General features: G+C 43.4%; 1 protein-coding gene across 1 annotated transcript; it reads right to left on the minus strand.

Moving 5' to 3' along the window:
* Positions 1-25,417: 25,417 nt before the first annotated feature.
* Positions 25,418-101,637, minus strand: LOC126354289 (UDP-glucosyltransferase 2-like). Its single transcript, XM_050003834.1, has 7 exons — positions 101,452-101,637; positions 72,348-72,534; positions 63,010-63,197; positions 53,812-54,271; positions 40,921-41,143; positions 35,598-35,817; positions 25,418-26,021 (listed from the first exon to the last, which is right to left on the minus strand). The coding sequence occupies exons 2-7, from the start codon at positions 72,522-72,524 to the stop codon at positions 25,745-25,747; spliced, it is 1,545 nt and encodes a 514-aa protein (XP_049859791.1). The 5' UTR covers positions 72,525-72,534; positions 101,452-101,637; the 3' UTR covers positions 25,418-25,744.
* Between the last annotated feature and the right edge of the window lie 42,542 nt (positions 101,638-144,179).

The raw sequence follows: 144,179 nt of genomic DNA on the forward strand, positions 1-144,179 counted from the left end.
GAAAATGGGAATGCATTTATTAGCCTGTGGCAGAGACTTGGCGAATTATCTGACCATTTGCATAGATTGCTACAAGTGATGGACTATTGGCAATTATTCAAGTATCGCTGGCTACTGCAATGACTTTCTAGGTCTGTGGGGGGATGTTCTGGGAATTTCTAAACAAGTGGCATGGACTGATATTATCTCAAATTTGTGAGGTTTACAAGCGGCATACGTCACTAAACAACTTTCTCACACTTGATATATTCATTTTTGTAGTGGTATGAAACAAGAGGTTGTCAGCAGGTGATCAGGCGATGGAGAGCATTGTTCGATATGGTCTCCAGGGATAGATCTCTCCGAGAAAACAGGCACCAAAGCAATACGACGAACAGAGCCCGGAGTTGAAATCCGGCAGGTCCACCACTAACGCGCGACCGCCTTACGAGGTAGACCCACCGTGCCGCTGCTGGCCGAGCACGCCTTTTCCTCTTTCGCCCACGCAAGCACGTCCTTGCGCCTCGTGCGAGACCAACACCAACTGCCTCCTAGCAGTTTCCTAGTGGTAAAAGAGTACCATGGTAATTAAATATGCATTAACAAGCTGTAAGTTCCTGAAAATTCAAAGGTCAGCTATCAACCACAAAATATCTCAATTATCTGTCGAGTAAATTCCCGATAAAGACATATATACAGAGCATAGATCTGAAGAAAATATTCATGGTAAATGTACTTTGCTTCTTGTTTCCACTGCTACGCAATGTGCCCATAAAGTTAATATTAAACCATATAAATCGTCATTACTTAAACAAAAGAATCCTCGTTTACTCCTCTTTGGCTACCAGAAATAATAATCCCCAAAAACATCCACACACGTCATCACTACTGCAATAACGTCATCTTCTACTCCTCAATGGCTTCCTTAAACACTTATTCTTTAAAAAAGTGTCTTCAGCTAGGTACACCTCATAATTCGATACATATTCTTCCTCCATTATTTCTCAGCATAAGTACCATTTACATTATTTCAAAATATCAACACCTTATTTCATCATACAAACACAGCTACATCATAAGCACATCATTTCTTAACTTTTGGTCTCAGTATTTTTTACATAAATGTCATACTATATCCTTTCATTCCTAACACTGCGTCTAGGTTCTCACACTACACATATTCATTTGAAGCTGAATGGTCATTTCTCTGTGTAACCAACAGTCAATAGCTGAGGATTGTTAGTTTCATATCACTATTTTCAAACATCTTAAAATGCGGTCAATACAGTAGACAACTGAGACATCATTCACAAATTAGCAAAAGTTCACAGCATATTACGTTTATCACCAGTTACGAAAGTAATTTCTTGTAGTGAAATGCCAATCAGTCTAAAAATTTATTTCACTATACTTTCACTAGGATTGTAGGAGAGAGTTATTTGCACTTATTACCTAAATATGAAAGTAGATGTGGAATGGACATGAAATAAGAGAAGAAATAGTAACACCCAGCTCGAGGAGACATTTGGTGCGAGCTGATGTATTCATCTTAGACAGATGGGTCGTCTACTTCCCTCTGTACTTACACTAAGATAGTAGGCGTGCGTTATTTACACTTACTACCTAAATAGAGCAGTAGACGAAGCGGAGTGTACCACGAATTAAAGGAAGCAATATTAACACCCAGGTCGAGTAGGCATCAGTCACCAGTTGTACCCATAATCCCTACCAGCGATACCTTGAGCTAGCATGGACTGGATCTCTTTCTTTCTTCTTTCCCTGTATATCAACAGAATGGCGTATAGCGGAACGAAAAACTTTAAATGTCGCTTGATTTTAAAATCATACAGAAAATTTCGTATTGTATCAGTTTTGTTGATAAAGACTTCAGAATGTGATTGTAACATATCGAATAACTCTTGTCTATCTACTTCAGAAGCATCCTCTAAACTACTTCATCTCATATAGTTTCATAGATATCAATAGACTGATCTATCTTCTGAGAAGTACTTGATTTATGATCAATATCTTCAGTGGAAGGTTATAATTTTGAAGAAGATAAAAATTTGGAACAGTCGATGCCTTTATTTCTCCTATGAAATCAAATCCTCGAATTGCAAAGAGACTAACTTGCCATCGACATAAACTTTCTCCTGAGCATCATCAAAGTTTAGAGTAGTTTTGTATACAGTCAAGAAATCAAAAACTAATATCACTTGTGTAGAAATAAGGGACACTACTAAGAAGCTGGTAGAGAATTGATTACATTGGCAGATTAAATCTAAACATTTCAGTTTCTTAACCACTACAATTTTTCCAACAATCACACTCTTAATTTTAGTACATTGCAATGGAAATATTGGACAAACTGTTAATTCCTGACATTTACTGAAAGCTGCCTTATTGATAACCGAAATTGGACTACCTGAATCCAATTCCTCTGACAAAAAAACTTTTCTGACATAAACTTACCCTACAGGGTGGCTACATTCTCTCCCAACAAGGAATCTATGATATCATCAAATTGGACAAAGTTTATTCGTCTATCCTCTGAATCCATGTTACAAACATTTTTTTATCCATATCCAAGGCATATAGTTAGTTACCCAGTCAAAACCACAAATTTCTTTTCAGTTTAGAGTTTGTTACTAAACAGTCTCTATATTAACAGAATTATGGTCGGTTTCACCTAACATCTGTTCCTCGTTTTGATGACTAATATACCCACACAGTTCACTTTGTTTACTAATAGGTTCACAGTGTATGATTTTTATCGTATGAAAGGAGGAATTCTCTGTATCGACAAACGAATCGTTTGCCGCGTGCGCCATCAGTCATCCCTGTGATGACCTGTCACTTTTAACGTTATCACGAGGATTAGGTGGTCTAATTCCAACTACTTCAGCACGTCGTTCTGGACTAAAATTGCCACGATCACCTCTCTCCTCATTATTTCTTTCGTAATAACTGAACAGATCACACTAGCTATCTTGTGTTTGGTTATCATGAAAGTCATGTGATCTGAAATCAGTATTCTCAGTGTATCGATTTTAATTAAAGTTTTGTCTATCACGGCAGTTACTTTTATTTCTCAAACTATCATGATGTATGTTCTAATTACCATTGTTACCGTAACTTCTTTGGTTCCTAAAACCACGACCACTCTTCCTGTCTCTGAAACTGACGCGATTATACGACTAATCTCTCGAATGCCGATTGTATGAATAATTATAACCATGACTCTTAGAGAATTGATTATTAATTTTTGTTCTGATTCGCAGAATATCCTTCATCGGATCTGATACACTGAGATTGGAAATTTTGTCTGTTGCCGACTCCTTATTTATCGCTTGAGTAAATTCCTCACTGTCAACTTCGAGATCCTGCAACAAATTTTGAAAAGTCTCAATGTTCTGCCAAAATAATTTGTCGTAATTGTGTCAGTAGTTTAGTCAAACAAATTCTTATTCATTCAGACGGACTGTACGTTATTTGATAAGAAGCGAGTCTTGCGCTAGAAAAGTGTTCTTGTGTTGATTCACACCAGCACGCCAACAAGGATGTGTGGACGAATTCTCCTTCAGTTTGGCGCTCTTGTGCTACTGGTCTCATTCTTATGGCTGGTTCAAATTCTGAATAGCCATACATATATTCAAGTTTATGACCAATTGGCCATGAAGGTGAAAGACAAATTGAAATTGTTGGAGCCACTCTCTAGGGTGCAAATTATTGAGAGAATTTCGAAAAACTTTAAACTTTCCAACAGTGAGGAAATGGTTGTAATCAAATGAACCATTCTGATGTGAGGGCGAGTTATTTTTTTTTTTGTGCTATGTGAGTCATGCGCACTATTTTGTCTGCGTAGCGCACTGCGTTCCCGTATCAGCTCACCTACATTCCACGCATCAGAAATTTCCTCAGAAATATTAAAAATGCGCAGTATGTACTTCAGTATCATCATGCCAATGGCTAGTTTTCCGTTCCATACGTGCTAATCGGCCATCAGGTTTCTTCTTTACATCAGATTTGTTCTGTTAATTAATGGTTATTTGTCCCTGTTTAAAACGTTGAAGAGAAACATATTCTTCCAGATCGCCAAAGGGAACAGGCTGTATAATATGAGAAATTTTACCCTCGTTGTTAGCCAGTTGTGTCACGTTTACAGAAAGTTCGTCTATCTGTTTAGTAATAGTGATTAACTGTCCTTCGGTAGCAATTTCCGTCTCTTTAGACTTCAGCGATGCACGCAATTCTCTTAGAGACTTTGAATTTCAAACTGACTATCCTGCTGTTTCAACTGTGAAGTTTCGGCCTATTCAGTGTTTACGGCTCTTGTCTTGTCTGAACTTCTCACTTATATCTTGCTTAACCTGTTTAGTTTTCTCATTTAAATCGGCCGAAAGTTCCTCTCTGAGTTTTTTATTATTCTTTTCTAGATTGCTGGCCAGTCTTTGACATGTTCTTTTAATTTTCCGTCCTGTTCTCTATCACATTGTTTAATTTTTTTTTTCCAGACCCCTGTCACGTTCTTCAAATTTTGTAGCCTCACGGGGTAGCCGCGCGGTCTAGGGCGTCTTGTCGCGGTCCGGGTGGCTCCCCCGGGCATGGGCGTGTATGTTGTCCTTAGCGTAAGTTGGATTAAGTAGCGCATAAGCTTAGGAACCGATGACCGCAGTTTAGTCCCGTAAGACCTTACCACAAACTTCCAAAATTTCAAATTTTCTGTACCGTTCTCTATTGTGCTTTGATGATACCTTCAGAATACTCAGCAAAAAATCATTGTTCCTATCTTTGGCACAATTACAGGAAGGGATAGAGACTGGCTAAATTTGGTCAACTGCTGTGGATGCAAAACCTGAATCTTTAACAACAGAACCTGATTGGTGTAGAAAAATTACCCTGATTAATCCTGTCAGGCATCGTCCTATCTGTCTCAGTTAAATCAGTATTGTCAGAAGATCCCAGTTCAGTTGTCCTTTCTCTGTCTACAGAATTACCAAATGCTACATCAGCTGCAGCTCTGGCATTTGACCTACCTCTGATAGCTTCTGACATTTTAATGCTATTACAGTAGGACAGCAAAAAAAAGTAAATAATCGCACATAATAGAGATCAACACTATACAGACAACTACTAAAATTACTTCCTATAAATGTTAATAAAAATAGAAAAATACTTAAACTACCAATGACAGAGTTCACTGAATAAATCTAAATCCAAGCTTCTGGTAATATTGCTGTTCAATGAAATACCTACACTCCAGTAAACGACATTAAGCAGCAAATTCCATAAAAAATCATGTCTATCTAACCATATAACACTTCAAGATTGAATAAACAAGAACGATTTTAACTGGGATCATATAATTAGCAATAGCAAAATCAATAGTGAAATCACTTATTCTAAGCACAATATAACAATATACATGCGTAAAATGAAAGAATCTCAGTTTCACTACACATTGTAGTCTTTCAAGAGTTCACAGCCGAGGAAAAAAATATTTCCCACAAAATCGGTGTTCAAAGTCGCAGTTGCAGTTCCACAACAGTCCTTGTACTGACAAGCAAGCTATTACTGTTCTCCAGAAAATCTGTTTACATTGTTTCCTGGTAATAGTTATGCAAAACAAACTTTGTTTCGCGATACAATAATCGGGACAATTGCTCGGAGGCTTGGTGGGGAGGGGGGGGGGGGGGAAATAGGGGTGATGGACCAGCGAGTGTAGGAAAATACGTACATAAAAACGTGTTTATACTTATGTGTTATTTTATTATTACAATTGCGTCATAAATATATTTATGTATTATTTTTCCATGAATATTTTTTGTTACTATGAGTCGCTTTCAACAATGTAGCATCATTTTTGTAGATACTAATAAATTCCGAACATGTTATGGCCAAACTAAGAGAAATTTGGAGATCTGCTTTCATTAAGTCCACAAGCAACTTTTACGGACATTTGTCCATTTCAATGGTCATTAAAGAAAAAACCCTACCCACATATGCATTTCAGGGCAGTATGCTCAAAGCGCGAAATACAGTACCAAATAACATATTTAACTTATGAGTTTTTGCGGTTTTAAATATTTGTACCCATGTTTTAGCTACACGTGGATTCTGATCGATCTGAGTCAATATTTTCTTTAGAGCACTGTAGTCTTCAAATAGTTCATCGGTTGAAAATCCTTCATTTGAATCGAATCCTAAGAAAGAAGCAACATCACTGTAAAAAGTTCTGTAAACGTCAACTTACCAGTGAGTAACAATGATTTCAGTTTTTTTAGTGCATTTGATTCATTAAATCAATGTGGGTTTGTATATGAGCAAGTGCATTTTGATAAAATAATTTAAAATCTAAAACAAATGCTTAATAAGGTTTCTCATCAGCGCGGTTTCGTGCCATATATAAATGAGACCCAAAACTATTTTCATTAAGTCTCGTCTCCAGATATTCTGCCACATTTTCTAAAATTCTATAAAATTGGGTCGAAGCGGTTGAGGCGTGCTGCAATGCCAAACTAGCTGTTTTCAAACATTTTGTATATATTGGCATAAAAATGTAAGTATAAAGACGTCTTACTAAACATATGCGATCCCATGTCGCTTTCATCGTCTGTTGTAATGGATAACAATGTCCTAGTGGCTTTGGTACATTCATTGCCAATCGACTTGAAATCGCAAATTACTGCTAGGTAAACTTTCATAATCTTTTGTATAGCTGTACCCAAAGCAAGTCACCTTGCAGCTACATGTTTATGTAGCTCCGTCCATTCCAATTGCTCATAGGCTACAAAGTCTTTCAAATGTTCCCTTCTTAAGGTGGAAAATGAGAAATGAGTGTACATTCTGAAAATCACAGATTCCACATCAAGTTCCAATGTTTGAATGTATTATTCAAAACATCAGCCAGACATCCAGCTTTAAATATATTTCCATTTTTATTCTTCGGCAGGGTAAACGCAGATCTATTTTTTTTTTTCAAAATTGACGTTCTTATTATCCTGCACTGAATGCCGAGACACATGCGATATCCAAACCAAACTGAAAGCGTAGCTACAATAACGTCGCTAATAGCATCACCCGTTTCGAATGGACACTAAAAAAAAAAAAAAAAAAGAGAATCCAGTAATTTTGTTTGACGTCCTTCTTCATGGGAAAAATATTGCATATAAACGGGATAGAATTTTCAATTTTCTTTAATAGGTGCATATGTAGCGATACGATAGCAAATATCAGTCAGACCACAAATTTTAAGAGCCGTCACTACAATTTCTTCACCTTTGGGGCCTAGTACAATTTTGACAACACTTTCAGACCTTATTCCGCGACAGGAATCGGGATATATATATGCCATAATCTGTGGAAGAGTATGAAATATTATGTTTAACATAATAAAGTGTTGCAGTTATTTCAGCCAGAGTAATCATATTAATTTAAATACAAAATGTAACCAACATATCGAAGTTTTATTTAGAGTTTACCCTAAAGCGACAGCTATGTTCCTTCTCGAGTTATTGATTTATGCGTGTGGCATAAGGCTAGCGCACAGTTCACCCAGTTCCGTACTGCACATTGTATGGAACTGAAATAATTTTTAAAAAGGTCTACCTACTTTCCATGGCAGCACCATGTAGCATTGATGCCTAGTATAGTCAGAATCGAGAAAGGAGCATGTTAGAGCTACGAATAATGGTGTCGAATGAGGCTCGACATAGTCCGGAATATACAATTTGCAATGTCGAATCCCACTCATCGTTGGAGTGGACCCAAAAGGTTAACCTGTTTGCTTGAAAAAACTCCGAAAGACTGTGAGCTCTCAGACAACACTGAGCACACACACAGTACTATAAAGTGATTATTGTTATTTATGAAGTGATGAATCACGTGTAGTCTTGAGGTACTCACCACAAACAATTATCAGATCAAAGATTGTGAATATGACAGTTGTAAATTTTCCAAAGACATGCACATCTATATATTCCCTCTTCTAAATTGGCCACACGATTGTCTATGAAAACACTGAAAGGGGGTGAGGTCAGTGAGTGGCATACGATCCACGAGTGGTGTGTGTGTAGAGGGCGCTTGATGGCTGGCTTGAACAGAGTGCGAGTGTCGCGCGTCAACGTAAGTCAAATGAATTAGCTGAGTCCTTACAAAAATCAGGACAAAACGAATAGGCCGTCGGGACGGGGGACAAAGCCTTGAAAATCGGGACTGCTGCGGCGAAATAGGGACAGGTGGCAGCACTGTGCTCTAACGGCATACAGCGTATTATTTCTGTTGTTGCGTCACAAATCTTGAATGTAATTACTAAGTCAAAGATTATACATGAAATTTTATTATGTGTACGGTTAATAACAGAACTTTATCTAATTGCAAAAATCAGCATCCTACCATGTAATTACGCATCCTGGCAGAAAGAGTCGACAGGTGAAAGTTTCTTGTTGTACTTAAACTCGTGTTCGTGTCAACTTGGTACCTGGAAAGTTTCTAAAATTCGTTTTGATATAAAAATATGTAAATTTTTGCGGAGGGCAACACGACTATTTAATTTTGGACAGATCCAGATTAGCCGGTACATCAGACAATTCGTCTGCGAGAGAGCATTCAGTTTTTAATGAGAATCCTATGTGCCCCCTGAATGTAAAACAAAATTATTCAGATTACAGTATTTGCCCTGAAATGGTTAATCTTTACCTTTAGTCTACATCTACATCCATACTCCGCAAGCCACGTGACGGTGTGTGGTGGAGGGCACTTTGAGTACCTCTATCGGTTTTCCCTGCTATTCCAGTCTCGTACTGTTCATGGAAAGAAAGAGTGTCGGTATGCCTCTGTGTGGGCTGTAATCTCTCTGATTTTATCCTCATGGAAGGAGGGAGAAATATACTGCTAGACTCCTCGGTGAAGATATGTTCTAGAAGCTTCAACAGAAGCCCGTACCGAGCTACCGAGCGTCTCTCCTGTAGTCTTCCACAGGAATTTATCTATCATCTCCGTAACGCTTTTGCGATTACTAAATGATCCTGTAACGAAGCGCGCTGATCTCCGTTGGATCTTTTCTATCTACCTTATCTGGTACGGATCCCTCATTGGGGAGTAACATTCAAGCAGTAACATTCAACAGTGTATTGTTACCTACTTCCATTATTTTCGGATTATATTTCCTTAGGATTCTTCCAATGAATCTCAGTCTGGCATCTGCTTTACCGACGATTAATTTTATATAGTCATTCCATTTCAAATCACTCCTAATGCGTACTCCCAGATAATTTATGGAATTAACAGCTTCCAGTTGCTGACCTGGTATACTGTGGCTAAATGATAAGGGGTACTTCTATATATTCGCAGAACATTACACTTGTCTACATTGGGATTCAATTGCCATTCCCTGCACTATGCGTCAATTCGCTGGCAGATCCTCCTGCATTTCAGTACAATTTTCCATTGTTACAACCTCTCGATATACCACAACATCATCCGCAAAAAGCCTCAGTGAACTTCCGACGTTATCCACCAGGTCATTTATGTATATTGTGAATAGCAACGGTCCTATGACACTCCCCGCGGCACACCTGAAATCACTCTTACTTCGCAAGACTTCTCTCCATTGAGAATGAAATGCTGTATTCTGTTATCTAGGAACTCCTCAATCCAATCACACAATTGGTCTGATAGTCCATATGCTCTTACTTTGTTCATTAAACGACTGTGGGGAACTGTATCGAACGCCTTGCGGAAGTCAAGAAACACGGCATCTACCTGGGAACCCGTGTCTATGGCCCTCTGAGTCTCGTGGACGAATAGCGCTAGCTGGGTTTCACACTATCGTTTTTTTCGAAACCCATGTTGCTTCCTACAGAGTAGATTTCTAGTCTCCAGAAAAGTCATTATACTCGAACGTAATACTTGTTCCAAAATTGTACAACTGATCGTCGTTAGAGATATAGGTCTATAGTTCTGCACATCTGTTCGACGTCCCTTCTTGAAAACGGGGATGGCCTGTGCCCTTTCCCAATCCATTGGAACGCTACCCTCTTCTGGAGACCTACGGCATACCGTTGCAAGAAGGGGGGCAAGTTCCTTCGCGTACTCTGTGTAAAATCGAACTGGTATCCCATCAGGTCCAGCGGCCTTTCCTCTTTTGAGCGATTTTAATTGTTTCTCTATCCCTGTATCTACCATTTTGTCATCTGTGCGACATTCTAGAGAAGGAAATACAGTGCAGTCTTCCTCTGTGAAACAGCTTTGGAAAAAGACATTTAGTATTTCGGCTTTTAGTCTGTCATCCTCTGTTTCAGTACCATTTAGGTCACAGAGTGTCTGGACATTTTGTTTTGATCCACCTACCGCTTTGACATAAGACCAAAATTTCTTAGTATTTTCTGCCAAGTCAGTACATAGAACTTTACTTTCGAATTCATTGAACGCCTCTCGCATAGCCCTCCTAACACTACATTTCGCTTGGCGTAATTTTTGTTTGTCTGCAAGGCTTTGGCTATGTTTATGTTTGCTATGAAGTTCCCTTTGCTTCCGCAGCAGTTTTCTAACTCGGTTGTTGTACCACGGTGGCTCTTTTCCATCTCTTACCATCTTGCTTGGCGCATACTCATAAAATTTTCAAACAATCGCTGTATCAGATATGTTACAGTAATTACACAGCAAATGAACGTAGAAATTAACTCGAACGTAAAAAATTAACACATTTGACTTTCTGATAGAACTTCTTGATAATTCACAAAATAGAACTGTACTGAAATCTTTCGTTAGTTTTATGCCTCAGAATTGATATGATGTTATTTTCACAAATGTCTCTGACAATAACTGCATCTTACAGTGAACTCGAGCTTCGATGATAATTAAATTTGTTGGCCTACTTGTGCGCTCGGAACGCTGTTCCGCTCTGCAACCTATTTTTAATAAGAATTCATATTTACACACTCTTGAAAATAAATTAAAAAGGGAAACTAATCTTGAATGCGAGAAAGAGAGATTTTTAACCATGCTTCATTAAGCCATGACAACAAAATACACCTTTTCATAAAGCTTTAAAGTTAGCAAAATATTTATTCACACCTTCACACCCTGTGTACAATTACTTACCTTGACACTTGTTTCCATAAAAGCCAAAACTATATGTTACACTTTAAGTTTTATTCAGTAAACTGAACCACTTGCAATGTTCTAACAATAAGGAGCTACACAGTTCCAAAAATATAAAAAAAAGATTAACTTAAAAATTGGCTTTTGACATTCTTCCACTAATATAGTCTAATTTTCTTTCCTCAGAACACATTTGCAAAAAGTCGTTTTTTAAATAATGCTACCTACACAACACGGCAGGTGAGCTTTCATCTTTTTCAAATAATTACATAGCTACCCCGTCCAACACACACTGCTGTTGCTATTTTTTATTTACGTTTTAATTTCTGCCAAACAGATTTTCATCAATTTTCACAGTTACATCTTTCACATCAAGTTTTTCATTATTCTTTATCATACAGAAATGCAAACATCTGTACAGTAGTCGTACCTATCAATAACAGATTGAGTGGAGAGTAGTAATAAATGTATTTGCTTCTATATTCAAACACTCGAAAGTATGTGAGCCACTCAATGGTACTTATCAGTAGTTTTCCACATGCAAATAGGAAGCTTTTCCCACTGAACGTTGTTTCTCTTGCCAATTATTCCCATTTACCCTCTACTTTCGTATGAAACCGTCACTTAAGCTCTTTTTCGGTACCAGCTTCACTGTTGATTAACACATTTCTGAACTTCTCTCTTTCGCAATGAACGTTAAAGACGTGCACCAATCTAGAATTCCCTTCTCGTCTTTCAAACTCTTAAAAAACTCCAAATGAATTTTCTCTCTCTTTTCTGAAGACAGTACATACACTCAACATGTTTGAACGAAACAGTATTTGAAAAGACACCAAACCATACTCTTCTTGACAAAAGACAAAGAAAACACCAGTGATATCATCGGAAGAAAGCGAAAACCAAATGCTTAACACCAGTATCTCCTATTAATCATGAACTAACTAAAGTCTAGATTATACATGTTGTAACTGGTATAATATACACCCACATTGTGTTTGTGTTTTTTCTCTGTATCTAACTGTGTTCCTGTAAACACGACACACAGTTTAAAGCTATTTCTAGAATTTTTGTTTGTAGACTTTCTCAGGGATGTTTGCATCTGTCTATCGCGAAATTTTAAATCATTTAAATCCAATAGTATTCATAATTACCCATATTTTCTGAAGTGTGCTGTTCGGTAACGTCTCATGTTTTCCAACAAATGAAATGTAACCCCCGAAAAACATGCAGCATTTCCGACGCAATTCTCATTTTCGCTAAAACATATATCTAAACGCTAATTACTATCGTAAAATACATATAACATAATAAATTCACCATTAGAATTATGAAGGAATTGTTTCTAATTTTATTAATTCAGAAGAATGTGAAATGTATTCGCTTTGGAATATAATTAGCCTACGCAGCAGTTGAAACTCAAAATTATTACGTTGGAGACAAGTCGTAAATGTTTTGTTTCTAAAGTCTGTATCTCTATTTACCAGCGACACTTAACTGCAACAAGCTGTCCAAGTTAACGCCAATTTCGGTAGAGGCGCCACATACGTTTGTTTCCTCTAATGCCTTTTATTTTCTCCGCCATAGGTGTCACAGACGTCATTTTTCTAGAGAAGCTATATACAGAGAGAGACTGGCCAATGATCGTTAGACCATGGAAAATATCCACAGGCGACCGCCATATTTTTGCTAGAATTCGCACTGAAAATACTGTTATCTGCTGACTATCACAAAACGTGGAGTGATGTAGCATATTATCCATTTGTTACATTTCGGGAAAATGGGAATTGACTGGAAAGAAAGAGAGTTGATTTGTATTATGTTAGAAGCTCTGAGCGATTCGGAGTCTCCTATTTGGATATTCATTGTTGAAATTGCTAGCCTCTAAATTTTACATAGTTTTTTTCCTCGGCTAATGTACTTTACATGAGATTTTGTAGATCTATAAACTGTGCAAGGGTGCAAGAAAGGGTAGCTCGTTTTGTATTATCACGTAATAGGGGAGAGAGTGTGGCAGATACGATACGCGAGTTGGGATGGGAGTCATTAAACCAAAGATGTTTTTCGTCGCGGCGAGATCTATTTACGAAATTTCAGTCACCAACTTTCTCTTCCGAAGGCGAAAATATTTTGTTGAGCCCAACCTACATGGGTAGGAATGATTATCAAAATAAAATAAGAGAAATCAGAGCTCTAACAGAAAGGTTTAGGAGTTCGTTTTTCCCGCGCGCTGTTCGGGAGTGGAATGGTAGAGAGATAGTATGATTGTGGTTCGACGAACCCTCTGCCAAGCACTTAAATGTGAATTGCAGAGTAGTCATGTAGATATAGATGTCTTACACCACAGAAATCCAGAAGACATACACTGATCTGCCAGAACATTATGACCACTGACCTATTATCGACCTATTATCGATATAAACACTTCCAGCCAACAGAAGCGTCACCTGGCGAGGAGTGACTGCTAATCACACACACACACACACACACACACACACACACACACACACTGTGCATGTAGTATCAGTGAGTGTGCTGTCCGTGTGCTGAATGAGGAAGGCGAGTTTGATGAGTGCAGATTGTGATGGCCCGAAGACTCGGCGTGAGCATTTCGGAAACTGTACGACTTGTCGGGTGTTCGACGAGTCCCGTGGTGAGTGTCTTCAACTGTGGCGAATTCACGGTGAAACAACGTCCGGACGTCGTTGTGTTGAGTGGCCAACCCTCATTACAGATGTTAGATGTCGTAGGCTGGGCAGACTGGTAAAACAGGACATGCGGCGAAATGTGGCGGAACTAGCATCAATGCTGGCAGGGTATAAGTGCGTCTGAACACAGAGTGCACCGAGCATTCCTGACGAGGGGCGTGTTAACGCCACGACATCGGCAACTACGACTGAAATGGGCACGCGAACATCGACATTGGACATTGGAACGTTGGCAGAGCATGGCGTGGTCAGATGAGTTCCGATTCCTTTTTTGTCATGCCGATGGGAGGTCGCGAATCCTTCGTCTTCCAGGGGAACAGCCCCTTCACTCCTGTACTGCGGAGACTAGCTGGTGTCGGCTCCATTATTCTCTGGGGAACATTCACGTGGGAGTCAGTGGGTCCTGTGGAGCTCGTACAGGGGACCATGACGGCCAAAGGGTGTAGTACATTGGTTGCAGACCATGAAGATCGGGTTTCCCGATGACAGTGGCATTTCTCAACAAGATAATTCGCAATGCCACAAGGCCAGAAGTATGATGGAGTGCTTATAGGAACACTGTGGCGAGTTCCAGTTGATGTGCTGGAACCGCAACTCGCCAGATCAGAACCCGATCGAAGACATCTGGAATGTGACTGTATGTGGCGTGGAGAGCTCATTGCCCCACTCCCCAATGTTTATGGGAATTGGGTAACCTGTGCTTGCAGATGTGGTGCCAGCTCCCTGCAGCCGAGGCCTCGCTGCTTCCATGCCACGGTGCGTCGCCGCTTTTATCCATGTTAAATGTGGACACACAGCGTATCAGGTAGGTAGTTGTAATATTCTGGATGATCAATGTGCATTTGTAATGATGTTTAGAAACGCTATGGAATGATAAGCATGGTAAATTAGTTTCACAGTAGCTGATTTTGAAAAAGGAACTTTTGTTGTTGTTTCTGATACACGCACTTTGAAGTGATTATAAACTATAATTAAAAAAATTAATTTTATCCATATTTTTCAGCTTCAAACGTGACTGTACTCAATACACTCGAGGTACGAATTAAAAAACGCCTTCAGCCACAACTTTTCGTGTCTTATTCAGTACACGATGCATCTCGCACTCTGTGGATCCATCTTAAGGTAACCTAGAGGTTCTAGGCGCTTCGATCTGGATCCGCGCGAAAGTTACTGGTTCGAGTCCTGCCTCGGGCATGATGTGTGTGATGTCCTTAGGTTAGCTAGCTTTAAGTAGTTATAAGTTCTAGGGGACTGATGACCTCAGATGTTAAGTCCCATAGTGCTCAGAGCCATTTGAACCATTTGGAAATCAAAAGATTCAGTTTATTTAGGTGGTTTTCATTCGAGAAAACGTTTTAAGAGTCGGTATTATGCAGGTTTTTAACATGGACAGAACTGGAACATCTTATGGTTAGTTACAAGTCACCATTCGTATTCCAAAATATTAAAAACACTACATACCTCCATGACTAGGTCCCCTCCTACCAAGTATCACATGGGCGCCCTTGTATATATTAAAACTATAGATTTCCGATCTATTTATTATCCTATGACATTGTCGTCTGCATATGGTCCAAATCCTTTCCTGTTATTAAATATCAGAATATCGTTGCTTAAAGCTAAAAGAACATTTCTGAAAAACAGTGATGTCGGTTTGCTTTCTTATTGGTTTTAAGGTATAAGTGAAAGCAATTACTAAAGGTGCCTTAGTAAATCAACTGTTCTGTCCTATAAAAATAATCAGAGGCAAAGTTCATCGTTTAAATTTAAACTGAAGTGAATGCTAATTTAATTTAAACAATATATCACCGGCGAATTGATATTCTGACTAAAGCTATAAATTTTTTCCAATTTTCTATTCATGTTCGTTGTCAAAGTGCTTTTGGTGTTCGCTTGTTTCGTGTTCCAGTATTGCAAATGTGTTGAAGTAGATAGTTTTCCAGTTACTTATAGTATTTCGACATATTCTGCTAACAAATTACAGAAACTTGAGAGTTGGCAATACTCTCCTAGAATTTAAAGATTGGCTGCAGCGTGCATATATAAGCTCTGTAATCTAAGACATTGTTGTCGCGCTTCGCAGCGCACGGATTAATTAGTGGCAGTTTGGCAGCCAGTGTAGCAGCCCGCCTGCTGAGGTGCGCACGTGTGTTGGGCGAGGGGTCGTCGCTGAGCTGCCGTACTGCCGTGTCCGCCAGCAGCGACACAGGATTTGGTATTGAGTTGATATTTTTTTTATAATTTGCAGCGCGCTTATTAATTTAAAGAAAAGGGTTTGTGTATGTGCGTAGCAGCAGACGGTAATTTTGTTCATGATAGGAGTTGAATTCTTAAGGGAAGCCATTGTTAGGCGAATAGATTAACTATTGATTTTTGTCATTGGTTTGTTTTGTAATTGTCAGGGAATTGTTTCACTATGTATTTAATTGAGAAGTATTTCAGTTTGTCTCAAGAGTTGTAATATTGCTTTAATGACACTGGAGGCAGATTGTTCAAAGAGCTTCTACCGTTTTCTTAAGTGAATGAGAAAGAATCGCTTTCAGAATATAGTTTTTGAAAAAAGGAATTACTTGTTTGGGTAATCATTTATCGTGTTTAGATTTCCTTCCTCTTGAATTATATGTAGTTGTAGTAAGCAGCAGCAGCCGCAGCAACAACAGGAGCCGCCATACAGAACATGCATTGCACTCAGCATGAATAAGAGTTTTTTATGTTTTTGTTAAATAATAGAATGCAGCAGATCAAGCAGTGGCAGCAGAAAGACCAAGTAAGTTATTCGTTGCGCACAGGACCAATAAAAAAGTTTAGGCGATCTCTGTAATAGTAAATTTAACAAGAGTACAAGCACGAGATTTTCAGTAGAAAACACGAGATAAGAAGATAGAGCTCACGACTTTCAAACTCTTTGCATGTAATTAAGTGCTAGTGTAGATTACTTAATTGTTGCTACAATAAGAGTTACCTCCAGTTAGTTTTAGTAGGGAGTGCCCATTACTATTAATATTATTATATTTAGATTGTATTAACAACTCAAATCAACTGCTAACATATTCACATTATAACTTGGTACCATGTTTTGCTGTAGGACACGTGAGTGCGAGCCTTACTCTTGTCGTCCACTACATCATCATTGGTCTTTTCATTATCTTTCAGGTACTGATCAGATGTCGTCCAGATAGACTGGCGACCGTGTCAATTATTTCTGAATTACTTCATCTGAGTTTGTTCTGGAATATTCAAATTACGTGTTGCTCCTTTCTTAGTTCATATTTTATCGTGTGTGACTGCACAGTTTCAGGTGTATTCATAAAAATTGAAACAAACAGAAATTAGAGGATGTGGATTAAGCTGCTCTTTAGGGCAACATGTTATGCACTTCTTCTCACTAACCGACACTATTTTTCTTCGGAAATGAGTGCCTTATCAAAACTTACCGTTTCTATTACGCACATGTTATTATGGTCAAAATTTCGCTTTAATCGCCTAGTAAGACGGGGGACAGGAGAGATATGACACTCCAAGAGGAATCTGACAGGACACTGGAACACAGAAGTCGAAACATGGCACCTTAAGTAGACGATATTCCCACGGAATTAATGTGTTCCATGGGAGGGACAACCCTAACAAAACTATTTCACTTTGTGCACAAAGTATATATGACTGGCAAAACAATCTCACAATCAGACTTAAAGAAGAACGTAATGATTTCAAAGAAGACGGTGCAGAAAAGTGTGAAAATTAGCAAACTGTCATTTTAATTAGACCATTTGCAAAGTACTGACACTGCTTATTTGTAGAACAATGAAAAAAATGGTAGAAGTTTGGATTTCACAGAAACGTAGGAAAACGCGAGGCAGTACCGACTGTACGTCTTATCCTGCAGTAGAGGTTGAAGACAGACAAACTTAGGTCTGTAGCATCTGCATATCATAGATAGGTTTTGACAATGTTGACTGGAAAACACGTTTTGAGATTCTGAAGACATAAGGAATGAAATACAGAGAGAAAACGTTAGTTACAACTTGTACGTAAACCACACTGCTGTGTCGAAAGATATGAAAGAGAGGCAAGCTAAACAGTAGTTAAGTTGACGATTGAGACAGGGTTGTAGAATATTTCTCGTGTTTTATGTCTGTATTTTGAGCTATCAGTGAAAAAAACTAATGTTGCGTTCACTGGTGCCCGCCGGGCGACAACCCATTGTACTGCGTTGTGTCACCGGTTGCATAATTAGTAGGCACGACCTTTAGACATGGGTGACACAGACCGCCATACCAACAGGGCGTCGCAGCTGACATTACTACTTTGCCACTGCTTCTGGTATTGCAAATTACCCATTAGATGACATCGCATTACATGGAGAGCAGCTCGTCTTACCGACCGGCGGCAGACAATCATGGAGAATGACAGTGCTCATCGGCGTGAAAATACATTGCCGGAAAAAATTGGTACATCCGAAAAGACGAGGTCGATTTTGATACGATGATGACATATACCACCTGCACTGATAATGGTTTCAACATCGCCCGCCAACAGCCAGCGTAGTGGCATAAGTACCAGAGCGCCATCTGTGTCTACCCTTCAATAGGGAGTGCTCAGGACAGAAGTCTCAGTGTGGGGCTAAAGTGTGAACTAAGAAGCAACCACACCATGGAGACAAACTCATACTTCCTACAGCCAACTGAGCGAGTTTGAAAGGGCTCATATTGGGGGCTTCCGAGTGGCTTGATAGGCGTTTCGGAGAACTGTCACAGGACGTGCTGTGTCAGCTGTGCAGCGATACTGATATTAGTGATCACGAGAACATTCTACGCCCGTAGACGAGAATCTGGAGATCCATGTAGCAACGACGCCCACCTGGATCGTCATACTGTAAATGCAGCAGTGGCAGAGCGGATAGGTACTAAGCACGATAAGAGGGCTTGTTAGCCGAGAGATGTCAACACGAACCGCTTATTAGTAGTCTGACTACGGACACACACACCAATAATACCTCGTCTTCCGCTCATACCACGGCGTCGACGTGCACGGTTCGGCTGGTGCCGACGGAGGATCACATGGAAGATGGAATGGTCTTCAGCGATGAGGACAGATTCTGTCTGCAAGCAAGTGACGGTCGTTTGTGCGTACGACGTAGACCTGGTGAGCGCTGTCTCGCAGAATGAATTCGTCCAACATACTGGCCGCAGCCCTCGCATTGTGGTCTGGGATGCGATAAGCTACAATTCACGCTGACCTTTGGTGTTTCTGCAGGGGACGCTAACCAGTGCTTGGTACGTGCAGAATGTTGTTAGACCAGATCTTTTGCCATTCTTGTGACAGGAAGATGATGTTTCACTCCAACACAATGCTCTCCCACACAGCCCGTGAAACTCTACCTGCTAACACGAACTCCGGACTTGTCTCCAATCGAGCACATGTGAGATACGATGCGACGAGAAAGGACTCGTGCGACTAGTTCTACATCTACATCGACATGGAGACTCTGCAGTCACATTTAAGTGCCTGGCAGAGGGTTCATCGAACCAACTTCACAATTTTCCATTAATCTAATCTCATATAATCTCAATTTTCCATTAATATAATCTCGTGTAGAGAGCGTAAAGGACGAACACCTATATCTCTCCGTACAAGCTATGATTTCCCTTATTTTATCATGGTGTTCTTTTCTCCCTATGTAGGTCGGTGTCAAAAAAACATTTTCGCTTTCGGAGGAGAAAGTTGGTGATTGGAATAGCGTGAGAAGATTCAGTCGCAACGGAAAACGCCTATCTTTTGATGATGTCCAGCTCAAATCCTGTATCATTTCAGTGAAAGTGTCTCCCATATTTTCCGATAATACAAAACGAGCTGCTCTTCTTTGAACTTTAGCGATGTACTCCGTCAGTCCTATCTGGTAAGGATCCCACACCGCGCAGCGCTATTCTAGACGAGGACGGACAAGCATAATGTTGGCAGTGTCTGTAGTAGAACTGTTACTACCAATAAACCGTAGTCTTTGGTTAGCCTTCTCCACAACATTTTCTATGTGTTACTTTCAATTTAAGTTGTTCGTAACTGTAAATCCTAGGTATTTAGTTGAATTTACTGCTTTTAGATTAGACTTATTTATCATGTGAGCGAAGTTTAACTGATTCTTTTTAGCACTCATGTAGATGACCTCACACTTTTCGTTAATTAGGGTCAACTGCCAATTCTTGCAACGTTACGCCCAGATATTTAAACGACTTGATCATGTCAAGAGGGACACTTGTGATACTGTAACCGAACGTTACAGGTCTGTTCTTCCGACTCTTCCGCACTAACTTACATTCATCTACATTTATAGCTTTCTACCATTCGTCACATCAACTATAAATTTCGTCTAATCTTTCTTGTACCTTTCTACAGCTACTCAACTTCGACATCTTGCCGTACACCACACCATCATCAGCAACTAACCGCAGATTACCATGTCCAACAAATCAGTTATGTATACAGAGAACAACAGCGGTCCTATCACACTTCCCTGGGGGACTCCTGACGATACCCTTGTCTCTGATGAACATTCTCTGTCGAGGACAGCATACTGGGATCCAATACTTAAGAACGGCAGTCTAATTAACAATACGAATTTCCGTACGAAACGTGCTAGTGATACTTTACAATCCTTGCACCTAACAGAGAAGTGAATGAATATACAGTACCAGAAAGCATTCGTCGGAAGTGAGCCATTCTTAGTACATAAACATTTAATGAAACCGTTCAAGAAGAATCAGCTGAACAAAGAATTTGTATTACCGAGTTTCACGAGCCACATGGATCGTGGATAACGTTTCTAGGATAATAGCGAGAGATTTAGAGTCATGAAGACTCAGAGCAGTGTAAATTTAGAAAACATCTCTTCAACAGCAATGGCTTGCTGCACACTTCGTAATTTGTTATGCTGAAACACTCCAGCCACATATTCTTCAACAGATTGCTCCGAAAGGGAAAGTTATGGCTGAGGAGGGACGGAAACCGGATGTGAGTGTGCCTTCTTGGGGCTGCAAAGAAGAAGAAACGCGTAGTTTTCTTTCAAAAAGTCTACCGTTCTTCTTTTCTGTTTTAATTTGTTGTACCGACATGATTATTATTGATGTTATTAAAGTAAGAACTATTAATGTGGCTTTACGGAAATATATTTTCATTCCCATAGTTGAACTAATTTGATTTGAAAAATACAGTAATCACATCAAATATGAAGAAATTCTAAATGTACTCACCTTATTCATAGAGCTGGTATTTGTCAGAAATGGACCTGTATCATCCTTCAGGACTATTAAGTTGTCATAAAACCAAAGCTGTGGTGTATAAATTTCTTAATCACCTTTCTGTGGTCTTTTTTCAAGACAGTACCCATATTAAGAATTATTTTTCTAACATCTTTTGTGGGTGCTGTATCTCGAACTATACTTTATTCAACAGTAGCTCCAGCCATTTCCTTTTTTTGTATTGTCATAAAATGCTTTTAAAATTGTCTAGCTAACAAACTAAAAAGAAGATAGCACACAAATAATTAAATTAAATATCTTCTACAATGGTTCTTTTTCTCTGAACAATTCAGTAAATTTGCTGATAAAATCATTCCCCCTACGTAACCATTCTGTATGAGTCACACACTGTGTTATTCACACAGGTACACAACCACATACCAATTGGTTTTATTAGTAACTCGATGGGGAAGCATTACCGATTTTCAGCTACAGTACGTAATTTTATTTTCGTAAACAAATTTGTAGTGCTCTTTGGCTGGCTCTGAGCACTATGCGACCTAACTTCTGAGGTCATCAGTCGCCTAGAACACAGAACTAATTAAACCTAACTACCTAAGGACATCACACAGATCCATGCGCGAGGCAGGATTCGAACCTGCGACCGTAGCGGTCGCTCGGTTCCAGACTGTAGCGCCTAGAACCGCACGGCCACTTCGACCGGCTGTAGTGCTCTTTACACCTCTGAATGGTTAACAAGTTATTTCAATTAGTCGCGTAATGGTTATGTATCAGGGAACGTAATTTATATTTATTAGAAAGCTCTTTCATTTTCTATCTCAGTTTGCCATGGGACTGGTGACAAAACTGTTTATAAACAAACGAGTCGTAGGCAAGTAGGTATATAGCACACAGAGATCGCATGTACAATCCGGCAGATTTTCTCGGATTTCCATGCGATCAGCCATCAGTGAGGGATCGCAGTGAATTGCCCCCACATGTGCTACGTATGAAGTGATGGATCGCTGCTATCTGTCACTTGTGTGTGGGACCGTTTACTAATTCATTAATTACGTTGCATAAGTAAACGTTGGTTTTTAATCATTTAGGGAGAGTACGTTCTATTCTCACTCCTGTGTTCCATAGTGTATTACATATAGTTTACAATGAAACATCCAGGTAAAGCAAGCAAGACAGCCTCTAAGCAAGTTCTTTTTTAACCGAGCGCGAAAACTTTGCTGACAATATTTTTTTAACCCGGAGTCATTCTTTGCAGTTTATGTGGAGGTTACAAACACTTTTAAGTGTGTGTGTGTGTGTGTGTGTGTGTGTGTGTGTGTGTGTGTGTGTGTGTGTGTGCGTGTGTGTGAGTTTTTGTATGTGTGTGTGCGCCCGCGTCTCTGTATGTATGCTTTGATCTCGTATTTTACATGTGGAAACACTGGAAACGTAATGTTTTGGTAAATAATAACGATATTTCAGTTATATTTGAGCACAGCCAAGATCGGTGTTTTGGGGCTTTCTTGGAATTGGCTCATAAGTTTAAATGGCAGGTAGAGTGCTACGCTCTGACCGGATAGGTTAAAAATCACAAGTTGACTAGTTTCACCGTCTTGGATTCTTTCTTCAAAATTTCCCACCAGCATAACCGGTTTAGTTCAGCCATTTTTGATTTCTGCTGGTCATTTCACTTAATGGCCAATAAAGTACTAGGCTGTCACTGACTGTAGAGAGAGGGTATTGAATTTCCCTCTGGTACAACTGTCTTGGTGATTGGTGGTTTCATTTTAATAAAACTGTGATTGTCTGGAGTGGGGAGCAGGAGGGGACATGATCATTGGCAGGAATGAAGACATCACTGACAAGAGTAATTACGGCACTGATAAGTAGGGCTGACCTTGTGACGTAATAGGCTTTCAGGTGATGTGCACGTGATCACCTTCAGCAGACATCTGAGGATCAAAGTGCACTGTACGATCAATAACTACTCCTCAAGGCACCGTAGAGTGCATGGTGGAGGGTACATTGCACCAGTATCACCAATTTTCTTTTCTATTTGTTTTGAATATTGTGCGACGGAAAATGACTGTCTAAATGCCTATGTAGGCATCATAACCTCTAATTTTTTTGTTATGATCCCTATGCCATGCGTATGCTCGTTTCAACATGAAGGTAGCCTTGTCTCAGATACACCACCACTTTTATATTGGTCATACCGACTTTTTACAGTCATAGTAGAAAAGTCTATTCCCGCGCTTACTTAACAAATACTCCGAACACTGGAACAGCATCGTAAAATGAGTCGCAGTAGCATATTGAATGCGATTTCCTTTACACAACTACTAAACTTTCCCAAAACCGTTACGATCTCAGCTTACTATTCACCTCTCCTAATGCTGATTTTAAGTGGTCGTCCCATTTCATATCATGTCTTATAAAATGGGACGTGTTCAAGATGTTCACCGCTTATGTTGTTGTCAGACACTGGACAATTCTTTCTCTTTGTTATAGGCATTATCTTGCACGTATTCACATTGCACCAAGTGGAAATTTCGTCCAAGTGTTTGTGCAGTTCCTAATGATCGTACAACGACGATACCGTCCTGTACATATTGCGTTGTCAGCGAACGGTCCCATACCGTTGCTACACTCGTTGCCTGGTGTACCACTCTGGGTCCTATTAGACAAATATTCCTCGAGACAATCGCGTTTTTGCGAGGATATTCCGTATGATCGTTTCTTCGTTAGCTTTCGGATATCTCACATTGTGTTGAACATTTTGGGGAGAAATAGGGAGAAGCGGTCTATCTGTCCACCTGCATCTATTGTTTGCAAGGTTTTTTTTCCTTTGTTTCTGAAACGTTGCCTGTTTAATATTTCAGAGAGTATCAAAAACCATCACAAATGTTTATAGATACATATTTCAAATAATTTTTAAATTTGTGCATTTTGTTTAAAGAGATATTATTAAGTCGTATGGCTAGCAAACCTTAGACGCATACGCATCACGAATTCTGTTAAACCCACAGTCGGGTCAGAAATCGAAAACATTTTCCACACTAACCTTCGGCGTTACGTATCTGACCATCATGTAGTCAACGCATGCAGTCCTGCAGGTCATCGTTGCTTAACATACGTGATCGGCGGCAGAATCACGGAATGACTCACATAGCCTATATGGTAGTTCGTCAGCGCCAAACTATGGGGACAGCTGAGTCACACGCAGAAGATTACTGCTTGGTATTGAGGGCTGTATTATTTTGACACATCATTTAACAGTTACGAGCGTGAGGTTTTGAGAATTAATAGCGAGGATCCAAACCACAGTTCACTTAACACAGTTTCTAACGAAATTACAACAGCTGTTCTAACAGTTTCCACTGACTCTCAACGCCAATCTAGCTGGAAACTGATCGTACTCCACCTATTCTTTGTCAATCAGAGCCGACAGCTAGTGACGCATGCGCGCCCATTGTTTGTCTCTTATTCGGCGGAGTGTTTTGAATGCTGATGTTTCTTTGCTGATCAAAATACAGTATCCAATTTCCATCACAGCAAAAAACCCGCACTTAGTGTGACGTGACACCGAAACGATCATCCTGAACTTACTGTTTGAACTGAGCACTGCCCCAACTTTCTGCCGAACTGTGTCATCTTATGACCACAATCTAAGGTGAAAGTACACTTATTCATATTTTAACAAGTTTTTCTCTTTATTTTTTGAATAATCCTCACGCATATCAGTGAAGCATGACAAATCTGAATGTCCGTGGTGTGATTCAGACTGGAATATTATGGTCTTGATCATTTCATACTAATTAATGCCTTTAGAAATTAACATTAATTTTCTGGTGCCATTGAAATCGACGTAGGTTTCTAAACAGTTGTCCAATGAACGTAACAGATGCTTCTCTGCAGAGTTCAAGCGACTTCTTGACTTCCTGTGTACCTGTTGACAGCCTTTACTTTCGTATCACTTCAAGAACAAACTATTCCCAATGTCAGTACAGTTACTTAACTGAGCATAATGTTTACGAGCTTCACAAAAGTGAACAAAAAAAGACCACTTCATCTTCTCAGAAATACCCGAAACATCCCCTCAAAAATCTGTGCAGAAACCTCAAAGGTCATTGATACTTGGTACGTGTCAATGGTCCAACTATGAAGATGGCCAGATAATTCAACAGGCGTCTGCGTACATACTACAAAGTGTTTTCACATTTTCGTCTTTTATATTTAACTTGTTTATTACCAACCAACCTGCCATGTTCTTTTACACTTTATATTATGCTTGTCATTTGTCTACAGGTAATTACGTTTTTTGGGCTTCCCATTTCGGAAAACTTTTGTATGACGTGAAATTAGACTAGTTATCGGCCATGTGTAAAACAGTATAAGTTAAAAATAAATAAATTTATTTACCTCCTGTCTTAAAAGACAAAATCATACAGCTTTCAGTTTCGAATGAAATGACTTGTTACAGAAGAGATGATGTACAATTTTATGTTAAGCCTCCTCCTCCTTCTCCACATCACTTCACATAACTTTTCTAGAATCTGGCCGTATACGACTAACACCATACACAAAGACAATGAAAAATACGAAGACTGGAGACTTGCGTTTACAATTAACCACATATCGTTTTTAATGTAGGCAATAAAAGACAGTTCTTGCCATCGCTCACAGTAGAGTCTTAAGTCCTTCAAAACTAATAAAAATTATTCTTCATTGAGTCTTCTGTTTCTTGGTCTTAAATATGACGGAAAACAGATATCTCGCAAGCGAATATATCGCATATGTAGCGACTGCAGCTACAGCCAGAATGAAGGCGATGACATCTAGCAGCAGCAGCTGGTACCAACTGAGATCCATGGCTCCGCTTCGCAGATGTGGAGCTCCCTTGTGCCGTAGTATGTATTCTATCCACCAGACGGCCTGTGGAAGCGACTGTGCCTGATGCTCTCGGTACACTGCTGATAACTTCTTCATGTTTTCCCGATACCTGTTGACATCATACCATATCATTAATACATCTCGAGAGTAAATGGACATAATGCAGTGCTAAGTTTGAAACAGCTTCTCATAAGAAGCGACTTTAGTTTCAATTTGTTAATTTCGTGCACGTTTGTTTATTTATCAGGTACAGTTCAGCGATTAATTTGCTATGTATTACATAGTGCAACTGTCTTCATCACACCAGGCACTTTTTTTGTGCTTGAACAGCCACTGCAGTTTTTACAGGCCCCAGTCTAGGGTTAGCTTTCGCTACTGCATCAGCTCATCTGCATACATCGTTTTCTTCTGTGAGTTTGACTCAACTTCTCATACGAAATGACTTATTTCAAATGTCCGCTGTGCACACTAGTTTAATTGGTTAATTTTGTGCCATTTTGTTTATTTGTCAGGGATACTCCCACGACTTATTATCTGTCTAGAGAAGTGCAAAGCACCTATAGGTTATAAACAGTTCTGGTGGTTGGTTTTTGCTATGATGAAGTAATATTTTAAATTCTACTTACAGATTGCGTGGACGCTTTTTTACATATTACGTTTCTGTTACATGTTTGGTGTCGTCCCACGTGGCAATTATAAGAAGAGGAACCAACCACAAGAACTGTTTATAGCCTATAGGTACATTACCCCAAAATGTAAACTAAATAGTAAAAATATGTACATATTCCAAGCGACTGAAGATGCCTCGCAGACAATAAAGACGAAACGCGTGTGGTACATAAATTGTGTTTCATTCAGTTGGCCACGCGGGTTAGCCGCGCGGTCTCGGGCGTCTTGCACGGTTCGCGCAGCTCGCCCTGTCGGAGGCTCCAGTCCTTCCTTCGTGCACGTGTGTGTGCGTGTGTGTCATTAGTGTAAGTTACGTTAAGTTAGATTAATTAGTGTGTAAGCCAAGGGACCGATGACCTCAGCAGATTGGTCCCGTAGTCCTTACAACAAATTTATAAATTTCCATTCAGGCGTAGTCAGACGTTCCAAAAAGTGAAAATTGTCAATATACCGTAATATTACACGCAACTGAGGAAGACAGGAGCACAAAAGTTCAGCTGTGTTCATATGCGAGCTGAGTTGCCGACCCTTCACTCACAGATTCAGGCATTGTTGTCTTCGGTCACACACCTTGAAGCTGCTGCCGATGAGCATCACTATGGGGGGGGGGGGGCAGACGTGAGGACCTGATGGACGTCCAGCACGTCCCATGAGTCCCTCGATTGTTCCACTACTGTGGCCACACAGGGTACTGTGTGCACTGATGTAGAACCCTCGACAGTGGTCGAATGTAAGGTCGCTCCAAGCTGTGGCAGGTGGCAAAAGACTTTCCAAGTAGGCGATCAGATGCCCCCTCCCCCCAACCCCCCCCCCCCCCCCCAGTCTGTCTGAAGAACATGTTTCGGGTGCTGTCTGTGGCCAACAAAGTCCCTGAGTCCCAGGCAGTCGCTCGTCCTGTTCCAGAGAAAGTCTCTCGGCCTGCAACGTCTGGACATTCACAGAGGGTAGGTTTATTGGTGGTAGGGAGCTCCAACTGTAATGCATACGTGCATTCCCTTCAAGTTTTTATGCTAATTATTACGCACGTTTATGCGATCGGGAATGCTCAGAAGCAGCCAGGCTACATGTAAATCTGACAATTATGCGTCAGCAAGGAGCATTAACGATAAAATCATAGGAGGCAATGTTGTGCAACCATAGTAGGGACGAGATATGACTAGTCGGTAGTAGGACCTTACAGTAGGAGACAAGTGGAGTGTCCCTACTGGCTGAGGGAGAAAGGTGGGGTCTCTCTTGGGCGTCAGGAAGACAGGGCGAGTTAGCAGCGAGGCGCCACTCAAAAACGCACGTCGAGACGGCTCCAAAAGAACGGTCGCGAGTAAATATAGCAGTGATAAACAAGATATGAAGTTACACTGAAGGTATCAATTATCAGTGAACGCCACGTGCCATGGGCAGTATCTATAACGAGTTTTTAAAGTGGTACTCGTGTTGTAAAGTGTTGAGTATAACGGCGTAGCCAAGAGTCGCCATATTGGAAAGTCTGTGACGTGTGATTCAGAGCATTCTTCATTAAAAGGAGTATATTACAAAACATTGTTAACATTTAACAACTGGCGTCCCGACACACCCCATTTCAGCAGGATCAAAAGCCTTCATTGAACCTGGCGCCTGAGCGCTACAAGGAACAACCGAAGTAGCAAGACACCAGATTAGTAATACAGAAACCAGAGAAGTAAGGCAGAGTCGCTTCCTTCTCGCTACAATGCCACAGAGGGCATTGTACAACGCTACGTGTGCAGTGAGTCCCATTGGAGATATGGCTGCCAAGAAGGGGAAGCAAACCAATGGGCACTCAAAGTGCATACCAGAAGGAGTCATTCGAGATGTGGTAAGCGTGCTTCTGGATGCCATAAGGAGCACGAGATCCAGCCAACTGCTGATAGCGGCTCATGGCGGTACCAGCGAGGTGTGTCGCTTTGGATCAGAAGATATTCTCTCTGGTTTCGGGCCGCTAGCTGAAATGGTAAGGACTGGTAGTCTTACATGCAAGATGAAGGCAAACGACTGTACAGAATGGAGGGTCTCAATCACAAGCTCGGGCAGTTCTGCGACCGTGTGGCTGCAGATTTTTTGATTTACGCTATCGTCTGATGGGATCCTGGGTTCCGCTTAATAATTCAGGTATCCGCTACAAGCAGGAAGTTACTACACGTACAGGGAGTACAGGGAGAGCGGGATTACGTGGAAGGACGTGGGTATTTTATGAGTTAGAGGGGCTCAGGAAATTGAAAAAAAAAAATTGAGATGTGTTTGAATTCCTAAGGAACCAAACTGCTGAGGTCATCGGTCCCTAGACTTACACACTACTTAAACTAACCTATACTAAGAACATCAGCATTGGCGGCCGAAGACTGCCGCCATAAGAAGTCAGCCTCATTCTGCCAACGGCCTTGTCAAAGAGGGCGGAGGAGCGGATAGAGGTTCAGGGCACTCTCTTGTCCTAGGGGTGGGAAACTGCCCCTAAAGGCGGAAGAATCAGCAATGATCAACCACATGAGGATGCAGAAGGCAATGGAAACCACTGCATTCAAGACACGTATCGTGTATCCACAGGACATGTGGCCTGCAGTTGAAGAAGTGTCATGATGATCTCTCCATTGTCAAAAGATTCCGGAATAGTCCCCCATTCGGATCTCCGGGAGGGGACTGCCAAGGGAGAGGTTACCATGACAAAAAGATTGAATAATCAACGAAAGGATAATGTTCTACGAGTCGGGGCGTGGAATGTCAGAAACTTGAACGTGGGGTAGGGAAACTAGAAAATCTGAAAAGGGAAATGTAAAGGTTCAATCTAGATATAGTAGGGGTCAGTGAAGTGAAGTGGAAGGAAGACAAGGATTTCTGGTCAGATGAGTATCGGGTAATATCAACAGCAGCAGAAAATGGTAAACAGGTGTAGGATTCGTTATGAGTAGGAAGGTAGGGCAGAGGGTGTGTTACTGTGAACAGTTCTGTGACCGGGTGGTTCTAATCACAATCTACAGCAGACCAACACCGACAACGATAGTTCAGGTATACATGCCGACGTCGCAAGCTGAAGATGAACAGATAGAGAAAGTGTAAGAGGATATTGAAAGGGTAATGCAGTATGTAAAGGGGGACGAAAATCTAATAGTCATGGGCGACTGGAATGCAGTTGTAGGGGAAGGAGTAGAAGAAAAGGTTACAGGAGAATATGGGCTTGGGACAAGGAATGAATGAGGGGAAAGACTAATTGAGTTCTGTAACAAGTTTCAGCTAGTAATAGTGAGTACCCTGTTCAAGAATCACAAGAGGAGGAGGTATACTTGGAAAAGGCCGGGAAATACGGGAAGATTTCAATTAGATTACATCATGGTCAGACAGAGATTCCGAAATCAGATACTGGATTGTAAGGCGTACCCAGGAGCAGATATAGACTCAGATCACAATATAGTAGTGATGAAGAGTAGGCTGAAGTTCAAGACATTAGTCAGGAAGAATCAATACGCTAAGAAGTGGGATACGGAAGTTCTAAGGAATGACGAGATACGTTTGAAGTTCTGTAACGCTATAGATACAGCAATAAGGAATAGTGCAGTAGGCAACACAGTTGAAGAGGAATGGACGTCTCTAAAAAGGGCCATCACAGAAGTTGGGAAGGAAAACATAGGTACAAAGAAGGTAGCTGCGAAGAAACCATGGGTAACAGAGGAAATACTTCAGTTGATTGATGAAAGGAGGAAGTACAAACATGTTACGGGAAAATCAGGAATACAGAAATACAAGCCGCTGAGGAATGAAATAAATAGGAAGTGCAGGGAACCTAAGACGAAATGTCTGGAGGGAAAATGTGAAGACATCGAAAAAGATATGATTGTCGGAAGGACAGACTCAGCATACAGGAAAGCCAAAACAACTTTTGGTGACATTAAAAGTAACGGTGGTAACATTAAGAGTGAACGGGAATTTCACTGTTAAATGCAGAGGAGAGAGCAGATAGGTGGAAGGAATACATTGAAAGCCTCTATGAGGGTGAAGATTTGTCTGATGTGATAGAAGAAGAAACAGGAGTAGATTTAGAAGAGATAGGGGATCCAGTATTAGAATCGGAATTTAAAAGAGCTTTGGAGGACTTACGGTCAAATAAGGAAGAAGGGATAGATAACATTCCATCTAAATTTCTAAAATCACTAGGGGAAGTGGCAACAAAACGACTATTCACGTTGGTGTTTAGAATATATGAGTCTGGCGACATACCAACTGACTTTCAGAAAAGCATCATCCACACAATTCCGAAGACGGCAAGAGCTGACAAGTGCGAGAATTATCGCACAATCAGCTTAACAGCTCATGCATCGAAGCTGCTTACAAGAATAATATACAGAAGAATAGAAAAGAAAATTGAGAATGCGCAAGGTGACCATCAGTTTGGCTTTAGGAAAAGTAAAGACACGAGAGAGCCAATTCTGACGTTACGGCTAATAATGGAAGCAAGGCTAAAGAAAAATCAAGACACGTTCATAGGATTTGTCGACCTGGAGAAAGCGTTCGACAATGTAAAATGGTGCAAGCTGTTCAAGATTCTGAAAAAATTAGGGGTAAGCTATAGGGAGAGGCGGGTCATATACAATACGTACAACAACCAAGATGGAATAATAAGAGTGGACGATCAAGAAAGAAGTGCTCGTATTAAGAAGGGAGTAAGACAAGGCTGTAGCCTTTCGCACCTACTCTTCAATCTGTATATCGAGGAAGCAATGATGGAAATAAAAGAAAGGTTCAGGAGTGGAATTAAAATACAAGGTGAAAGGACATCAATGATACGATTCGCTGATGACATTGCTACCCTGAGTGAAAGTGAAGAAGAATTAAATGATCTGCTGAACGGAATGAACAGTCTAATGAGTACACAGTATGGTTTGAGAGTAAATCGGAGAAAAACGAAGGTAATGAGATGTAGTAGAAGTGAGAACAGCGAGAAACTTAATATCGGGATTAATGGTCACGAAGTCAATGAAGTTAAGGAATTCTGCTACCTAGGCAGTACAATAACCAATGTCGGACGGAGCAAGGAAGACATCAAAAGCAGACTTGCTATGGCAAAAAAGGCATTTCTGGCCAAGAGAAGTCTACTAATATCAAATACCGGCCTTAATTTGAGGAAGAAAGTTCTGAGGATGTACGTCTGGAGTACAGCATTGTATGGTAGTGAAACATGGACTGTGGGAAAACCGGAACAGAAGAGAATCGAAGCATTTTAGATGTGGTGCTACAGACGAATGTTGAAAATTAGGTGGACTGATAAGGTAAGGAATGAGGAGGTTCTACGCAGAATCGGAGAGGAAAGGAATATGTGTAAAACACTGATAAGGAGAAGGGATAGGATGATAGGACATCTGCTAAGACATGAGGGAATGACTTCCATGGTACTAGAGGGAGCTGTAGAGGGCAAAAACTGTAGAGGAAGACAGAGATTGGAATACGTCAAGCAAATAATTGAGGACGTAGGTTGCAAGTGTTGCTCTGAGATGAAGAGGTTAGCATAGGAAAGGAATTCGTGGCGGGCCGCATCAAACCAGTCAGTAGACTGATGACCAAAAACAAAAGCTAAGAACAAGACACAGACACCCATGCCCGAGGGAGGACTCGAACCTCCGACGGGAGCGGCCGCGCAATCCACGTCATGGCGCCTCAAACCACGCGGCCACTCCGAGGCGGGAAATTACAGAATGGGTGTCTGTCTAAAAGGATGCAGGACAAATACAGGAAGGCAAACCTAGCAACAATCGGTATAGTAGCTGAAAATTGTCGTAGCTGTGTTGGGAAAGAACTAGAGCTCCAAGTGCTAATAGAAAGCACTGAAGCTTAAATCGTTATATGGAAAGCTGGCTAAAGCTGGAAATAAGTTTAGCTGAATTTTTTTCAAAGAACCTAACAGTGTTCATAAAGGATAGATTAAACACAGCTGATAGCTGACTGTTTATTTTTGTAAGAAGTTTTTTAATTTGTAGTGAAATTGAAGTAAATGTTTTCTGTGAATTTGTATGGTTGGAGGTTATAATTGACAGCCGGAATAACTGCTTCGTTTATACCACCCGCTGACGCAGGTGACGCAGCTGCTGAAAAGATCAAAGAAAAATTATTTTTTATTTGGAAAAGGTACCCCACGCAAACAGTTGGTAGCTCCTATTTAGCCTCAATAGTTTGGCAAAAACACAGGTTGCAGCCGGTGGTAGGCATAAAACGTTGTCAGTAATTATACTGAACGATTTCTCAGAAAATTATTTCGGATAATTAGAATAGGAGCACATTCGAAGCGCATATAGCTGCGAAAACATACTTGACCTCTTAGCAACAAACAATACTGAGCAAATAGGGAACATCATGACGGATACGGGATTAGTGACCGCAGAGCATTTGTAGCGAGACTGAATACCGTAACATCCAAAGCCATCAAAAATAAACGCAGAATACATGTATTTAAAAAAGCAGATAATTTTTGCTCGACTGCTTCCAAAGAGACAGTCTCAACTCCTTCCATTCTGATTATGTATACGTAGAACAGCTGCGGTTTGAATTCAAAGAAATAGTATCGACGGCAGTTGACACACATATACCACATAAATTAATAAGAGACTGCACTAATCCCTCATGGTACACAAAGTGTGTCAGAACACGATAAATTTAAAAGAACGGAAAATTCCCGTCATTGACGAAGTTTTATAAAAGCTGGAAATTTAGAGCGAAATTCAATGCGAAATGCTTTTAACAGTTTCCACAGCGAAACTCTGCCTCCAAATCTGACAGAAAAACCAGGAAACCCAAACAGATTTTGGTCATGTGTAAACTTCACTAGTGGCAAGGCTCAATCAGTACCTTCACAGAGTGATAGCAATGGCGTGTCACTGATAGTGCCACTAAATCAGAGGTGCTAGACACGGTCTTCCGATACCCCGTCCCCAAAAGAGACGAAGTAAATACTCCACAATTCGAATCGAGAACAACTGCGACCATGAGTAAATTAAAAGTAGATATGCTTGGTGCAGCGAAGCACCTTAAATCACTTAATAAAGGCAAGGACTCTAGTCCAGATTGTATACCACTCAGGTTCTTTTCAGAGTTTCTGATACAATAACTCCATACTTAGCAATGGTATACGACAGCTCGCTCTTCGAAAGATCGTTATTTAACAACTGGAAAGTCGCACAAGTGACACCCATATCCGAGAAAGGAAATAGACCAATATCGCTAACATCTCGGATTCAGAAAATATCGTTCCTGTGAAACTCTACTAGCTCTTCATTCTCACGAAGTAATGAGTGCTACTGACAGGAGATGTCAAACTGATTCCAAATTTTTAGATTTCCAGAAGGCTTTTGACACACTACCAAACAAGCGATTTCTAATCAAACTGCGTGCATATGAACTGTCGGCTCAGCTCCGCGACTGCACTGGCGATTTCCTCCCAGAAAGGTCACAGTTCGTAGTAACTGACGGAGTCATCGAGTGAAACGGGAATTTATATTTGGCGTTCTCCAGTGAAGCGTTGTAAGTCCTCTACTTTTCATGATCTACGTAAACGATTTAGGAGACAGTCTCAGTAGCACTCCTAGATTGCTTGCAGATGATTCTGTCATTTACCGTCTCGTCAAGTCATCATACCAAGAAACCAAATTGCAAATCGGTTGAGACGGGGTATCTGTATGGTACTAAAAGTGGCAATTGACTCTAAATAATGAAAAGTGTGAAGTCATACACATCAGTACGAAAAAGAATTCGCTCAATTTCGGTTGCACGATAAATCACGCAAACATAAAGGCTGTAAATTCAACTAAATACTTAGGGATTACAATTACTTATAACTAAGTTAATAATTTAGCTGGAACGATCACATAGACAATGTCGCGGGTAAAGCAAACCAAAGGTGATGATTCACTGGCAGAACATTAAGAAAATGCAACAGATCTAATAATGAGACTGCCTATACTTCCTCTTCTGAAGGATTGCTGTGCGATGTGAGGTCCGCATCATATAGGATCGGCGGCGGACATCGAAAAAGTTCAAAGAAGGGAAAATTGTTATGTATTATCGCGAAATAGGGAAGAGAATAGTATGGATGTAATACTTGAATTTGGGTGGAAATCATTAAAACAAAGGAGGTTTTCGTTGCAGCAGGATCTTCTCACGAAATTTCAGTCACCATCTTTCTCCTCAGTATGTGAAAATATTTTACTGCCGCCCACCTACATACGCGGAAATAATCATCATAATAAAATATGAGAAATCAGAGCTCGCACAGGAAGATTTAAATGCTCTTTTTTTCCGCGCGATCTTTGAGAGTAGACCGCTGTAGAAATAGCTTGAGGGTGGTTCGATGAACCCTCTGTCAAGCATTGAATTGTGATTTGCAGAGTAATTGATGTAGATGCAAGTGAAGGAAACGATTAACGGAGTAGTGTACTCAGATATGCTGGAAAACTTTTTAATCTTTTTGACTGACGAGGATTAACAAGAAAGCAGTATAAACTTTAGGGAAGGTGACGCACCGCCGGACTATAGCACTACCGCCCGGGATTGCCTCTGCAATCGCCTTCCACGTAAAAAGATTGATTGAAGTGCGACGAATTCGCAGGATCTCACATGTATTGATTTTTTCTTGGGTGTAGGGAGGGAGGGGAGATTCATCAAGGATGCTTTGTTTGCCCACACTTACTGGCTGCTCCACTAGATTTGAAAGCTGTAACCTATGCCGCAATTAAACAAGGTACGCCTGACATTCTGAAGCTAGTTTGGTGAGAAACTGACTTTAGGTGGGAACTATGCCACATAAGCAATGGAAGTCGAGTTCGACCTGTTTAACTCTGAGGTAATAACTTAATGTACTATTCTAAAAAGACACCAAAAAAGCGACTCTAAGTCAAATTATAAAACCAACGTGAATTTTCAGGGTTGTTATTTCCTTTTCAAAACATACTATATTATTTACAGCAATATTATCCGCTACGTAGCACTACTTGAAAGTCTGAAAGTATGTGAAAGAAAAAATGCGTACCTGGGATCCTCAAGAACCGTTCGTATAGCCTCTAAAACGGTGTCCTTCGTGACGTGCCGGAACTGCAACCTGTAGCCAATCTCAGCAGCTACCATTTTTGCTACATTGTAGTGCTGGTCGCCCATGAACGGAATTCCAATTAGGGGAACACCATAGTAAGTGGCTTCATTGAAACTCTGCAATCCACCTTGCGTGATGAAGACTTTCACTTTCGGATGTGCTGTGGACACAATACAAACATGTTAATAATATGATTCTTTAGTTTCTCCTGGCGTATTTGTTGTTCGAACAGTCCACGGGTATACTGCCTGTTCATAGTGTGCCCGTTGGACACTATGAACCGGCAGTATACCCGTGGACTGTTCGAACCTGTTAATAATAGGTTATTAAATTACTAACATTTCTTTTAGTTCTGAAAATGTTCCAAGATATAACATATGTAAAGAAGGTATTCTAGTAATTAGATTCCAGCATTAAACATTTTCAGTTTTGCAGAGTGAAAATATCTGTCAAGACCTCCTAGTCACTGATCAAGTAAGGCATAGATGATGCCCACTTAAGTATCTGATCACTTCTGGAATAAATCTCCACATAAGCACATGTGAATGGATCGGATAGCACACGGAACATGTATACCAGAGTACTGCAAGACTTAGAAGACTAGGCAGGCTGTTTCCACCACAACGGACCCAACTTTCAAGGATAGTGCAGAAACGAATAAGCTAAAAACTAAAATAAGGATTCTGAGCCTTATTGTCGTTTAGTGAACTAAACATCGATGTTATGAATGCCCACAAGAATCCTTTTATCGGTGAGGGAGTTATAAAGCTGATAAAGCCCATCCTCTGAATTTATTAAAAAATATTTACTGTTGTAAGATAACACAAATTTTCGTCTAAAAACCTAACAGTGAAATAAAAGGAACTAAATTTTTAGCTGGGTGATCGCTGACTTAAGAGTAGAAGAGCCAGTGACTCTAACAATAGTTACAACCTATGCCCAACTGAAAGTGCTGAAACAGGACATAGTTTTGAAATATTCGGTGGTCTTGTCCAGTAGGCACCTAAAATACAGGGTCAAGTCCAGAGATAACTAATGGACTGCTGTCCTGTGACCAACTGTAGTTGTGCCACTACTGTTACATTTCGCTATGCGGTAATGTTCATTTTCAGCCACTGTTTCGTGACTGTTATACTGTGTGTACTGGATATGTGAGTTAAGGAAGAAAATGTTGCATTTTTCCTGTAAGGGAGGTTGACTACAGGTGTGGGCTCTGGGTCCTACTGTAAGCAAACGGCAGTCAGTGAATCTCATGAAGAGGTGAGACTCCACAATGGAGTCAGGCAGTTTCATGGAATTAGGCCACTGGCTGGTTCGTGCTATTGTGGTCAGCGCCAGTGCTGTGTCTATACGTGGGCAGGAGTCGCATTGCCACTGTTGCCATCCCTAGAGAATAACTGAGTCTAACTTTGTTGCCTATTCTGCGTGTACGACAAAAACAGAGACAACACGATGTCCCCTTCCCAGCAAGGGGATGAAGGTTCAATTTCGCTACAAAAATTTTGTTTACACTATCCTATTGTGTCAGTCACCTCCTCATATAATGCGATGTGGCCGACCAATCTAAGAGAACTGTTAAATCTGCAGGCTGTAGTAGAGGGGTCAACTGTGACTGCCGTGTGCATGCTAGCATATTTGGGAAAATGTAAGTGTCGGCAGGGTGATCCGTATTGTGAGCCGCTAATTGCTTCATTAGTTTGCCATGCATTTGAATTACATAGCTGGTTCGAATTTTCTCGTTCTTCTGATTGGTTTTTTTAAATTAATACTACTGGCCATTAAAATTGCTACACCGCGAAGATGACGAGCTACAGACGCGAAATTCAACCGACAAGAAGAAGATGCTGTGATATGTAAATGATTAGCTTTTCAGAGCATTGACACAAAGTTGGCGCCGCTGGCGTCACCTACAACGTGCTAACATGAGGAAAGTGTCCAACCGATTTCTCATACACAAACAGCAGTTGACCGGCGTGCCTGGTGAAACGTTGTTGTGATGCCATGTGTAAGGACGAGAAATGCATACCATCACGTTTCCGACTTTGATAAAGGTCGACTTGTAGCCTATCGCGAATGCAGTTTATCGTATCGCGACTTTGCTGCTCGCGTTGGTCGAGATCCAATGACTGTTAACAGAATATGGAATCGGTGGGTGATACGGAACCCCGTACTGGATCCCAACGGCCTCGTATCACTAGCCGTCGAGATGACAGGCATCTTATCCGCATGGCTGTAAGGGATCGTGCAGCCACATCTTGATCCCTGAGTCAACAGATGGGGAAGGTAGCAAGACAACAACCATCTGCACGAACAGTTCGACGACGTTTGCAACAGCATGTACTATCAGCTCGGAGACCATGGCTGCGGTTGCCCTTGACGGTGCATCACAGAAAGGAGCGCCTGCGATGGTGTACTCAACGACGAACCTGGGTGCACGAATGGCAAAACGTCATTTTTTCGGATGAATCCATGCTCTGTTTAGAGAATCATGATGGTCGCATCCGTGTTTGGCGACATCGCGGTGAACGCACACTGTAAGCGTGTATTCGTCATCGCCATACCGGCGTACCACCCGGCGTGATGGTATGGGGTACCGTTGGTTACACGTCTCCGTCACCTCTTGCTCGCATTGACGGCGCTTTGAACAGTGGACGTTACACTTCAGATGTGTTACGACCCGTGGTTCTCCCCATCATTCGATCCCTGCGAAACCCTACATTTCAGCAGGATAATGCACGGCAGCATGTTGCAGGTCCTGTACAGGCCTTTCTGGAAACAATGTTCGCTGGCCAGCACATTCTCCAGATCTCTCACTAACTGACAACGTCTGGTCAATGGTGGCCGAGCAACCGGCTCTTCACAATACGCCAGTCACTACTCTTGATGAACTGTGGTATCGTGTTGAAGCTGCATGTGTACACGCCATCCAAGCTCTGTTTGAGTCAATGCCCAGGCGTACCAAAGGCGTTATTATGGCCACAGGTGGCTGTTCTGGGTACTGATTTCTCAGGATCTATGCACCCAAATTGCGTGTAAATGTAATCACATGTCAGTTCTAGTATAATTGTCCAATGAGTACCCGTTTATCATCTGCATTTCTTCTTGGTGCAGCAATTTTAATGGCTGGTAGTTTATGAACCGCCAGGCTAGCAGATCTTGTTGCACTTTCTCCGCATAGTCTTCCACATATTTTGGTACATTCCCAGTCTTACCATCAATTTATAACTGATCGAGGTTTGGAGAACTTTGCTCTTTGTAAAATTAATTGAGCTCTACATCAGTCATTAGAGTAACTAAATATCTGTTACGTCAGCCTTTATTTAAATTACAAGGTGCGTTAAACTATCGTGTAACTTCTCCGTGGCAGGGCGAACCTATAATAAACATAACCTGTTGTGCATCCAAGTTATTTCTCTCTATGTGGCCAGTGACCAACGATCAGTCATGTAACCAATTCAGAGAACGGACCAAGCATTCTACTCACGCCTGATTTGTGTGATCCGGAATTAGTTTTATAACAAGTGATGCACTGAAGCTTGTCTTGTAATCAATGATTTAGTTGGTGATAGGCATTGCACGCGCTTGTCTTGTACGATTACTGACTTGTAACGAATATTGCGCTTTACTGTAATGTGTTATCACAGGTTTGTTTTTTAATGATCATTGCACGCAAGCTTCTTCGCGAGTCACCTACCCACCAACCGAACCACTGAACTTACAAGGCATTAACGAATAATGTCTGGCGAGGTGTCAGTGGTACATCGCTAATACCGCACTCTGGTGGGTGCTCTAGCTCGAGGCGGAACCCATACGTCAGAGTAGGTTTGTTAATAACCTTCTGTTTAGCGTCAGTGAACGGGAAAATAAGCGCTAAGTTTGCGAGGCTGACTTACCATCTGCAACTTTTTTTACGTCGCTTTCGACCACTGCACTCTTCATCTGTGAATGGTCCTGTGTCTCAAAAGCGAGGTCACCATATGTTGGTATACTTAACACTACGTCACAGCAGATACTGTGGGCGTCTCGTTGATTGCTACAGCCACCAATTCAATATATTGAATTCGATAAACGTGGAAAAAACGTTAACAAATTGGGAGCAATGGACTGTCATCCTAGGCGTGGACGTCATGTTGTTAACAGAGCCGGGAAACAGGGCGACAGAATGCTTCCACGCGGAACTCCGTTCTCTTGTCAGACTGATCTAACAGGATATCCTCAATCAACATGCCATCCGCTGTGGTCGAGCGGTTCTAGGTGCCTCAGTCCGGAACCGCGAGACCAATCAAATCCTGCCTCGGGCATGGACGTGTGTGATGTCCTTAGCTTAGTTAGATTTAAGTAGCTCTACGTCTAGGGGGCCGATGACCTCAGATGTTAAGTCCCTTTGCGCTTAGAGCCATTTGAACCATCAATCAACATGGCACTGGGAAGGCGTCTTCCGAAGCCTTACTACAGTTATGACGAAGTAATACCTTCGGGAGGTATCGTAAACCTCCTCAAGTACTAAAGTGCATAGTATGAGATGGTGACTGCGAAGAAATGCATGCCTTATTGCTGCCTGCAGTAAACTGAGTAGTGGTGGTATTACGTCTTCCGAACACACTACGGAAGCAGCTGAGATTCCTGCCTGGATTCAAGAATCCTGGCTGTGCGTTGGAGAAGCTAGTAGCGCGCAAGTTGTTATATTGCGAAAGCAGGCCTCTTAAGGGTCTGGATTCGACAATCCCGGCACTGCGTTGGGGAAGCTTGTTGTAATATAGCCAGATTTACGAGAGATTGTCGATATTAGTGAGTGGAGGCTTTGACCAAGGACAACCTTTCAAACAAAAGCTTCAGAGTAAATTTACAATAACGTGGCGGTTTTCAGGTCCAACAGAAGAGCTTCTTCTTTGGCTGACTTGTTCCTTCTAATATTAAAGCAGAGTCCGCAATACTCAGTGACTGATCGAGCTTTGGTTATTCCATCTGTTTTCCCGTCTCCGTTAACAAATAAAGTTAAATCAAATATCACTCCAGACTAATCTGTAAGTGGTAAGGATCGAATGGACACATACAGTTCAGGATCAAAAAAGATTTCGTTTGTAATCAACCAATTTGTGTCGTTGACTTTTGGCGTTGCGTAAAACACGAGGTGCTAAGACACCTTATAAACACTAATGCACAGCATTCCTCCACAAAATACTACTACTACTACTAATAATAATAATAATAATAATAATAATAATAATAATGATAGTGTCACTAGGGCACTTATACGTTATACCTAGCACGGATTGTTGTGGGAACCACTTGGACATTTTGACGTTAGGCGGCAGGTCTGACGCATCGTCCGTCTCCCACTTCCAGAGCACCCTCTGCGGCAGCTGAGAGAAGGCGTCGAGGAACGCCCGTCGCTTTTCTGGTGGCATTTTACTGCTCAGTACGTTGGTGCCCAGGCTAAAGTATATGACGCCTTCAGTCGCCCCGTCCAACCACTCCTGTATGTCCTGTTGGCGAAACAGAATAAATGTAGGTGCATAATTGCCGTTGCTTCTTTTAAGATCAAACGAAATTTATTCATTAATCAAGTAGAGAAATTATTCGTGTAGGCTTCTTCCATAACGATGCATCAAAAAGAGAATATAGCAGTGCGCTGAACAGCAAAGGAATCAGAGATACACGATGTTATCAAAAGCATCTGGACACCCACAACGACATATGTTTTCCATATTAGGTGCATTGTGCTGCCACCTGCTGCCAGGTACTCCATATCATCGACCTCAGTAGTCATTTGACATCGTGAGAGAGCAGAATGGGGCGCTCCGTGGAACTCACAGACTTCAAACTTGGTCAGGTGACAGGGTGTCCCTTGTGTCATACGTCTATACGTGAGATTTTTGCACACTCCTAAACATCTCTAGGTCCACTGTTTCCGATGTGATAGTGAAGAGCAAATGTGAAGGGACACGACAGCACAAAAGCGTACAGGCCGACCTTGTCTGTTGACTGACAGAGACCGCCGACAGTTGAAGAGGGTCGTAACGTGTAATAGGCAGACATCTATCCATACATCTATCCAAACCATCACAAAGGAATTCCAAACTGCATCAGGATCCACTGCAAGTACTATGACAGTTAGGCAGGAAGTGAAAAAACTTGGATTTCACTGTCGAAAGCCTGGTCATAAGCCACACATCACGCTGGTAAATGCCAAATGACGCCTGACTTGGTGTAAGGAGCGTAAACGTTGGACTATTGAACAGTGGAGAAACGTTGCTGGAGTGACGAATCACGATACACAATGTGGTGATCCGATGACAGCACGTGGGTACGTCGAATGCCCGGTGAACGTCATCTGCCAGCGTGTGTCGTGTCAACAGTAAAATTAGGAGGCGGTGGGGCTATGATGTGGCCGTGTTTTTTATGGAGGGGTCTTGCACTCCTTGTTGTTTAGCTTGACACTATCACAGGACAGGCCTACATTGATGTTTTAAGCTCCTTCTTGCTTCGCACTGGCGAAGAGCAAATCGGGGATGTCGACTGCAGCTTTCAACACGATCGGGCACCTGTTTATAATGCACGGCCTGTGGCGGAATGGTTACACGACAATAACATCCCTGTAATGGACTGGCCTGCACAGAGTCCTGACCTGAAACCTGTAGAATACCTTTGGGCTGTTTTGGAACACCGACTTCGTGCCAGGCGTCACCGACCGACATCGATACATCTCATCACTGCAGCACTCCGTGAAGAGAGGGTTGCCATTACCCAAGAAACCTTCCAGCACCTGATAGAACCTATGCCTGAGGGAATGGAAGCTGCCATCAAGGCTAAGGGTGGGCCAACACAATATTGAATTCCAGCATTACCGATGGAGATCGCCACGAACTTGTAATTCATTTTTAGCCAGGTGCCCGGTATCTCTCATCGCAGAGGAAGTTGATCTACTGCTTCGCACGGTTCAGTACCAGAACATGCATGGGATCATGATGTGTTCAGATACTGTGCAGGACACTTGAAGGTTAGGAGTACAGCACTTCATCGATATACCGAGCCTCAGAGAAAAAAATTCAAACCTTCCTAGGGTTTTAATTCTCTCAAGTTCTGGTGACTACGCTTTTACCGTCCCCTGCGCCATCTCGACAGTGCGTCACCAGTTTATATGCTTTACACTGGACACATCCTTTGCCAGCCTGACTCTCTGAGCTCTGACTGATGGTATTCAGACTCTCAGATGTAACCCAGTGGGTCTTGAAGATTAGAAACGGAAACAGTCCAGCGTCCGCCTCTCGATATTTCTTCGGACAGACTCCAGTGTGGACGAACACAGTAATAAGCATACCTTGCGCAGAGAAACAACTGAAATATCCAAAAGCAAATAAATAACCAAGTCCGAATGGAATCCCATTTCGATTTTACAAAGAGTTCTCTACGGCATTGGCGACTTAACTTTAATTTATCGTGAATCTCTCGCCCAGCACAAAGTCCCAAGCGACAGGCAAAAAGCGCAGGTGAGTACAATATATAAGAAGTGCAGAAGAACGAGTCCGCAAAATTGCAGACCAATATCCTTAACCCCTGTTTGCTACAGAATCCTTGAACATAATAAAATTTGTTATATTCGAACTGAGAAGTTCGAATATAACAAATTTTCTTGACACTGAGAAGCTTATGTCCACGATTTAGCATGATTTTAGAAAGCATCGCTCGTGCGAAACTAAGCTTGCCCTATTCGTACATGATGTCTGCGAACTATGGATGAAGGTTAACAGGAGTTTTCCATATTTCTAGATTACCCGAAAGCATTAGATGCCGTGCCCCATGGCAGGCTATTAATGAAGGTACGATCATCTCAGGTTAACATCTTACTCATAATTCAGGGATACTGATTCAGTTTAATTCTGGTAAGGAAACTAGTAGTTACGATATCAAACACGAAATAAAACATTTTCGTCACGTTGCTGATACCAGCCGATAGTTTGTGTTTTCTGTGTGAAGGGTGTGCAGTGATTCTTTTTGAGCAGAGAATGGGGAGTTTGAGAGCGGCTTCTTACATTGTGAAATGCTTGTTCAGTATGTGTATTGTGTGCAGTAACTGATGTTGATAAATGAAACATCTTCAAATTTTTGACAATCTCATGCCCTCAGGTACATGTAATATTATCTTAATAATGATCAGTTTGTGTCTATCAAATTACAACAGAATAAACAAAGATTCCGTGCATAGACGACTCGTCTTAATTATTTAAAACACATCTTCAGTGGCCTGAAATATTTACATATTTTTGTTTTAATTATTTTGTCTTACATATTGGGATATGTTGAACATTATTGCTAACTATGTATTTGTGATATCTCTGATCTATATATATCTCTCTCTGTGTGTATGTGTGTGTGTGTGTGTGTGTGTGTGTGTGTGTGTGTGTGTGAGGGAGAGAGAGAGAGGGAGAGAGAGAGAGATAATTCAACATTTGTTTTATTATGGTTAGATGTTTGTATGCATACGTTTTTTACTTTTTATTTTTTACTTGTGTGAGTATGGTACTTTTCCTGCACTGAAATAAGGCATTTACTGTAGTTATTTATCTCGATGATTTTCATGTCTTGCAGCAAGATGGTAGGATGATGGTTATGATGATGCAAGTGCTCTCTGAATGTGCAATGTTTGGTTTTACTGTTCCAAACGCTGATGTGTCTTTGTAAAGTGATTAAACTTCCAGCTTGTCATGACTACGTATTCTGCATCACAACTTTGACATTCAAGTTTGTATATTGCTGTGCCCTGAAAGTAGTCGTTTTTGATTGTTAGTGGTTAACGTTTTATATGCTGTATAAAGGGTCCACTTTGGGTGTTACTTTACGTGTGTAAGTAATAGAATACCATGTACTTTATTTCCTTGCGGCGTTGTCATTCCTGTTCTCTGTATTTGAGGGTTTGGGGCTTATGAGGTTTCATGTATTCTGGATATGTTGTGTTTATATTGTGTTTCTGTTTCAAGTTTTGGATTGAGACAGTGTACTACATGTCTATCATATGAATTGTTCTTAGCTGTTTGTGTGATTGTATGCATTTCTTTTTCATAATCTCTCTTGTGCAGTGGAATACTGCTTATTCTATACAATATGTGCACAGTATAGCTACTTTCTGGTTGTGGCAATGATTGGATGTGGAATGAATTATTGTGTCTGTAACTCTTGGTTTTCAGTAAAAACTGAAAGAATACTTGTCAAATTCCATTATTGTTATTATATCAAGACAGTTTATTTGGCCTCCTTTTTTTTCTTCAAGTGTGAAATTATCTTCCGGTGTGCCCTGTTGACTTCTCACTGTAGTTACTCTATTTTGTTTTTATTTGGCTCATCTATCACATATATAATGTCATCCACATATCTATGCTAATATATGGTTCAAATCTTTCATTAGTGGCTGTCCTTTCTAATATCTGTTTTCTAAACGACTAATAAAATGTTGGTTTAGGTTCCTGATTTAGGGGTCCCTTTGGTAGTCCATTGCTTTGCAGACAGTATTCATCCTCAAGCTGGAAGCAGTTTTGTTGAGTGATCAGCTCTTGCATACTTGGTATGCTTCTGTAGTAATGCCGCGGTGAGATGTGGCATTTTGGTTTATAATTTTTACTGTTTCTATGGTAGGCATGAATGTATACACATTTTCATCCTGAATAAAATCAGTAACACTCTGTGTGGTACCTCTATGTTCCATATGTTTTCAATTAGATCTCCTGTATATCCACTGATCTATCAGTTTCTCCTTTATAGTTTTTGGTGATTTCTTTTTCGAGATGCTTGGTCCTGTGATGTGTTGTAGGTTTCCTGAAATTTATAACTGGTCCCTTGGATATGTTGTGTTAATGTATTTTTGCTTGGCTCCAAAGTCTTATGACTGTGGGTTCATAGGTGTTATGTAGTATTACTGTATATCAGTAAGTGCATGTTGAATGTTTTTAATCTGTTTTTCATATTTGCTGGAAGTTGTGTAGTTGTGCCTAGTTGTATAGTGGGGGCACTAACGCATTTGTTGTGATGTATTGTTTCTTCCTTAAGTACTGTTATGTTTTCCTTGTTTGCTCTAGTTATTACATCGTTATTCCTTTTTTACATCTGTTTCTTTGTTTTCATAGTGGTTGCTTCCGTGTGGTTGTCCTTATCATGTTGGTGGTGCATTTTTTATTATGCTATGTATTTCGTTTTATATTAATTCTCTTGTCAGTCATTTGTTTATTTTCTCTATGGTGTTGTTGGTTTTCGTATGTGAGTTTGTGTTCACTTTCTGCTGTGAGATTTTCTGTATATCGTCTATTTTAAAATCAGACAGAAAGCATGAAAAAGAAAAGCTGCTACCGAGCAAATGGTTGACACATTGCATCAACAGTAGGTTAAACAATCAATAAATAGTAAAAACTGAGCACATCCTTACAAGTGAAGAACAACAAAGTAATTATGAAATAAACTTAAGATTAGGAAAACGAAAAACAACGAGCAAAACAGAAGAAAAAGAATAAAACTGGGCTTGTATTCAGAACAGGGGAGGGTCTCAAATCCCCATCTAGTTATCCTGATTTAGGTTTTCCATGGTTTCCTTTAATTACTTCAGAAAAATGTCATGATGGTTTCTACTACAAGGTGACAACCAAAGATGTGCGCTATCCTTGTCAAACTAAACCTGTAAGGATGCAAACATATGAATGTAGACTTACGTTTTCCATTTTTAAATTGTAAAACTACAGTATGTCCATGATGCTTGTTAAAGGAATCAACAGAGAAATGAAATTAGTGTTACTGTTATTGTTACTAATGGCACTACTACTACTGAGATATTCGAATTTTTAAAAAAATATACGCGATAGTCAAAGAAAAGTATAATGTCATGGAAAAATCAAAAGAACTGAATGAAATGTAGTCCTATATGACCAACGGTTTCCACGAGTTTAAGAGAAAACTGCATTTTAATTGTGCCGTTGTTTAACCTTAACTCAAAGTACATGTGAAAATCGAAATATCTAAATCAATCATTCAAACAGGTGTCGCTAATTCCTCTCATTCAGCAAGACTGTGTGGGGAGTCACCTACCTACGTTTCGATGTAATCATAACCAATAGTGCGCGTTATACCAATTTTGGTTAGGTTTGGTCAGAACTTAGAATATAAGGACTAACGGATATGATAAGGTACCCAGATAAAATATTAGTCGCCTCCTGAAAGGGCATGTTAATCGCATTAGGGTACTGTAAAGTGTTTATGCTGGCATCAGAGGAGTATGTGATCCTCTACTGCTCACATAGATTATGACAATTGAAAGAAAACAGCCCTCGGTCACTACTTTTACAGAATTAACCGGGTTTCAACGCTGCTAGGAGTGTCTTCCTCAGAATTTAAGTAAAAGAATGGTCTACAACATGGTCACAGAACTATGGCTAAAAATGTAATTTAATTTAAGAATTTAATTTAAATCGAAGAATGGTCTATAACATGGTCAAAGAATTATGGCTAAAAATTTACGTTCTGAGGAAGACAACTCTAGTAGTGTTGAAACACGGTTAATTCGTTAAAAATAGTGACCGAGGGCTGCTTTCTTTCAATTGTAACTATTCACGGTCTCTGAACGTGCAGCCATGTACATACATTTTGTGGATTATGACAGTGAAATGGTGTGAACACTGACGTGACAAACGCCATGAGATACGTCGTCTGCGCACTGCAGTGCAACAACTTGACGTGGCATTGACTCAACAGCTACACTCCTGGAAATGGAAAAAAGAACACATTGACACCGGTGTGTCAGACCCACCATACTTGCTCCGGACACTGCGAGAGGGCTGTACAAGCAATGATCACACGCACGGCACAGCGGACACACCAGGAACCGCGGTGTTGGCCGTCGAATGGCGCTTGCTGCGCAGCATTTGTGCACCGCCGCCGTCAGTGTCAGCCAGTTTGCCGTGGCATACGGAGCTCCATCGCAGTCTTTAACACTGGTAGCATGCCGCGACAGCGTGGACGTGAACCGTATGTGCAGTTGACGGACTTTGAGCGAGGGCGTATAGTGGGCATGCGGGAGGCCGGGTGGACGTACCGCCGAATTGCTCAACACGTGGAGCGTGAGGTCTCCACAGTACATCGATGTTGACGCCAGTAGTCGGCGGAAGGTGCACGTGCCCGTCGACCTGGGACCGGACCGCAGTGACGCACGGATGCACGCCAAGACCGTAGGATCCTACGCAGTGCCGTAGGGGACCGCACCGCCACTTCCCAGCAAATTAGGGACACTGTTGCTCCTGGGGTATCGGCGAGGACCATTCGCAACCGTCTCCATGAAGCTGGGCTACGGTCCCGCACACCGTTAGGCCGTCTTCCGCTCACGCCCCAACATCGTGAAGCCCGCCTCCAGTGGTGTCGCGACAGGCGTGAATGGAGGGACGAATGGAGACGTGTCGTCTTCAGCGATGAGAGTCGCTTCTGCCTTGGTGCCAATGATGGTCGTATGCGTGTTTGGCGCCGTGCAGGTGAGCGCCACAATCAGGACTGCATACGACCGAGGCACACAGGGGCAACACCCGGCATCATGGTGTGGTGAGCGATCTTCTACACTGGCCGTACAGCTCTGGTGATCGTCGAGGGGACACTGAATAGTGCACGGTGCATCCAAACCGTCACCGAACCCATCGTTCTACCATTCCTAGACCGGCAAGGGAACTTGCTGTTCCAACAGGACAATGCACATCCCCATGTATCCCGTGCCACCCAACGTGCTCTAGAAGGTGTAAGTCAACTACCATAGCCAGCAAGATCTCCGGATCTGTCCCCCATTGAGCATGTTTGGGACTGGATGAAGCGTCGTCTCACGCGGTCTGCACGTCCAGCACGAACGCTGGTCAAACTGAGGCGCCAGGTGGAAATGGCATGGCAAGCCGTTCCACAGGACTACATCCAGCATCTCTACGATCGTCTCCATGGAAGAATAGCAGCCTGCATTGCTGCGAAAGGTGGATATACATTGTACTAGTGCCGACATTGTGCATGCTCTGTTGCCTGTGTCTATGTGCCTGTGGTTCTGTCAGTGTGACCATGTGATGTATCTGACCCCAGGAATGTGTCAATAAAGTTTCCCCTTCCTGGGACAATGAACGCACGGTGTTCTTATTTCAATTTCCAGGAGTGTAGTTGGACGTCCCTTGCAGAAATATTGATCAATGCTGCCTCTGTAGCCGACCATAATTACGAAAAATGTGGCCGGTGCAGAATTTTGTGCACGAACTGACCTCTTGATTATGTCCCAAAATTGCTTGTTGGGATTCATGTCAGGCGATGGGCGTGACCAGGTCATTCGCTTGAATTGGCCAGGGTTTTCTTAAAACTAATAATGAACAATTGCAGCCTAGTGGCATATTTGGGAACTATAAGACCACGAATGGCTGCAAATGGTCTCCCAGTAGCCGTACATAAACACTTCCAGTCAATGACCGATTCACTCGGACTAGAGGACCCAGTACATTGAACGTAAACACAGCCCGCACCATTATGGAGCCACCACCAGCTTTCACAGTGCCTTGTTGACAACTTGGGTCTATGGCTCCCTGGGGCATGCGCCACAGTCGAACACTACCATCAGTTCTTAGCAAGTGAAATCGGCACTCATCTGACGAGGCGACGGTTTTCCAGTAGTCTACGGGCCAACCAGTATGGCAACGAGCCCACAAGAGGCGCTGCAGGCGATGTCGTGCTGTTAGCAAAGGCTCTCGCGTCGGTCGTCTGCTGCTATTGCTTATTAACGCCAAGTTTCGTCGCACTATCCTAATGCCCTAACGGATACGTTTACTGTGCGTCCCACATTGGTTCTGCGGGTATTTCATGCGGAGTTGTTTGTCTGTTTGCAATGACAACGCTACGGAAATGGTCCTGTTTTCGGTCGTTGGCCACTGCGTCGTCTCTGATCAGAGATTAAGGTTGAAATTTGGTATTCTTGGCAGACTCTTGACGCTGTGGTTCCTGGAACATAGAATTAGCTAACGGTTTCCGAAATAGAGTGCCCCATGCATCTAGCTCCAACTACCACTCCGCGTTCAAAGCCTGTTAATTCCCGTCGTGCGGCCATAACCACATCGGAATCCTGTTCATACGAATCACCTGACTACAAGTGAAGGCTCTGCCAACGCACTGCCCCATTATACTTTGTGTACGCGATACTACAGCCATCTTACTACGTGTGTATCGGTATCTCATGACTTTTGTCAACTCAGTGTGTGTGAAAGTCGGGTGTGTGAAATCAGCGCGCTCAGATGGGTCGACGTGATGACTTGACAGAACCGCATAAAGAAGCCATCGTGTCTGAACACGTCCACGATCATACTGTGAATGAATGTCCCAGACTTGTTGGCACATCATTGAGGATTATGCAACATGCCTAGAAAAAATCGTGGAACACTCGAAGCCCTGTAACTCGGCAAATGAATAGTCGTATTAAAACGATCCTACCCTAGCGTGGCCAGCAACGAGTGTCATGTTTAGCATATTACAGTCTGTTAGGGGCTCGTGGTCTTGTCCTTAGCATTCCTAACTTTCGATCATAGCTCCTTGGGTTCGATTCACAACTAGGTTGGAGTTTTTTTCCACTCAGGACTGAGTGTGTGTGTGTGTGTGTGTGTGTGTGTGTGTGTGTGTGTGTGTGTGTCTGTGTGTCTGTGTGATCTTCCTCGTAATTTCGTCCTCACCGATGTGCAAGTCATCAAAGTGTGTTCAGACTTGCAGTAACTGGCCAAAGTCTCCAGAAGGCTAAGTGTATATTTAATTTCAGCGACAATCTGTTTGAACCCGATAGGAATTGCGGCTGTGAATCAATGCAGGTCCGTCACGAACAGTTTCCGAGCAAACATTGCGTAGGGAACTGGATGCAATGAACGTCTAGAGTCAGATATCTCGTAAAAGGCTATTCACCGCAGTCGTAGATGGAGACGCACACTGTCGTTTGGCCAAACAACACGGAATCTGGACAGAAACTGGCTAGAGGGATGTTGTGTGGTCACACTGCCCACATTTTCGCATCTTTTGAAACGATATGAGGCATGCAGTGCACCGACGGCCCGTTGAGGCGTTCAGTACGCATGGTTCAGGCCAGAGGTGGTTCCGTGACGTTTTGAGGGTGTTTTTCCAACCATGAGTTGGGCTTACTCATTCAGGTTACGTAAATATTCTAAGTGACCAAGTACCTCATTTTTTTCACATATTCATGAACAATATGCTGTTGTCACTCCCGTCTCGCAAGATGACCACAGCCACGTTCACAAAAACTGCTAGCTTACGTTCTCTTTTCACGAACACTCAGGCACTTTACCGAACTTATACCGGCTCGCCGTATCGCTCCATCTTTATTTAACAGAAAATACGATCACGCTGTAGGACAAAGAAAAACAGACGCACCACGGAGGAATTATCCAAATGGGACGGGAGTCGGTAAACGTGACTTACATGTATCAAAAAACAAATTATTACAATTTCAGACAAATTTGACGATTTATTCAAGAGAAAGGGCTTCACAAATGGAACAAGTCAATATCGCAATTGCCCACTTCTGCCAGCGATTATTCAGCTTGGCATTGTTTTATGGCATTTTTGGATGGCCTTCTGAGGGATATCGTAGCAAAGTGTGTCCATTTGGCGCGTTAGAACATTAAAACAAAACTTTGAGCTGGTTGGGAGGCCTTGCTTGTAGTGCTCCAAACGTCCTCAATTGGGGAGAGATACGCTGACCTTGCTGGTCATGGTAGGGTTTAGCAACCGAAAGGCCAGCAGTGGAAACTCTCGCCCTTTGTGGGAGGGCATCGTCTTGCTGAAATGTAAGCCCACGAACGTTTTCCATGAAAGGTAACAAAATTAGGTGTAGAATATCGGCGAAGTATGGCTGTGCAGTAAGTATGCTGTAGATGACAACCAAAGGGCATTGCTGTGAAAATAACTCGTACCCCAGATCATCACTCCTGATTGCTGGGCGGTATGACTAGCGTAACTCAGATTGGTACCCCATCGCTGTCCAGGATGTCTCCTGACACGTCTTTGCTGGTCGCCAGGGCTCAGTTCGAAGCATTACTCACCACTAAAGACAATCCTACTCCATTTGATGCGATTCCAGGGCGAAGACTGTTTGGAAACGCCGTGGACAATGGTGGGATATCAACTTGACTGTAGCCCTCCATGCGGCCAGACAATCAGGAGTGATGGTCTGTAGTGTCATTTCTTTTCACATCACACCCTTTTGGTTGTTATCTGCGGCACCCTTAAAGCACAGCAGTACGTCAACGTTTTGCTACACCCCGTTTTGTTGCACTTCGTGGCAAGCCATACTGGGGTTACATTTCAGCAAGACAATGCCCGCCCGAAAGCGCCAGTTGAACGGAATTCGGCACGATCTCCCTCAGCAAGACATACAAGCACTCTGTCAAACAGATAACAGAACGCAGCATGTCATTCTCAATGGAGAGAAATCTTCCGAAGTAAGAGTGATTTCAGGTGTGCCGCAGGGGAGTGTCATAGGACCGTTGCTATTCACAATATACATAAATGACCAGGTGGATGATCGGAAGTTCACTGAGGCTTTTTACAGATGATGCTGTGGTGTATCGAGAGGTTGCAACAATGGAAAATTGTACTGAAATGCAGAAGGATCTGCAGCGAATTGACGCATGGTGCACGGAATGGCAATTGAATCTCAATGTAGACAAGTGTAATGTGATGCGAATACATAGAAAGATAGGTCCCTTATCATTTAGCTACAAAATAGCAGGTCAGCAACTGGAAGCAGTTAATTCCATTAATTATCTGGGGGTACGCATTAGGAGCGATTTAAAATGGAATGATCATATAAAGTTGATAGTCGGTAAAGCAGATGCCAGACTGAGATTCATTGGAAGAATCCTAAGGAAATGCAATCCGACAACAAAGGAAGTAGGTTTCAGTACGCTTGTTCGCCCACTGCTTGAATACTGCTCAGCAGTGTGGGATCCGCACCAGATAGGGTTGATAGAAGAGATAGAGAAGATCCAACGGAGAGCAGCGCGCTTCGTTACAGGATCATTTAGTAATCGCGAAAGCGTTACGGAGATGATAGATAAACTCCAGTGGAAGACTCTGCAGGAGAGACGCTCAGTAGCTCGGTACGGGCTTTTGTTAAAGTTTCGAGAACGTACCTTCACCGAAGAGTCAAGCAGTATATTGTTCCCTCCTACTTATATCTCGCGAAGAGACCATGAGGATAAAATCAGAGAGATTAGAGCCCACACAGAAGCCTACCGACAATCCTTCTTTCCACGTACAATAGAGGTACTAAGGGTACCCTCCGCCACACACCGTCGGGTGGCTTGGGGAGTATGGATGTAGATGTAGATGTATATGAAGCCCGCGGCTCATGGTCTAATGGCTAGCGTAGCTGCCTCTGGATCATGGGGTCGTGAGTTCGATTCGCGGACCGGTTAGGAATTTTGTCTGCCTGTGGACTGGGTGTTTGCTTTGTCCCCAATATCATCATCATCATCATTATCGTTCGTGACAGTGGTTATATTGGATTGTGTAACAAATTGGACTGCGAGAAAGTTTGGGCTTTGTCCGGGTGCTGATGACTGTGCAGCTGAGCGCCCCATAAGCCAATCATCATCATCATCATCTGTCAATCAATACCAGACTGAATAACTGCTCCCATAAGGGCCACAGATGGACCAATATGTTATTGTCTTGCTCAATTTGTGAAGATATTTCTCCTGAATAAATCATCCAGTTCATCTGAAACTAATCATTTGAAAGCAAGTAGCAACGTACATTCACGGAATATACTACAGCATCGAATCATCAATGAGCGCCTTCAGGTGTAATTGGCATACCAGAAGCAACTTGCGGACTATCTTTATCGAAGAACTGAATCTGTTATCAAAGCTAAAGTAGTGATGTCTGTTGGAGGTGATGAATACTTTGTCCACCGTGGTTGGAAGATGCTGTAAAGCACAGAAGTAGTTACAATACTCTCTCTACAAATGTATCCCTCAACTCGTTCAGAACACTTCATGGTTATCAAGCTGGACTACCTAGACAACACTGTTCAATAACAAAATAAGACATGGTCAGATTACTTACAACTATAGATTACAAATTATAGGTACTGACACATAAGCTGTACCTTGGGAAGAGGATTAGTGTCCGGCTGGATGTGTAGGCCAGTGAGCTCGACGAAATTGGGAAGGTTCGGTCGGGGGTAGCTTTCCGTGAAGTGGTTAGTGGTGAACATGAGACTGAAATTCCTCTCGAGTTCGTAGATTGATGGCGCCCCAGCACCAAAGTAATTCTTCACTATCGCGTCGTGTTTCGGTAACGCTACATTGAACCACACCAGAATAAAGTAGAGCCAGACATAAGAGCTGTAGAGTCGCTGCCAAAACGACAGGTGGTCCGAGTAAGCGTGGATCCACCATGGAGAGTACGCTGGGTTGTCCGGGTTTCCGTGCGTCCAGTGGGTATAAGGGTAGGCTCCCAGCGTCACGATGCCCACCATTGGTGGAGAGCCCACAGCCTGAGCCACGCCGTAGAAGCACGGCACCAGCGACCTCTCCATGATGTACAGGTCGAACTTGGGCGGCGACCTGGAACAGCATGCGTGTGAGTAAATATTTACATGTTTTCAGTACTAAAGATCAGTAATTTATGTCGAGTGAGCATCCAGACGCACAGAACAGGAATTTTATCGCCAACATTCGAGGGCGTGCTGAAGAGTAATATTCCACATTTTTATTCAATTCCCAATAGCGGTTGGATATTACATGCCAAACATTTTGCTCAGAGCACTTTACCGCTTTACTGACGCAAGTTGCAACCCTCTGACGCTAGAGGGCTCCGAATTGTAGCGTGTAACATGGCGGTATGTAACGTAACTACAGTGAAGAGCCAAATAAACTAGTACACGTGCCTAATGTGGTGTAGAGGCCCCGCGAGCACGCGGAAGTGCCGCCTAACGATGTGCCATGAACTCGGTTAATGTCTGAAGTAGTGCTGCAGGGAACAGACACCCTGAATCCTGCAGGGCTGTCCATAAATCCGTAAGAGTACGAGGGGGTGGAGATTTCTTCTAAGCAGCACGTTCCAAGGCATCCCAGATACGCTCAATAATGCTCATTTCTGGGGAGTTTGGTGGTCATCGGAAGTGTTTAAACTCAGAAGAGTGTTCCTGGAGCCACTCTGTAGCAATTCTGGACGTGTCGGGTGTCGCATTGTACCGCTCGAATTGCTCGCGTCCGTCGGAATGCACAATGGACATGAATCTACATTTACATTTACATCTGCATCTATACTCCGCAGGCCAACCAACGGTGTGTGGCGGAGGACACTTTACGTGCCACTGTCATTACCTCCCTTTTCTGTTCCAGTCGAATACGGTTCGCGGGAAGAACGACTGTCTCAAAGCCTTCGTGAGCGCTCGAATCTCTCTAATTTTACATTCGTGATCTCCTCGGGAGGTATAAGTAGGGGGAAGCAATATATTCGATACCTCATCCAGAAACGCACCCTCTCGAAGCCTGGCGAGCAAGCTATACCGCGGTGCAGAGCGCCTCTCTTGCAGAGTCTGCCACTTAAGTTTGCTAAACATCTCCTTAACGCTATCTCGGTTACCATATAATCCTGTGACGAAAAGCGCTGCTCTTCTTTGGATCTTCTCCATCTCCTCCGTCAACCCGGCCTGGTACGGAACCCACACTGATGAGCAATACTCAAGTATAGGTCGAACGAGTGTTTTGTAAGCCACCTCCTTTGTTGATGGACTACATTTTCTGAGGACTCTCCCAATGAATCTCAACCTGGTACCCGCCTTATCAACAATTAATTTTATATTATCATTCCACTTCAAATCGTTCCGCACGCATACTCCCAGATATTTTACAGAAGTAACTGCTGCCAGTGTTTGTTCCGCTTATCATATAATCATACAATAAAGGATCCTTCTTTTTATGTATTCGCAATACATTACATTTGTCTTTGTTAAGGGTCAGTTGACACTCCCTGCACCAAGTGCCTATCCGCTGCAGATCTTCCTGCATTTCGCTACAATTTTCTAATGCTGCAACTTCTCTGTATACTACAGCATCATCCGCGAAAAGCCGCATGGAACTTCCGACACTATCTACTAGGCCATTTCTATATATTGTGAAAAGCAATGGTCCCATAACACTCCCCTGTGGTTACTTTAACGTCTGTAGACGTCTCTTCATTGATAACAACATGCTGTGTTCTGTTTGCTAAAAGCTCTTCAATCCAGCCACACAGCTGGTCTGATATTCCGTACGCTCTTACTTTGTTTATCAGGCGACAGTGCGGAACTGTATCGAACGCCTTCCGGAAGTTATGGAAAGTGGCATCTACCTGGGAGCCTGTATCTAACATTTTCTGGGTCTCATGAACAAATAAAGCCAGTTGAGTCTCACACGATCGCTGTTTCCGGAATCCATGTTGATTCCTACAGAGTAGATTCTGGGTTTCCAAAAACGACATGATACTCGAGCAAAAAACATGTTCTAAAATTCTACAACAGATCGACGTCAGCGATATAGGTCTATAGTTTTGTGCATCTGCTCCACGCCCGTTCTTGAAGACTGGAACTACCTGTGTTCTTTTCCAATCATTTGGAACCTTCCGTTCCTCTAGAGACTTGCGGTACACGGCTGTTAGAAGGGGGGCAAGTTCTTTCGCGTACTCTGTGTAGAACCGAATTGGTATCCCGTCAGGTCCAATGGACTTTCCTCTGATGAGTGATTCCAGTTGATTTTCTATTCCTTGGACATTTATTTCGATGTTAGCCATTTTTTCGTTTGTGCGAGGATTTAGAGAAGAAGCTGCAGTGCGGTCTTCCTCTGTGAAACAGCTTTGGAAAAAGGTGTTTAATATTCCAGCTTTACGCGTGTCATCCTCTGTTTCAATGCCATCATCATCCCGGAATGTCTGGATATGTTGTTTCGAGCCACTTACTGATTTAACGTAAGGCCAGAACTTCCTAGGATTTTCTGTCAAGTCGGTACATAGAATTTTACTTTCCAATTCACTGAACGCTTCACGCATAGCCCTCCTTACGCTAACTTTGACATCGTTTGTCTGAGAGGTTTTGGCTGCGTTTAAACTTGGAGTGAAGCTCTCTTTGCTTCCGCAGTAGTTTCCTAACTTTGTTGTTGAACCACGGTGGGTTTTTCCCGTCCCTCACAGTTTTACTCGGCACGTACCTGTCTAAAACGCATTTTACGATTGACTTGAACTTTTTCCATAAACACTCAACATTGTCAGTGTCGGAACAGAAATTTTCGTTTTGATCTGTTAGGTAGTCTGAAATCTGCCTTCTATTACTCTTGCTAAACAGATAAACCTTCCTCCCTTTTTTTGTATTCCTATTAACTTCCGTATTCAGGGATGCTGCAACGGCCTTATGATCACTTATTCCCTGTTCTGCACTTACAGAGTCGAAAAGTTCCGGTCTGTTTGTTATCAGTAGGTCCAAGATGTTATCTCCACGAGTCGGCTCTCTGTTTAATTGCTCGAGGTAATTTTCGGATAGTGCACTCAGTATAATGTCACTCGATGCTCTGTCCCTACCACACGTCCTAAACATCTGAGTGTCCCAATCTATATCTGATAAATTGAAATCTCCACCTAAGACTATAACATGCTCAGAAAATGTATTCCAAATTTTCTCTCAGTTGTTCTGCCACTAATGCTGCTGAGTCGGGAGGTCGGTAAAAAGAGCCAATTATTAACCTAGCTCGGTTGTTGAGTGTAACCTCCACCCATAATAATTCACAGGAACTATCCACTTCTACTTCACTACATGATAAACTACTACTAACAGCGACAAACACGCCACCATCGGTTGCATGCAATCTATCTTTCTAAACACCGTCTGCGCATTTGTAAAAATTTCGGTAGAATTTATCTCTGGCTTCTGCCAGCTTTCTGTACCTATAACGATTTCAGCTTCGGTGCGTTCTATCAGCGCTTGAAGTTCCAGTACTTTACCAACTCAGCTTCGACAGTTCACAATTACAATACCGATTGCTGCTTGGTCCCCGCATGTCCTGACTTTGCCCCGCACCCTTTGAGGCTGTTGCCCTTTCTGTACTTGCCCGAGGCCATCTAACCTAAAAAACCGCTCAGTCCACGCCACACAACCCCTGCTACCCGTGTAGCCACTTGCTGCGTGCAGTGGACTCCTGACCTATCCAGCGGAACCCGAAACCCCACACCCTATGGCGCAAGTCGAGGAATCTGCAGGTGATCACACAGGATGCTTACGTACGTGTCACCTGTGAAGAGTCGTATCTAGACGTATCACAGGTCCCGTATCACTCCCACTGCTCACGCCCCACACCATTACAGAGCTTCCACCACCTTGAACAGTCTCCTGCTGACATGCAGGACCCAGGAATCGTGAGGTTGTCTCCATACCTGAGCACATCCATCCACTCGATACAATTTCAGACGAGACTCGTCCAACCAGGTAACATGTTTCCAGTCATGAACAGTCCAATGTCAGCGATGACGGTCCCAGGTGAAGCGTATACCTTGATGTCGTGTAATCATCAAGGATACACGAGAGGACTGACGGCTCCGAAAGCCCATATCGATGATGTTTCGTTGAATGGTTCGCAGGATGACACTTGTTGATCGTCCCGCATTGAAATGTGCAGCAGTTTGCGGAAGGGTTGTACTTCTGTCACACTGAACGATTCTCTTCAGTCGTCATTGGTCCCGTTCTTGCAGGATCTTTCTCCGGCCGCAGCGATGTCGGGGATTTTATGTTTCACCGGACTCCTGATATTCACGGTACACTCGTGAAATGGTAGTACGGGAAAATCCCCAATTCATTGCTACCTCGGACATGGTGCGTCCCATCGCTCGTGCGCCAACGTACAAAGTCATTTAAATCTTGATAATCTGCCATTGTAGCAGCAGTAACCCATTTAACAATGCACCAGACACTTGTCTTATATAAGCGTTGCCTGTTTACCCTTCTCTGTATTTGAATACGCTTGGCTATACCACTTTCTTCGTTGTTTCGGTGTATGCTCGTGCGTATATAAACAGCTTGCTATAATAAAGTTTCTCGTGGAGCACTCTCTCCTTCAGCAAGATAATACGACGCCTCACATGACCTCTGCGACTTCTGCAACAACACGATGCCTTCGAGTTTACTGTCATCGATCTTCGTCGGCCCCGTCCGACTTCCATCTGTTTCCATAAATTAAAGGACACCTTCAGTGACTTTGCTTTGATAGTAACGAGGTAATGCAGCAGGGGTGATATTGTGGATCTATGAATAATGTCAAACATTCTACAATGAAGAATCAAAATTCAATCTACATCTACAGTAACATCTATACAAATACTCCACAAGCCACGGTATGGTGCGTGGCGGACGATTCCCTGTACCACTAGTAGCCATTTCCTTTCCTGTTCCACTCGCAAACAGAGGAAGGTATAAACGACTATCTATACGCCTCCGTAAGAGCCTCAAATACCTAATATAATTTTCGTCTTACTTACTCGGAATATATGTTGGCGGTAGTAGAATCGTTTGACAGTCAGCTCCAGATGCCGGTACTCTAAATTTTCTCAGTAGTGTTTCTCGAAAAGAACGTCGCCTTCCCTCTAGGGATTCCGATTTCAGTTCCCGAAGCATCTCCGTAATACTTACGAACCTACCGGTAACAACCTGCCGAACCTACCGGTAACAAATCTCTTAATTGCTACGATGTCTTCTCTCTATCCCGTTACGGATCCCAATGACTCGAGCAGTACTAAAGAATAGGTCGCACCAGCGTCCTATATGGGATCTCCTTTATACTCAAACCACTTTTTGCTAAAATTCTCCCAATAAACCGAAGTCGATCATTCGCCTCTCCTACCACAGTTCACACACGTTCGTTCCATTTCAAATCACTTTGCAGCGTTACGCCCAGCTATTTGAACGACTTGACTGTGTGAAACAGGACGCTAGTAATATTATAACCTAACGTAACAGCTTTTTCTTCCTGCTCATTCTCATTAACTTACACTTTTCCACATTTAGAGGTAGCTGCTATTCATTATACCAATTACAAATTTTGTATCTCGTTGGGAGAAATGTGTTCGGTGCCAGGGTGGCTACGCTGAGAAATAAATATGTAGATATCAACAATAAAGATTTAGAATGTTAATAAAGCTTATTTTATTTAAAAATCTTAAAGAGATTTCACATAGAAAATTCGGATGGATTTATTTTCAGCGCACTCGCGTACGTTGACTGCAAAAGGAACCTGACAAAGTTTGTCCAAAAACATTCAGCAGCTTTTGGACGTCATTAGATCACTAGTACCAAATGATCCTACTCAAAAGTAATATGGATTCGCAGACACCTTAATAGTTTGCTTATGTTACAGCTTTAAATACGAGGGTTGGAGTTTATTTATTCACAACCGATACAAAATAGTTACTGTCCTTCAAAGTAGTCACCAGCAGTGTGAATAACCAGTTGAAGCTGTCTACTGCCTGTCGAATCTCTGGAACAGTTCTGAAGCGAATGCCACGAAGTGGTTCCTCCTTCTTCGGAATCAAGTCAAAGTCACAAGGACTTAAGTCCGAGGAGTATGGTGGATGGTACAGTACTTCCCAGTCCCATCGATAGAACTGAGGAGCTACGGCTTGCGCTGTATGCTCCTGTGCAAAATGATAGGTGGGTTGCAGGAAGTGTCGCCGCTTCTTTCGCAAAGCTGGTCGCAGGTGATGCTCCAAAAACGAACAGTAATATCGTGCATTGACGGTCTGCCGTGGAGGGACATAATGCGTTAGGATAACACCATCACAGTCGTACACGAGAGTCACCATAACTTTAGACCGCTCAATTCGCACCATGAAGAGAACATGGTTTGCTAACAGTATACTACGCCTTCCATGTCACTGCCAACGGGTACTACACGACGCTGGTGACTACGTTGAAGGACAGTAACAGGTGCAAACATGTAACTCTTTTGTATCGGTTGTGATTAAATACACTATTGGCCATTAAAATTGTTACACCACGAACATGACGTGCTACAGACGCGAAATTTAACCGACGGGAAGAAGTTGCTGTGATATGCAAATGATTAGCTTTTCAGAGCATTCACACAAGCTTGGCGCCTGTGGCGACACCTACAACGTGCTCACATCAGGAAAGTTTCCAAGCAATTTGTCATACATAAACAACAGTCGACCGGCGTTGCCTGGTGAAACGTTGTTGCGATGCCTCGTCTAAGAAGGAGAAATGCGTACCGTCACATTTCCGACTTGTAGACTATCGTGATTGCGGTTTATCGAATCGCGACATTGCTCCTCGAGTTGGTCGAGATTCAATGACTGTTAGCAGAATATGGAATCGATGGGTTCCGGAGGGTAATACGGAACGCCGTGCTGGATCCCAACGTCCTCGTGTCACTAGCAGTCGAGATGACAGCCATCTTATCCGCATGGCTGTCACAGATCGTACAGCCACGTCTCGATCCCTCAGTCAGCAGATGAGGATGTTGGCAAGACAACAACCACGAACAGTTCGACGACGTTTGCAGGAGCATGGACTATCAGCTCGGAGATCACAGCTGCGGTTACCCTTGATACTGCATCACAGACAGGAGCGCCTGCAATGGTGTACTCAACGACGAACCTGGTTGCACGAATGGCGAAACGTCATTCTTTCGGATGAATCCAGGTTCTGTTTACATCATCATGATGGTCGCATTCGTGTTTGGCGACAACGCGGTGAACGCACTTTGGAAGCATGTATTCGTCATCGTCAAACTGGCGTATCACCCGGCGTGATGGTATGGTTTGCCATTGGTTACACGTCTCGGTCGCCTATTGTTCGCACTGAAGGCACTTTGAACAGTGGACGATACATTTCAGATGTGTTACGACCCGTGGCTCTACCCTTTATTCGATCCCTGCGAAACCCTACATTTCAGCAGGATAACGCACGACCCCATGTTGCCGGTCCTGTACGGGCCTCTCTGGATACAGAAAATGTTCGACTGCTTCCCTGGCCAGCACATTCTCCAAATCTCTCACCAACGGAAAACGTCTCGTCAATGGTGGCCAAGCAACTGACTCGTCACAATACACCAGTCACTACTCTTGATGAACTGTGGAATTGTGTTGAAGCTGCATGGGCAGCTGTAGCTGTACACGCCATCCAAGCTCTCTGTTTAACTCAGTACCCAGGCGTATCAAGGCCGTTATTACTGCCAGATGTGGTTGTTCTGGGTACTGATTTCTCAGGATCTATGTACCCCAATTGCGTGAAAATGTTATCACATGTATAAAATATTTGTCCAATGAATACCCATTTATCATCTGCATTTCTTCTTGGTGTATCAATTCTAATGGCCAGTAGTGTAGTTGCCACTATTTAAGTTCCAGCCCTCTAGGTCAGTGCAAAGACATTTTGCGTATTTGTAGCAAGTATCATAATTGAGATGTACCTGTTCGTTTTTTGCTATAAGAAAAACAGGTAAAGACATCAATCTCTCTTAATAAATATGCTATGGCGGAACTGTGTAATGGCATCCCGTCTCGCTGAAATGAACGTGTCCCGAGAAATATCGCATTTAGAGGTATGATACTGATAGCAAATAACGAGTTATCGCTCTTTGAAATACTTCTAACGACATAATTCTTCTGTTACCATATTCTGGTACCATATATTTAATCTTCGTTTATCCTCATGGAAACTTAAGTATTAACTGCACATATTCATTCTAAGTGACACACTGGTTTGGAGACCTGCATAATACGGAGGACCGACATTGTAACGCATAAACTTTTCATGTAATTTGCTCATAATGTGGATATTCAATGGACTGACCGAAAGTTCACTCTCGTTATACACTGTTTATCCAGCACTTGTCTCCTAAATACATGGCAATACATTCACATAAATTATCCCAACAATTTTATGCCCTCATTAAATATCTCGTAACTTTAGTCAACACTTAAAATGCTTCTTACTAATGTCATAATGGCAATTAGACGTCTGTGGTACCTGAAAACTGGTACTATCTAAATTTAATTTCCCTCCTTTGAGGACCATCTGCACTCGTAGCACCAAAAATTCAACACCATTGCTGTTAATAACAAGTATTGTGTGGAAACGGGGCAAACGCGTATAATATGAAAATTTTAGTCTTGGCATACAATATATAAACAAAGGTCGTTATACTGAAGTAACGTGAGATATCCTGTTTGACGCAGGCACATCCGCAGTAAGCTCTGCTCACTCCACAGAAATTCCCACTCTGTGGTGCTGTGAGAAAGTAATTGGCAGTGGTGGACGTACTTCATGAAGTCGACCATCTCCGGGCTGTTGAGGCCGTCCTCGCAGATGGGGGCCGACATGTCCTCCATGCTCCACAGCATCTCCACGGGTTGCCACTCGTGAGACGCCATCTCCATCCAGTCGAAGGACTTGCGGAGGTATCTGTATGCTGGCGATATGTCCACCTCAGTCAGGTTCTTTATAGGCTTCTGTAAACCACAAAGTTAGACAAAATACAAAATTGACGTTCACTGAGCGCCCCATAAAACAAATTATTCATAGCCACGCGCATATGTGCGCATATGTTTCACATGTAGTACATGAAACGGACCCTTTGCTGTCTGAGGTTCGCAGCCGAATGGCCCAGTTTCCCGGAGAAAACTGACTGTCAGCAGTTTCCAAGCGAAAATAATAAAAGTGATCAGTCTTCTAACCCAGGAAACTTTTCGTTACATTACTGATTGGCAATATGGATTCAACAAGATAATGACTAACAGTCCAACACTGAGGGTCTGAGTTTGGTGTATGCAGGGAGCGCATTACCTGTCATGTGTGGTGGCTACAGAGAAGTACAGGTGAGGTGGTGTTAAGGTGCTTTTTTTTCGCGGTTAGGATGTTGTCCACTCATTGCATATAAGGAAACTCTTAATACGGAACGATATGAACACATTTTACGGCATTGAGTAGTACGTAAAGGAACAGTTCAGATAAGATGGCTCTATCAGAAAAACAACACATTCTGTGTGGCAGTGGTTTGTGGCTAATAACGTTCCTGCACTGGTGTGACATGAACATAGTCCAGATCCGAACCCAATGGAACCCCTCTGGAGTGACACCAACTGTCACTATGCACTATATCATCAAAAGCCCCCAAAAATCACTGTGTAATACGGAGTTGGCCAATAGGCGTCACAGGAAAAATAGTCGATGCGAAAGGACGTGGAGAGTGTAGTGTTATGAGATGAGAAGTAGTAACATTTTTGGTCAGTATGGAGAGATGACTAACTTCCTGCGGGGACTGGTCGTTGGATGTCACCCGAGCGCCAAATACATCACGGACATTTCAGCCTTTCAAAAGCTATCCACGGCGACTGTTGGTGATGTGACTGTAAAGTGGAAATATGAAGGAAAGACCACAGCTAAAAGAAAACAATTGTGATCTCACGTCCTGAGGGACACCGACCGCCGCGCGGGCTTAGCCGAGCGGTTTAGGGCGCTGCAGTCATGGACTGTGCGGCTGGTCCCGGCGGAGGTTCGAGTCCTCCCTCGGGCATGGGTGTCTGTGTTTGTCCTTAGGATAATTCAGGTTAAGCAGTGTGTAAGCTTAGGGACTGATGACCTTACAGTTAAGTCCCATAAGATTTCACACACATTTGAACAGTTTTTGGACGCGGACCATCAAGCATTGCGGAGCGTGGTTGAGAAAAATCGCACAAAGTCAGCGGAAGGAATCAATTGTGAGTTTCAAAGTGTTACCAGCGTTCCAGGCAACACAGTAACTGTGTTTATGGAGTTAAAAACAATGGGCTAGAATGGTCGAGCAGCTTGTCATATGTCACACACGTCTGCAGTGAGCGCTAGGCGGCACACGAGGTGGCGTGAAGAGGGAAGCCACTGGACATAGGATGACGTGAATCCAATGATTTGAAGGGATGATTCACGCTACGCCCCGCTGGAAGGGTCTGAGTTTGGTGAATGCAGGGAGCGCTTTACCTGTAATGTGTGGTGGCTACAGAGAAGTACAGGTGAGGTGGTGTTACGCTGCTTTTTTTTCGCGGTTAGGATGTTGTCCACTCATTGCACATAAGAAAACTCTTCATACGGAATGATATGAACACATTTTACGGCATTGTGTAGTGTGTAGAACAAAGGAACAGCTCAGAGAAATGGCTGTATCAAAAAAACAGTGCATTCTGTGTGGCAATGGTTTGTGGCCAATAACGTTCCTGAAATGGTGTGACATGAACGTAGTGCAAATCCGAACCCAATGGAACCCCTCTGGAATGAGTTAGCAGGAAGACTTCTTTCCAGACCCCAGTGTCCAATATCACTGTCCTCTGTGGTTTCGGCCATTGTAGAAGACTGGGCTGCCATTCCTCAACAGAGATTCATTGACAGTGTCCCAAGGAGAATGCATGGTGTCCAACATCTCTTAATAACGTTTACTATAAGGTGTCTGGATACTTTCATCCTATAGTCCATATACAGGGTGTATATAAAGTACGGGAACACTTTCAATTATTGATTGCCGAAGAACCAAACAATGTACAGATATCATACATATGTCATTCTGAAGAGAAACCGTAAAAGTTTTTTTTTCCAATGTATACCGCAGCAGCGTAGTTCGGTAATTTGCCGATAGTGAACACTAGTCGCAAACATGGCGAATGCAGATGCGGAGCGAGCTTCCAGTGTCTTGGAGTTCGACAAAACCAGATTGTGTAAGAGGTCCAGGACTAAGGAATTTATTGCTGGCGCACTCGAGCAGATGTAAGTTCAATGGGTTGCTCTCGCGCGCAACCTGTGATATGTAAGCTACAATAGAATCGCAGACCAGAGATCAGTTTCGGCTGCAGTAGGAGCAGTGTGGGCAGCAGTAGCAGTAGTAGCTAGCAGTCGGGCGGTTCGGACGCTTGTGGAGAGCGATGGCGGCGCCTGAGCGATGTAGTATAAGGTAAAACCAAGAATTACTTTTCATAGCCACGCGCATATGTAATTTGTAACAAGTGATTTTGTACCGAAGTCCCATGTAAACGTTTTAAAAAAATCTTTTAATTATTATCATTCTAATAAAAATAACTTTTGACAGTCATTCAACTGAATTTAAAGATTTTACTAATTTCTCCTATTCATGGTCATCCCCATTATCGTAAAGAAAAATCACTTGTTTCTTTTAATATATGACAAATTTAGCGACCTAGCATTGAACTGGGCTGTGCCAAAATATTTTCTTATAGGAGCAGATATATACGAGTTATCAGTCGACATAATTGAGGTAAGAATTTTCAGTTTATTCAGAATGACTTTTCAGGGCCATGACGCAGCATAGCTGACGTCCAGATTTACCAGTTCAGATTCACAGTCAGTTAATTATTGAAAGGTTATAGGTCAGCCACAAATTTATTGAGAGGTTAGTCATATTATTATTGCGAGGTTACGGAGACAATTTAATTTGTTGGTCGGTTACACTTATAAACTGTTGGGAGGTTACAATTTGCTACAGATGTTCAACAGATGTTTAGAACCAAGTACGGTAAGAAGCCATCAACAAGGAAGACCATTTACCACTGGCACACCGAATTCGTTACGACAGGTTGCTTGTGCCCGGCAAAGAGAAGCGAACGTCCCAGTGTGAGTGAAGTGAATGTGGAGCGCGTACGAGATATTCATCAGGAGTCCAAAGAAATTGGTGTGTCGTGCATCTCGTGAACTCAAAATGGCTCCAATGACAGTGTGGAATGTCCTGTGACAGAATCACACTGTGTATGGAACCATTCAAATTGGAGCCAGTGCAGAAGCTCAATGGCGACGGCAAAAACAAGCGTTTTGAGTTTTGTTCGCAGTTGCGACAACTGAATGAGGATGGGGATGGTACTGTTAACGGCTTAATTTTTAGCGACGCAGCTACTTTTGACACTGATGGGAAAGTGAACATGCATTATTGCTGAATCTGGGGTACAAAGCATCTACAGGAATGCATTGAATTTGAGCGTGATTCCCCTAAGGTAAATGTTTTTTGTGACTTGTCATGACGAAAACTGTACAGGCCATTCTCCTTCGCCGAGAGCACTGTCACTGGATTTTGCAGCAATGGCTGATGCCTCAAATGCAATTGGACTCTCCGTTCATCTTTCATCAGGGTGGGGCTCCATCCCATTTTCATCGTGATGGTCGTGGCTACCTGAACACGGAGCTGCCGCATCGATGGATAGGCCGTGCTACAGAAGGGGACAGCTGCTTCATGACATGGCATCCCCGATCACCAGATCTCATTCCGTGTGACTTTTTTCAGTGGTGATACATTAAAGATCTGTTGTATGTAGCGCCTCTACCACGTGATGTAGCAGAGCTCCGAGACAGAATACGGGAAGCGACTGCCACAGTCAAGGGTGCCATGCTGGGACGGGTATGGCAAGAATTCGGATACCGTATTGACGTCTGCCGGGTCACTCACGGTTCGCATATCGAATGTTTGTAAAAAAAACTTTCAGTTTTTCTCTTCAAAATGCAATATGTATTACATCTGCACAATTTTAGTTCTTGTGCAATAAATACTTGAAAGTGTTCCCGGATTTTATGTACACCCTGTATTTTAGGTTGCGAAACGTGCTTAAGATATTTAGACCTGCTTCGCTATCTACGAAGACAGCGATAATGAGGTAAAGTTTGTTTGCATTACTTGCATAAGAATATGGAAATTCAAGACGTCATAATAATTTTCCATTTAATGTTACATGTCTAAGAATGACGTAGAGGCTCAATCAGTCTGTTTATTGACGCAATTATTTCACCTGCTAAGATTAGGAAATTTGGGTGTTACTTACGTCCAACCGGACATCATTAGTGAATCAATGTAAAACGTGAGGAGAAATTTGAGAAAGAAATTAAAGTTTATGGAGAAGAAATTATAACTTTGATGGTTATCGAGGAGAGTGTAATTCAGTCAGAGACAGCAAACAACTTCGAAGAGCAGTTGAATGGAACGAATATACGAGGTGGTATTCAAAATTTTCGGGGCTGTGGCTGCCATCTGTTGGAAACGTTACCTTTCGACCAATGGTCACCATCACCCTGAAGTTGTACCCATACGCACGTACACACCAGTCCCAGCGGTTCTGCCACTGGTCAAACGTTTTCTGGTAGTCCTGTTCTTTCAGGGTATTTATCATTGCCTGCGATGCTTCTCGAATCCTCTCTAGAGTGTCGAACCGACGGCCTTTCAACTTGAGTTTCAGTTTTGGGAATAGCATGAAGTCGCAAGGTGCCATATCCTGCGAATACGGTAGGTGAGGTAGAACCGCTTGTTTTCTGCCAAAAAGGTCCTGGTGAGCAAGGGCGTGTGACAGGGAGCGTTGTCACGATACAGCAGCCACTTCCCTTGACGCCAAAGTTAGGGCCGTCGTAGCCGCACGTTTTCACGGAGCCGTCGCAAAATGTCACAGTAGTACGCGGAATACACTGTTTGGTTGGATGGGACGAGTTCTTTGTGTACAATTCCTTTGGTTTCAAAGAAAACGATGATCATGCTCTTCACTTTGATCTTCACCTGTCTCGCCTTTTTTTGGGTCTTGGAGAGCCCGGTCTCTTCCACTGGGACGATTGTTGCTTTCCCCCAAAAACTTGTTTACTTATTGCATGGGTCTCTATAGCACTTTTCCCAAGATTCGCACAGAATTTGGAACACCCATGCTGTTCTATTCGCGGATCCATCGTTAAATCACCACATACCAAACACAGAGTATTATGGAAATCACTGCGGACACACAACACGTCCTTCCAGCTGCATACCACTCAGCACATTGCCTCATCAGATATGCAGCTCTCGCAACCTAGCGGTGCAAAGATCTAATACTCCTAATTTCCCGATGGCAGCACCATCATCATCATCATCATCATCATCATCATCATCATCATTTATGGCAGCACCAGTCCCGAAAATTGTGGATTCCAACTCGTAGTTGTGTCGTGAATACAGGTGTGAGACGAACGTCAACAAAAGTAAAACAATGGAATGCAGCCGAATAAATCAGACGAAGCTGAGTAAATCAGACGTGGAAATGAGACACTATAGGCGACAGGTGAGTTGTGCTACTTCAGCTTCAAAATAACTTATGATGGGCAAAGTAGAGAGGATATAAATACAGACTCGCAACAGCAAGAAACTCAGTCCTGAAAGAGAGCGGATTATTCACATGAAATATAAATTTAATTCTTGGGAAGTCTTTTCTAAAGGTACGTGCCAGGAGAGTAGCCTTGTGCGGAAGTGAAAACTAGAGCATAAACTATTCAGACAAGAAGAAAACAGAGGCTTTTCAAATGTTGGACTAGAGAAGAATTTTGAACGTGAGATGGGAAGATGGACTAACTTATGAGGAGTATTGAATCTAACTGTGCAAGCAATAAATTTATGGCAGACCTTGCGTATAACAAGGGGTTGCTTGACAAGACACATTTTCAGTTTGGTTATACAGAGCAAGTTGAAATGAACATCGATTGGAGAATTTATGCAGAGATGAAGAGATGTTGGGAGGATAGGTGGCATGGGAACTGGAGACCAAAAAAACAGTAGTAACTCGGCAATACCTAATAATAATAATAATAATAATAATAACAGTAATAATAATAAACACCTAGTGCGTGTTTCATAGCCGGCCGGAGAGGCCATGCGGTTCTAGGCGCTATAGTATGGAGCCGAGCGACTGCTACGGTCGCAGGTTCGAATCCTGCCTCGGACATGGATGTGTGTGATGCCCTTAGGTTAGTTAGGTTTAATTAGTTCTAAGTTCTAGGCGACTGATGACCTCAGAAGTTAAGTCGCATAGTGCTCAGAGCCATTTTAACCATTTTGTGTTTCATAAATGATAACAGAAAACTCAGCTTAAGCAACACTGAAAATTGTAAATATTTACAAAATATGTTGATCATCTTCTTAATGTCCAGAAGCTCATGATAATTTAATAGCAGATTTATCTCTATCAAAGAAACTGAAGACCTTAAAGAACGATAAAGGTACCAAAGACGAGTCTACTATAGTGGAACTTTTGAAATGGTCTCTTCCAAAATAAGAAATGATCTAAACGTAATCTCTGAGGAAATATGGGAAACGGAAACAGACCCACCAGAGTGAAAGGTACCCTTGATACATCCACCACACAAGAAGGGCAAAATACAAGACGTGACAACTACAGAGGAACTTCTGTGCTACCAGTTGCATACAAAATATTTTCCATTATCTTACTAAACAGATCATAAGCAACACTGGACAGCTATTTAAGTGGCTATCACCTTGGTCTGAGGAAGGGCAGATCTTTTCTGAAAACATATTTAATTAGAAGTGAATCTTTCACCACAGATTACTGAACTCAAAAGATAAATGTTTGTCGGTTTCAAAAAGGCCTTTGATTATCTTGAAAGACAAACCATAGGCAAAAAATTCGAGATTTTGGCATAAAGTATAAATTATCAAATTTAATTCGTGAAACGTTTATAGACACATTAGGTAATGTAAAATTTCTGGTAGAAATTTCTCAGACCTTCGAAATACACACAGCTGTATGGCAATATGAGGACTTATCACCATTTTTTAGCTGTTTTAAAAATTAGTGAGGATTTGAAATGAAAAACTGAATAAATATAAGTTTCTACCAGTAACGTTGGAAGAAGAAACGGAATAAATTGTCACGCATTTGCTGATGGCCTTGCTAGACTTTCTGAAAATGTGACATTTCCTGTAAAACAGTAAGTAGGGCCGACTCAAGAAATTCTGCAGAGAAAGAGAAATTTTTGTAAACATTAATTTCTAAAAACAGATATTGGCCAAACGGAAAAGGTTAAGCAATGTAAGCACATTTAGGAGATAACCCAAGAAAATGATTTGTAATAAGCTACTGTAAAGGACAGGATACATGAAACGGGAAGGGAATATAATATAGCTAAAGGCTTTTACGACAGGAGATACCTGCCTCAAAATGAAAAAAATAAGGAGTTATAATACAGTGACGAAGCCAGAATGTCTATATGCAAGTGAATGTCTAGCATTGAACTGTAATTTAGATAAACAAGAAATACTAGATATGAATCATCAGGACATTATTAGGCCGACGAAAAACTATGGAAGGTTGATAATTATGTAGTAATAACAAAATTTATCTAACTACGTCAATTAGTTTGCGAGTTATGGACTTTTAAACAGTGGATACATTTTTTGGACCCGTCTGTATTTCGTTTAGAATGAAAATATACATGATAAAAATGAACCAGTGCAGCTAAATTGGTGCTACGCCTCCTGGCTTCTCACCCCGTTAGCAATGTTAAGCCGACTCTGAGATTACCATGGATAGAAGTACTTAACAGATCAAAATTGAAATTAGGGCTTAAAATCTACCGTAATACGTTTAAAACAATACTTAATCAACACTTTAAAATAGTACGGTGAACAATGAAGTCATAGAACCACTCGGTTTAATTGTATTTAGGTCATCTGAACACAATGACAGGACGGACAGCAAAAGAAATGAACAGAATAGGGAAAAAAGGCTATAAAGTTTTTGATAAGTTATACAGAACTTTCAAAAGCAGGCTCCCAGTGGGCTGAAAAAGAATGTTTAGAATCATCGATTAGGCTACTGTCAGTTTTGACTGAAGGAAGTGAGACTAAGTTTTAAGGGAAAATTTTGAGAAACTGTTGATTGTTCAACAGTCAATAGAGACGCATGTTGGTAAGTACTGGAAGAAAAAGCGTTGTGAGGTACAAAGATTAGAACTGCAGATGAAACTGTTTTGCTGTTCAAATAATTAGTTACACCTTACGTTTGGACATTTTCGACTCTTGGCGTATACGAGGGTTCAGACTTACTTAATGCCTTAAGAACGTATGCAATTTCAATCCGGAGCTCAAACAATGTAACAATATCCACTTACACCTGAATATCAAGAGGGTACCATGTCTTTTTTCCAGCATAATAGCTTACAATCTATAGTAATTACAGCTATGCGTGGAAGTTCTTTCATATAACAAATTCGCGATGGCTGTCTGTCGTAGTATAAATAGAACTAACAGAATGTATACTTTATGACGGAGGATACGATCACCACAAGATAAGATGAGATGGAAATCGGTACTAATTGATCCGGAAGTATGATAAGTGCATACTGTATAATTATCCTCAAGGAAATCGCCTCTTCCCACTTCCAGCATCCTTTTCAATAAAACTGGCTTTGAGGGTTGAAAGCGAACACAATCGAAATCTATACTAAATATTACTTCCAAAAAAGGTATTTTATATCTGTAATTAAAAAGAGTAAAAATTTTGCTAGAAATTTTAACATAGGTAGTAAGAGATGTTATAAATTTTTTCCTTCCTTTTCATTCGAAGAACATAAAGTTAAGTTAAGGAAAACTCAGTGAAACTCATCGTTACACAGAGGTTGTGCAATACAGTGTATCTCACTCTACAATTAAATTTCTGTCACCTAAAATAAACTCAGAGGGGAAGGATGCGTGATTCATATTATAGAAACCAATTAAGGGGAAAGGCAGTCGTTTTTGTTTTATATTGATCATTTCTGGAAGGAGCTTACGCGCCCTCAACGCTGAAACTATCAGCGGATGAGATTCTAGGCAGAATGAGAGTACATACCTTGATCGGGTCTGTTGTGATGTACGTCACTTCGTGGCCCCTCTTAGCGAGTTCCAGGACGATAACTCTCAGAGGCAACACGTGACTGATGGCGGGGAACGGCGACGCGGCCAGGATCTTGGCACACTCTGACCCTCCTACCGCCAGCAACACGACCATCAACACGGCACCGTTCATACTGCACTGCCTGCGAACAGGATACAAGACAAAGGTTACACACTCTGACTCCAGGAGCTCTCACAAAAAAAAAACTGCACAAACACTGTTTTAGTTCGTACATGTAGTTGTATGAAATGTAACATAAAGTCGTTTCACACTATTACATGTCGTAGAAGGGGATGAAAATACGTCGGCCAAAGTGCTGTAGACTGAAGCGTCCTCAAGGTTTCATAGTTCATGCGCTTTCTTTTCTTTTTCAAATACTCTAATGCCTTGTGGTCGAATTTACAAAAAAATGGTTCAAATCACTCTGAGCACTATGGGACTCAACTGCTGTGGTCATTAGTCCCCTAGAACTTAGAACTACTTACACCTAACTATCCTAAGGACATCACACACATCCATGCCCGAGGCAGGATTCGAACCTGCGACCGTAGCAGTCGCACGTTTCCGGACTGCGCGCCTAGAACCGCGAGACCACCGCGGCCGGCTGTTGAATTTACAAGCAGGTTTCAAATTGGAGTATGTGACGGTACGTCACATAAATATTGACATTTTTAGCGGTTGTAAATCGCAGTTTACGTATTTTATGAATATAATTAGTGTAAAAGATGTAGTTAATGTTCTTGAAACAACTGATATGCAGCGATAGCATCTTTATTTAATGTCTATGAAAATAAAAAAGGATCAGAAGAGACGCGATTGCACGGCCGAGGAGGAAGGATGTATTTTGTGGTAGACACACTGTTTTGTTTAGCTATACGGAAGGCAGCCATTGAGCGGTTACACATATTTTATGTAAGTTATTCGTATTTATTGCTAAAATAAACTTGTTATTATTGTACTTCTTCATGTTATTATTATTACAAAATGAATTTGTTTGCAATAGTTGTCACGTCAAATGCTCGCAGTGTCTAATTATTTTTAATAAGCATTTTTTCAGTAATTTGCGCTGCGAGAAGCTCTTCTTCCGATGCAACCTCTGGTCGGCCATTACACGCCGAAGTATTAATTTATTTTTCAAACTGTTAACAGTAACTGTAAATGCCAGAGTTTTCGTTATAAGAACCCTTTTAAATTGCAACAGATAATTAATTTACGTTAAAGTTCATGTTTTTAAACTATACAGATTCCATTAGTTCAGTAAGTTTTATTTGGCCACTACACGGCAACAATCGAAATTCTCTCAAGCCTTGCTTTGCAATCTATACATAGAAATTAAAAAAAATTACATTCAATTCAATTAACGGCAACTATGAAGCAGCTTGCACAGGATAGAGTAGCATGGAGAGCTGCATCAAACCAGTCTCAGGACTGAAGACAACAACAACAACATATTTTAGTCATCACGTTCAAAATCTAAAGTTGGTACATGAATAACTGAGGCCCTTCAAGAACCCGTTTCACATTTACTTATGCACGTAAGTAAAAGTGATAAGAAAAGGCAATATCCCTGAGAGAAAGAAGCATGCTGATAAATTAAAAATAAATATAGATATATATACAATAATTTCCTTTGTATATGACGGCACGAATGCCACCGACGTCACAAGTACTGTGACGGATCAAGATCAGGCACCGAATAATGAATCAAATTACGTTCTCATGTGTATCCAGCCTTGTTTGACAAAGTGGTTTCTCAGTTACAGTAATGCTCGCTAAGTACTGTTCCGCATATACAGGTTGCTCCTGTAAAATCGTGCAAAAATGTAACACTGAACAGATTGAGGTTGGGATCCTGGGGGCAGAGAAGCCAGCATAGGAAGATATGGAAGTAAACATGTCTACTCCTCTGTCTAGCATTACTGTTTGAAAGGAGTCTACTGGGACACCTTACATGTGGTGCTCTAATATTGTTATGATGCTAATGTAAACTAAAATGAAACTTTTATATTATAGACGACGAATGTCTCTGATGGACTCTATAAAGCGGATTGCTGACTGTGCACGACCGCAGAGCCAAAGTTACTCCTTATGCTCTAAGATTGTAGTGTTGGCGCACTGCAGTGCGTAGCTGACTGTGAACGAAAGCGGATGGAGTAGGCAGTTTTTGTGGTGTACCCTGCGAAGCCACCAAGTGTTAGATTAGAACGCAGGAATTACGAGTACATGTATTAATGGAAAGACAAATCTAGAAGCAAAAGTCTTCTTGCAATCTAGATATAGATGTTAAAATTTATGACTCTCGTTTTGACAGCGCGTTAGTGTAGAAGAGTTTCGCTGAGAACTGGCAATTGTTGAGCAACCCCAGAATGTACGTAAACAGATTTGATGTAAAGGCTAGTTAGATATTTCCCTTTTGTAATGTCCCTAGTATTTGTTAACATAGGTATACGTAATTTGATGATTGTCTTTATGCTTTATTAGTGAGCTTCTATAATACTTGCTCTATAAATCTCATTGATTGTGACTCAGTTAGCAAAAAGGATGTAATTTGTCTGAGTAATGTAATTTCAATTGTCAGATGTTTTGGAAAGCCAAACTTAACTTCCAGTACAATTTCACTATTGAAAAGGTCCGTGTTGGTAATTCACCCAGTTCAGTACCGCATCCCTGTCTAGGTCATATGATTTTCAAAGACATTGAATTTTTCTTATACGTTTCATTTATCAGCCGAAAAATTTTTTTTGTACATTTGAAAGTAATACGGCCAGTATTGAACTGTCTAGGTCATATGATTTTCAAAGACATTGAATTTTTCTTATACGTTTCATTTATCAGCCGAAAAATTTTTTTTTGTACATTTGAAAGTAATACGGCCAGTATTGAACACCGCTGAGTCTGCATCTGATTTACTTTATTCTTCTTCATGATAGACGAGAATACATCGCGATCCACCGTTGCTGCTTTAGAGGTAAGACATTTTTATTTATTTTTGTGTGCATAGGGAACAACGTTAGCTGTTTTGAACAGCGCCAGAGGATTCAGTGGCTAAGAGGTTCAATGTATTTTGCAGTGACTGTATTTATTTATTGTTATTGGGATTTGCATTTGATAAAACTAACACAGAATAAGTACACCACTTGCAGTTACAACAACATGCTACACGATAACTCCCGTTTAGTATGCATTACCAATTCAGGCATTCATACAATGTAATCTAGAAACAAATCGCTAAAGAACGTTATACATTCATTCAAAGTAATACAAAGAAGATTCTTTAAAGAAAGATGCATGTTTTCCATCATATTTACAACGAACATGCGTACACGTTTACACGTACTGTGCTGTTTATTTACATGTGCATTCTTTATTTCTTGCAAGGAAACAAAGAGGACGAGCCTAATTACTAGTAAGTCGTGATGCAGGTTTCGTTTACTTTATTTGTACATAAGGTGGCTCTATTGTATCGTATTTTCAATGACAGAACCTGCTATGAATGAACAACAGACTCATTCATTACTTAGAGCTGTTCAGAGACGTACAGTACAATACCACGGATCAGTACGCGCATAGTTTCGCAGAACTCACTGAGATGCACTTTGTGTGTGGGGGAAGTACGTTTCAATGCTCTCGCTGCTGAAAGGCAGTACAGGGAACGATTTCCTAACAGGCATCGTCCGTAACGACAAGTGTTTCTTTCTCTCGATCGACGAATGCGGGAGACTGAGTCATTGGAAGGAAGATGTGTGTATGTGTGTGTGTGTGTGTGTGTGTGTGTGTGTGTGTTTGAGGTTTACGGGCGCTAAACAGCGTGGTCATCAGCGCCCAAACGCATAGAAACAGGAACACAAGCGGTGAAGGGACGAAGACGGACGCCGAACAAGGAGAACGGCTAAAAGACACAGGCCTGACGCAGTTCCAAATGCGCACATACAGAGGCAAAACAAGAGGATAAGAAACACACTAAAAAAGGAAAGGAAACACAAGGAAAAGAGAACAGATACCGAAGGGAAACAAGGAGGTAATCGTGACTGGCGGACCTCTTACCTAAAACCTGGGTGAGCCAGTCACCCAGCAGCACATTAAAACCTTCTCCCTAAAATCCGAGGCAACAGATTGGACAGGACACAAAACCGTAAGACCTTAACCACAGTCGCTGCGTCGTCTTGCAAAACAGAGGGCAAATCCGGTGGCAAGGAAACCACCGCCCTCTGGTCAGAGAATAAAAGACAGTCAAGTAAAATGTGGCGGACAGTAATCTGGACGCCACAAGCACTGCAGATTGGGGTGTCCTCCCGCCGGAGTAAAAAACCATGCGTGAAGGGACTGTGTCCAATGCGGAGGCGAGTGAGGAGAACCTCATCCCGCCTGTATGACTGGTAGGACGTACGCCATCGTCGCGTAGTGGCCTTTACCAGACGCAGCTTATTGTCAGAAACTGCCAACCACTCCTCTTCCCATTGATGCAGAACACGAAAACACAAAAGGGAGGTTACAGCATGGAGGGGGACGGCATTCAACAACGTGAGGGAGGGAACATGCATCTTTGGCAGCCACATCCGCCAGTTCGTTTCCCCTAATACCCACGTGCCCCGGCACCCAGCAGAAAGAAACCTCCTTCCCCTGCCGTTGCAGGTGGAGTAGGGCATCATGGATGTTCTGGACGACCGTATCCGCTGGGTACAAGTGTTGCATGGTCTGAAGGGCACTCAGGGAGTCAGAAAAGACGAGGAACTTAAGACTGGTAACACATCTCATCTGCTCCAATGCCCGCAAGATTGCAAACAATTCGGCATCGAGGATGGTAAACGCCGCAGGAAGCCGTAACTTGACGACTCGATCAGGGAAAACAACAGCACAACCAACAGAGTCCCCCTGTTTAGAGCCATCTGTGAATACAGGTACATGGTCCGGATGCTGGTTTAAAATACCGTAAAATAAGGAAGTAAAAACAAACGCCGGAGTGCAGTTCCTCCGGTACTCCGACAAGTCTAGAAGCATGCTTGGCCTCTGGAGCAACCAGGGAGGCAGGCGAGTAAAACCTTGTCGTTGGGGGGCCACACGCTCCACACCAAGGGACTCAAGCAAATGCTTGGCACGAATCCCAAATAGTTGTTGCCCTGGGACGACTGGAAAAGAGACGTTCCATAGGCGGTCGGGCAACGGTAGGGTACGCTGGGGAGGTAGGACAGGCAAGGAAATGACACACCCGTCGCACCATGAGGAGTTTCCGCCGGATGGCGAGCGGCGGTTCCCCTGCCTCAGCACACAGGCTGGGGATGGGACTGGTACGGAAGGCACCAGTGGCCAGCCTGATACCCTCATGGTGTACTGCGTCAAGGATCTTCAGATACGAAGGCCTTGCTGACCCATACACGGTGCAAGCATAGTCAAGACGCGATCGGACGAAAGCCCTATAAAACTGCAGCAGACGCGCCCGATCTGCTCCCCAGGACCGATGGCTCAGACACTTCAAAATATTCAGTGCCTTCAGGGCCCGCACCTTGAGGTCTTTAAGGTGAGGCAACCACGACAACCTAGAATCAAAAGTGAGGCCCAGGAACCTCACAGTGTCTCTAAAAGGAAGAACGGTGTCCCTCAGACGCAATTCAGGGGAGGTAAAAAGACGCCGAGAACGATTAAAATGAACACACACAGATTTGTCTGCAGAAAAGGTAAAACCCGTCTTTGCAGTCCATGCCTCTAAGCGCTTTATCGTAAGCTGTAACTGCCGATTAGCACTGACAAGACTGGAGGAAGAACAGAAAACAGCAAAATCGTCCACAAACAAGGAGCATTGGGCAGGACTCCGGATAGTGGACGTGATACTGTTAATAGCAACGGCAAAGAGGGTGACACTTAAAACGCTGCCCTGAGGAACACCATTCTCCTGCACGTACAAATCCGATAGCACATTACCAACCCGATACCGAAAGAGGCGGTGAGAAAGAAAGGACCGAATGAAGATGGGGAGACGGCCACGAAAGCCCCACTAATGGAGTTGATTGAGGATAAGGCGGCGCCAAGTAGTGTCATACGCCTTATTAATGTCAAAGAAGACCCCTAGACAATGCTGGTTACGTAGAAAGGCCTGCTGGATGGCGGCCTCAAGCAGGGTCAAGTTGTCTATAGTGGAACGACATCTCCTAAAGCCACACTGAGAGGGGCTAAGGAGCTGCCTGGTCTCGAGCAGCCAAACCAGGCGGCGGTTGACCATGCGTTCCAACGTCTTCCCAACACAGCTCGTCAAAGCAATACTCCGATAACTACTGGGATGCGTTCTGTCCTTCCCTGGTTTGAGGAGGGGAATCAAAATTGCCTCCCTCCACGAGTCAGGGTACGTGCCAGATAACCATATCATATTGAAACAGTTCAGGAGAACTTCCTTGGATGGCAGCAACAGGTGCCGCAGCATGCTGTACCGGATTTGATCATGACCAGGCGCAGTATCATGAGCCACAGACAGCGCAGAATCCAGTTCCCACATTGTGAAGGGGCAGTTATAGGGTTCAGAATTTAGAGACCGGAAGTCCAAGTGACCCCTTCGATGGCAGTGCGGTAGCGGCAGAAATCTGGATCACAGTTAATAGTGGCGGTAGATTCCGCAAAATGCATGGCCAGTGTCTGAGCAATGTCTCTCGGCGCCGTGAGGAGACATCCCTGATGCAGCAATGCCGTGACAGGTAGCTGGCTGAGTTTCCCGGAAATCCTCCTGATGGCTTCCCATACTTTCGTAGAACTAGTGGAGCGAGAGATGGAATTCAAGAACGATTGCCATGACCGTCGTTTGCTCTCTTTAATCACTCGCCGCGCTCTGGCCCTTGCCACCCGAAAGGCCGCAAGATTGTCAGCTGAGGGACGGCACTTGAAGCGGCGCAGTGTTGCACGGCGGGCGCGGATGGCTGAGTGGCACTCAGTGGTCCACCAAGGGACAGGACGCCTCTTGGGATGACCGGATGACCGTGGGATTGACAATGCAGCAGCATGTGAGATCACGGCTGCAACATGGTCTACCCATTCGTGGACGCTGGCACGGTGTTCCAAAACAGCCAGTTGGCTGAAAAGTGTCCAGTCAGCTCTGCAAAGGTGCCACCGGGGCGGCACTGGTAATGCCACAGCCTCATCCAGGAGGCGAATCCAGAGGGGGAAATGGTCACTAGAATGGAGGTCAGCTGCAGCCTCCCACAGAGCAGAATCCGCGAGTGCTGGAGAGCAAAAGGAAAGGTCAATAGCCGATGACGATCCGGAAGCAGTACAGAAATGAGTGGGAGCACCAGAGTTGAGGAGGCACAGTTCTTCAGACATCATGACGCTTTCCAGAATGCGACCCCTGGGGCAAGTAGTCCGAGAGCCCCATAAGACATTATGAGCGTTGAAGTCCCCCAGAAGAAGAAATGGGCGGGGGAGTTGGCTAATAAGGTCCGTGAGAGCCTCAGAGTCTATCGCATCCGGAGGTGGTAAATAAACAGAACAGACTGTGAGCCTCCGACCCACAAGAATGTCTACTGCAACTGCTTGCAAGTCGGTGACGAAGGAAGGAAGGAAGGAAGGAAGAAACGAGGGACCTGGCAACCTGAGGAATACTCGCACATCCGATTTTGAAGAGGAGGCCCGCGGAGTCACCTGACCTGAATCCCCTTGATTATTTCTTAGAGGGATATCTAAAGTCACTTGTGTACAAGGCCCCAGTGGATACGGAGATGGAATTCGTTGCCAGAAATCTATCTGCCTGTGATGCGGTTCGAAACACGCCAGGGATATTTGTCAGGGTGGGTTAGAATCTTGTTCGCCGAGTCATGCTCGCATTGGGGTTGATAGCCTTCAATTTCATATTTTGTAAGATACAGTAAAAATGCTACATTCATTGTGTCAATGATGGTATTGTAACACCGAAAATGCAGGATGCACGGCCACTGCTACCGATATATAACTCTTTTTTAATTGAATGTAAATATTTGTAATTTAAATGCTTTCTTCTAATAAGTAAGATAATTGCTTCACTGTATGTGTACATTTAGGAAGTCTGTTGACGTTTCATTGAATTTATCTGTGTCTTACTGTGAAACGTATAAGCTCTGGGAAAAAGCCAAAGGAATTGTTTTTGCATCGACTAGCAACGATAATAGCAGTGCTTGCGCGTTGTAAAGTCTTTGGCTAGGGGGTTGTCGGGCAGAGTGTGCGGACAGTGGAAGACGGGTTACAGCGCTTGTAGTGTGAGGAAGTGTGGTGTTAATGCCTTCACAGTAGAGAGTACCGTTTTCGGCGGCATCATGTACGAGCGCCGGCCAGATGTCTAGAGCAGGAGTACAGACAGTGGACGGGCGGAAGAGGCTGTATTAATTACTATTGCACATTCCTGTAACTAGCCGTGGCCCCTCAAGATGCTACCGTCTTCAACAACAACAGCAGCAGTTCCAGCAACACAGTTTCGTCGTAGGCACAGCACTGAAGTAAGACTGTTCATTGGTAGAAAGTATTAACGGCTAACCCAGCAGCACAACTGAATGTAATTTGACTGATAAGATTTATTTAAATAATAATCAGCTAAACTCAGGGCGATTGTGTCCTCATTGCCCCCAGACATTGTTACCAAGCAGGATCTTGTTCCCTTTTTTTTCTAATATGCTAGCTAAGTGTCATAAGAAACAAATTGAATAGTTACAGCGAGTTTATTAATGAATAATTTCTCTTTTAAGAATTGTACCCTCAGTCTACTTTCAATTAACTGTTGTACAACTGAGGCTCCAGTATATGACTAAAGTAAACCAATTTCATTATTCAAGTTTGAGAATCAATCATTTGAAATAATCCAAATCTAAGGAAATGCACAAATTAAGAGTCCGGAAGTTTTATTTATTTTACATATACGAGTAGCTTCGAGCATATGGCTGTTTGGTTTGGTACGTATTGCAGTACTTTTAATTCAGTTCAAGTCAGTAAAAAAAGGCTCAGTTGTTCAGACAATAATATGAAATCCAATTTGAAAAATACGTAACGGTAAAATATAAAGTGCTTTTTTTTTTAAATTTCTTTGATGACGTTATGCTGAGGTCACTGAAAGTCATCGTTCACGTAACGAAGTTCAGTACTAATATACAGTTTAATTGCAAATTTTCAAATCATTACTCGATTGCCTTTTTCAAAATTTAATGTCAAACATAACGTAAGAGTGACTTCTCAGTTTTCTTTATCATTACATACTCACTTAAAATTAGTGTCAAAAAAATAAAAACTTGGCAACTTTTAGTTGCCACGTCAGTGTTTAATAATACATGTTTTTCTTTCGCATCAACTTGTACAGAATTTTGGATGTAAATTGCCATAGTGGGCTGGCGACCGTTAATTACTTCCTTTTCGTTCATTAGTGTAATTTTTGGATTAATGATCAGTGGTACCCCTTCCTGCCAAGTGTTGTTTGTGAGTGAATGCACAAAATAACTTTCATTTCCCAAATTATAGCTCTGTTCGGTTTAATTACTTTTATTTTTAGTAGACTTTCCATCAGAAGGGTCGGTTGTACACTTTCCTCCCACTCATCGGTATCAATTCTTCGGGAAAGGTAGCCTTATACAATTAGAAAAAATCCATTAGGCATACATGCGATCCATGGTCATATTTTACATCGCAAGCAGGATAATCTGATTAGTGAGAGGAAGGTTACAGTATTAGTAGTTAACTGTAACTAATGCAAATAAAAAAGTACACAGTAATGTGATTTTATTGCTTTCATCTCCTTAAGCTGACTTCTCCGACCGCAGGTTCTCCACCTCAAATTGTTCAGTGGAGCATCCTGGGTGTCCCGTCAAACTTTTACGCGCTCTTACGGAAACACTCCGCACAATTTCGTCAGGAAAACATTCTATTCGTGTAAAATGATTTAATGGTTAGTGGAGAACACTGGACTTCTGCCATTTGAGACAAACTTAGAGGTTTGGTGAAGGTAAATATTCATAATTTGCGAACATTTAATATATACAGGGTGGTCCATTGATAGAGACCGGGCCAAATACCTCACGATATATCCGTCAAACGAAAAAACTACAAAGAACGAAACTCGTCTAGCTTTAAGGGGCACACCAGATGGAGCTATTGTTAGCCCGCTAGATGACACTGCCATAGGTCAAACGGATATCAACAGCTTTTTTTAAAAATAGGAACCCCCATTTTTATTAAATATTTGTGTAGTACGTAAAGAAATAGGAATGTTTTGGTTGGACCACTTTTTCGCTTTCGCTGTAACAGTCGCAAACGTACAAGTACGTGGTATCATGTAACATTCCGCCAGTGCGGACGGTATTTGTTTCGTGATACATTACCCGTGTTAAAATGGACTGTTTACCAATTGCGTCAAAGGTCGATATCATGTTGATATATTGCTATTGTGAATAAAATGCCCAACGGGAGTGTGCTATGTATGCTGCTCGGTATCCTGGACGACATCATCCAAGTGCCCGGACCGTTCGCCGGATAGTTACGTTATTTAAGGAAACAGGAAGGGTTCAGTTACATGTGAAACATCAACGACGACCTGCAACAAATGATGCCCAAGCAGGTGTTTTGGCTGTTGTCGCGGCTAATCCGTACATCAGTAGCAGACAAATTGCGCGAGAATCGGGAAGCTCAAAAACGTCGGTGTTGAGAATGCTACATCAACATCGATTGCACCCGTACCGTATTTCTATGCACCAGGAATTGCATGGCGACGACTCTGAACGTCGTGTACAGTTCTGCCACTGGGCACAAGAGAAATTACGGGACAGTGCCAGATTTTTTGCACGGGTTCTACTTAGCGACGAAGCGTCATTCACCAACAGCGGTAACGTGAACCGGAATAATAAGCACTATTGGGCAACGGAAAATATACGATGGCTGTGAAGGGTGGAACATCAGCGGCTAGTGGCCCCCATTTTACTGATGGCAATCTAAATGGTACAACGTGTGCTGATTTCCTACGTAATGTTCTACCGATGTTACTACAAGATGTTTCACCGCATGACAGAATGTTGATATACTTCCAACATGGCTCGCGTGCGGTTGAAGCGGTATTGAATAGCATACTCCACGATAGGTGGATTGGTCGTCGAAGCACCATACCATGGCCCGCGCGTTCACCGGATCGGACGTCCCCGGATTTCTTTCTGTGGGAGAAGTTGAAGGATATTTGCTATCACAATCCACCGACAACGCCTGACAACATGCGTCAGCGCATTGTCAGTGCATGTGCGGACATTACGGAAGGCGAACTACTCGCTGTTGACAGGAATGTCGTTACACGTATTGCCAAATGCAGTGAGGTTGACGGACATCATTTTGAGCATTTATTGCATTAATGTGGTATTTACAGGTAATCACGCTGTAACAGCTTGCGTTCTCAGAAATAAGTTCACATAGGTACATGTATGACATTGGAACAACCGAAATAAATGTTCAAACGTACCAACGTTCTGTATTTTAATTTTTAAAAATTTGTTACCAACTGTTCGTCTAAAATTGAGCTATATGTTTGTGACTATTACAGCGTCATCTATCACAAAGCGAGAAAAGTGGTCCAACTAAAACATTCATTCATATCTCTTTATGTTCTACAAGTATAAGTAATAAAAAATGGTGGTTCCTATTTTAAAAAACGCTGTTGATATCCGTTTGAGCTATGACAGCGTCATCTAGCGGGCCAACCATAGCGCCATCTGGTTTCCCCCTTCAGGCTAGACAAGTTTGGTTCTTTCTAGTTTTTTCGTGTGAAGCATATTTAGCGAGATATTTGGCCCGGTAACGATCAATGGACCACCCTATATATAATGTCTACGTCTCTCCTTTAATGTCCGATGAGAAGCTTTTGAAGTGGTTACTTACATTTAGCAGTGCAGCCGCGTCGTTGTAACTTGCAATTATCACACTTTATGCCAGCCGAGTGTCTTGCAAGGTGCGCTAATTTGGTTAATGATCGTAACTGGGCGCACCTCTGAGAGAATCCGACACCTCTTAATTATCATCTTTTCTTTTTTTAAACTACTAGATTTGTTTGACGAGGTTCAACCTCCCTTGGTAAAGCTTCCTTGTAATTACAAGCTTGCTGTTTATAACGTTGGTCTTCGGCGATCGAAGTGAATATGGACATACGATCTTAAATTCAGTAAATTTTGCCGTTGTGGACAGAGTAACGTTTTGGTGTGACTTTAAACGCTCCACCTGTGTTCTTTGCACGTGCTCCTTATGGAGTTTACCCAGCCTAGGCTGCCTAAGGTACTGATGAGATTGTTTTATTTAGCGCGGTGCTGTCGGTTATGGAACCAAAATTTTCTGCTCCTTGCAAATGCAGCAAAACTGTTACCTTACTGTATTTTTCCACTATATCACCTGGTACTAGGTATTTTTTGCTTGTCCTTTCTTATATTGTGAAAAAGAATGTTATTTAAGAAGGGATGCAGCTAATTCCTAAATCTAATCTCCAGGGCTTGTTGTTCGCTGTTCAGCTATTTGTTGCCACACTATCTTGCGTGTGTTGATTTATTGTGTTTGTAGTAGTAGCTTTGTGTGTGTTTCAGTACCAGTTAATTTGGGCTACCTGGTCGTGTTCTTGTGGAGTGCAATGGGTTCAAGTAACTGTCCTGTGCGAACCGCATGCAAACCAGGAGACTACTCAGAGCATTTTGTAAAAGCTTCACCTTCTAATTTCTTATCGTTTTGTGTATACCTTTGTTTAAAACAGTCTCTAAATTGATTAAATGTCACTGGAAGTGTATAGTTAAAGATCAGTTGAGAGTTACTCTGAGTTTATGTAAATAGCTGCTTTGGTGACTTATGTAAGATTCTGTAATTTTAATAAATTGTAGCTCCAATGTGCATTATCGAACAACGTCCAATCCACAGTTTTCCAGGCTTTCCTTGTCCTTCCTAGAGGAGGCGTATCGAGTCTTCTCAGATAATTTTTTGGGGTAGGTCAATTACGGCACAAAATGGTTTCCATGTACCATATTGGTCATTTAACTTTCTCCTTTTAGGTCAGCAGTAGTTCAACTGTAATTATACCATTCCATATTGTTATAAGAATTTCCATCTCTTCACAGACCTAATAATCTCTTATGCATATTCCAGTATTTCTCTTCCACTAAAATTTCCCCCTCATACTGCTCCTTGTATAACCTGCTCGTGCATTCCATACCACTTGTCGCAAAAATGCGTCTCTTCTCATGGTAGTACATTTTTGTAGACTATTCCATTTTCTTACTTGTATGTCTACTTAACTCTTGTCGTTATATTGCCCCAGATTTAAAATGTTTCAGGTCAGACTACCTGTTCAAAAGTATCCACATACCAATTAGTGGACATTAATATGGTGCATGTCCACTCTTCGCCTTTATGATGGCTTTAACTATTCCCGGGACACTTACAACGATGTGTCTGAACCTCTCTGGAAGAATACGTCTACATCTACGTGATTACTCTGCTGTTCACAATAAAGTGCTTGGCAGAGGATTCAATGCACCACCTTCAAGCTATCTACCGCTCCACTCTCGAATGGCACGCGGGAAACACGAGCACTTAAATTTTTCTGTGCGAACCCTGATTTCTCTCATTTTATCGTGAGGATCATTTCTTCCTATGTAGGTGGCTGCCAACAATGTTTTTGCATTCGGAGGAGAAAACTGGTGATTGAAATTTCATGAAAGATCCCGTCGCAACGAAAACCACCTTTGTTTTAATGATTGCCACTCCAATTCACATATCATGTCCCCTATTTCGCGATAATACAAAACGAGCTGCCCTTCGTTGTACTTTTTCGACGTCATCCGTCAGTCCCACCTGATGCGGATCCCACACCGCACAGCAGTACTCCAGAATAGGGCGGACAAGCGTGGTGTAAGCAATCCCTTTAGTAGACCTGCTGCACCTTCTAAGTGTTTTGCCACTGAATCGCAGTCTTTGGTTTGCTCTGCCCACAATATTATCAATGTGATCGTTCCAATTGAGGTTATTTGTAATTGTAATCCCTAAATATTTAGCTGAATTTACAGCCTTCAGATTTGTATGAATTACACGTAATCGAAATTTAGCTAATTTCTTTTACTACTCATGTGAATAAGTTCACACTTGTCTTTATTCAGGGTCAATTGGTACTTTTCGCACCATACAGATATCTTACTAAATAATTTTGCGAGTCGTTTTGATCATCTGATGACTTTACAAGACGGTAAATGACAGCATCATCTGCAAACAATCCAAGACGGCTACTCAGATTGTCTATGTCGTTAATCTAGAGCAGGAACAATAGAGGGCCTATAACACTTCCTTGGTGAACGCCGGATATTACTTCTGTTTTACTCGATGACTTTCCGTCTATTACTACGAACTGTGACCTTTCCGACAGGAAATCTTGAATAAAATCACACAACTGAGGCGATAGTTGATACGCACGCAGTTTGATTAGAAATCGCTTGTGTGGTAGTGCGCCAAAAGTCTACTGGTACTCTAAAAATTTGGAATCTGTCAATAGCACCCATTACTTCGCAAGAATGAAGAGCTAGTAGTGTTTCACAAGAACGATAATTTCTGAATCGGTGTTGGCTGGTTGTCATAATGTTCAAACACGGTTTATGTTCCAAAATCCGTAGGCACGCTGTTTGGTTTGAAGACGCTTCCGAGGAACGGTGTCGAAAGCCTTCTGGAAATCTAAAAATGTGGAATCAGTTTAACATCTCCTGTCAATAGTACTTATTACTAGCATAAAGAGGTAGTTGTGTTTCACGAGAACAATATTTTCTGAATCCGTGCTGCCTATGTAACAATAAATTGTTTTCTTCGAGATACTTCATAATGTTCGAATACAGTATATGTATACCAACAGTATACCAACCATTTCACTTCAAAAAACCAAAACGCTAGGGCGTGGAGCGAAGTTGACTTTCTGACTCATCCCAAAGGCGTTCCCCTGGGATCACGTTGGGCCTCTGGGCAGTCCACTCAATTTCAGGAATGTTACTGTCTACAAATCATTTCGTCGCAGTTGCTGCTTTGAGAGAGTGCATCGGCATCTTGATACAAGCAACCATTGTCTACATCTACATCATGGATACTCTGCAAATCACATTTAAGTGCCTGGCAGGGGGCTCACCGAACCGCCTTCACAATTCTCTATTATTCCAGTCTCGTATAGCGCGCGGAAAGAACGAACACCTATATCTTTCCGTACGAGCTCTGATTTCCCTTATTTTATCTTGGTGATCGTTCCTCCCTATGTAAGTCGGTGTCAACAAAATATTTTCGCATTCGGAGGAGAAAGTTCGTGATTGGAATTTCTTTTAACGATTTCCAGTCCAAATGCTCTATCTTTTCTGTGACACTTTCTCCCATATTTCGCGATAATACAAAACATTCTGCCTTTCTTTGAACTTTTTCGATGTACTCCGTCAGTCCTATCTGGTAAGGATCCCACAACCCGCAGCAGTATTCTAAAAGAGGACGGACAAGCGTAGTGTAGGCAATCACCTTAGTAGGTCTGTTACATTTTCTAAGTGTCCTGCCAATAAAACGCAATCTTTGGTTAGCCTTCCCCGCAACATTTTCTGTGTGTTCCTTAAAAGTTGTTCGTAATTGTAGTACCTAGGTATTTATTTGAATTTACGGCTTTTAGATTAGACAGATTTATCGTGTAAACGAAGTTTAAAGAGTTCCTTTTAGTACTCATGTGGATGACCTCACACTTTTCGTTATTTAAGGTCAGCTGCCACTTTTCGCACCATTCGGATATTTTTTCAAATCGTTTTGCGGTTTGTTTTGATCTTCTGATGACTTTATTAGTCGATAAACGACAGCGTCATCTGCAAACAACCAACGACGGCTGCTCAGATTGTCTCCCAAATCGTTTATATAGATAAGAAACAGCAGAGGGACTATAACACTACCTTGGGGAACGCCAGAAATCAGTTCAGTTTTACTCGATGACTTTCCGTCACTTACCACGAACTGTGACCTCTCTGGCAGGAAGTCACAAATTCTGTCACGTAACTGAGACGATATTCCATTAGCACGCAATTTCACTACGAGCCGCTTGTGTAGAACAATGTCAAAAGCATTCGGGAAATCCAGAAATACGGAATCGATCTGAAATCCCTTGTCAATAGCACTCAGCACTTCATGTGAATAAAGACCTAGTTGTGTTTAACAAGAACGATGTTTTCTAAACCCATGTTGACCATGTGTAGATAGACCGTTCCCTTCGAAGTAATTCATTATGTTCGAAGACAACATATGTTCTAAAATCCTGCTGTATATCGACGTTAGCGATATGGGCCTGCAATTTAGTGGATAACTCCTACTACCTTTCTTGAATACTGGTGTGACCTGTGCAACTTACCATCCTTTGGGTACGGATCTTTCGTCGAGCGAACGGTTGTATATGATTGTTAAGTATGGAGCTAAGGGATCAGCTTACTCCGTAAGGCACCTAATTGGTGTATAATCTGGACCAGAAGACTTGCTTTTATTAACTGATTTAAGTTGCTTCAGTAATCCGTTGATATTTACTTCTACGTTACTCATGTTGGCAGATGTTCTCGATTGGAATTCTGGAATATTTACTTCGTCTTCTTTTGTGAAGGCATTTCGGAAGGCTATGTTTAGCAACTCTGCTTTGACAGCACTGTGTTCGATAGTATCTCCATTGCTATCGCCCAGAGAAGGCATTGATTGTTTCTTGCCGCTAAGATACTTCACATACCACCAGAATCTCTTTGGATTTTCTGACAGGTTTCAAGACAGTTTCGTTGTGGAAACTGTTATAGGCATCGCGCTAACTTTCGAGCTTCTCTAAAAGAATGCCAATCTTGGGGATTTTGCGTCTGTTTGAATTTGGCATGTTTGTTTCGTTGTTTCTGCAACAGTCTTCTGTTTGTGTACCAAGGAGGACCAGCTCCGTCGTTTGTTAATTTGTTTGGTATAAATCTCTCAATTATTGCCGATACTATTTCTCTGAATTAAAGCCGCATCTCACCTAGAATGAGTTGAGATTGTCTCTTAGGAAGGCGCAAATGAATTTTTATATATTTTTTTTTTGAATAGGTATATTTTCGCTTATTTTTCAAGGATTTGGGGATTACAATATTCAAACACGCAACGACAACCTCGTGTTCACTAATCCCTGAATCAGTTTTTATGTTCGTTATTAACACAGGATTATCTGTTGCTTAGACGTCAAGTGTGTTCTCATAACAGTTTACTATTCACGGTGGCTCATGAACTAACTGCTCGAAATGCACTACTGGCCATTAAAATTGCTACACCAAGAAGAAATGCAGATGATAAACGGGTATTCATTGGACAAATATATTATACTAGAACTGACATGTGATTACATATTCACGCAATTTGGTTGCATAGATCCTGAGAAATAAGTACCCAGAACAACCACCTCTGGCAGTAATAACGGCCTTGGTACGCCTGGGCATTGAGTCAAACAGAGCTTGGGTGGCATGTACAGGTACAGCTGCCCATGCAGTTTCAAGACGATGCCACAGTTCATCAAGAGTAGTGACTGGCGTAATGTGACGAGCCATTGACCAGACGTTTTCAATTGATGAGAGATCTGGAGAATGTGCTGACCAGGGCAGCAGTCGAACATTTTCTGTATCCAGAAAGGCCTGCACAGGACCTGCAACATGCTGCCGTGCATTATCCTGCTGAAATGGGAATGTTCCCTATGTACGTGCTACTCAGATGACATCCAGTGTCACTAGATCACATTCGAAGTCACTCAGCAGTCCTGATCGATTTATACTCGTGTTACCGCTTATCCACTAATAACACAAAACTCTCCGCGTCCTTTTAGACTGATAGTTGCCTCTCTCGTTACATCTAAAGGTCACTTCCGCACTATCTAGCGGTTCAGGATACTTTCGATCACAAAGTACAAGTTGTAGTCATTCAGAAACTTAACCATTTAATAATTTGGAATCCTTACACTTACACCGAGCCGACCGCTGTGGTAGAGTGGTTCCAGACGCTTCAGTCCGGAACCACGTGGCTGCAACGGTCGCAGGTTCGAATCCTGTCACGAGCATGGATGTCTGATGTCCTTAGCTTAGTTAGGTTTACGAAGTTCTAAGTCTAGAGGACTGATGACCTCAGAAGTTAAGTCCCATAGTGCTTAGAGCCATTTGAACCATTTCTTTTTAACCACTTACACAGCAGTGCTTATTTATTGACAGCAAGTGCTTATTTGAAAGGAAAATGTGCATCTTCTCAGTTAACACCGTGCACATAATTTTGTTTGTGGTGTGGAGTGACCATCTCAGTCGGTGTATTTTAATTCGCTTGATCTGCTACTTCTCCGTCATTTGACTGGATCTTGTATGTCGTGTGTATAACTGCCTATTGTATGACTGATCAATGTCATTGAATTTTCTCATTGTGACACTACTGAAGGGCGATCGGTTTTAACTGTTAAAAATCATTCAAAAGCCAAAATCGCACAAAATATTCTTTATTCAAGGCAAGCAGTTTCAACAGTCTTAGCTGTCATCTTCAGGTCTTAAACTTTTTGTTGTTGTAGAACATGTTCATTTTACCGTACCTCTTGCACAAGATATCAAGTGGATGAAACTTTTCCTTTGCGCACTACATGAATATGTAATAAAAAATGGGGGTTCCTATTTTAAAAAACGCAGTTAATATCCGTTTGACCTATGGCAGCGCCATCTAGCGGACCAACCGTAGCGCCATCTGTTTTCCCCCTTCAAGCTAGACAGAAGCCAGACAGGTTTCGTTCTTCGTAGTTTTTTCGTTTGACGCTTATTTCGTGAGATATTTGGCCCGGTCACGATCAGTGGACCACCCTGTATAAGGAGGTAAAGTTTTATAATGTTCCTTGTATCGGTGCTATATTAATGTCTTTTCCCTTTCGGCCTTTTTGAAAGAGACATTTTGTACGTGGCGGATTCGTTCTGGTAGTGAGTTAGTTGCCGTTATCTCTAGCTTAAGACCAATAGAGATAAGGGCACAAATTTCGTTCATCGATGTAGTTTGCATTCTGATAATCTCTGAAAATAGCTGTTGTTTTTGCTCGATAAGGTTAGTTATAACCGGATATTCTGAGCACGCCATTGCCTTTCGTCGTTGCCAGATACACCACAATATGGTAGGCCATCTTATAAATTGAAGACACGGTATCTGTTCTGTATTTAATATGGCTGAATGGTCATCCCACATGTTACAAGTGCCTCAGCTCCCTCTCGACTTTTAAATAATGAATTTCTGGTGGAATATCAGTAGCGCATTATGTTGCGTTCTATTTTATTATTTAAGTTCGATCTGTTTTAATCAATTGTTGTGTGCAGTACACAGAAAATTGCGTTACTCCAATTTTTTTTCTTATTAGACAATGGAGAAAAGAATAGCAGTCGATCGCGAAATCAGTCGTCTTATTATAGCACATCTAGATTCCAACTACTTCATCGTCATCTTCACTACATGTAACAGGTGACGTTGGTCAAGAGTCACGTAATCAACAATATTGGTTGATGTTGAACATACACGAGTCTAATATCAACGTTTTTCTGATAATGCCAGAATTATTTCTATGTGTTGATGATACACTAGGAAGACACTGAGAATATTAATGTAGAATAATGTAAAAATAATATACGTCTCTTATACGGTGGTCTGTTATTGCCTGCTTCAGTCACATAACGAGCTATGTTCTGCGAAAAGTTGTTTTGATGAATCACTGACTGAGCTTACAAACAAAAAAAAATTGTCACTACAAGGACAGTGAAAGGTGAAACACAAATCACTGATGACAAAAACTCATTGCGATGTTTATTAACAAATAAAGAGGTATTTTAGAACCCGTGGATTTTATTTTGGTGTAGGAAAACCGTACGACAACGTTTCACTACAGTAAAAAACGAGACATAAATTTCTTTCGCTGTGCGCCCTACGGTATATGTTTCATTGAAAGTAAATGAAACTCACGTATGACCCGGAAGTACACTTTGTTAGTATTTTCATCTTTTGACAGATTGCAACAGGCAGTTTTGAGAGTAAATGGTTCAAATGGCTCTGAGCACAATGGGACTCAGCATCTGAGGTCATCAGACCCATAGAACTACTTAAACCTAAGTAACCTAAGGACATCACACACATCCATGCCCGAGGCAGGATTCGAACCTGCGACCGTAGCTGTCGCGCGGTTCCAGACTGAAGCGCCTAGAACCGCTCCGCCACACCGACCGGCTTGGGAGTAAAAACTAGGCAACTTGAGACACTGCAGCAGAGGTCGCAGAAGAGTAAATTAAACGTTATCAGTTAGACTACCAAAAAAATTAAACATCTGGTCGTTGGTACTAACTGAAGTGGCAGCTCGCATTGAACGTCAAAAATTGTGAAATTTCCGGAGGTAATGCAAGATTGATTCAATAGTTCACTGTACTCCGTGTGGCTGGAGAAAATCCGTGAAACTGAAAGACCGTTTTATGTGGCTGCTTTGCACGTCTGTTATGATCAATCGCGTTTCTACGGCAGCGCCCCAGTATTTCCATAGTTCTAGTTGACTATGGCTTTCGTTCAGTGCTGACACCGGTCTTCGACACATCACGCTTTTAGCTGGTAACAACGATGAGGGCTGCCGATTTCGCCGCATAGAGAACTGATGGACATGAACCACCCGCTGTGGTCGTTGTCGAAAGGACTCTATAGAGCCTGTTACACTGGACAGTAGGCCGTTCAGAGAGAGAAGAGCTCTTGGACAGATAAGGGTCTGTCTGTTCACGCACGGTGGAAAAGGAAGACAGCCTACACTTAAAACGTGTTGCTAAGTAAGTATGAAATAGCATTGCTACTGAGAAAAACATGGGCAACTATTTCTTCATCTACTGCACAATATATAATGCATGATGGAGTGCACTTGATACCACTACAGCGGTGAAAATCAGTATAAATGAAGGCTTTCTATGAAACTGACATCTATCGCTTCTATTACAGAAGTAAGAGATATGTTTAACAGACAAACAGCGACAACTGAGTAACACAGTTTTTCTTAAGAAGAGTAACAAAATACGGCGTTTGCATTTTTTGGATGGAAATGGTATAAGGGCACTAACTGTGTTGTTGTGTTACTGCATTGTTAGTACTTTGTCCAACTCCTGTTCTGCCTAATTACATGAAAAATTCACTTTGGCGTTCTCTTAGGGTTGTAGTTCTTGCACTGAAATTGTCGCCCACTCTTCTCTTATCGCTCTTTCAGCCTACATACGACATAAAATTATCTTCCAGTGTGATAAGCACGCCTTGTAAGTACTTCTGAAGAGTTTTCCTCGAGATTAATATCCGAGCTACGTACAGGAATAGGTATGACATCAATGTCTTTATCTGCAGAGCACTTTTTTGGTTGTAGGAGAAACCTGCACAGATACATTATCTTGTTGAAGTATTAGACTGTCGTCCCCTGGGTCTTCATACATCCTAATCGGTTCTGTCCCTAGCATCTCATTGTACATGTCAGAGTTCATTGTAGTTTCAGCCAAGCAAAGCATGATTTAGCTTTAGTGTAGAAGGTTGCCCAAATCAGAACACGTCTCCCACGAAAACTTCTCCTCGTTCTTACCTGCTTGCTCTGTTCTCAGACCATGCCAATAACAATGACATCGGTTCTACCCGTCTAAATTAAACCTCTTCTCATCACTGAACATCACTTTATCACATTCTGAAGTCCATGGTATATGTTTTTCAGCAAGCTTCAATCTAGCCTGTTTATGTTCGGGTGTCGCAGCTGTTATCTGCAGTCGTTTCTTGAATGCAAGATATGTCATGTGACAACATTTATTGTAGACCTCTGGCAGTTACTGGATGCTGTAAATCAGCAACAAATTATGAAGAATAACGGTTTGTAGCCATTGCTCGGAGCAAAAGTAACCGTTTCGACGTCTCCGATTATTTTCTACTTTGCCTATATTTTCCGTTCAGTTCGTACAGTGCGCCCCATCTAACGAAATTATCGATTACTGTACTTGACCTATTCAACTTCTTGGCGATTTGAGGACTAGTCCCATTTCCTTGTCTGCACCGAGTTTCGTTTTTTCGTCACATCATAACTGTTCTCCACGTGGCATGGTAACAGTCGTGGATTCTGTAAACAACACACACTATCGGTAATGGTGTCTGTTTCCTATCTGCAGTAAAGGCGCACACACACACACACACACACACACACACACACACACACACACACACACACACACACATACACACATACACACACACACATACACACACACACACACACACACACACATACATACACACATACATACATACACACATACATACACATACACACACACACACACACACACACACACACACACACACACACACAGAGAGAGAGAGAGAGAGAGAGAGAGAGAGAGAGAGAGAGAGAGAGAGAGAGAGAGCGACAGTTCCACCCTTTACCACATGATTCGTTCATGTATTACTGACATCAAATTCGATACCATTTTAGTAAGTTTAACAATATACTGAATCTCATACTACTGCATATACACCGTGCACAGCCGTTCCAACTGGCAATGTTAACTTTCCTAAAAAATATCCATGCCTTTATACTGACTTCCTTTACTGTATTGTCAGTGTCATTCCCTATTCCATTAGCGTACTAACTGAGGCGAAGGAAAACCGTCTATGTACGCCTGTCTATGCTTTTGTACGCGCTCTCATCTCGCTACTATAGTGACCACTACGAGAGATACACGTTCGTTGCAGCAGAATTCTCGCATAATACTCTTCGGCTACATGTTCTCTAAATTCATCTGACACAATTTCGAGCGAACTGTCTCTTTCAGGGACTCTCATTTAAGTTCCCCGAGCATATACACTCCTGGAAATGGAAAAAGAACACATTGACACCGGTGTGTCAGACCCACCATACTTGCTCCGGACACTGCGAGAGGGCTGTACAAGCAATGATCACACGCACGAAACAGCGGACACACCAGGAACCTCGGTGTTGGCCGTCGAATGGCGCTAGCTGCGCAGTATTTGTGCACCGCCGCCGTCAGTGTCAGCCAGTTTGCCGTGGCATACGGAACTCCATCGCAGTCTTTAACACTGGTAGCATGCCGCGACAGCGTGGACGTGAACCGTATGTGCAGTTGACGGACTTTGAGCGAGGGCGTATAGTGGGCATGCGGGAGGCCGGGTGGACGTACCGCCGAATTGCTCAACACGTGGGGCGTGAGGTCTCCACAGTACATCGATGTTGTCGCCAGTGGTCGGCGACGCACGGATGCACGCCAAGACCGTAGGATCCTACGCAGTGCCGTAGGGGACCGCACCGCCACTTCCCAGCAAATTAGGGACACTGTTGCTGCTGGGGTATCGGCGAGGACCATTCGCAACCGTCTCCATGAAGCTGGGCTACGGTCCCGAACACCGTTAGGCCGTCATCCGCACACGCCCCAACATCGTGCAGCCCGCCTCCAGTGGTGTCGCGACAGGCGTGAATGGAGGGACGAATGGAGACGTGTCGTCTTCAGCGATGAGAGTCGCTTCTGCCTTGGTGCCAATGATGGTCGTATGCGTGTTTGGCGCCGTGCAGGTGAGCGCCACAATCAGGACTACATACGACCGAGGCACACAGGGCCAACACCCGGCATCATGGTGTGGGGAGCGATCTCCTACACTGGCCGTACACCTTTGGTGATCGTCGAGGGGACACTGAATAGTGCACGGTACATCCAAACCGTCATCGAACCCATCGTTCTACCATTCTTAGACCGGCAAGGGAACTTGCTGTTCCAACAGGACAATGCACGTCCGCATGTATCCCTTGCCACCCAACGTGCTCTAGAAGGTGTAAGTCAACTACCCTGGCCAGCAAGATCTCCGGATCTGTCCGCCATTGAGCATGTTTTGGTCTGGATGAAGCGTCGTCTCACGCGGTCTGCACGTCCAGCACGAACGCTGGTCCAACTGAGGCGCCAGGTGGAAATGGCATGGCAAGCCGATCTACAGGACTATATCCAGCATCTCTAAGATCGTCTCCATGGGAGAACAGCGGCCTGCATTGCTGCGAAAGGTGGATATACACTGTACTAGTGCCGACATTGTGCATGCTCTGTTGCCTGTGTCTATGTGCCTGTAGTTCTGTCAGTGTGATCATGTGATGTATCTGACCCCAGGAATGTGTCAATAAAGTTTCCCCTTCCTGGGACAATGAATTCACGGTGTTCTTATTTCAATTTCCAGGAGTATATGTTATTCCTTTGCGTTGGCTATATCCACCAGTCTCAATTCGCTCGACGTCCATCATCATGGCTTGTTAATAACGACTACAAACGATGTAGCAATGGTCTAGAAAAACTCATACTAGCCTCTTCTATGCGACTTCCTACGCAAATGCACTGCACTACAACCATTCCCTCCAATCTAAGTATCCCATTCACAGACCCCAGCAATGATTTTAAACGATCTCCCCATTTAATATACAGAAGTTTATCACTAAAATCTTATACGATCTTTTTCCAATTCTGTCTTAATTTCCTTTCGATCACCCAACACAGAATCTTTCTTCCAGATGACAGCATCATCAGCCAACTATCTTAGTGTTCCTGTTCCTCTCTGACATATCGTTTATGTTGTCAAAAGTAAAATGCTTTTAATGTAATTAAATGATCTTAGTGCACTGTCGATATTCAGATCTCCTGCTGCTCTGTGAGTGCGGTATGCATACTGACGAATTGGAGAGCTGACTTCTCTTTACGGGTCGATCAAAGTCGATACAGCGCAGCATGCAGAGAGGCTCCAGTTATTGATCCTTACGGAAATACTCCAGTAACAGAAATGGTAACCACTCACGGTTACCTACTTCACAGGGTGCTATGAAAGTAACAAAAAAAGGAAAAAAAACTTTCATTGTGAAATGGAAACAAAGGTTAACCAGAGTGATAGCACGATACTATAATTCAGTGCGTGTCTTGTTCAGAGCACGGATCAAAGTTCCTTCGGACATGTATGCATGTCCCATTGACTCGCAAATCGCCGAAGTGGCGTCAACTCGAGAGACTTGCACAGGCGAACGGTCTACATTTTTTATCTGTCTAATGGGATGACTACAGTGAAAATTTGTGCCGTACCGAAACGTGAGTCCAGATTTTCCGCTTGTCCCGATCGGTAACATTGCCATTTGGCTATCCGTGCGCAACTCACGCCCAGATCGAAACTTCCATATGTCGCCAACAAAGTGTGTACAACGAGCATTCGTACACCCATTATGTAAACTCCTGTTCAGGGGAGACATTTTAATTGAAAGTCGCGTGCATTGTGTCAGCGGTTAAATGAATTATTGCAGTACCAGTTTTATTCATCCGACTTGCAACTGGGCATGATACTTTCTGTTTAAATGTCTCCCATACAAGGCATAATGCATAACGAATGTACGAATGCAGGTTGTAGATACATGGTTGATGACGTATGGAAGTTTGTATCAGTCGTGCTCAGAAACCTTAATGGTAAGACGACTGCCCGTGATAGGAGAGCTATCCGGGTTCGAGCGCCGGCCCTGCACACGTTTTCATTGTCATCATTCCATTACACAGCTTGTAAGTAGGATGTTTAGGATTTTTTATTGGTAACGCCGCCTCCACGTAGCGCTCTGTATAAAAATCACTGGCTGTGCCGTGCGCAGTCTGTGTTTAGTTTGCATTGTTGTCTCCCATTGTAGTGTCGGGCAACGGCAGCTGGATGCTAACAGCGCGTAGCGTTGCGCAGTTGGAGGTGAGCCGCCAGCAGTGGTGGACGTGGGGAGAGAGATGGCGGAGTTTTGAAATTTGTAAGAATTGGTGTCATGAACTGATATATATATTATGACTTGTGAGGTAAATACATTGTTTGTTCTCTATTAAAATCTTTCATTTGCTAACTATGCCTATCAGTAGTTAGTGCCTTCAGTAGTTTGAATCTTTTATTTAGCTGGCAGTAGTGGCGCTCGCTGTATTGCAGTAGCTTGAGTAAAGAAGATTTTTGTGAGGTAAGTGATTTGTGAAACGTATAGGTTAATGTTAGTCAGGGCCATTCTTTCGTAGGGATTATTGAAAGTCAGATTGCGTTGCGCTAAAAATATTGTGTCAGTTTAAGCACAGTCTTGTATAATTGTTCAAAGGGGACGTTTCAAGCTGATGGTTGTCCATTTTCATGTGAATTAATTTTCTTGTAAACAAAAACCAGTCCGTCCGAAGATCTACGTCTCTGCGGATGTGAAAAATCGAAATGCATTATATTCAGAGTTCTATCGCATCATCCCGTGCATTGCAACTTGCTTGGATCCTCCTTGGAATGCTGTCCACAGTGCTGCTTAAATCCCACCCACTCTTCTACAGCAACCCTCCTGAGGTCATGCAATATGTAAGGATTCAAATGGTTCAAATGGCTCTGACCACTATGGGACTCAACTGCTGAGATCATCAGTCCCCTAGAACTTAGAACTACTTAAACCTAACTAACCTAACACACACATCCACGCCCGAAGCAGGATTCGAACTTGCGACCGTAGCAGTCGCGCGGTTCCAGACTGTAGCGTCCAGAACCGCTCGGCCACTCCGGCCGGCTATGTGAGGATTCCTACCAATTTAAACTGGTCCCAGTGGGGTTCATGTCAACAGTTGACTTTAGGGCGAGATAGCAGGTTGATGCATCGTGTCTCGATTACACACAATCCTAAAACGACCCTCGTTAACAGCTGCGGAAATTTGGAGCCCGTACAGAACCATCAGGTCGCAGCTCCAGTTTCCCGTGTGTTGATGACCCCCGTCCCACATTTTCTACCTTTGTCACATCCTCGTGGATCCTATCCCGAAGGAGACCTCATTCACCGACGCCCTTCTTAACTGTGTCGAATTAGCTTCTCCTTGGACATCCATCACGGCTTTCCCCACTTAGTCATTTCAAGGAATTTCTTGGCCATCCCGGTTCCTTCCACTCGTTTCGTGATATCAGTACATGATACTGGCCCGAAACGTAAATGACCAATGTAGCAGATCCACACAACCAATAGGCAGAAACATTTTCGAAAGCAAACACAATAAGCTAGTAAACAAACGTTGACGGATAATTTACATAGTAGTGTTGCCAACAGAATGTAACATACCAACATTTGCAGTGACCTATTACAACATTAACAGATTCATTTTAAGTGCCACATTTCCATTCAGTTTCATGTAGGCATGATGCCACACTGGATATTGCCCCGTTCGATACTGCTGACACAGTATTGTGCTCTACTTGCGCGAAATTTAAATACTCATCACCTTTCAGATGTAAAAACACGCCTACCAACTTGCGTTTGTCACACACTTCCTCTTTGTGTTGCGATTTTTATTTTCGTTAGTGTATATCGATGAAACGCAATACGATAAAACCAGTGTTGCGCTACATACGCTACGTGTCTGGGGCAGCGGAAATAAGGAGCCTATCGATAACAGGTTGTTGGGAGCCTAATAAATGAGGAAGGTGGTATGAAGGTAAACAAGATTTGCTGCCCGTCACTGGATTTATTACTATCTCGACTGTCATCTCATCAACCAAAGCTGAGAAACGCTGAGAGAATGTGCGTTTCACGGAATAACCAAATAAGCATCAATAAATGGCGGCTGTGACGCCAAGAACCGTTCAGTCTTGTGGGAAACCAGGCAGCGAGCACACCTAACACCAGAGCTCTCGTCACCTGAAGCAGCTGGTCCCCTCGTCGAAATATTGTGCATAAAACGAAAAGAAGTTGGTTGAATAGCTGAATGCGCACCATTAGTCAGTTAATCATCTTGGCATTGAAGTTCTTTTCCCTCCCTCTCCCTTTTCACACACGTGCACCGCGCGTGCACACACACTAACACCTCTGAAACATTCAAAACAACTGCCAGGAACACCTTCAATTGTTCCACTGCCCGCCATCTTGTTTTTACACCTTCAATTGTTCCACTGCCCGCCATCTTGTTTTTACACCTTCAATTGTTCCACTGCCCGCCATCTTGTTTTTACACCTTCAATTGTTCCACTGCCCGCCATCTTGTTTTTACACCTTCAATTGTTCCACTGCCCGCCATGTTTGATTTTACAACTGGGAAACAGTGGAACAGTGACAGTGGCAACTCAATATATAGTGTTCAACAGTGATGAAGATGATTAAAAGGAAGATGTAAGTGAAACATTATGTAAATAGACATACACATAGAATTAAATAATTTCAGGCATAAAAATAACAAGTTTTCAAATCGTAATTTCCGCTTAAATAATCTGTCTACTGTCAGGTATAAGTGGTTGTAGATGACAAACTGTGCAAAGCCGGTCACTGTAGAAACACAACACATGAGAAAATGCACACCATGCGGTAAAAAGGTATGAATTCGTAATTTACGTGTTTTTCAAACGATTTAAAAACGAATAGCTACATGTATACAAACAGCAAAGAACACTCTTTATCTTTAACAGATGGAAAATAAAAGCCCACTGAAGATGCTGAAACTGCAATGAAACGTGTTTGGGTTAAAAAACATATATATAAGTCAGTTATTCCAATTATCAGTTTATGAGGCGAAATTTAAAAGCTTTTGTGCGTCTTTTTATAAATCAGGGAAACTAAGAGGAAATTGAGAGATTACGTATTAATAAAATTTCGGGAACTGATTAACGCTTGTTTTGTTTTGACGCAGAAAAGTCTTCTAGTCTGGGTGCTTCTTGCGAGCAAATGGTTCACTATGGGACTTAACATCTGAGGTTATTAGTCCCGTAGAACTTAGAACTTAAACTTAACCAACCTAAGGACATCACACACATCCATGACCGTGATAGGATTCGAACCTGCGACCGTTGCGGTCGCACGGTTCCAGACTGAAGCGCCTAGAACCTCTCGGTCACACCGGCCGGTTACGAGCAGGAGTAACCACATTCCGTTAAGCATGGTATGGGAACGTTTAGCTACGATCATAAGCTACAAAATGACATAATAATACAGTATGTTTCACTAATAGTTTGAGAGAAATAGTCGAGGACACAGAAAGTAATTTTGGTAATTCAATCTTACCGACGTATATTTAGTGGAGAGAGACGTCGCCACGTCGATAATTTACACACTGCACAATTGTAACGTCAGTCCAGAGCAGCGTCTACAGCAGGTACCCACGTGTGTGTGTGGAGATGGTGGTGCAACTATCGCGTCCTTTTCTATGCTCTCCCTCCGGCGAGGCTCGGAGCGGCACTGACTGCCATTCGTCAGACGCTGTGCGGTAGTCAGCTGTCTCCCAGCGACCTTGGTGGGAGTGAATGACGTCACTGCGCGTGGCCGCTCTACACAGCGATATCTGCCACTAAGTGGTCGACTTATCTGCTTCATTTGATCCACCTGCCGTGTTGTAACAATTAGCTAGTTTGAAACTGACAACCTTGCACATAAGGTCAAGATGTGATTCGCAGCAATGGACAAAGTGCGTCTCAACAGAATCATGGAGGAAAAGAGACATCGCTACTGTTCGCGCAGTCCGAACTGACAGGCCACTCGATGGTTGACGGCAGCGACCTTAGATGGCGGAATCATTTAAAATTGCTCCCCTCGGCCACTAGTAAGGTGCTAGTTTCACCTTGGACTGCGTATACATCCAAGGCGGCGACACACGTAATTGTAAGTTTGCTCACGGTTGCGCAAGTGACAAGAAGCGCTCTGAGACCGCTCTGTCTGTGGGATCCTGCCCACTCGTATAGGGTGCCTAGGAAGATGTTTTCTCGGATAGCTCGACAACATACAAGCAAATCTTATTAACGGAGTTTATTACAGTAAATTGAATTGACAATATTTAACTTAGCTGATAATGTGTCGCAAGCAAATGGTGACATGCAAATAGTCAATGTTCTTGAATAGATGCAATTTCCATGCATGCAAAACGTAAGTCACGACTAAAAAGCTAGGGTGACGGCTCGTCTTCTAGTGCGGCTCTTCTAGTGCGCCGAGGCTAGCTGGAGCGGAGCTTACATTCCCCTGTCGTCTTGCGGTCCCAGTTAGCGCTCTATTGGCTGACGTCGTCTCACAGCCTTCTCTGAAGTTACGTTCCGAGCCGACGTGTTGACGCTTCATGTTACACCGAAACACTTTCATTGACGCCTGTTTTCTTTATACACAGAAGCGTCAAAGGAACTGGTGTAAGCATGCGTATTGAAATACTGAGATATGTCAGACAACAAGTGTCTGGCCGAGGTGTTAGATCGGTTACTGTTGCTGCAACGGCAGCTTATGAAGATTTAAGTGAGATTGAAAGTGGTGTTATAGTCGGCGCACGAGCGATTTTACACGGCATCTCCGAGGTAGTGATTAAGTGGGGATTTCCCCGTACGACCATTTCACGAGTGTACCGTGAATATGAGGAATGCAGTAAAACATCAAATCTCCGACATCGCTGTGGCCGAAAAAAGATCTTGCAAGAAAGGGGACGACTGAAAAGAATCGTTCAACGTGATAGAAATGCAACCCTTCCTAAAATTACTGCAGATTTCAATGCTGGGCAATCAAGTGTCAGCATGTGAACAATTCAACGAAACATCCTCGACATGGGCTTTCGGAGCCCAAGGCGCACTCGTGTATCCTTGGTGACTGCACGACAGAAAGGTTTACGCCTTGCCTGTGCCCATCAACACCGACATTGGACTTCTGAAGACTGGAAACGTGTTGCCTGATCGGACGAGTCTCGTTTAAAATTATGTCGAGCGGATGGATGTGTACAGGTATGGAGACAATCTCATGAATCCATGGATCCTGCATGTCAGCAAGGGACTTTCAGTCTGGTGGAGGCTCTGTATTGGTGTGGGGCGTGTGCAGTTGGAACGATGTGGGACCCCTGATACGTCTAGATCTGACTCTGACAGGTGACACGTACTTAAGCAGCCTGTCTGATCACCCGCATCCATTCATGTCCATTGTGCATTAAGATGGGCAATTCCAGCAGGACAATGCGACACCCCACACGTTCAGAAGTGCCATAGTGTGGCTCCGCGAACACTCGTCTGAGTTTAAACATTTCCGCTGGTCGCCACACTCCCCAAACATGAACATTGTGGAGCATATCTGGGATTCTTTACAAGGTGCTGTTCAGAAAAGAGCTCCATCCCCTCGTACTCTTATGGATTTATTGACAGCCCTGGAGGATTCATGGTATGAATTCCCCCAGCACTACTTCAGAGATTAGTCCAGTCCATGATACGTCGTGTTGCGGCACTTCTGCGTGCTCGCGAGGGCTCTACACGATTTTAGGCAGGTGTATCAGTTTCTTTGGCTCTTACTAAACCAGAGGTTGTACAGAGTTTCAGGGAGGGAACAATTGACAAGAATGGGGGAAAGAAATGCAGTAGAAGAAGAATAGGTAGCTTTGAGGGATGAAGTAGTGAAGGGAGCAGAGGATCAAGTAGGTAAAAACACGAGGGCTAGTAGAAATCCTTGGGTGACAGAAGAAATATTGAATTTAATTGACGAAAAGAGAAAATATAAAAATGCAGTAAATGAAGCAGCCAGAAAGGAATACAAACGTCTCAAAAATGAGATAGACAGGAAGTGCAAAATGGCTAAGCAGGCATGGCTAGAGGACAACTGTAAGGATGTAGAGGCTTATCTCACTAGGGGAAAGACAGATACTGCCTACAGAAAAATTAAAGAGACCTTTGCAGAAAAGAGAACGACTTCTATGAATATCAAAAGTTCAGATAGGAACCCAGTTCTAAGAAAAGAAGGGAAAGCAGAAAGGTGGAAGAAGTATATAGAGGGTCTATACAAGGGCGATGTACTTGAGGGCAATGTTACAGAAATGGAAGAGGATGTAGATGAAGGTGAAATGGGAGATATGATAGAGCACTGAAAGACCTAATTCGAAACAAGGCCCCAGGAGTAGACAACATTCCATCAGAACTACTGACAGCCTCGGGAGAGCCAGTTCTGACAAAACTCTACCATCTGGTGAGCAAAATGTATGAGACGGGCGAAATAACCTCAGACTTCGAGAAGAATATAATTCAAACCCCAAAGAAAGCAGGTGTTGACAGATGTGAAAATTACCGAACTATCATTTAATAAGTCACGGCTGCAAAATACTAATGCGAATTCCTTACAGACGAATGGAAAAACCGGTAGAAGCCGACCTTTGAGAAGATCAGTTTGGATTCCGTAGAAATATGGGAACACGTGAGGCAATATTGACCCTACGACTTATTTTAGAAGCTAGATTAAGATAAGGCAAACCTACGTTTCTAGCATTTGTAGACTTAGATAAAGCTTTTGACAATGTTGACTGGAATAATCTTTAAAATTCTGAAGGTGACAGGACTAAAATACAGGGAGCGAAAGGCTATTTACAATTTGTACAGAAACCAGATGGCAGTTATAAGAGTCGAGGGGCATGGAAGGGAAGAAGAGGTTGGGAAGGGAGTGAGACAGGGTTGTAGCCTATCCCCGATGTTGTTCAATCTGTATATTGAGCAAGCAGTAAAGTAAATAAAAGAAAAATTCGGAGTAGGTATTAAAATCCATGGAGAAGAAATAAAAACTTTGAGGTTCGCCGATGACATTGTAATTCTGTCAGAGACAGCAAAGGACTTGGAAGAGCAGTTGAACGGAATGGACAGTGTCTTGAAAGGAGTGTATAAGATGAACATCAACAAAAGCAAAATGACAATAATGGAATGTAGCCAAATTAAGTTGGGTGATACTGAGGGAATTAGATTAGAAAATGAGACACTTAAAGTAGTAAAGGAATTTTGCTATTTGGAGAGCAAAATAACTGATGATGGTCGAAGTAGAGAGGATATAAAATGTAGACTGGCAATGACAAGGAAAGGGTTTCTGAAGAAGAGAAATTTAACATCGAGTGTAGATTTGTCAGGAAGTCGTTTCTGAAAGTATATGTATGGAGCGTAGCCATGTATGGAAGTGAAACATGGACGATAAATAGTTTGGACAAGAAGAGAATAGAAGCTTTCGAAATGTGGCGCTACAGAAGAATGCTGAAGATTAGATGGGTAGATCACATAACTAATGAGGAGGTACGGAATAGGGTTGGAGAGAAGAGGAGTTTGTGGTACAACTTGACTAGAAGAAGGGATCAGTTGGTAGGACATGTTCTGAGGCATCAAGGGATCATCAATTTAGTATAGGAGGGCAGCGTAGAGGGAGACCAAGGGATGAATACACCAAGCAGATTCAGAGGGATGTAGGCTGCAGTACATACTAGGAGATGAAGAAGCTTGCACAGGATAGAGTAGCATGGAGAGCTGCATCAAACCAGTCTCAGGACTGAAGACAACAACAACAACAACAGCCGTTATCTGTAACAAGCTAAATATTTATTTCCTCTCGCTGATATTAGCCCCGCCATGGTGAGGTATATCGCGAAGTGGTTCGAGATTTCGTTGCCCGTGTGGTCAGTATCTATAACAACTGGCTGCCCAGGATCTTCAACCTGTAGTTTCTTTGAAAGTTCTTCTACAAACTGTGGAGTGTTCAGAATTAAAGATACGAAACAACACTTCGCAATAATTGAAATCTTTATTCAAAAGTAATCACCATAGGCTGGAGTTTAACTATGCCACTGTTTCACGAGCTGAAGGATTCTCTGTTTCCAAAATGACTGTGACAGGGGCCAATCCTCCACTGTGTCCCCTTAGAAAAATTGTGCAAGACTGTACTTAAACTGACACACAATATTTTTAGCGCAATGCAATCTGACTTCCAAAAATCCCTACGAAAGAATGGCCCTGACTAACATTAACCTATACGTTCACAAATCACTTACCTCACAAAAATCTTGGTCACTGGAACTACTGCAATACAGCGAGCACCACTACTGCCAGCTAAATAAAAGATTCAAACTACGGAAGGCACTAACTACTGATATTCGCAGTTAGCAAATGAAAGATTTTAATAGAGACAAACAATGTATTTACCTTAATAGTCATATTATATATAGCAGTTCATGACATCCAGTCTTACAAATATCAAAACTCCGACATCTCCCTCCTCATACCCACCACTGCTGGCGGCTCACCTCCAACTGCGCAACGCTACGCGCTGTTAGCATCCAGCTGCCGCTGCCCAACACTACAATGGCAGACAACAATGCAAACCAGCCACAGACTGCACACGCCACAGCCAGTGATTTTCATACAGAGCGCTACGTGGCGGCGGCGTTACCAATAAAAAACCTTACCAGATCGTCGTCCGAGTTGAAGTGTTTAGCTTTGAGTTTTTATTTTTTTATGATTTTATTTATTTGTTTATTTATTTTTACCGCACTAAACTCATGAAAGTCGGCGTGGGACATGTCCAAGCTGTAGACCAGATTCTGAAGCTACTTACATTTTTACGTGGCCCTTAGAGTCTGTGTGACCTTGGACACGTGTGAACGCGCTTTGTCGTGGAGAGAAGCACTCCCTCCGTGAGCGGCCCATACTATTTGCTCTTAATTGGACTTTCGTAGGTTACGGAGTGTCTCACAGTACACGTCATTGTTCACCGTTTTTCCGTGCTCGAGGAATTCGTTGAGTGTCGAACCTCTTAAGCCGCAAAGGACGGTAAATGAACATCACCCTGCCTGCTGAGAGCACAGCTTTGACTGTTTTAGTGGGAGGTGACGCATGCGCACAACCACGCCGAGCACTACATTCGAGTCGCTAGAAGCTCCACTACGTTGTCCCAAAGCGGCATATGCAAATTTCATCCGATTTGGTAGTTACGACTTTTCGTACCCTTTCATTTGAACACGCCTTATACATTGCACAAGGCGATGGATCCCGTCAGCCACTCGTTGGTGGTCGTTCCGCTTGAACCTGGTGTAGACCCTGAAGTGGAGAAGATGAAGCTGTCAGAACGGTGTCCCTCAGTCTTCTCCAGCACGAGAAATAAGCGACAAAGTGAAGCTAGTCTGCACTCAAGGAAAACAAAAACCATCATCGCAGCAGCTGACCAAGTCTCCCCTACTACTGCTGTTGCAAATGTAGCTACTCCCCTTGTAACAGAAGCCCCTGGTTCTGCTCCTAACCAACAAAATGTGGTCAAAGCCAACCCTAATTTCTACAGATTCACGGATCGTGGTCCGTTCGTAGTTTTATATGCAAAGTTTGGATAAAATTCTATGCCTTCTGCATCCTACGGATCTGGGAAGAATTTTATATCCTTTCCTTGCCATAAGTAAAGAATGCTATATTTAATATCTCTTCTGTGAACAAAACCAAAGAGAAGGTCGAACTGAAATTTCCAGATAAATCTTATTTTTTGAAAGGGAAATTCCCCTTCGCAATCCCCCCCTTCCCCACTGCCTTCTGATTTTATGGTAAGAAAAATAAATGCACAGTATTACTGTTCTGTTTTGGAGCGTCACCTGCGACCAGCTTTCCGAAAGAAGCGGCGACACTTTCTGCGCAACCCACCCATCATTTTGCACGACAATGCACTGGCACATACACCGCAAGCCGTCGCTGCTCCGTTCGCTCGATGGTGACTGGGAAGTACTGTAGCATCCACTATACTCCCCGGACTTGAGTCCTTGTGACTTTGATTTGATTCCGAAGAGGAAGGATCCACTTCGTGGCATTCGCTTCAGAACTGTTCCATAGATTCGACAGGCAGTAGCCCGCTCCATTCGCATCATCAACAGAACAGGCTCTGCTAACGGTATACTACGCCTTCCACATCGCTGGCAACTGTTTCTACCAAACGCTGGTGACTACTTTGAAGGACAGTAACAGGTGCAAACATGTAACTCTTTTGTATTATTTGCGAATAAATGGTTGCTACTATTTAAGTTCCAACCCTCGTATAAACAGTGAAGGACAGAAATTTAATACGTGTAATATCAAGCCACGTTAAAGACAGTCGTATCGTGGTTGTGTGGTTACAGTGTTAGTTTGTGAACTTTACGGTCTGTGAACTCTATACTACATCCGGGTTCATATCTCCAATATGCCCCTCATTTGTTTTCACAAAATTACGAATTGCCAGCCCGGTCACTGACATATCTGTTCGCTGTATTCAGATTTGTGTATGTGTCGTGGCGTAATATCCATTTACACTAGCGACATGTAACTAAGGTATCTCCACACATACGTACCTCCTGTCTGTTCCGCACACGTACCACATGTGATGCCTTTTAGTCCCGTTTTAGAAGTTTTGACTCTTGAATTCCTTCTTTGTAACATACTTCACTCCCGTTTATTTGTTTTCATTTCTGCGAGAGGCCTATGCGGCATCTCACCTGTTGTCACTACTCGTCACAGAATGAGTCATGTGGTAGGAATATATCACCATCGCAAGTAAATGTGATGAATAGTGTTACCAAACAGCGAAACACTAAAACATAAAACTATAGTATCAATTGGAGACATAAAGTCTGTACACAAGTCCGCGATCATTTTATCTTTAGCACTTTCATTTTCACAAGTCCATCTTGATCACATAGTGTAAATAAATCTGTGATATTCACTAAAACTAAAACATAAAAATATAGTATCAGTTGGAGACATAAAGTTGTATATGAGTCCGCGATAATTTTATTTTTAGCACTTTTTATTTTCTCAAGACCTTCTTGATCACATAGAGTGTAAATAAATCTATGAGATCAAGACGGACTTGTGAAAATAAAAAATGCTGAAAATATAGTAGTTTACATTCCTTCTTTTGCTGTTCACAAATTGCGACTAATAAAAAAAAAGTTATGTAAAGCTTTACGAAACGGAGAGTTGGCTGTTGTGTAAGCTGTCTTCCGTGCGACAGGTGTTTACTAAGCGCTACATACGGGATGCTAAAGAACAAATTCTCAAATGACAAGCCACGCAGGGTAGCCGCGCTGTCTGGAGGTGCCTTGTCACGGTCCGCTCGGCTTACCCCGTCGTAGGTTCGAATCCTCTCAGGGGCATGGGTGTTTGGGTTGTCCATAGCGTAAGTTAGTTTAATGCAGATTAAATAGTGTGTAGGCTTAGTGACGGATGACCTCTGCAGTTTGGTCCCATAAGACCTTACCACAAATTGCCAATTTTCAGTTGCAGACATGCTTCTTAAGAACGGTGTTGTTTTTAAACTATTAACACTGACGTTCACTTTGGTGGCGTTTACGTTTTTCCTCATTTACCTTTGACTCTGACTGTCCCGAAGCACTGTCCATTCATTGAACTAGATTTCCAGTAAATTTTTACGTGCCACCTGTTTGACATTCCTTTAAATGCATACGTTACGTGCACATCAGCAAACAGCGTCGGTCCTAGAAGAGATACATGAAATGTAGTGGACCTCATTCTGTTGAATCCTGCACCTCACCTTGTTGTGACTGACAATTCGAATGTTTTTACAACAAAACTTTTATTGATGTGAGTCTACATGGAAATGACTGAATAACGACGAAAAGTCACAATCACAAAGCCAGTAAGAATTTCCGACTAGAGATAAAAAAGATAACTTCTGAGTTTCCCACAAGAGTCCGTTGTAACACACATACATTTAATTTCAAGTCCTCTTTCGACGGTGAAGACGTAGTCTTCCTCGGAGACGTCCTTGAGGTCGGTATTCGGCGTGAACTGACGTCCGGTGTTTTTTTTCTTCACTGGTATTTTTATCACCTTATACAAGGCGGGCTGTCAGCAGCAGAGTACGCCGCTCTTCAGCCTTGAGATTGACAAAAAGTAGTACATATAGGAGGCACAGAGAAAAACAATCAAAACGGCGGGCAAAAATAGTACACTAAAAAACAAAAAATATGGAGCCGTTCACGCTGGATGAGAAATATCACTGACACTAGTTGACACAGCGCACATAACATGGATGACGGCGACGGCACACGTGAACAGTGGTGGCGTGACAGCGAATAACACAAAACACAAACGAAGGCACACACACGAGACACTGATGGCGATGATCCCCGGCGCGCGAATGTTCACTGAGCGTGTGCGAGTCCGGGGACCTGCCAAGGGAGGGGGAGGAGGAAAGGGAACGGGAGAGGGAGACGGGGCAGATGCCATGCGCAAAAGGGATAGGGGAGGGGTGGAAGGGGACAGCCCGAGGGAAGAGGGCTGGAGGAAGGGGGATGGGGTAAAGGAAAGAGAAGGGAGGGAGGGTGCCGAAAGGAAAGGACACAGGAAGTGGGGGCGGAAATGATCAATGTTGATAGGAGGGATAGATGGAGGGGAGGAGGACATCATCAGGGAGGGGGAGCTGGCGGAAGCCACCTTGGGAGAGGGTAAGGAGGGTGGAGAGATGGAGACCGGGTGGGACGTGGGAATACAGGCGCGGCAGTGGGCGGGGGTGGGAGAGGATGGGCAAGACAAGCGGGTGAGAAGGGTCGAGTTTGCGGGAGGTGCACAGGATTCGTATCCTTTCAAGGAAAAGGAGGAGGTGGGGGAAAGGAAGGAGATCATACAGGATCCGCATGGGGGAGGGGAGACGGATGCAGTAGGCAAGGCGGAGAGCATGGCGTTCAAGGATTTGAAGGGGTTTATAAAAGGTAGGGGGGCAGAGATCCAGCCCAGATGGGCATAGGAAAGGATAGGCCGGATGAGGGATGTATAGGTGTGGAGGATGGTGGAGGGGTCCAGACCCCACGTACAGCCCGAAAGGAGCTTGAGGAGACGGAGTCGATAGTGTGCCTTGGCTTGGATTGTCCGGAGATGGGGGGTCCAGGAGAGGCGACAGTCGAGGGTGACGCCAAGATACTTGAGGGTGGGAGTGAGGGCGATAGAACGGCCATAGACGATTAGATAGAAATCAAGGAGGCGGAAGGAAGGGGTAGTTTTACCTACAATGATCGCCAGGGTTTTGGAGGGATTGATCTTGAGCAACCACTGGTGAAGGTGGACGGGGGGTGACGGCGGCGGCATGTCGGCCGTATACAAAGGGTACAGAAGAGGGGAGAGGACGGAGCCTTGTGGCACACCAGTGGAGGGTGCCATGTTATAGATGGTGACGTAGGAAGGATGGTGGGAGAGAAAGGAGCCGATCAGTCGGACGTAGTTAATGGGAAGGGCGAAGGTTTGGAGCTTGAAGAGACCGGACTGCCATATGTGGTCATAAGCTCGTTCGAGGTCCAGGGAGAGGAAGGTAGCGGAGACAGGAATTAAGCTGGTCGGAAAGGAGATGAGTGAGGTGAAGGAGAAGGTCGTCGGAAGAGAAGGACGGCCGACAGCCACACTGGGTAATGGGAAGGAGGCGGTACTGGCGGAGATGCTGGTGGATGCATCGGTTGAGGATAGATTCCAGGACCTTGCTGAAGACCAAGGTAAGGCTGATGGGACGGTAGGAAGAGATGGCGGACGACGGTTTGCCAGGTTTATGGAACATCAGGACATGGGAGATTTTCCACAGGTTGGGGTATTAACCGGTGGACATTGTAGAGCCTGGCCAAGGTGGAGAGGAAAGAGACAGGAGCTTCACGAAGGCGACGGTAGGTGACACGATTCTGACCAGGAGTGGTGTTGCGTTTTGTACAGAGTGTAGCAATGAGATCCTGTGTAGTGATTGGGGCATTGAGTTGCATGTGTGCAGTGTTGTCAAAGTACTGGAAACCAGGTGCGAGGGGAGGGACAGAGGTGTCAGTTCGATCGCGGACATCCGGGAAGAGGGAGTAATCGAACTGGGGATCATCGGGGATGGAAAAGACATTGGACAGGTAGGAGGCAAAGTGATTGGACTTACTAAGGGTGTCAGGGAAGGGGTGATCATCATGGAGAAGAGGATAGTAGGGGGAGGGTTTAGTTCCGGTAAGGCGACGGAAGGCTGACCAGAACTTGGACGAGTCGATAGGTAGGGTACCATTTAATTGGGTGCATGTCTGTTGCCAGTCCCGGCGTTCTTGGCCGCGAGCAAATTACGAATATGTTGCTGCAGTTGCCGGTGGCGTTGTAGTGTGTCCGGGTCACGTGTGTGGAGGATGGCCTGTGGGGGTAAGGTAGGACGGTGCGGGAGATAGCGACAGTATGGACATGGGCCTCCACGGCCTCAGACAAGGTCTGCTGGAGAAAGGAGGCAGTATGGGTTACATCATCAGGGTGGCGGTAGGTGAAAGGGTAGCTGTCGACCTGGGTGGAGAGGGTATCCTGCTAGGTATTCCAGTTGGAACGGGAATAGTCATGGACATACATAGGGGGAGGGTCATTACGAGGGTCAGGGCGGGGGCGACGACCGTCTGAAACGGTGAGGAGGACAGGGAGATGGTCGCTACCAATAGACTCCAGGACATCCACTGTTATGCGGCCAAGGAGGTTGGCAGAGGAAAGGACAACATCAGGAGTGGACTTAGATTCGGGACGGGTGTGCTGGGGGATGGGAATGAGGTCGCCATGAAGGGAGACGAGGAACCAATGCCACCGCCGTAACTGGGCGGCAGAACGACTGTGGATATTGAGGTCGGCGGTGATCACGTAGGAGGAGAAGGTACAGTCAACGTGGGAGAGGAAGTCGAAGGGAATAGGGGCGTTAGGGCGGACATAGATGGTGGCACAGGTAACGGTAAGGCCGGGGAAGAAGAGACTGAGGATCAGGTGTTCGGTGGGGTCGGGAAGGAGAGGTTGGAGCCGAACAGGGATCTGGCGGTGGTGACCAATGGCAACTCCGCCACGCGCAATCGGGAGGGGACTATCAGAACGGTGAAGGAGGTATGGCGAAGTGTGGACGGTGTGGTGGGGTTGGAGGAAGGTTTCATTGAGGAGGAAGGCATCCATGCGGTGGGTGGCAAGGGTGTGCAGGAAGAGGTTCTTGTTGGCAGGAAGGGAGCGGATGTTGTTGAAAAGGATACGGTGCTGTTGCGCCATGACAGGGATTTAGACAAGGAAGTCAAGACGGGAGAAGGTGAAATGGTCCTGATTGTTGGAGTAGGTGGCGTACAATTTGAGGTGGAAAACGGAACGGGCGGCGAGGGATACCTGTTAGAGGGTGTGGGGGCGCTGAAAAGGATGAACATTCTGAAGGACAATGGTGAGGAACCTGATGATGTCCTCAACAGTAGGGGCTGGACAAAGGGAATTGCTGGGAGGGGTGGGGGCGTCCAGAGGGCGGACAGTAACAGTGAGCTCAGGAGTGGTAGGAGGGGGTCGGGCTTTACATTTCTGGGAGTAAGTGGAGTGAGGGAGGTTACAGGTATTACAGGAGGGGGGGACTGGAGATTGGGGCACTGCCTGAGAAAGTGGGCTTCCCTACAGTGCGGGCAGGTGTGGGCCTTGCGGCACACTGATGTAGGGTGCGCATTATACCGCAAGCACCTCTGGCAGCAGAGGGAGTGAGGAGGGGAACACGAAGGGTTAACTTGGTAGTGGCGGTGAAAGAGAAGGGCACTCTCCTTCAGGAGACGTTCGATGGAGGGGGCGTGTTCGGAAAAGAGCCGCATAAGGCGGGTGGGGCCAGCGGAGTTATGGATGCAGCGAACCGCACATACCTCGAGATGGGGATGCGCCTTGAGCTCTGCCAACACGTCCTCCTCCGCGATCGCCAGACTAAGCCGAGTGATCAGGGCAGTGAGGGTCAGCGGGCGACGCGAGGGTTGGTGTTGGCGGGAGGGAGACAGGGAAGGAGCAGGGGTGAGGGAGGCATTAGGGCCAAAGCGGGTGACAGGGATGCGGGAAAGGAGGTCCGTGTGGAGGGTAGGGCTGGGGGAGGAGATGAGCACCGAATCACAGCGAGGAGTGAGGAGGGAGATGGGGGCACCAGGAAAATGTTTCAAGAAAGGAGGGATCAGGATGGGAGAGGAGGTAGCGGTAGGAGGGAGGAGGAAGAGGAGGAGGAGGAGGGGGCAGGTGGGGAGACATCTATGGTATCATTGGTTGGGGAAGGGGGACGAGGCGGAGCCTTTTTGGGAGTAGAGGAGGCAGGGGTGCCACTGGGGAGCTTGACGGCGGCGGAGGAGGTGTGGGGGATAGGAACGACTGGAATGTCGTGGGGAGTGACAGGTCCCGGTGCTGAAGTCGGCGCCAGAGACGGTGAGGGCGATGGCGAAGGCAACAGTGAAGATGATGATGACGAGGGCGAAGGGGAGAGTTGAGCGTGAGCTGTAGCTCTCCGAGCAACCACCCTAGCAGGGGCCGCAGAAACGGAAGGAGCAGAGGGAAAGAGGGGAGGGAAGGGATTAGAGGAGGCACAGGAGGGAGGAGCCGGGGATGGGGCGACAAGTAAGGAGGGAGATGGGAGAGTGAGCAGTGGAGGGATGGACTGAGGGGGGAGTGATGCGGCCTACCATGTGATAGTGGTGGCAGTGGCTGAGGGGGAGGTGTAGACGATGGCAGTGGTGGTGGCTGTAGAAGAGGTGGTGGGGTTTGACATTATGATGAGAGGAAAAACGCACGACAAGACAAGGAAACAAACGAGAGACGGGCAGGGAGACGAGAGACACAGAGTAGAAGGTGACGGAGAACGACGAAGGATGAAGGACTGGGGCAGAAGCCCCACTCTGCTGACGCTGGCGGTGGGGGCGACCCGGCTGGCTGGCCGGTGGGTAGCCTCCGCTGCTGCTGCTTCTGCTGCTGTAGGCTGGCTGCGAGCAGGACTGGCGAGGACCAGTGTTGGCGGGAACCGGCGCTGGCGGGCTGCTGGCGGGGACTGCTGCTTCCGAGGACCGCTGCTTGCTGCTGGCTGGACTGCTGCACGTCGACGGGCTGGCTGGCTGGCTGGCTGGCTGGCTGGAACTTGCAACACCTATTGCTTCGATTGGTACCACAACAGCACAACCGAAGGGCGGTATTCAAGCGAATTACCACCGGAGATGACGTCCGATGCTGGTTCTAGCCTTTAAATAATATTGGCCAGCCAATCAGATGTTGGTGTGGTAGTACTTCCTGTAGGCCATCTCGAACTCCTTCTGCAGGAAGTAGTACGCGGAATGTCTGTTTCCAAAACAGCTGGTGTTTACCATTGCTTACCCCTTTGGGTATAGGCAACCTTGGTCCTGTGTCGTGTTAGATGTGTTGCCGGCCTGCAGGGGCTACCTTTGCGACGGCGTAACACATCTATTGCTGTTTCTACTCACATTGGGGGAGAACAGCCATCCACGGGTCGGTTCTGCCCTGAATACATTACGTGTGCATCACTGATGATAACATTTCTGGACCGCGCCTACCATTACTGCCCTAGAAAATTTTAGCTTTTCTCATTTTCAAAACAGACAGCTCATACCGTTGCTGCCCGCCACATGCATTCAGGGTCAACAGTGCGGAAACAAGGAGGGAATTTTGCGGATGTGCCTCAGCAGACAAACACCGCTCACCAACTTTATCGGCCGCGAGCGGAAGTAAGTAGTCATAGTAACGTCCGTGAGAAACCTGCTATTCCCCATGCAACATGGTGCTGCACGTATAAGCCGGAATCCCTATCATCCTGGTGTCTACTTCCGCAAGGGCAAAATCAACGCCCATCTCACACTGAACTGATCGATAAGATAACATATTTTCCATACAGTGTCATTCAGAATATGCCACAATACTGTATTATGAACGACAGCAATATACGGCACCTCGTCACCGGCATCTTTCATTCCATCTCTGCAAGAGTTGTGAAGCCTATAAAAGTAGAGCAGTGGAATGCAAGATACAGATTATTTCGTCATAGGGAGAAGCGTCTCGATGGGAAAGGTGGAGCTTCTATTTTGATACAAAGGTCCCTGACGCATCAGCCATACCCATTAAATGCACAGAAACTGTGCTGGCGGACGCCTTCGCCAGCACAACGGTCGGCACTAGGAAACAATGTATAGCAGGCGCTTAACAAAGCGCGTCTATGACAAAAGAAAACCAAGGCACGCCCCCAGGCTAAGCTCCGCTAACGTAGGTTGCAGTAAGTACTGGGAGATGAAGCTTGCACGAGATAGAATACCATGGAGAGCTGCACGAAACCAGTCTCAGGACTGAAGACAACAACAACAACAACTCGATTTCTGTTAACCACAAATCACTGAAATTAAGTACTCAGTAATCCTCCTGTAATAAAGTTTATTTTAACCACGTATGAAATTTGTATTGTAGAGAGAGGAATCCGGCCACCCACCTATCACACAATTCTCTCCTCATCCGGCCAGCAGCCGCAAAACATTACAAGAGGGTACTCCAAAATAGAAGCAACAACATCAAATTAGTTGCTATGCAAACAGTATCTCCTCACAAAACCTTTAGATTTGTCCCAGTGTATAAAGCTTCTCGCTGTAGTAATGGAAGGCTTCTAGAGACAGTTAAGCTAGCCTCAGTCCCCCTTTATAACAGTCAGAGACCTGAGTCCTCATCATGGGGAGGCAACATAACACACATAAAAGGCCGGACCATTGATGAATGTTATAGGACATAACCTCGTGACAGTCAACGATGGATCACTTGCTATCATGCTCTTTCAGTAGACGTTCAGCAGAAGCCACACTTCCCTCCACCCGTTTTGTTGAACTATCTAAGTGACTCGTTATAACAGATTCCATCCTCCGATAGAGTTCTATATTACATAAACGGTGATACCACGCAAATATATTACGCCAATAGTTAAGTGGAAAATTGCGGAAGCCAACTGCGACAATTATAAGGACGCAGCTAGGCGGGAATGCGGAAACTCGGGGCATAACTTACGGCAAAAAGATGAGTATCAAGCTTTGATCAACGCTATGGAAGTCGCAGGAGCATCAGCGGTGCGAAGAAAAAACAGTGTATTGTTATGAAGCAATATTACTTTCGTTGGTAGAGTCCCAAATTCTCTAGAGAACGCCGACTTGCTTTCAAACCTTATCCTCAGAATTTCAACTTGGTAACCTTTTTGGAAGTGCGAAAAGTAAATGCGCGTGTTAACAAATTCCTGAAAAAATCAAATAAGGGCGGTTGGACTAAATATCGACACGCTCGTTTCACTCCCGATAAGATTCATAAATCATCCATCATCTGTTGACGATGATTATCATCACATCTCGATTCGTTAGTTCTCTAACGAATTACTAAATGAAGTGATTAAATTATCGATTGAAAGCTGTCCTGGTTGTGATTCTATGCTTGCGAATCTGCCCATGGAAGCGAAAGATTTGCTCCCGTTCATTTTTAATCAGTATTGGATGCTAAAGGGCCTCACGTGTACGTGAAAGACTCAAGTTATAATTCGAGGAAAGACCCAAATACAGCCTCCAATTGTCGACCGATCATGTTGTCGCCATGTGTAACAAAACGTTAGAGCGAACGATAAAGTGGAGACCGAAATGGTGACTTAAATCCAGTAATTCGATACCTCGGAGTCGATACATTTTCAGATAAGACAAAGGGACTTTGAACAATCTGTAATCGCTCCCTACGAATATCACTTCAGCCTTTCAAACGATAAAAAGAGGTCGTCACCGCTTTTCTTGGCGTCAAGGGAGTTTACTATCGCTTTTAGATACCGGTTCTATCGGACACGCAGGGGGAACTCGGGAGACCCTTGAGTATGATGTTTGGTTTCTCAAAGAGCAAGTACAAAGGCAGGGACATTTTCTTGTCTCCAAGAGCTTGCCATAGGGAGCAGTTTTAAGCCCTTTCTTGTATACTCTTCCCACTAACATATTGCACATGCAGACGATGTATGTGTTTATTCATCTGCAGAGACGTACCATCAGACCAAAGTTGCATTATTCACTAACATGGAACAAGTCGAAGAGTCGCTATCTACCAACAGGCTAGAGATTTCGGCTGAGAAATAGGTGATCGCCCCTTTTTACAAATAAAATGTTGCTCGCATGAAGGGTCATGCTGCACGTGGAAAGCATACTTTCCAGGTGAAACCTTACGCTTGATTCCTAGGAATGTTACTTAGATGAAATTTGTTTAATCTTGCTTATTAATATTGTCGTTTGCCTATACAGGGTGAGACATAATAACGGGAATGTTCGAAATGAGTAGTGGCAGCCAAGGGCAGGGGGCAGTATTGTGGATTAGTAACAGTCAGCGAGTAAACAGACCTCCATTTCAGTAATCATGGCTCAGTGGAACGGAGGACAGCGTGCGTTAGCCATAAAAATGTGTTGTAAAACCAATGAGGGAGTATCGGCGTTTTTGTAATTTAGGGCGTCATGATACCGTTCCGTCGAAACACGCGATAAAATGTTGGATTAATAACTATGTAGAGACTAGTTCTGCACCCAAGAAGAAACCAACAGGACGACCAGAAAGTGCGCGCTCTCCAGCGAACATTGATGTTGTACGCGAGTCTGTCTTACGGAGCCCACGGCGTTCAATTCGTAAGCAATCAGTAGTGGTTGGAATGTCCCGGGAGAGTGTTCGCAGAATTCTTCATCTTCATTTAAAATTTCATCCGTACTAACTACACATGGTAGAACATTGACGGACAACCATTACCGGTTACGATTAGGATTCTGTCAACAAATGATAACAAAAGTAAACAATGACTATGAATTTCTAAACAAGTTGTGGATGTAAGATGAGGCACACTTTCATTTCACAGGTTTTAGGAACAAACCGAACTACCGTTACTGAGCAAACACAAATCCTAATGACTTTCGGGAGAGCCCTTTACACGTTAGTATAGTAACAGTATGGTGTGGCGTTACATCACATTGTAACGTGCGCGTGGGTCACACGATACTCGTTAAAGCCTGTACTATGGTATGTGAACGGGCTTCACCTTATGAGAATGGATTTCCGTATAGATATCGACCGCGATTACCTGAATGGTGGCATATCAGACTTACACCCACTCTGTAAACACAACGATCTGTCAAGTAAGCTCAAAAGGCAATTACACGTCAAGATGGACCAAAAGTAACACTGAAGATGCTACCAATTTGATAATACGGTCGCCAGCCTAATTAGGCATTAACTGAGTTTCTTCCCTGTACACGTTGGTGTATATTCATGCAAAATAACAAGTAGTAACACTGCATAATATAGTAGAATTTTGGAACCAGAAAATCTATAGAACTGATAGTTTCACGTTCTGTAGTGATATGGAAAAACCATGAATACATAACACTACACTATAATGTATACTATAAAACTTCGTACTGTCTATTGATCTGACTAAAATCGGGCATAGGTTACCCTAGAAATAGTACTTTCGAGCCACACAAAAATGTCAATTTTGATAAAGATAAAACACTGATAAATTTTGACTTATATATTGACTGGGACCCTGAAACTGTTATGATCACTATATTAAAAAAAAATGATTACTGAAATTATCATGCGTTCAACATTTCCAGTATATGAGTTACTACTCTTTTTATCTTATTTACTTCTCATTTAAATACCTTTATATCTGTCTCGAAACAATTAAACTTCATTACTATATCAATATTAAAGTTATCTTTCAACTTCTTAGGACCTTCGTTGTTCATTTACTAGTTCATTAACAAAACAGTTCTTTAAACACTATTCTAACATAATTAGGTCTGCAAGTAATTATTATTCACACAAAATTTAATTTTTCATTTCGGGACACTCGGATTGCACAACATCTGGAAACGACCCTGTCTAGGTTAGTTGTGAGAATAATTAAATGAAGGGAAAGTTCTGGTAAAATTTAGGTTATTATTGAACAGTTCACTTTCTGGTCCATACAATACAGTACTGAAAGTTTCAACCTGCTTGCATCGATGCGGCGGTTGGCGAGCGGCGAGATGGCGAGGCACACAGCACACGTACAACCACAGCTATGGCTCTTGACGTATCGGCAGTTTAATTCTTCTTAGCGTCGCAATACTTTTCCATTTAGTGCCTATGGACTTTTGCCATGCTGTGTGGGCGTTGGAACGTCATACCCGAGGCTCAGTGGAACTACGTCTTCCAGGAGAGCCTCCTCGCTCCAGAAGGTGTTTCTCAGACCAGTGCCAGACTCCAGCTACTGCTGCTGAGCCCGTCGTTCCGTGCAGTGCGCATGCAGTCCCCGCGCTCGTCTGCCATCCACCTTTTACCGCTCCCTGACAGACCGGGTATTCACCCGAGGTTTTGCATTCTACATATCCTAACACATTGCCTACGTATGGACCAGACGCACAGTTACAATTTTAAACATCTTACAACAGTTTCAACATTTGTTACATTTCAAATCTTTTTCAATATTGCTTGACATTTGACGTAAATATTAATATTCACATTGAAACTCGTTTACATTTTTCTTAACACAATGGCATGAAACAAAAAAGAAATGAAAGCAGAACATTAATTACACAAGTTTTTCGAAAAATTATAAGAAAACAAATTACTTATTGATACAATAGTACATCGTCGTTGTTGTTACAGCATGGAATTATCGGACCGTACTTTTTCGGAAATGAACAGGGAAACACAATACCTGTCTATGCCGATCGTTACGATGGATCTTCTCTATCTCTTCTATCAACCATATCCGGTACGTATCCCACACTGCTGGGCGAACAAGCGTACTGTAACCTCCTTCCTTTGTTTTCCAATTGCATTTCCTTAGGATTCTTCCCATGAACCTGTCTGGCATCTGCTTTACGGTTATCAACTTTATATGATCATTCCATTTTAAATCACTCCTAATGCCTACTCCCAGATAATTTATGGAATTAACTGATTCCAGTTACTGACCTGCTATTTTGTAGCTAAATGATAAGGGATCTATCTTTCTATGTATTCGCAGCACATTACACTTGTCTACGTTGAAATTCAATTGCCATTCCCTGCACCATGCGTCAATTCACTGTAGATCCTCCTGCATTTCAGTACAAATTTCCATTGTTACAACCTCTCGATACACCACAGCATCATCTGCAAAAAGCCTCAGTGAACTTCCGATGTCATCCACCAGGTCATTTATGTATATTGTGAATAGCAACGGTCCCTCGACACTCCCCTGCGGCACACCTGAAATCACTCTTATTTCGGAAGACTTCTCTCCATTGAGAATGAAATGCTGTATTCTGTTATCTAGGAACTCCTCAATCCAATCACACAATTGGTCTGATAGTCCATATGCTCTTACTTTGTTCATTAAACGACTGTGGGGAACTGTATCGAACGCCTTGCGGAATTCAAGAAAGACGGCATCTACCTGTGAACCCGTGTCTATGGAGTCTCTGAGTCTCGTGGACGAATAGTGCGAGCTGGGTTTCACACGAACGTCTTTTTCGAAACCCATGCTGATTCCTACAGACTAGATTTCTAGTCTCCAGAAAAGTCATTATACTCGAACATAATACGTGTTACAAAATTCTACAACTGATCGACGTTAGAGATATAGGTCTACAGTTCTGCATATCTGTTCGACGTCCCTTCTTGAAAACGGGGATGACCTGTGCTTTTTCCCATCCTTTGGAACGCTACGCTCTTCTAGAGACCTACGGTACACCGCTGCAAGAAGGGGGGCAAGTTCCTTCGCGTACTCTGTGTAAAATCGCACTGGTATCCCATCAGGTCCAGCGGCCTTTCCTATTTTAAGCGATTTTAATTGTTTCTCTATCCCTCTATCGTCTATTTCGGTATCTACCATTTTGTCATCTGTGCGACAATCTAGAGAAGGAATTACAGTGTAGTCTTCCTCTGTGAAACAGCTTTGGAAGAAGACATTTAGTATTTCGGCCTTTAGTCTGTCATCCTCTGTTTCAGTACCATTTTGGTCACAGTGTGTCTGGACATTTTGTTTTGATCCACCTACCGCTTTGACATAAGACCAAAATCTCTTAGGATTTTCTGCCAAGACAGTACATAGAACTTCACTTTCGAATTCATTGAACGCCTCTCGGATAGCCCTCCTCACACTACATTTCGATTCGCATAATTTTTGTTTGTCTGCAAGGCTTCGCCTATGTTTATGTTTGCTGTGAAGTTCCCTTTGCTTCCGCAGCAGTTTTCTAACTCGGTTGTTGTACCACTGTGGCTCCTTTCCATCTCTTACGATCTTACTTGGCTCATACTCATCTAACGCATACTGTACGATGGTTTTGAACTTTTTTCCACTGATCCTCAATACTATCGGTACTTGAGACAAAACTTTTGTGTTGAACCGTCAGGTACTGTGTAATCTGCTTTTTGTCACTTTTGCTAAACAGAAAATTCTTCCTTCCTTTTTTAATATTTCTATTTACGGCTGAAATCATCGATGCAGTAACCGCTTTATAATCGCTGATCCCCTGTTCTGCATAAACTGTTTCACATAGTTCGGGTCTGTTTGTCACCAGAAGGTCTAATATGTTATCGCCACGAGTCGGTTCTCTGTTTAACTGCTGAAGGTAGTTTTCAGATAAAGCACTGCCATCCGTTATGAACGTTTGAGTCTCCCAGTCTATATCCGGCAAATTAAAATCTCCACCCAGAACTATAACATGGTGGGGAAATCTACTCGAAATATTTTCCAAATTATTCTTCAGGTGCTCAGCCACAACAGCTGCTGAGCCCGGGGCCCTAGAGAGACATCCAATTACCATGTCTGAGCCAGCTTTACCCGTGACCTTCACCCAAATCATTTCACATTTCGGATCTCCGTCAATTTCCTTCGATGCTATTGCACTTCTTATCGCTATAAACACGCCTCCCCCTTCACTGTTCAGCTTGTCTCTGCGGTATACATTCCAATCTGAGTATAGGATTTCATTACTGTTTACATCTGGTTTCAGCCAACTTTCTGTACCTTGTATTATATGGGCGTTGTGACCGTTTATTAATGAGAGCAGTTCTGGGTCTTTCCTATAGACGCTCCTGCAGTTTACTACACTCCTGGAAATTGAAATAAAAACACCGTGAATTCATTGTCCCAGGAAGGGGAAACTTTATTGACACATTCCTGGGGTCAGATACATCACATGATCACACTGACAGAACCACAGGCACATAGACACTGGCAACAGAGCATGCACAATGTCGGCACTAGTACAGTCTATATCCACCTTTCGCAGCAATGCAGGCTGCTATTCTCCCATGGAGACGATCGTAGAGATGCTGGATGTAGTCCTGTGGAACGGCTTGCCATGCCATTTCCACCTGGCGCCTCAGTTGGACCAGCGTTCGTGCTGGACGTGCAGACCGCGTGAGACGACGCTTCATCCAGTCCCAAACATGCTCAATGGGGGACAGATCCGGAGATGCCCCCAGGGGGCTCGCGGTCCTTTCGTGAGTACGTGCGTGGCGAGCATGGGGCCCCGAGCTATTGCAGCCTTCCTTCTTTTTCCGGGCTGCATTTCCTTTCCCTTCCCCTCCTTTCCTGTCCGTCATCCTTCCCTCCGACCTCTCCTCTCCCTCTCTTGGTGTCCCTACTTATGGTGTCCCTCCTTATGTTGGCCCTGCTATTCTCCTGGTTCTGTTGACCTTGCAATTCGGCCTTGTTCTGTAATTCCTTCATCCTTTTGGTATTCTCTGGTCCCCTCTGGGGTTTGACCTCCATCACTAAATTTTCTTCCGTAGTGTGAGCCATTTGGGGAAGAGCACCTTACCTAGTGTCTCCGGCGTGTGCCATCATCATTGATTCCATCATTTCCTTTACGTCGTTGTTTGACGCTAGGGTCCATAGCCAGCACGGTAGCCAGCCCGTGTGGTGGGGTCGCTATGTACCCTTTTGGTTGAGCCCCCTGAAAACACAGGGATCACACGTCTGATACCTGAGCTGTGACCTCCTCATGTAAGCCTAGGAGTGGTTGCTTGTCGTCCTGGAGCATCGGAACTCCCAGCAATGGCCGCCGTGCCAGACGGCCCTTGCTGTGGCTGGGTGGCGCCCATGAGGAGAGCCCCTGATCGGAGTGGGTGGTATCAGGGCGGACACTATGCTCATGAAACGCATAAGAGTCCACAACTCTGGCCGTTCTCCGGCCGTCTCTTTGACTGGAAAAGATTCTTCACGTGCTGCTTCCTCTGCCCCTTCCGCCTTCCCTTCCGTGGCTACCCCCTGGGAGGAGGGCCAGGCTCGTCGGCTGGGGGCGAAACCTTTCCCTCGCTATCTGGTTTGCTCCAGAACTGATGGGGATACTTTTACTCATACGAAACCTATGTTTTTTGTTGAACACATCGAAGACAAGTTTGGCGAGGTGGACTCTATCAGCAAGATGCGGTCTGGGTCGCTGTTGATTAAAACTGCTTCAGCTACCCAGTCTGCAGCTCTCCGTGCCTGTACCCATCTTGGTACGATTCCTGTGTCAATTACCCCACACCAGTCCTTGAACATGGTGCAAGGTGTAATTTTCCATAGAGACCTCCTCCTTCAATCTGATGAGGAACTTCGGGACAATCTAAGCCGGCGGGGGGTTCACTTTGTTCGGCGGGTTCAGAGGGGTCCGAAGGACAACCGCGTTGACACTGGTGCCTTTATCTTGGCCTCTGAAGGGGACACCCTCCCTGAGAAGGTCAAGATTATGGTCTATCGGTGTGACGTGAAGCCATACATCCCACCACCTATGCGATGTTTCAAGTGTTTGCGTTTTGGCCACATGTCTTAGCGCTGTTCGCAGGCCCCCCTCTGTGGTGACTGTGGACATCCGTTCCATGAGGGAAGTTCCTGTGTTCCCCCTCCTGTGTGCGTAAATTGTCGTGGGAATCATTCTTCACGGTCACTGGATTGCCCAGGGTATCAGAAAGAGAACAAGATACAGGAGTATAAGACTCTTGATCGTCTCACCTATACCGAGGCCCGTAAAAAGTATACACGTCTTCATCCAGTGACCCTGACAACTAGTTATGCTTCAGTAGTATCTTCACCCCCTCCTCCTCATTCCTTACCCCAGTCCCGAACCCCTTTCCTCCCCCCACCCCCTGCGGTTCCCACACCATCCCCTCCGGGCACCGCTTCCTCTCCCTTGGCTGGAGAAGTGTCCTGCTTCTTCGGCGTCTGCCGGTCATGGGCGCCCCTCGCGGGATCCCCCTTCCCGGCACCTTCCAGGCCAAAGGTCTGCTGCCACGCGGCCACCACGAGAACCACGGTCTGCGGGCCCCCAGATCGCCCGCTCTCTTTCTGTTCCCGATCTTGCTGTGGCTGGCTCCATTTTGTTGCACAGCCCTCCACGATCCCAAACAGAAAGAAAGAAGAAGCACAAGTCCCGGGACAAGGAGTCTCTGGTGTCGCCAGAGGTCTTGTCCCCATCTTCACAACCTGACTCTGACCTGTTATTCATGGATGTCGCCCCCTCCTTGTCGGTGACGGGTGGTGACCCACCGGCATGACTGACATTAACCTGTTCACCCCCCAATTGACTCATCGTTCTTTGGCTATCCAATGGAACTGTAATGGCTATTACCGTCACCTACCGGAGTTGCAATCCCTTCTTTTGTTTTACTCTGCGGCTTGTGTGGTTCTCCAAGAAACTCATTTTACTGGTGGTCACTCACCAACCCTCCGTGGCTTCCGTGCTTTCTGTCGAAATCGGGTCGGCCCCCTACGGGCGTCTGGCGGAGTTTGCACGTTGGTCCGAACGGACATTGCCAGCACGTGGATTCCTCTCCAAACTACATTGGAAGCAGTTGCTGTTAGGATCCACCTGGACTCTGGGGTCACAATTTGCAATCTGTATCTCCCTCCTGACAGAACTCCTACACCTGCCTCCTTAAGTGCCCTCCTTCAGCAACTTCCTCCTCCCTTCCTTATACTTGGCGATTTTAATGCACATCATCCCTTGTGGGGCAGTGCATTTCCATCTAGTCGGGGTCATCTCATTGACCAGTTTATTACCGACCACGACTTGTGCCTTCTTAACGATGGCTCCCCTACCCATTTCAGTGCCGGTCATGGTAGCTTTTCTGCCATTGATCTTTCTCTCTCTTCTCCCTCCCTCCTCCCTTCCCTAAAATGGTCACCGCATGACGACCTTTGCGATAGTGACCACTTCCCGTTGATGCTCCCTTCCCGCTCCCCCATGGACAGATGACCTCGTTGGTCCTTCCAACGTGCCAATTGGCCTCTGTATACTGCACAGGTCGTTTTTTCTCCCTCATTGTCGGATAGTATTGATGATGTCATACGTGACATGTCTGACGCGATTGTTCACGCTGCTAGCCTTGCTATCCCGCGCTCATCTGGACCATTTCGCCGCCGGCACGTCCCTTGGTGGAGTTCGGACATTGCCGTTGCCATCCGTGATCGCCGTCGAGCTTTGCAACACCTTAAGAGGCATCCATCCGTTGCCAATCTTATTACCTTTAAACGCCTTCGCGCAAAAGCCCGTTACTTAATCAAACAGAGCAAACGGATGTGTTGGGAACGCTTTGTTTCTTCCCTCGGTTCTGCTGTCCCTCTGTCGCGGGTATGGGCTACACTTCGCTCTCTCCAAGGTTGCCATCGGCAGTCTACCCTCCCGGGTCTTCACCTCCCGGATGGCCTTTGCACGGACCCGTTGATTCTCGCGGAACACCTTGCGACCCATTTTGCAACGGCGTCGGCATCAGCCTCCTATCCGGCTGCTTTCCTTCCCCAGAAACAGCGAGCCGAAGCTTCCGCCTTATGTTTTACCCCCAGCCAGTCAAAATCATACGACGCTTTTACTGAATGGGAACTTCTTTCCGCACTCTCCTCTTCTCATGATACGGCCCCTGGCCCAGACTCCATTCATAACCAACTGCTTCAACATCTCAGTGCTCCACAACAGCGACATCTTCTCCGGGTATTAAACCGTATTTGGCTCCAGGGTGACTTCCCTTCTCAATGGAGGGATAGCATCGTGGTTCCCGTCATTAAGCCCGGTAAGAACCCCCTGTTCGTCGACAGCTATCGGCCAATTAGTCTGACGAACGTTGTTTGTAAGTTACTTGAACGGATGGTAGCCCGTCGGCTCACTTGGGTCCTCGAATCTCGGCGTCTGTTGTCCCCTTACCAGTGTGTCTTCCGAGAGGGACGGTCTCCGATCGATCATTTACTTCGCTTGGAATCCGCACTTTGGCAGGCCTTTTCCCAGCGCCGCCATTTGGTTGCTGTATTTTTCGACCTTCGCAAGGCCTATGATACGGCTTGGCGCCATCATATCTTACACTTCATGAGTGGGGTCTTCGGGGCCCACTCCCGATTTTTATCCGCCAGTTCTTGTTTCATCGTTCGTTTAGGGTTAGGGTTGGTACAGTTTTAAGTTCTCCGCGAACCCAGGAGAATGGCATCCCTCAGGGTTCCGTATTGAGTGTACTTCTGTTCCTCATTGCTATAGATGGACTTGTGGCCTCCGTCGGTCCTTTGGTCACTCCTGCTCTGTATGTGGATGATTTCTGCATTTGGGTTAGTTCCTCTTCGATGGCCGCTGCAGAGCGGCAGCTCCAGGGTGCTATACGGCGTGCCTCTGCATGGACCATCTCACACGGATTTCAGTTTTCTCCTTTAAAATCGCGAGTGGTCCACTTTTGTCGCCGTATGACAGTCCACCCCGATCCAGAGCTCTATCTCAATGCACAACGATTACCTGTGGTCCCACAGTTTCGTTTCCTTGGCCTTCTTTCCGACAACAAGCTCACTTGGCTGACTCATATCAGACGCCTGAAGATAGGATGTTTCCGTAAACTAAACGTCCTTCGCTTCCTTGCCCACACCTCTTGGGGTGCTGACCGTTCCACTCTCCTCCACCTTTATCGGGCCTTAGTGTTGTCTCGCTTGGACTATGGTTGTCAAGTTTACGGTTCAGCTGCCCCTTCTACATTGCGCCTCTTGGATCCGGTCCACCATCGTGGTATCCGTTTGGCCATCGGTGCCTTCCCGACTAGCCCTGTTGATAGTCTCCTGGTTGAGGCTGGGATCCCCCCCCCTTTCCGTTCGGCGCTCCCAGCTTCTGGTTTCGTATGCAATCGCTGTCCGTTCCTCTCCCACTCATCCTTCCTATTCTATCCTGTTCCCTGCCCAAGGAAGTCGCCCACCTGACTCCCGTCCTCGGGCGGGTTTACCGGTTGGGCTCCGCCTAGCGTCTCTTCGCCGTGATTTTCAGCTTCCTTCCTTTTCCTGTATCCCACGTTCCCTCCCCAACACACCTCCTTGGTTAGTTCCTCGGCCCCGAATTCGGATGGATCTCTGCCGAGGTCCGAAAGATTCCGTTCCCCCGATGGTGTTCCGTTGTTTTTTCCGCCGCATTTTATCTGAGTTTCGGGATGCTGTTGTTTTTTACACTGATGGCTCTAAATCTGCTGATCGTGTGGGCTATGCCTTCACCTCCTCCGTAGGCATGGAAAATCATCTCCTGCCAAATGCATGTGGGGTGTTCACTGCGGAATTGATGGCGGTCTCCCGGGCCCTGGCCTTTATTAAACAGTCCAAGCTCAATCGCGTTTTGTTATGTACAGACTCGATGAGTGGCCTTCAGGCACTTGACCAGTGTTTCTCCCGTCATCCCCTGGTCTCCTCCATCCATGACCATCTCGCTGATCTCCACCATGCTGCTTGTTCTGTTAGCTTCCTTTGGGTCCCTGGCCATGTGGGCATCCAAGGAAATGAGCTTGCTGATCGTTTGGCTGGGGGAGCAGTCACTTATCCCCCATTCCCTGTCACCCCTCCTGTGGCGGATTTACGGCTTCATCTCAAATCCCACTTTGCGCAATCATGGGCCACATCCTGGGAGGCTACCTCCTTGTCTAATAAACTTCGTGCGATTAAGGTGACACCTGTCCCATGGCGTTCTTCCTTACGCCTCTCGCGAAAGGACTCAACCACCCTCTGTCGTCTTCGCATCGGCCATAACAGGCTGACCCATGGTTTTCTTTTGCGTGGTGAGCCACCCCCACTTTGTGGTTGTGGAGCTTTCCAGTCAGTGGCCCACATTTTGGTGGAATGCCCCCTTCTTTTAGCTCTGCGTACTAAGTACAGACTTCCCTGCACTTTACCCTTAATATTAGCAGACGATTCCCGGATGGTTGAACTGGTTCTCAGTTACCTCCGTGAAAGTGGTTTTTATTCTCAGTTTTAAGGATTTTCATCTCCCTCTGGAGTAGGGGCAGGGCGGTGGGGGTTGGGATGTCTCCCACTGTAGGCTGTGCTTGGAGATTCCTGACTCCCCTCCCTGGCCATGTTCCTTCTTTTTTCCCTTTTACTGTTTTTATCGCCTTTTAGGTTTGTTTAATCCCTTCTACAATCCGCCCTTTTACACTCTGGCGGTTGAACGCTTTTAAATAGCATGTGGTCTTGCTTGTACTGCATCACAGGTGGGATATTTCCTCTCTTGAGGTTGCCCATTTACTGACTTCCCTCCTTGTGTTTTTATCATTGACGACACAACTGCACTTTTTTAGCCTTTTACCTTTTACCTTTTACCTTTTATCGTTTTTGACTCTTCTGAGCTGTCCCTCTGTCGGAACTGACCGCCTTTGTAACAAGGGACTGATGACCTTGCTGTTTGGTCCCTTCAACCCCAATCAACCAACCAACCAGATCCGGAGATCTTGCTGGCCAGGGTAGTTGACTTACACCTTCTAGAGCACGTTGGGTAGCACGGGATACATTAGGACGTGCATTGTCCTGTTGGAACAGCAAGTTCCCTTGCCGGTCTAGGAATGGTAGAAAGATGGGTTCGATGACGGTTTGGATGTACCGTGCACTATTCAGTGTCCCCTCGACGATCACCAGAGGTGTACGGCCAGTGTAGGAGATCGCTCCCCACACCATGATGCCGGGTGTTGGCCCTGTGTGCCTCGGTCGTATGCAGTCCTGATTGTGGCGCTCACCTGCACGGCGCCAAACACGCATACGACCATCATTGGCACCAAGGCAGAAGTGACTCTCATCGCTGAAGACGACACGTCTCCATTCGTCCCTCCATTCACGCCTGTCGCGACACCACTGGAGGCGGGCTGCACGATGTTGGAGCGTGAGTGGAAGACGGCCTAACGGTGTGCGGGACCGTAGCCCAGCTTCATGGAGATGGTTGCGAATGGTCCTCGCCGATACCCCAGGAGCAACAGTGTCCGTAATTTGCTGGGAAGTGGCGGTGCGGTCCCCTACGGCACTGCGTAGGATCCTACGGTCTTGGCGTGCATCCGTGCGTCGCTGCGGTCCGGTCCCAGGTCGACGGGCACGTGCACCTTCCGCCGACCACTGGCGACAACATCGACGTACTGTGGAGACATCACGCCCCACGTGTTGAGCAATTCGGCGGTACGTCCACCCGGCCTCCCGCATGCCCACTATACGCCCTCGCTCAGTCCGTCAACTGCACATACAGTTCACGTCCACGCTGTCGCGGCATGGTACCAGTGTTAAAGACTGCGATGGAGCTCCGTATGCCACGGCAAACTGGCTGACGCCGACGGCGGCGGTGCACAAATGCTGCGCAGCTAGCGCCATTCGACGGCCAACACCGCGGTTCCTGGTGTGTCCGCTGTGCCGTGCGTGTGATCATTGCTTGTAAAGCACTCTCGCAGTGTCCGGAGCAAGTATGGTGGGTCTGACACACCGGTGTCAATGTGTTCTTTTTTCCATTTCCAGGAGTGTATTAGCACATTAATATTGTTATTCCCTGTTTCATTTTGCCTACTCCTACCTTGCCGCGTCTCAGGCGGTGTCTTGTCGGGCATAGGGAGGGAATTCTCTAACCAAAAAAAAAAAACCATGTGCACTCCACACGTACTCCGCTACCCTTGTAGCCGCTTTCGGCGTGTAGTGCACGCCTGCCCTTTTCAGGGGGACCCTACATTTCTCCACCCGATAGCGGAGGTCGAGAAATTTGCACCCCAGCTCTCCGCAGAATCGTCTGAGCGTCTGGTTTAAGACTTCCACTCGGCTTCAAACCAGAGGACCGCGATCGGTTCTGGGAACGATACTACAAACAGTTAGCTCTGATTCCACCACGCGAGCGAGGCTTTCCGCCTGTACGAACTGAGGATGACCTCTGAACCCAGATGGCAGAAGTCATTGGTGCCGACATGAGCCGCCGGTAGGGCCTCCTCCACATCTCGGATGAGACCCCCCTTCAAGCACACAGAGTGAACACTGGCCTTCTTCCCCGACCTTTCAGATATTTCCCTAAGGGGCTCCATCACCCGCCTAACGTTGGAGCTCCCAATAACTAATAAACCGCTCCCCCATGTGCCTGCTCGGACCTTGCTGAAGGAGCAGCCACATGTCCACTCACAGGCAGAGCGGGCGATGCCACACGGCCAGCCTCCACATTTACCCTCCGCCTTGTGCGCCGCGAACGAAGCTGAACCCGCCACTCCCCTTGGGGAAAGGGTGGCCCAACCGCGCCCGGTACCCGCGAAGATGTCTCGACAGCAGGGACAGTTGGTGAAGCATGTAACACCTGCGACGCACCAGACTCCCCACTGGCGCGACACTCCGAGGCAGCAGCCTGAAGACGGCTGACCGCGGCCATCAACACGCTCAGCTGTTCGCGAATCGTGGCCAGCTCCTCCTGCGTCCGTACACAGCAGTCACACATCCTATCCATCCTAAGGAATCAATTTACTGAAGAGACTTAATCAACTTTTAACTATACTGCTAATTCACTAGAGGCGACTGATTGTTGACTACACTGTGATTACTAGCCACTTCTTGTAGAAATCAATGAAAATAGCAATCCCTGCCTCTGGACTGTATTGAAAACAAACACTAGCACTACCAGCACTACAGCTGCCTAAAGGGACTCTGACTGTATTCAAAACAAACAAGAAATCTATGGAACACTATTAGTAGCACTCGACAATTAAAGCTTCCTAAAAGCAAAAACACACGGTAGAAGTGACAAGTAAGTAAAATACAGTTAATACTTAAATTAAGGTAGCTTGCTGCACAGCAGACGTGAAGCAGATGGCGGTTAGGACGACAGATGTATTGACAGAGAAATAAATGTTTGTTGTTATGTTGTTAGTGTTTTTTTGTACCAGCACCTTACCACTCACCTCACTCGCTGCCCTACCATTGCAGAAACACTAAAACCACTGGCTGTTCATTTCTGCACCGTGCGTTTGTAACATCAAAAAATGATTCAGATGGCTCTGAGCACTATGGGACTGAACATCTGAGGTCATCAGTCCCCTAGAACTTAGAACTACTTAAACTTAACTAACATAAGGACATCACACACATCCATGCCCGAGGCAGGATTCGAGCCTGCGACCATAGCGGTGTCGCGGTTCCAGACTGTAGCGCCTAAAACCGCTCGGCCACTCTGGCCGGCTGTGCAACATCCTCGTTGGCCAAAATGTCGACTGTATCCATCCGTATTTGTCTCTGGCCCGTTGCTAGAGGACCAGAGAACACCTGGCCGAAGGAGGGCACGTAAACAGCCGCAAGTGAGGGATATAGACGTGTGAGGGAGCCCTTGGTTAGCTGTGAGGGAATGACTTGCTGACGGTGGTGTGTAGGTGAAGGTCTGGGTTTACCCAGAACGTGACTGCCCTCTTCATCCAAAGATGGGTGCAAGGCGGCGGCCTGCCCTGTAGAGTGTTAGTGGTGCCATCTCACCAGTTGCCGCAAGCTTTCTGAGGGGACTATTGCATGGCGATATTGTGGACTATATGGTGAGGTCTTTTGTAATGGGCAGAAGTCTGTTCTCAACCTATGTGTGAGCCACTGCATACTGATTCCTTCCCCCCCCCCCCCCCCCCCTCATTTATTACATATTCGTGTAGTACGTAAAGAAATATGAATGTTTCAGTTGGACCACTTTCTTCACTTTGTGATAGATGGCCCTATAACAGTCACAAACATGGCTCAGAATTTTAGGCGAACAGTTGGTAGCAGGTAGATTTTCTAAATTAAAATACAGAATGTAGGTACGTTCGAAAATTTTATTTCGGTTATTCCAATGTGATACATGTACCTTTGTGAACTTATCATCTCTGAGAACGCATGCTGTTACAGCGTGATTACCTGTAAATAACACATTAATGAAATAAATGCTCAAAATGATGTCCGTCAACCACCGTGCATTTAGCAATACGCGTAACGACATTCCTCTAAACAGCGTGTGGTTCGCCTTCCGTAATGTTGGCACATGCTTTAACAATGCGCTGACGCATGTTGTCAGGCGTTGTCGGTGGATCACGATAGCAAATATCCTTCAACTTTCCCCACAGAAAGAAATCCGGAGACGTTAGATCCGGTGAACTTGCGAGCCACGTTATGGTGCTTCGATGACCAATCCACCTGTCATGAAATACACTATTCAATACCACTTCAACCGCACGCGAGCGATGTGCCGGACATCCATCATGTTGGAAGTACATCGCCATTCTGTCATGCATCTTCTAGGAACATCGGTAAAACATTACGTAGGAAATCAGCACGCATTGTACCATTTAGATTGCCATCGAAAAAATGGGAGCCAATTATCCTTCCTCCCATAATGCCACACCACATATTAACCCACCAAGGTCGCTGATCTTCCACTTGTCGCAGCCATCGTGGATTTTCCGTTCCCCAGTACCGCATATTGTGCCGGTTTATATTACCGCTGTTGGTGAATGGCGCTTCGTCACTAAGTAGAACGCGTGCAAAAACCTGTCATCGTCCCGTAATTTCTCTTGTGCCCAGTGGCAGAACTGTACACGATGTTCAAAGTCGTCGCCATGCAATTCCTGGTGCATAGAAATATAGTACGCGGCAATCTATGTTGATGTAGCATTCACAACACCCACGTTTTTGAGATTCCCGATTCTCGCGCAATTTGGTTGCTACTGATGCGCGGATTAGCCGCGGCAGCAGCAGCTATAACACCTACTTGGGCATCATCATTTGTTGCAGGTCGTGTTTGACATTTCACACGTGGCTGAACACTTACTGTTTCCTTAAATAACGTAACTATCCGGCGAACGGTCCGGGCACTTGGATGATGTCGTCCAAGATACCGAGCAGCATACATAGCACATGCCCGTTGGGCATTTTGATCATAATAGCCATACATCAACACGATATCGGCCTTTTCCGCAGTCGGTAAACGTGATACCACGTACTTATACGTTTGTGACTATTACAGCGCCATCTATCACAAAGTGAAAAAAGTGGTCCAACTGAAACATTCATTTTTTTTTCCTTACTACACGAATATGTAATAAAATTGGGGGATTCCTATTTAATATACGCAGTTGATATCGGTTTGACCCATGGCAGCGCCATCTAACGGACCAAACATAGCGCCATCTGGTTTCCCCTTCAAGCTAGACGAGTTTCGTGCTTTGTAGTTTTTCCGTTTGATGCTTATTTCGTGAGATATTTGGCCCGGTCACTATCAGTGGACCACTCTGTTTACAGTAAATGCTTATTAGATTACATACAATAGGGATCTGATAAGGAATCTCGTATTCCATAACACATTTTCGAACATTATTGTTTTGTTTTTTATGGTATGTCTTTCAAAAAACTCTGCAATGGAGAACACTAATATCTTATCTTTCTGTATTAGAAATCTCGGTCGTCATCCAAGGGCACTGACTCAGTTCTTCGGGCAAAGAAGAACGATGTTGCGGCACACAAAATCGAAAGTAAACATTATCCTTCTGACTCTGATGTCACCTGGAACTTTGTGTGCGTAATGTGTAAAATGTGTGATGCGGTCGGCAACGCCTATATACGACAAAAAGTGTCTGGAGCAGTTGTTAGATCAGTTACTGCTGCTACAATGGCAGGTTAATCAAGATTTAAGTGAGGTTCAACGGGGTATTATATTCAGTGCACGAGGGATGGGGCACACCATCTCCGAAGTAACGATTTTCCCGTACGATCATTTCACCAGTGTACTGTGAATATCGGGAATCAGCTAAAACTTCAAATTACCGACATCGCTACGGCCAGAAAAATATCCTGCAAGAACGGGACCAACGACGACTAAAGAGAATCGTTCACCGTGACAGAATTGCGACCCTTCCGGAAATTGCTGCAGATTTCAATGCTGCGCTATCAACAAGTGTCAGCGTGCGAACCATTCAACAAAACACCATCGATACGGACTTTCGGCCCACTCGTGTACCCTTGATGACTGCACGATTCAAAGCTTTACTCCTCGCCTGGGCCCATCAGCACAGACATTGGACTGTTGACGACTAGAAACATGTTGCCTACTCAGAAGAGTCTCGTTTCAGATTGTTTCGAGCGGAGGCTCTGTAATGGTGTGGGACATGTGCAGATGGAGATATGGGACTCCCGATACGTCTAGATACGACGCTCACAGGTGACACGTACGTAAGGATCCTGTCTGATCAGCTGCATCCATTCATGCCCATTGTGCATTCTGACGGACTTGGCCAATTCCAGCAGCACAATACGAAACCCCACACGTCCGGAATGGCTACAGAGTGGCTCCAGGATCACTGTTATGAGTGTAAACACTTCCACTGGTCACCAAACTCCCAAGACATGAACATTATTGAGCATACCTGGGATGTGTTGCAACGCGCTGCTCAGAAGAAATGTCACCCCTTCGTACTCTTACGAATTTATGGACAGCCCTGCAGGAGTCATGGTATCGATTCCCTCCAGCACTACTCCAGACATTAGTCGAGTCCATGTCGCGTCGAGTCCATGGCACCCCTGCTTGCTCTACACGGTTTTAGGCTGTCGTACCAGTTTATTTGGCTTTTCAGTTTGTATATTGGTATGTGGACCGTGTGTAATCGGCGTTTTGAGTGACATCTGGTAGCAGTTATGGGAGTTACGAGATTAAACCTACAATTCTTTTCCCATGAAAATACGTAACACCTGAAAAGACTGCAGAGCAACTGATGAATAATTTCCGCAATACAGTGTTAAAATAACATTGGGATGACGGAAATATGATGTTCATAACAGCATTTATTAATATCGTAAGTGAAGTGCACTTACAAATCCTTCAGTTCACGAGAATTACGTATGTATTTTTCACCTGGGTGAATTTGTTCACGTAACTTCCTGTTGCGTAATAATCTACACATGAAAGTGTGCTCATTAAATGCTTAGATTACACTTTAGAATCATTGCATCAGCAATTCTACCATCTAAAAGCTCTCCTGCATTCGGCACTGGGCTGCATAGAACTACGATTTTGGTAAAACTTTTACTTTCATGCATTTTCCCTTTAACATTATAAAATGAATGAAAATAAGAATAAAACATACTGTGAGTAGCTTAATCACTCTCATAAAATTCCTGCAACGTAGATTTAACCTTAAAAGTCATAAAAATTATTTTCTATCTTTGTTATGAGTTAATCACAACAATATATTGTCTGTGCAAGGTTGGCATTCTGCTTTTCGGTTTGTGGAATGCTTGTTTCAAAAGTGTTGGTCTGATTTCTAGCAAACCTCACTCATAATTTAAATTCATATTGCTGAAAATTGTTTATGAGGATAAAGACCAATCTGATTCAGAGAGGAAAAATCACTTCACAGCAATATATAGATTCAAAACTCTGCCAACAGCAGGAAGCAATGTCAACCACCTTGTAATGCTGTTCCCTACCTATTGACACTTACATCAGAGAAATCTCTTCATTCCTTCCACCGTTACCAATATAAACATGAAAACGCCTACAAATTTTACAAATCATGTTTTCTGTATCAATTGGCAGCTTCTCAGTGGCTGTTTTCACACTTTTGTGGATGACGTGTCCTTACAGACGACACCTGTAAGATAATTCGTACCAACGCTTGCTTAATTTAGCAAAAATATTTTCTCTCTCACATCTGTTTATTCCGCCAACCATACAGCTCGTTTTGTCAGCACATAAACGTTCGAACCTTGATTATAGGCACTGATCATGCAAAATATACATCACATTTTTAGATGTTAGATTAGAAGTTTTGTTTTCAACAGAGATTAATTCCAACTTTATTTTACCCACTCCATTTTCTGAAATGAAATATTTAACTACTACCGCAATAAACTTTGCTGATTTGTGATTACTGGTATCAACGGATAAACTTACAAAGTTTACATGTCAAGATCTTCTTTAATAACTTCTTGGCATCAAGGAATTAATACTTTATTAACAATGGCTTCAGCTTTGATCCGTTTACAACCAAACGTGAAGTCATAAAATTGTTTAATGACTGTTGTTGTGTAATCCATGCAAGTCTATAGTATATGAAAGTTCCCTCAGGTGCTGGCTATGTGGTCTCTACAATCCATGGAATTCTAAAAATTATGCTCTTACTATTTACCTATTATATCTTGATAAAATACTCATAACTGTAGCATGTGTGGTTGCCCACTACATAGAACCCACTTTAATGAAATGTCTTATTGTAATTACTGTGAGGTACCAGCTCACCCTCAACGTTAATATTACATATGTCGTTATTACGAGGGCCGATCACAAAATTTCCGTTTGAGTGCGTTGCTGCACCGTATATGCAATACAGCTTCACTCCGATTCGGAGGCAAGTGAGGCAAGTGAGGCTATCCAGCAGAAGCAGCGTACTGAAGCTCAAATTTACTGCATCTACTCTTTCCTCTGTTGGATAAATACTGTATAAGTACTAATATCTTCTGTTCTATGTGAAATTCACGGCGTGTACAAACCTGTTTTTGCTGTCTTCTCCGGCGCTCTGCGGCTCGTTTGATGTTATTGACCGCAATGTCAATTATTTCATTGTGGCTTAGTCGACGAGATGTAGGAAAAGATACTAATTCTTTAATTTTGTTGGGTGATTCAACATTTTCAATATAACAGTCGGAGATAGCATAGTACATTCATTTGATATGGGAAGTATGTGTGTCTCCCAATAATTATGTCTATTATGGCAGTATATTCTACATAGATTACCAATTTCTTTCATCAGTCGTTTAGAAGGGTTTGAAGAAGCGTGATACCTGGATATATAGAGCAGAGAAATGTTTCTAGCTCGTAACATATCGCAGATCGAAATTGTGGTCCATTGTCGGAAATTACTTTCAATACATGCCCTACAGGAAATAGAAAATGTTTTATAAATGCATTCGAAATATTTAGCACTAGCTTTGTGTAACGGAGTGAAGGTAACAAATTTCTAAGTTAGTTCAACAGCGACAAAGATGTAACAAAACCTCTATTAGATCTGGGAATCGGTCCACAAATATCTACAGCGGCCATATGTCTCAATTTAGTGGATACAATGAGATGTAACGGAGGAATATGTGAAGTCGTGTCTGATTTAGCTTTCTGGCAGATTTTACATGGCGCTAAAACTCGTCGAATACGTTTCTCCGTGTTGGCAAAATAACAGTTCTGTCTCAGTATATGAAAACATTTTCTGGCTCCATAATGTGCGTAACTTAAATGAGTATACCAAATTAATTTGTTAACAAGCTCCTCAGGAATACATAATAACCAGTTGTTGCTGTCAGGGTGAGAGCGGTGAAACAGAATGTTGTTGCGTACAGTACAATTGTTTCGAACAATAACGTTATCCCTATCTTGCCAAAGGTGTTTAATTTCTTTCCATACGTTGTCTTTGTTCAGCTCTTGTGTTATGTCTCGTAATGAAGACGAAACGAAATTTTCAAATGCAACTTGTTGAATACACATGAAGCTAAAATTTGCTTGGCAGAAGTCGGTTGCGATGTCTTGCTGGTTGTTGCTGAGAGAACGGGATAGTGCGTCTGCTACAATATTTTGTGTAAAGGGAATGTGAACATTCGTAAAATTAAATTCCTGTAAGTAAAGCTTCCACCTGCTTAACCTGTCATGTGTAAATTTAGCGGAAAGTAAAAACTGTATAGCTCTATGATCTGTATAAACGGTAGTATGTCTTCTATAAAGAAAATGCCTAAATATGGTAAATGCCTATACAACACATAATGTTTCATGTTCTGTAACAGAATAATTGCGTTCAGCAGGTGACAGAATACGACTTGCAAAAGCTATGTTTTTAATCACTGCGCTACCGTCTTCTTCAATTTCCTGAAAAATGTGTACGCATAAAGCGGTGTTAGAACTGTCGGTAGCAATGGAAAAATTTCTGGTAGGATCTGGTTGTGATAAAAGTGGTGCGTTCAACAAGGCATGTTTCAGATTAACAAACTCATACTGTGCTTTGGCTATCCCAGGACCAAATAGCGTTTTTACCCGTCAACTGGCATAATCTAGGGGTGTCTAAAGCAGAGTAATGAGTAAAATTACGTAAAAAGTTAATTAATCCCAGAAAGTTGCGTAATTGTTTCTTGGTCGCCTCGTAAATCTTGAAGTTTTTCCGGGTCAGGCGCAATGCCTTCTGCTGAAGTTACATAACCAAGAAATTTTATGGAAGTTTTGCCCAAGAGCGATTTGCTGAGATTAACTGAGAGTCCTTGTGCATGAAAAGTTTGCAACAGTTGTTCAAGAATCAAATTGTGTTCATACCAGTTAGCTTCTGCGATAAGGATGTCGTCTACATACGCTGTCTGTAAGTTGTGTCGGAAGTATAGTATTCAAAATGCGAATAAATGCTGCTAAAGAAATTGCTAGACCGAAAGGTAATTTGCAAAATTGATAACACTCACCAAATCAGAGAAATGCTGTGTACTTTCTGCAGTTCGGATGGAGCTGAATTTGCCAAAATCTCGATTTTAAATCTAATGTGGAATAAACAGCAGCACCATGAAATTTCTGCAGAAGTTCTTCTAGTGTCTGTGGGCGACCTTTTTCATTAATAATAATGTCGTTGACATGACGGTAATCAAGTACTAGGCGAAGTGAGCCATCCTTTTTCGTAACAATATGGAGCGGATTTATGTATGGACTAACTGCGGGTTCAATAGTACCTTGGTCAAGCAGAGCTTGCAATTCTTTCTTAACTTGTTCTCTGTGGATATATGGAATAGAATAATATTTGGCTTTAAATGTGTCATGCTGTTTAGCTTTAGGGGAAATAGTACTAAGAATGTTGTTGAAAACTGGAGCTTGTGGTCAAAGAATATTGCGTAGTTGAGTACGTTAGTCATCTGTATTTGCACTGCTCTGTTTTACTTTCTCAGAAATCATTTGCATAACGTCATAGTCGGCTTCGTCTGGTGTATTGTAATTGTGTACATATGTATCTTTGAACAATGTGGAATGACAATCTATGTTACGCGATGTAGAAATGACCTCTGTCCGATTAATTGCCTGTTCTTCTGCTGATAAAGCGTGCTGAAATTCAGATGCCAGTTGTACCTTTTCATCCTTTAACATCAAATAGGAACTTTGAAAGTCAATAATTGCGTCATACTGTACCAAAAATTCGTACCTAAAATAACGTCTGTTGTCAATAAGGGAACAATCCAAAAATTTTTATGGAATGCATGACCTGCAATACAAAATAAGTGTGTCTGTAAATTTACATCTACTCCTTTACCAGATACTGCTCCTTTTACTTTAGTTTTGCCTTGCGGTAACGTAGGATAGGTGTTCTCTTTGTTACATTCGTTGAAAGTTTCTTCGTTTATAACTGACATAGGTGATCCAAAATCGATTACTGCTGAAAATGTGGATGATCCAATCTTTACTTAAATAACAGGGTGGGAAATGGGTTTTTGTATAACTGGTTTTTCATGTAAAAGTGTGTCTCGGATGTCGTCCAAAGTAGTAACATTTTCGTGAACAAGATTCTATGTATCAAGTATTGCTTACGTTGCTGAAAGATGCAACCTTTACTGTATCTAGTCAAATTCTTTCTGACGTGCTGTTATTCGCAGGAAGATGCTGTGGCATTTCAACTATTTGTGCTGTTCTGTTATTTCGCCCTGACGTATTAGGTTGGGGATGATATCAACTGTCTGGTTCATTCATGATAATCTGTGGTTGTGGATGATTCTGCTGCTGATAAGACCTATGTTATTAAACGCGTGCTGAAAACTGTGCTCCTTACTTTTACGTCTGTCATGATAGTCATTACTAAACGACGCGTTGCGATGGAAGTTGAAATGATGTCTTCTGTACGTAGTAATTTCCCTGATGCTGTGCGTTATAATTTGGCGGAGCCGATGCTATACGTGTAAGCGGGCGAAACATTAAAGCTTGGTTGCACGTTACATTGTTGGTTAGGTATGCTAAAAGGCTGGTTTTGTTGTTGTGGGGAAAAGCCTCTATTGTTGCCAAAATTTGTTTGCTGTTGCTGATAATTTTGACGATACTGATAATTAAAATTTTGTCTGGTATTAAAGTTCTGGTGGTTCTCATTCCTGAAGCGTCTATCACCTTTGCTATTAAAATAGTGTGGCTGATCGTAATTACTATATGCTTGTTGACCTTGGTTATGCTATGAAAAATTTTTTGTCTATGAAGGAATAATCTGATTGCTGAACTTACAAAATCTGTAGCAGATCTCTCAATGCCGAAATATTTTATTTCTGCTGTCCTGTTAAAAGTACCACGATCGTTAAGAGTGTCAATTTTGAAATACATAATTGAATAAGCGCTGACTCACTGTATGGCTCACATAAATATAGGTTTCGCTGTACCACGTGTCCAAAAAATTGCGTGACAGTGGAAAAATTTGAGTGCTCATAATTTGGTAAGCTAATTAACTGATCCTTGATTCCGCGCTGTGTCATCTTCGACCAATACGCTGTCAGAAAAGCATTCTGAAATTCTTCTACCGAGTAACATTGTCTCGTGATCGGTCACATACGAGTTGCCGGTTCGCCTTCCAAAAAACTGCAAATAAATTAAAGTTTGAGTGTTACAGGCCAAGTTGGTGGAAAAGCAAAACTAAATTGTTGTATACAATCCAAGGAATGAATCTGTGTTCTATCATTTTTTAAAACCTTAAATTTCCTAAAGGATAGAAATTGTTTGTAATCTAAATTATCGTCTCTGGATGTCCGAGCACGTTCAGGGTTGTATAAGAATCTATTTGTCTGTGTCTGTTCGCAATCTGAGTCACGTACTCTCTGCAAATTACCTAAGTTATACTGGCTGTGTTAAGTGTGACAAATGTTCAGAATAGGCGTATGCTGTGACGTGTTACAGGCTGAAACATTTTTCATTTCTGTCACTTTTTGCTTTGAAGATGACAATTTTCTACGTAATGTATTGTTGGAAGTACCTATCTCACTGATTGTCTGATGTATATTTTGGAATTCGGGTGTTTGATTGAACCAAATTGGTGACGTACGTCTGATTTGGTGTCTTTGTTATTTTCGATAACGTCAATACGACTGGCCAATTCATCAAATTTTTCAGCCAGTACTTTTACGTGATTGTCATTTTTAGTGTCACAAGCATTAATCATTTTTTTAAATTTTACGTGTGGTTTTGTTGAATTTCTTAACGTCTGTTGTAATGGCATCGGGATCCTGTATTAATTCCAATTATTCAGGTCTGCTGGTCACTGCCTGAAAGTCTACTGTGTATTTATTTTCCAAAGTCTGAATGTTAGTGACTTTTTTTGTTTTTAGATCGGAGATTTCACCATGCAATTCTGTCTTCAACTGTTTGATAGTATTGATTTCGTCTGATACTGTAGCAATGTTGTTGTCTACGTATGTTTTTGCTTCCGTAAACAACTTACACTTGTCTTCCTGTCTCTGTGTAGCAATTGTTTCCATGACTTGTTTCTTTACTTTGTTCTGTTCCTGTATGAATTTACGGTAACGCGTTTCACTGTTTTCTAGGTGGTGATTAAAACGTTCGTCAGTTCAGCTGGACTTGTTGTTCAAACTTCTTGTCGACTTTAGTATCTAAATTGCGTGAAAGTTCACCTGACAAATTTAAACTCGTCGCGTAACTGTGTTGCGTTTACTGAGCATTTTAACGACTGCACTGATTTCATCTCTACGTAATTTTATTGTGGTTGCATGTGTAAAACGTAATTCTTGTGCAACGGATCTAATTTCTTCACTACTATTCCTATCACAAGCCTTAATTTCCTCGCATAACTGATCTCTGGTATCATAACATTGCACGGCAACGGCTGTAATCTGTTCAGTAATCTGTTTAATGTTCTCATTAATTTGTTTGATCGACCAGTCGTGGTTTTCATTCAACTGTTTGAAATTCTCATCGGATTGTTTGATTGATCTGTCTCGTTTTTCACTAAGTTGTAGCAATAATGCCATAACTTGATTGATGCCAAAATTAGCAAATCTCTTCTCTGTGCTGTGTGATGATGTACCTGCATGTGTCACTTTTTTGTTACCATTTGGTCATTGTCTGATTCATGAAAAGGTTTTCTAATTGGATGTGCACTGTTGGCCACTACATCGGAATCAAATAAATCTGACGAATTTTGACAAAATTGTTCATCTTCGCTAGAAACATTGTGTAAATTTTGCAAATCAGGTGTGTCAAACTGAGCAGCGTTCATTGTAGCGGAACGTGACACGTCATCATTTGTCGTTAAATTTACTGTAGACATAACTGAATTTGTTAGCTCATCATTTAGATTAGAATCATTACTGGTGTTCGGCACGCACTGTTTATCTGTAATTGGAGGACTATCATTATGACACCGAGTGTCGCTTGTTTTATCAGTCAAATTATTCCAAATGGCTCAAATTGCTCTGAGCACTATGGGACTTAACTCGTGAGGTCATCAGTCCCCTAGAACTTAGAACTACTTAAGCCTAACTAACCTAAGGAAGTCACACGCATCCATGCCCGAGGCAGGATTCGAACCTGCGACCGTAATGGTCGCGCGGTTCCAGACTGTAGAGCCTAGAACCGCTAGGCCACCTCGGCAGGCCAAATTATTCCAGTCGGCTTTTTCACTCATTACGCATCGCGATATGCTGTTGGAAGTTTTTCGCGGCATTTTCACAAGTCAAAGGTAGGCATAAAATCAAACCAAGACAAACTAAGAATGGAACAAACACAATAACAACAAAGAGCAATAAATTGGCGATGATCTGTGAAAGGAGTGACAAATTAGTAAATGCGTTGCCCCAGATGCAAACTACATTTAACATTAAGTAAATAATAGCAGATATGTAACTGACTACTTCTCAGAAATTGAAAACGATCTTCGACGGCTGTAGACAATGTAACGTCCCAATAGATATTTTTTTTCCGTATCCACACAATAATAATGGGACGAACTTCCCGATAAAATGTG

The sequence above is a fragment of the Schistocerca gregaria genome, chromosome 3 (assembly GCF_023897955.1).
Source record: "Schistocerca gregaria isolate iqSchGreg1 chromosome 3, iqSchGreg1.2, whole genome shotgun sequence".
NCBI lineage: Eukaryota > Metazoa > Arthropoda > Insecta > Orthoptera > Acrididae > Schistocerca > Schistocerca gregaria.

Excerpts from the sequence above, each read along its gene's own strand:
- LOC126354289 (XM_050003834.1), bottom strand. The coding sequence starts at position 72,524 with ATGAACGGTGCCGTGTTGATGGTCGTGTTGCTGGCGGTAGGAGGGTCA. Across the intron at positions 63,198-72,347 it reads TCACAACAGACCCGATCAAG|AAGCCTATAAAGAACCTGAC; the intron begins GTATGTACTCTC and ends TGTGGTTTACAG. Across the intron at positions 41,144-53,811 it reads ACACTAATCCTCTTCCCAAG|GACATACAGGAGTGGTTGGA; the intron begins GTACAGCTTATG and ends TTTCGCCAACAG.